Source organism: Xenopus laevis, chromosome 5L, assembly GCF_017654675.1.
Source record: "Xenopus laevis strain J_2021 chromosome 5L, Xenopus_laevis_v10.1, whole genome shotgun sequence".
NCBI lineage: Eukaryota > Metazoa > Chordata > Amphibia > Anura > Pipidae > Xenopus > Xenopus laevis.
In genome coordinates, this window is record NC_054379.1 from 12,612,007 (window position 1) to 12,740,725 (window position 128,719).

General features: G+C 41.4%; 3 protein-coding genes across 3 annotated transcripts; 1 reads left to right on the top strand and 2 right to left on the bottom strand.

Annotated features, from left to right (window-relative positions):
• The first annotated feature begins 17,885 nt into the window (after nucleotides 1-17,885).
• On the top strand, nucleotides 17,886-53,686 carry smyd2.L (SET and MYND domain containing 2 L homeolog). Its single transcript, NM_001086782.1, is given in 12 exon segments — nucleotides 17,886-18,107; nucleotides 23,576-23,639; nucleotides 27,588-27,698; nucleotides 31,652-31,712; nucleotides 33,090-33,214; nucleotides 35,911-35,978; nucleotides 36,080-36,182; nucleotides 47,837-47,947; nucleotides 49,628-49,748; nucleotides 51,060-51,234; nucleotides 51,706-51,814; nucleotides 53,049-53,686. Coding segments are annotated over 12 exon segments (1,293 nt in total). The 5' UTR covers nucleotides 17,886-17,940; the 3' UTR covers nucleotides 53,127-53,686.
• On the bottom strand, nucleotides 37,634-41,331 carry LOC121393602. The gene is made up of 2 exons (XM_041562540.1): nucleotides 40,363-41,331; nucleotides 37,634-37,959 (listed from the first exon to the last, which is right to left on the bottom strand). Exon 1 carries the CDS (start codon nucleotides 41,329-41,331, stop codon nucleotides 40,426-40,428), a length of 906 nt encoding a protein of 301 aa, XP_041418474.1. The 3' UTR covers nucleotides 37,634-37,959; nucleotides 40,363-40,425.
• Nucleotides 53,687-56,607: 2,921 nt separating the features above from the next.
• Nucleotides 56,608-118,370, bottom strand: ptpn14.L (protein tyrosine phosphatase, non-receptor type 14 L homeolog). Its single transcript, XM_018262587.2, has 19 exons — nucleotides 118,153-118,370; nucleotides 98,460-98,771; nucleotides 94,935-95,104; nucleotides 85,667-85,767; nucleotides 85,017-85,084; nucleotides 82,623-82,693; nucleotides 81,761-81,848; nucleotides 79,701-79,789; nucleotides 78,920-79,007; nucleotides 76,604-76,686; nucleotides 75,384-75,441; nucleotides 75,223-75,286; nucleotides 72,638-74,109; nucleotides 67,721-67,864; nucleotides 65,123-65,341; nucleotides 63,616-63,744; nucleotides 59,641-59,875; nucleotides 59,401-59,552; nucleotides 56,608-57,304 (listed from the first exon to the last, which is right to left on the bottom strand). The coding sequence occupies exons 2-19, from the start codon at nucleotides 98,631-98,633 to the stop codon at nucleotides 57,176-57,178; spliced, it is 3,534 nt and encodes a 1,177-aa protein (XP_018118076.1). The 5' UTR covers nucleotides 98,634-98,771; nucleotides 118,153-118,370; the 3' UTR covers nucleotides 56,608-57,175.
• Between the last annotated feature and the right edge of the window lie 10,349 nt (nucleotides 118,371-128,719).

Here is a 128,719-nt window from a genome sequence, read left to right on the forward strand (position 1 = left end):
CAGTTTATATATAGAGTTTTCTCTGCATGGCACTTGTCACAACATGAATCGTGCCCCTCCCCCTCTCCTCGCAAGGCTCAGCGCTAGTCACAATCTTCATAACAACATTTGCTGTGTAGGACTTCTACACTCTTCAATCCTTCTTGGGTTCCAAGCTGGCACGAGCGTTTGGACACAGTACCATTCTCCAGGCAAATCTTCAAGCTCCGCAGAATTATTCAGATTTGGCACCCGAGCTCTACACAATACGAAACTCATGAAGGCTAAATTGGTTTTAAAACCTTCCAATAACAATTCTCATAAGAGTATTTATCGTATTAACTTTTGCTGACTTTAAATGCTCCGGTTCCTCTATTATCGGGTTATTAATTAACAGTCGCTAAGGGCATGGAATGACTCCCTTCCATTGGCTGGCATCGTTTTTTATAGAAGATAACCTATACGAAGATGCCATCCTGCCCATAAGTATACTTTAATATTTCCAAATTTTGCTGGAAACCCTGCTTCCAAACCTGCCCGGCCATTTGTCTCAAGATAATTTTGACTGTATACTTGCCAGTGCTTTGATATGTCATTAAACTTCCCATTATTTTATAACGCAAGAAGATTGCTTCTCTCATATCGGTATAAATAAGGTCTCAAGAAAACACTTCAGGAGCCAAAGCTTAATGGTAACTTCTCTGCTAGTAATGGAGCGTATAAAATTATTCATTTGATTTAGTAGCGACTGCAGGAACCGGATGCGTCGAAAAAACAAGCCATCATGTTAATTACTTTTTCATTGTTTCCAAGGCGTAAATAAAAACATCTCTGTTGAGCATTATTATAGCAGCAAGTTGATATGGACAATACAGTTTTTATTTATTATATATTGCACCAAAGGGAGTAAGAAGATTTTGGAGGTTTTCGTCAGGCTCGAAATTGAGCTTCAGTCCCCTAATACACCTAATCCCAAAGGTTTAGATGGCACATTCCGCTCTGTATGTAGGTTGGATTAAGGTGACTGTAGAAGCCAGGAGTAAATATGGGCTGAGGACAACCATAAGCACCATTTATTATATCCCAACCAGAAACAGGGGTCAATGGAGATCTACTGGAACCTATATTGTGCAATCTACCCCAAACAGAATCTTCTTTCTCTTAGGAGTCCACTCCATCCTACAGACACAAGCTTTGGCCTGAAGCCCTTCGTTTTAGAGGACATCTTTTAATCACAATGATCTTGCAATGAAAGGATAAGGGTATTATTGGCCATGATTATTTAATGGACATCTCCAAGTCTTCAAAAGCCTCATGGATGCTCCAAAATATTGTCTTGGAATTGTTAAGGACGGTCTTGAGGGTTTTCTTTGAATTGCCATGGGAATTCCATGTTCTGCCTAAAAACTCCAACATTGTTTCAAAATTGTGGCCAGTGAGTAAAGTCATGGAATCATTGTGATTGGATGTAGGACAAGGCCTATTCAATTGTTTCTAATTGTTCATCTCTTATACATGAGAATAGTGTAGGGTCAGGCCCGGATTTGTGGAAAGGCCACCTAGGCCCGGGCCTAGGGTGGCAGGATTTTAGGGGGGAGGGGCATGCTGCCCAACCACACCCACATTGTTTCAAAAACACTGGGGATCCGCTGGAAATATAATAATTTCTTAAATTTCCCATGCGCCAAGCCCCATTGATGATGAAAATTTGCACGAATAAAGGGGAGGGGACAGGGACGACGAATGGCAGTGGGCCTAGGGGCGCCCACTATGTAAATCCGGCCGTGTGTAGGGTACAAAAACTGTGCTTCTTCAAAAAACATTTTCCACTGGGGTATTTCAGTGTTCTGCTCGTTACAATGGAATATAACAGAAGAACCAAAAATGGCAGGAGAAGTTAATGGGCTACATGTCTGCCCCTCATGAATACAGCAGTGCCAAACAGAGGCAGCCCTTTATTCATGGAGAGAAGGAAAAGCAGGTCCTTGCACTCACAGATGCCAATGGAGGGGAGGGTGCAGTGTGCACAAAACAAGGTGGCTTGCCCCTGTTTCTTACACTTTAAACCTCATCTTGCCTTCAGTAAACAAGCCCTTAGATGAGTCCTATAGGTACTTAATTTGCCTGTTTCCAAAAAGCAGAACACATTAAATCCATGAAATCTCTTAGTTTTAGAAGACATCTTTTAATCACAATGACCTTGCAATGAAAGGATAAGGGTATTATGGACATGATCATTTTGTGAACATCTCCATGTCTTCAAAAGCCTCATGGATGCTCCAAAATATTGTCTTGGAATTGTTAAGGAAAGTCCTGAGGTTTTTCTTGGAATTGCCATGGGAATTCCATGTTCTGCCCTAAAACCGTCTCCAGCATTGTTTCAAAATTGTGGCCAGTGAGTAATGTCATGGAATCATTGTGATGGCACATAGGAAGGGATGTAGGACAAGGCCTATTCAATTGTTTATAATTGTCCATCTCTTATAGAAGGGAAAAGTGTAGGGTACAAAACTGTGTCTATTCAAAAACAGTTTTCATCTGGAGTGTTTCAGTGCTTTACACTGGAATTAAACAGAAAAACCAAAAGGGGCAGAAGGGGTTACATGAGCTACATGTCTGCCCCTCATGAATACAGCAGTGCCAGACAGAGGCAGCTCTTTATTCATGGAGGGAAGGGAAAGCAGGTCATTGTACTCACAGATGCCAATGGTGGGGGGGGGGTGCAGTGTGCACAAAACAAGGTAGCTTTCCCCTGTTTCTTACATTTTACACCTTGTCTTGCCTTCAGTAAACAAGCCCTTAGATAAGTCCTATAGTTACTTAATTCGGCTGTTTCCAAAAACTAGACACATTCAATGCATGAAAGACAGAGCTTACAGATGAATTGTTGTGGCCTAGACAGATAAAGGTTTCATAGGGGAGAGGAAATGAACCAGTGTCTCAGTGGAATCTTTTGTCTGTCCGCACCAGTCTTATTGTATTTGGGAACATACGTCAGATGTTGGACAAGATTCTATTGCAAGAGCTTATTCACTCGCAGTGACCATTTGGATACCTGCTCTCACCTTCCTTCCTATAGGGAAACTCATCCTATTGTCTTAATTCCTCTGCTCTCAAACTTCAAAGTTTGACCTTGTGCTCAGGCCGTCTTTCTCCAGGCGAGTTTCCATGTCACAGGAGTGAGCTGATAATGCAATAAATATATAACCAATGTTGTACAAACACCCTGCATGCAACCAATGAAATGATATGGTCCTGCCATTACAAACTCCTTTTACTGGAACTCTACACATCAATTCTAACTTGCATCTACTGTAGGTTAAAGTTATTGGGGTGGATTTATGAAACATAAGGCTGTCAAATCTCAAAACCTAATAATTTGGTTCAAGAATAAAAACAGCAAATGAACAGCTTCACACAAAGGTCTATTATGAGGAGCTGCAGTTGTATAGTCAGAAGTTAGTGGGCTCCACAGTAATATATATTTGGAAATATGGCAGATGTTTTTCTGAATAATAAGGAAATTGTAGATTAATCAAGGCTCCTCTGGGTCCCCGAGGCTTCTGGACCAAACTGTGACCTATATAATTCACTCTGCACTCTATTGTCTTCTATTGTCACCATAGTTTACAAAAGGGAGAACATTATCCCATATAGAATAAAATCATGTAGGTCATGTAGAAGTCAATGGCAGAGGTCCCTTGAATCATTTGAAGAAGTTTGTAACCTTCATGATGTTCGACTTTTTTCCGATGGGTTTGCTTGAAAACTCGATTCATTCAATCAATTCGAGTTTTTCACCCTGACTACACTGTTTTTTACATTCAAGTGTTTTCATAAATTAGAAAACATTCGAGTTGTGAGGTCATTCAAGGTATGAAAAAAACTCACAACACTCTAAAACTTGACCTTTGATAAATAACCCCCTTACTATCCATATCATTTATAATAGTGGGTACATCATCCCTTATAATACATGAGTGATACTCAGAGTTCCCTGTATAACTCAGCCTGCATCCTTATGTCTTTATATGGTCACAGAACAACCCCTCAGTGACTTCTAATATCCTTATCATTTACAGTAGGGGGTACATTATCCCTTATAATACATGAGTGATACTCAGAGTTCCCTGTATAACTCAGACTGCATCCTTGTGTCTTTATATGGTCACAGAACAACCCCTCAGTGACTTCTAATATCCTTATCATTTACAGTAGGGGGTACATTATCCCTTATAATACAAGAGTGATACTCAGAGTTCCCTGTATAACTCAGCCTGCATCCTTATGTCTTTATATGGTCACAGAACAACCCCTCAGTGACTTCTAATATCCTTATCATTTACAGTAGGGGGTACATTATCCCTTATAATACATGAGTGATACTCAGAGTTCCCTGTATAACTCAGCCTGCAGCCTTGTGCCTTCATATGGTCACAGAACAACCCCTCAGTGACTTCTAATATCCTTATCATTTACAGTAGGGGGTACATTATCCCTTATAATACATGAGTGATACTCAGAGTTCCCTGTATAACTCAGCCTGCAGCCTTGTGCCTTTATATGGTCACAGAACAACCCCTCAGTGACTTCTAATATCCTTATCATTTACAGTAGGGGGTACATTATCCCTTATAATACATGAGTGATACTCAGCGTTCACTGTATAACTCAGCCTGCAGCCTTGTGCCTTCATATGGTCACAGAACCCCTCAGTGACTTCTAAAATCCTTATCATTTACAGTAGGGGGTACATTATCCCTTATAATACATGAGTGATACTCAGAGTTCCCTGTATAACTCAGCCTGCGCCTTTATATAGTCATAGAACCCCTCAGTGTTATTTTACTGTATTCTCAGTTAATGATTCCTCGTTTTGCTTAGTCCTTTAACTTAATATGTCCTTGGATAGTGGTAACCACATATGGGACGTCATTGGCTGCTGCCAACCTATCTAGTGTTGACCAAGTGAATACTACTGTCTCATGGATGGACCTAAAAGAGACATCCTTCCTGAACAATATCTCATTGGTGCGCAGTTAGATATTGTTAAAAAAGCTGGGGACTATAATGGACTGCAGCCCTAGGTTGAAGGCTCTGAACACGTTACCCCATGTCTTTTGTGTGGCCAGAGACTACTCTTTGGGTGGTCGAATCTGGAAAAGATCCAATTTTTGTGTAGAACCGGCTGTGCTCACTTACTGAAAAAATGATGGTAGGAGCTACAGACAAAGGAAAAACAATTTAATAAAATTCAGCCCTTAATCCATTAATAAGTTGCAGTCAATATAAATCACCTATAGATAGGGAAGTCAAGGAAAACGTATTAGATAGTTACATGCTCTTCTGTTTTCCATAAAGGAATTTCTCTCTTCCTATGAAGTGCACATTTTGGAATCATCTGCTTGACTGTCTTGTTGCTTCCTCTCTCTATATCGGATCCGAGCACCGGGGTCGAGGGAAATAACCTATTTGGATTTTGTCAATGACTGCTTCCCGTCCAGGCTACCTCTGCCAGTCATTATATTTTTAAGGAGTCGCTTCATCTGTGCTGTGAAAGGTGCTTCCTTTGGAGAGTAAATACCTGGCTATTCATAACTGCCTTTTGTTCTTCTGACTTTGGAGGAATCATCTCTGTTATCACCCCCTGGCTTGTTTCCCTGGGGTCATAAATATATCCTTTCTCACAAAACACAAAGTCCAACTTGTTTTTTTTTTTTTTTTAACATTTTCCCAATGACCGCAAGGGTTGTGAAATGTGTTCCAATCCCTGGCGGCTCACTCATCTGTCATTGCTGATTGTGAAGATCTTCCTTCTGCAGATGCACCTTTGTGGCGGAAAATGGGTCACCCTGAGAATGTTCCCAGAAGAAAAGGGAAAACATTGACTCATCCGGACAAACACTTCTCTAGCTCTGTTATTTGAAAGCTGAAATGATGTAGAAGAATGAAGAGGATACAACCATTAAAGCATCTGCTGCCGGCAAACTGACGCTCTCATATTCCAACCAATGTTGCAAGTTGGATCAGGGCAGGTACAGTGGGGTAGTAAGATGCTATAAGTGAATATCATACCATCAAATAATCCTAAAATGTATAGTTAAAATAAGAAAAGGCACAATTATTATAGGAGGTCAAGGGAGATTATTAACCACAACAGGACCCCCATGAACTCTTAAAGGCCCTCCTGTAGGTTACACATGTAACAGGTGCATCAAACATAAGTCCAAGAATATCTAGGACAGAAAATACATTTTCAACCCAAATCTCACTGTAATTGACTTTTAAATTTAGTGAATGTAAGAGAGGTGTGCATGTAGAAGCATTGACGAGTGCTCCAAGCCTTCTTCCCCAGGGAGGCCATTCAAAGAGTTTGGGAACCACTGCTCTATAGCTTAAGGCTGGTGTCCCCAAACTTTTTTACCTGTGAGCCACATTCAGATGTAAAAAGAGTTGGGGAGCAACACAAGCATGAAAAATATTTCTGGGGATGCCAACTAAGGGCTGTGATTGGCTATTTGGTATCCACTATGTGGACTGGTGGCATACAGGAGGTTCTGTTTGGTAGTACACCTTTTTTTATGCAACCAAAACTTGCCTCCAAGCCAAGAATTAAAAAATAAGCTCCTGCTTTGAGGCCACTGGGAGCAACAGCCAAGGGGTTGGTGAGTAACATGTTGCTCATGAGCCACTGGTTGGGGATCACTGGTTTAAGGTTTACTCATTGAGATTAAAAGCACAGCCAAATCAGTTTCTGATCAGCTTCCAACTTTAGTTTCACCTTTATTGGGGTTCACCAGCATCACACAGGGTTTTCTCAGCATATGTAGAGCCAGGGAAGTGGTTAAGTGCTATTACTTTGTCCATTTGATGGTTTTAGTTGTTGGCCATTTTGACTGTGATTTAGTAAAAACATAACTTGGCCAGCTGGTTAAAATACTGTGACAAGAAAATAATAGCTCTGTGACTTCATTATCAATATCTCCATTCTTGCAGCAGAAATGTGGGTTTCTTAGCAGAAATTGTGTGCATGGGTCAGTACTCTTTCTTCCCTTCTCCATGGGAGATGATACTGTATGTCTACATGACACGTATGAAATGATTCCATGATTAGGAAGCGAGTGGTCCAATGACCCGTCTAACAGATGAGTTCTTGGAAAAAGTGTGAATCATTTAATTTATTCAGATTATTATTATTATTTTGGAATTTATTTTTCTGTCATGCTCTTGTGATTCACTGAGAGTTCACATTTTGGATAGTACTCGTGTGGGTGGACAGAACTGAGTCCAGTTTTTGGGATCTAATTCACATCATTTCTGCTCATTCTCCTTCAACGGACTTTGGGAGAGCATTTCTGCACGTATATGCGAAGTAAAAAAATTCAAATTTTAAGCTATTTTTGTGTACTTCGACTAGGAAATAGTCCAAATTCAATTAGAAGTTGAAAAAAAAATTGAAAATTTGAATATTGAAATTTATCATGTACTTTCTCTTTAAAAATTTGAGTTCGCCCATTCGCCATCTAAAGGCTGCCGAATTGCTGTTTTAACCTTTGAGGGACCTCCTAGAACCTATTCAATTGGTGGATTTTTTTCAAAAAAAACTTTGAAGCGAATACGATGTAACTTCGATTCAAGTGATTCAAATGAATACGGTCTATTCACCCGCATCAGACTTGGGTTCTGGGGCCCTCAAACCCCCTCTTCCCCTGCCCCAACTGTACCTTCTCGTTTTTGTAGTCGCAATTGGGGCTAGGTAGGAGGTCAGGGGGCAGCGCCACACAAGTCTTCAGATGGGGAACAGGTCTGGGTTGGCGGGCTCACAAGGGCCTGATTTGGCCGAATTGTTGTTTTAGCCTATGGGGGACCTCCTATTTGACTTCGACCACTCGCCATCTAAAACCTGCCGAATTGCTGTTTTAGCCTATGGGGGACCTCCTAGAACCTATTTGGAGTCGATTGGTGGACTTTGAAAAATTAAAGTTTTCTTTTTAAAAAAATTTCGAATTGAATACGATGTTACTTCAATTTGAGCGTTTCAAACGAATATGGTCTATTCACCCGCAGAAAAAACGTAGAATTTTTTAATACATTTTGGTTGGTCTTTTTTTATTCGGATTTCAAAGTTATGGGCGTTCAAAAAAACTCCCATTACTCCAAAATTCGACCCTTGATAATGCACCTTAAAGTGACATGAGTTCATTCAGTTGGGCTTATGTAGAAAATGTGCATAAACATCCAGAAATAATACCAAAGATAATATTCCAAAGAACCAGGTATTATCAGGTATTATTCTTCTTGCAGTCGCAATTAGGGGTAGGTATGAGGTCAGGGGGCAGCGCCACACAAGTCTTCAGATGGGGAGCAGGTCTGGGTTGGCGGGGCTCACAAAGGCTAGGGCCCACCAGAGTTTTTCCCAGTATACCACTGGCCCAGTCCAACCCTGTATAGGGTATCAGTGTGTACTGACATGATTGATTTCCAAAGTTACTGGTATTGTTGCCAATGATCAGTCACTTCATGTCACCACATCTGAACCACGGCTGTGGTTGGGCCAATCAGCAGTGGCTGAAAACATGTACCACATTAGTCACATCAAAGGCACAAATGATGACAAATTGCATGGAGGTTTAGAATTCAGTGCCAGCATTCAACCACCATCCCAACAAAAATACCAATTCTTATACATCTATAAAGTCCTGTTTCTTTTTTGAATACTTAATACTGTTTTTTTCCCTTTTGTTGGATGTGGGATATATGTTCCCTTATCCCGTCTTTGCTGCATGCTCTGTTATTCCTCTCTGGCTGTTGTGTGTGTTCAGTTGGAGTTTTTCAGAAATGCAATTTGAAAGCAACTACTGGCAATGATATGTGGGCTAGAGATGGGCAAGAAATACAACTCCGAGGCACTGCCAAGTCATCGCCAAGCCAAGAAGTAGATGAGCCAGATCAAACATTCAGTGATTACAGATCAGTTGAGTAAAATACTGCATTGCAGAAGCCCCCGCTGTAGATTGGGGGGGGAGACTTTTAACGCTTTCTGTACCACCTCAGTGCCTTGGCCACATTGAGGAGCCATCAGCCATTGAGCATCATCTCTTTGTCCATCATTGTCATTGCAATTAATATGATTGTTATTCTGATATTCTTGGTCTAGGCTTATGGTTTCTAAAACTCCCAGTACTTGCCCTTGAATGTTGATGTTTTGACTTCAGCAACTGTGAAGCCAAAGGTTGAAGATCAATGTTCTAGTGCAGAGGACGTTGGATGATAGACCAAGAGCATAATCTCTTTGTCCATCATCGTCAGCAGATGACATTGCAATTAATATGATTGTTATTCTCATAATCTTGGTCTACGGTAGTGATATTCACTTATGGGTTCTAAAACTCCCAGTACCTGAATGTTGATGTTTTTACTTCAGAAACTGTGAAGCCAAAGGTTGAAGGTTGATATTCTAGTGCAGAGGACGTTGGGGGTTGGATGATGGACAAAGAGCACCATCTCTTTGTCCATCATCGTCAGCAGATGCCATTGCAATTCATATGATTGTTATTTTGATAATCTTGGTCTAGGCTAGTGATATTCACAAATGGTTTCTAAAACCCCCAGTACCTGTCCTTGAATGTTGATGTTTTTTAGCTCAGAAATTGTGATGCCAAAGGTTGAAGATCGATATTCTAGTGCAGAGGATGTTGGGGTTCAAGTCTGTATTTTTGCAGGAAGCACATTGAGTAGTCATCAGCAGTTGAGCATCATCTGAGCTAATAATATCTTATATACTTTATAAATAGAAACATTGGTTTGCTGTAGATAAGGACCATCCACAACCACAAATAAGCAACCCCACAACTACTGCTGGGCTAGGGGAAAGTACAGGTACATAACTATATTTATCTGAAGTCTACGCTCAATAAAATAAATATAATAAGTTACTAGACCTCCTCATATCTCATGTGTGTTTCAGTGGTTGCTTCCCTCACTGTTCAGTTCCTATCACGCCACTAGGTGACACTATGTGATAATAAAATATCAGAGAGAATCCCAGTTTTGTGACAGATGTTGCCTGCTATGTAATTCGCTTAGAAGCATTTCCTTATTTTGTTAATATCCTTTATTTATAGAGGGGGGAACATATTCCTTAGTGCTTTTCAGAGATTATGCAGGTATGGGAGCTGTTATCCAGAATGCTCGGGAAATGGGGTTTTATGGATAATGGAGCTTTCTGTAATTTGGATATCTCCACCTTAAGTTCAATATATAATAAAAGGTATATATTTAGCTCTGTAATAGTAAGCCAGTCCCATAATGTTTGCTGTTCGACTGAAACCAATTTGGAATTGGTGAGATATTGATTGGGTAGGTTAGAAAGTCCCATGGGGTGAGGACCACATCAGCCTCTCCCAACAGGTCGGAATGCGTCCACTCATCTGCTCAAAGGATCCAATGAACCTGATTTAGCCCATTGAAGACAAATGACAAGTTGAGGTGACTGGATGTCTAACAGAACAGAACAGAACACTACTTCCTGCTTTTCAGCTCTCTAACGCTGAGTTAAAGTTTGCTTAGTATGCGGGCCCAGCTTGCGCCAGAAAAACTTAAGTATCCAGTCCCCAACTTTGGGGCAAATTCACTAAGCGCCGAAGCGCCTAACGCTAGCGTCAGTTTGCTAGCGTTGGGCATTTTCGTTACTTCGCAAATTCACTAACGAACGCTGGCGTAAATTCACTAGTGTTACTTCGCACCCTTACGCCTGGCGAATTTTCGCTACGGACGTAACTACGCAAATTCACTAACGCGCGCAGTGTACTGAACGCTACCTTTTACGCTAGACTTCCTTTGCCACCTCAGACCAGGCGAAGCGCAATAGAGTAGATAGGGATTGCTTCAAAAAAAGTTCAAATTTTTTCTAAGTCCCAAAAAACGCTGGCGTTTTTTCTATATTATGGGTGATAGGCTGAAAAAGATCGAAAAAAAATTTGGGGCTTCCCTCCTTCCCCCCTACATTTCCTAACTCATGGCAACTTAACTATACAGTGGGCACATGTGTAGGGCAAAATAAAAATTTTATTTGATGTTTTGAAGGTTTCCCAGGCATTTGTAGTGCTGATACGTATTCCTCCATTGAAATTTGAATTTGGCGCCGTATGCAAATTAACCATCGCTAGCGTAACTTCGCTTCGCGAATCAACGCTAGCGCAACTTCGCAACCTTACGCTATCCCTGAGCGCAACTTTAGTTTTAGTGAATTTGCAGAGCGCTGGCGAAAATACGCCTGGCGAAGTGAGGCGAAGTTACACCTGTCGCAACTACAAATCTTAGTGAATTTGTTAATAGTCTTCCTGACATTTAAGTTTTTTTTTGGGGGAAAAACTTGATTGGTAGGAATCGAATACGATTTGAATAGGATTCGAATTTTTGGGTCGGAACTATTCGACTGAATATTGGACATTCAAATTTTTTCTTAAATAACTTCCCAGTCGAAAATATCAGAGTTAAAAAAAATTGACATGAATTCGAAATTCAACCTTTGATAAATGGGCCTCTTAGTGTATAGGAGTAACAACGCTGAATCGCGTAAAAACTAAAATCCACTAATTAAAAATAAGCCATTGTTTTCTCAAGATTGATAAACTTGATACCGGTGCCAACCCAGCAGGAGCCCTTGAGTTCCCGAGCTGCTCGCAAGGAACAGTTGCCTCTCTGGTAGTCGCGGGCAATTAAATCTTCAGCTCTTGTAGAAATAATTCTCAGCAGCTGAAGACAACAGCCGCAATCTGGTGCGTCTCCGTCCCTCCTAGAACCCCACACATGCTTATTTTTGTGGGTTTACTTATTAACCCTTCCCCTGCTCGATTGGCTCGTGGTGCCCAAGAGAGAGAAATGCACAAGCGAGTGGAATGTCATTATCAATGGAAAGGCTTGGAGGAAGCCTTAGCAGATTTGCCTACTTTTTTAATTGTATTTACGGATGAATTCCGCTTTCTTTTCAATGTTCTTCGCTGGAACCGGCTCAACTAAAGTAAACAGAATATGCATCGTATGGCAGGGACTCCATCAACACGCAGACTGGTACATTAGTAGTAACGAAGAGACTTTTTTTTAAGACATCGAAAATTATTAAAGTTTCTATTGTTCCAACGTCGCCTGTTTATAAAACTTAGGGATGCACCGAATCCAGGATTCGGCCTTTTTTTTTTTAGCAGGATTCGGATTCAGCCAAATCCTTGTGCCTGGCCGGACCCGGATTCGTGTATGTAAATTAGGGGCAGGTAGGGAAATCAAGTGACTTTTCTTCACAAAACAAGGAAGTATAAAAATGTTTTTCCACTTTTTCCTTTCCCATCCCTAATCATGAAGGCCAAATCCCAAATAGTGGATTCGGTGCATCCCTAATGGGTTTCCAGATATGGGATCCTATACCTGTATTTGTGGTTTTTAAGTTATTTTTTTTTTAAAAAAAACCTCCGCTTCCATAGGAAATCAAGTGACGGAACTGAGGGGGTGAGGATTAGGGGGTCCGAGGAAGACTTCGGAAGTGACGTGAAGTGCACGACGTACGGGCGTGTTGAGGTCCGATGCCTAGGGTGGCAATGGACCTAAACACAGCCCAGCCAACGTCACTTCATTGCGATTTCTACTTCAACCTTTTTTGTATTTTGCCATCAATGTTGACCAACAGGACCATCAGAAATCACAGGGCCCCATACGACAACATTTCCTGGGCCCCCTGGGCAGCGCCCACCGCAAGCCTCGCCTACAGGTCCGCCCTCCCCACCCCACAGGTCCGCCCCCCCCCCACCACACAGTAAAAAAACAAAAAAAATATTGGTGGCTAGGGTTCCCACATGTTAATAAAAAATAAAAAGATATTGGTGGCCCCCCATTTAAAAATATTGGACCCCACATGAGGAAAAAAAATTGGTGGCCAAAATTGGTGGCCAGGGCCCCCCCCCCACACATTTATAAGAATATTGGTGGCCAGGGCCTCTTAAACATCCATGCCTTCCCGCAGTCATCAGCTCTCGGAAAGACAACTCTCCCCCCTGTCCTCCCCTGATGGCTGCCCTGTTGACCAATATCTGAAATGTCTGAAATTACTATAGGATTTGTGCTAAACAAGTTGTTAGGGTCACTGACCCTGGCAACCAAGAAAAAGTAAAGGGCTCTTTCATGACCACAAGCACAGTGGGCAACTTGCACTATTCCCAGCAGCGAGTTGTGCGTAAAACCACTTTCAATAAAGTTATTCACGTTCCAGCAGCGCCCGGCTTCAACCTCCACAGCTCATTTGCTCCAAAACAATGGGGCACGCATTTCAGTCGCATGCGGAACACCAGAAATGAAGCCAGACATTTGCACTGGAATTTTGGGAAGAAAAGCTGAATTGTGGGGGGAAAAAACATGGCGATTGTGCTCAAGATTGCACTTTGCCCATTGCACTTGCAGATTAGATTGACTATGAGGCCTAACTGCCACTTAGGGTTGCCACCTTTTCTGGAAATAATACCGGCCTTCCTATATATTTATCTTTTTTCCCTATTAATAACATTGGGATCACTGACCTTCCTATATATTTATCTTTATTCCCTATTAATAACATTGGGATCAACCATTATTTTTACCAGCCAGGCCGGTAAAATACCGGCCAGGTGGCAACCCTACTGCCACTTGGTTAAAATTCCATGCCTATAATCATTCAAAAAATACCAACTGCAAGCTGTCTTGGAACCCCAGTGTCTATACTCTACTAAAAATTAATAATAAAGGGATACTGTCACAGGAAAACATGTTTTTTCCCCAAAATACATCAGTTAATAGTGCTGCTCTGTCAGAAAGCTGATCTGAAATCCATTTTTTAAAAACAAACAAACAGATTTATATATTTAATTTTAAAATTTGGCATGGGGCTGGACATGATATCCATTTCCCAGGTGCCCCCAACCATGTGACTTGTGATCTGATAAACTTCAGTCACTCTTTACTACTATATTGTAATTTAGAGTGATAACACCCCTCCCTTCCCCCCAGCAGCCCATCAGCAGTCTATCAAAAAAATAACGGACAGCTAACCAGATAGCAACTCCCTGACACCTCTGCTGAAGGATTCAGCTGCCTGAACTGATAGTACCTCCGTGGCTAATAACACTGCTGTTACTGTCCTGAATTTTAGAAAGTGGGTGAACAGGCAAAACTGCCTGTACTGCCCAATAATTTAGGGTGGCTTCAGGTATTTCTCTGTCACATGTAACATTAGCCTCAATCAGTGGCGTTACTAGATGTTGCTGGGCCCCACAGCAAATTAATTTTAGGGCCCCCAACATATCCAGTGTTTGTCCTGTTTTACCAATATATGTTCAAATTGCTCATGAATGAGAGCCTCATGGGGCCCCCTGTACCTCCTGGGCCCCCCTGCAGCCGCAGGGTCTGCTTCCTCTGTAGTTACGCCCCTGGCCTCAATAAAGGCGATATATATATATATATATATATATATATATATACACAAGCACACACACAGTATTCACTTCTAAATAATGTTACACTGGCATCTATGAACAATAAATACAGATCATAATAAATACATTATATAATGAGGTGTGGAAGTAGTGGCACAACAAAATATTTAGAATGAAAAGCAGTGGGAGCTTTAGCCCAATATACAATAAATATAGTGACAGGCAGTGGGAACTTTAGGCCCAGACACATTAAATACAATGAGTAGCAAGGATTTATAACAACCCAGACCCCCTTATCCTTCCAAAAGGTTTCCTGAGGGCAGGAGAAGAGAGAGAAACCCTGATTTTTCCAGAGTGGGTGTTATTCTCATATGTACGACTAGGTGGGGATAGTGAGCACAACTTGGGTCGTATTGAAGTACAACGAGAAGGTGAGAAACAATAGTTGTCTCAAAGCAGTTCCATCCTGAAGTGGTGGCTCCTTCTCAAAGCTCAGGATCAGGCACAATGCACTTGAGATGCACCTACACACCAATATTACAGCATATAAAAATACATTTTTTTTGGTTCAAGAATAACATTTTAGATGGTAAAGTGAATTATTTGCAATGTAAACAGTGTCATTTAGAAATAAAAAGTAAACCATAAAATCATGACAGAATCCCGTTAAGGTGAGTCATCCATTTAAAGTGAAGAGTCAGCAGGGTATTATTGAGCCTTGCCGAGGTCCCGTTGACCTCCCTGAAGCACATTGATGTCCCCTGCAGTAAAGTATTTCTTTCAAGATGTCTTCCTGTTTGTCCCTTCCAAGGGTGGGAAGCCTCTCCCTCTCACCGGAGTCCCTCGGTGCGGCTGCCAAACAGATTGCGTTTTTACAAGCATTCCAGATAATTTCTTTTGTGGGTCACCTTTCCTTCCCGTTGCTCATTCCCTTTGCCGCCCCAAACGATTTAACCTTTTGTCTTAGTTTTTCAGCTGTTTTTGGCTTTGAAAAAAAAAAGAATAATTTTGTATTCTTCATCCGCTTTAAAGTGCGTCTCATTTTCCTCAAATACCTGGCCCCCCTGTTTTCTGTAACATTGTTCCCTGGGTCTCAGGAAATCATAAAGAGGAGGCAGCAGAAATACGGTTCCCGGGGTCAGAAGGCGACTTCCTTTCTCACCTGATCTTTATTCATCATGACGCCCTTTAATTGCTTTTTTTTTTCACTTTCTCAAGCACCGTAACTCCCTTCCTCCCGCACAGGAAAGAGGATTCAATTTCTCTTCTCTAATTCTTTCCGGCGAATCCCCAGATCTTTAGATGCCACTCGGCCCTGGTGTTACCTGCCGGCTTTCTCATGTTGGCCGGCCTTTTAGCCTGACAGTTGCGTATTACAGTATCAAAGTATTAATCAGTTCAGGCTCAGAAATCTTTTTAAACTCACTTTTGCACAAGTCTAGGGGAGATATTAAAAGGGCTGTTCACCTTTCAACAAACTTTTAGGGGCACATTTACTATTGGTCGAATATCGAGGGTTAATTAACTCTCGATATTCGACTGTCGAAGTAAAATCCTTCGACTATCGAAGTCGAAGGATTTACCACAATTCGCTCGTTCAAACAATGGTAGGAAAAATCGTTCGATCGAACAATTAAATCCTTCGAATCGAACGATTTTAATCCATCGATCAAACGATTTTCCTTCAATCCCAAATTGCCTAGAAAGCCTATGGGGACCATCCCCATTGGCTAACATTGGTGCTCGGTAGGTTTTAGGTTGCGAAGTAGGTGGTCAAAGGTGGTCGAATGATTTTTAGTTCGAAACGTTCGATTCGAAGTCGAAGTAGCCAATTCGATGTTCGAAGTAGCCAAAAAAATAATTCGAAATTTGAAGTATTTTTTATTCTAATCCGTCACTCAAGCTAAGCGAGTGAAAGAGAGTGAAATTCTGAGATAATTTGCAATTGGTTTTCATTTTTTATTTGTGGCTTTTCAGCTATTTAGCATTTTATTTATCAGTTTGCAATTTCATACTACTTACCCTAGCAACCAGGCATTGATTTGAATAAGAGACTGGAATATGAATAGGAGAGACCTGAATAGCAAGATGAGGAATAAAATGTAGCAATAACAATAAGGGGCAGATTTATCAAGGGTCGAATTTCGAAGTGTAAAATACTTCGAAATTCGACCATCGAATTAAAATACTTCGAATATCTAAGTATTTTTCACTAAATTTGGCCATCGAACAATCAAAGTAAAATCTAATTGAATGATTTTAGCGCACGATCGGACGATTTTACTTCGATGTGTAAAGACTTAAAAAATGGTTGAAGAAGTTCCCCATAGGCTAACATAGCACTTCGGCAGGTTTAATTTGGCGAAGTATTGAAGTCGAAGTTTTTTTAAAGAGACATGGTCGAATATTCAAACTATTTTTACTTCGAATCGAATTCAAAGTAAATTTGAAGTCGTAGTATCCTATTCGATGGTCGAAGTATTCAAAAAATTATTTAGTGTTGTGTCAACATGGCTGCTAGCAGTGGGATAGGGGGAATTTAAAAAAAACAAAACAAAAACGACTGTTATCCCCAACCGAAACGTGAGCTCTATTAGCCCACACCTTTGGTTGGGGGTAACATTTTTACCCAACAAGTGCCCTTGAAAGGCGAAACAAACCCTTTAGCAAAAAAAAACAAAAACCCTACCCCCCACCCCATGTAGACCCCCCTCCTCCCCAGCCTAGCTGCCCCCCCCCCCCCGGGGAAATGCCACTAACTTTTTACTTACCCCTCTGTGCAGATTCAGGCATCAGAGTTCACGGCAGCCATCTTCCGGGTCTACGATAATCCAAGACCGACGAATCGTCGCATGAGCAGTTGGAGCAATTTCCCAGTTTGCGACAACTGAAATGGACAGAAATTGCTGAAGCGCCGTAAGAAGACATGAAGACCCGGAAGATGGCTGCCGTGAACTCCGATGCCCGAATCTGCACAGAGGGGTAAGTAAAAAGTTAGGGGCATTTGGCTCTGTAAGGCTACACATATATTGTTATTGCTACTTTTTATTACTCATCTTTCTATTTAGGCCTCTCATATTCATATTCCAGTCTCTTATTCAAATCAGTGCATGGTTGTTAGGGACACTAGCAAACAGATTGCTGAAATTACAAACTGGAGAGCTGCTGAATAAAAAGCTAAATAACTAAAAAAATAATAAAAAATGAAAACCAATTGCAAATGGTCTCAGAATATCCCCCTCTACATCATAGTAAAGGTGAACAAGCCCTTTGAAGGGAATGCTGAGAGCTTTACAACAGGGGGACAGTATTCTCCGCGCACACTGGGAGTCGAGTTGCCCCGCTGTGTGAAGGCGGTAGGACCGCGCGGCTCCGGCAGGCTGCCCAGCTGTCCCTGTATGTGCGAGTGAGTCAGCCCGACAAGGGGGGAACCATTAATAGCCTGTCCCTGGCACACACGCACCCCTCTCTGTCAGTCTCTCTCTATACCCCCCCCTTCTGCACCATGGGACAGCCCGAGGGTCTGGAACGGTTCGACAGCCCAGGGAAAGGCCGGGGACTGAAGGCGACGCGTTCCTTCGCGCTGGGGGAGCTGCTGTTCACCTGCCCGGCCTACACCTACGTACTGACTGACACCGAGCGGGGCAACCACTGCGACTTCTGCTTCGCCAGGTAACACGACGGACCGGGGCAGCGACTCTACCGGGTTATATACAGGAAGGACTGTGCCCGGCAGTGAGGCCTGCGGCGCGTATATTTAGGGAGTTACGGTAGACACGTGGGTTGTATTCTCTGCAGTGGCGCTGGGTCCTAGTGCCGGCACATAATCCTAGAGGTCTTGTTCTGGTCTGGTTTCAAGGGTATTTTACCTGCTGAGATCCCACTCAGTTCAGATCCCTCTGGGGTCATTGTACAAGAATTGTTACACTGAATTGCAACACACATCAGGAATGGCAGTGAGATTCTGAGAGTTGTAGTTCAGCAACAGCTGGAGGGCTTCTCATTCAATTCCTTGGTCTGATTAGATTTCCCTAAAGATCAGGGCCACTGTCTTTCTCTTTGTCGTGGCCCTGATCTGCTTTTTAGGCCCTATTTGCAATGTGGCCCTTGGGGGCCTAGGTTTTAAAACTTTGCAGTGTCACAATAACTTCCAAAAAAACCCTTGTTGACGGGCCCTTATCCAAGGCAAGACTTTGAACTGAGCAGTTTGTCTCTGCCTTTTTTGGTTCTGACTCCTGAAACATTGTAGCAAAGGTCAGTTCTTCTCTGGGTTCCGCTACATAATGGTAATATTGAAGCCTCCTCGTCTGTCTGTTTTTTTTTGTTGCCAGGGTCAGCGACCCCCCTTAACAATCAAATAGCATTGTCCGTCGTAGGCCAGAAAAAAAAAGGCAGAATAGGAAGGCTAGTCATTGGAATAATCCATAAATAATATAAATAAGACCAATTGCAAGTCACTAATAACAGGAATTAAATGAAAGGATTCAGCTCTTGATCTTCAGCTTTGATCGGATGGTGGGAGTTGTAGTCCAACTGTGCTGTCACATGTTAAAGACCCCTAATCTGAACTATGGAATGAGGCAGCAGTACAGGGAGCAGCTGGGAGCTGATAAAACACTGCTGGGTTATTTTAAGTGACTCAATTGCTCTGCACCCATATAATAAGCCCCAGGGTGGGACTGACCAAACAGGTGTCCTTTTTATAATGTGATTTTGACCTAAAACAGCCAATCAGGATCTACCATCAGCCCACCGCCAAGTGTTATTAGCAGCCGTTACAACCTTCCCAATTCATTTAATGGCATTGTGCATGGCAGCACAGAAATCAGTGCAGTCTGCAGAATGAATGAAATTGAATTGCATAAGAGCCATGTGGGATGGGCAGTGTGAGGTGCCTGGGCTGGTTAAAATAAATCATTATTTTGGATGTCTGACACTTCTCTTCTCAATGGGCTGAACAGCTGCCGAGGCTGAACCCGAGGCTGGGACTGAGCTTTGGTTTGGGAGTCAGAAAGTATTGAGGGAATGATGGCCTCAGGGCAATGGAACACAGAGGGATTTTGAGAAATTACAGCACATTAAGTAATAGTGACACACTGTTAATAAAAGAATGAATGAAGAATTGCTTGTTTAAGTTGGACCCTATGGCAAACGGAAGAGCCGAATAATGGGTTTCCGGATGATAGATCCCAGACCTGTAGTTGAAATTGCGTTTGCTGTATGTATAGTGAATAAAGTACCCCCTCTTGTAAAATATAAGGATGTAGGATGCACCGAATCCACTATTTTGGAATCGACCGAACACCGATTTCTTCACAAAAGAGTCGGCCGAATACTGAATCCTAATTTACATATGCAAATTAGGGGTGGGAAGGGGAAAACATTTTTACTTCCTTGTTTTGTGTCAATAAGTCACGCAATTTCCCTCCCTGCCCCTAATTTGCATATATAAATTAAGATTCGGTTCGGGCAGGTAGAAGGATTTGGCTGGATCCGAATCCTGCTGAAAAACGCCAAATCCTGGCCAAAACCCGAACCGAATCCTGGATTTGGTGCATCCCTATATGAAAGCACAAGGTCGAAGGCCGAGTGTTTTTATACAGCTCGTGGAACTCCAAGGTAACTTCTAATATCCTCATATTTTCCAACAAGGGGTACTTTATTTATTATAATACACAAGTTTCAGTGAGTCATGTGACAGAAATTACATCAGAACTCACCATTTATAACTGATGAAATCACTACTCAAGGATAATTACAAGGATATAATTTACAAGATATTCATGGCTTTTATGTAATATATAATTTGTGTAATATATAATTTGTGTAATTATTATATAGTGAATAAAGTACCCCCTATTGTAAATTATAAGGATATTATAAGTTACCGAGGAGTTAATGACCATATAAAAGTATGAGGCCGAAGGCCGAAGGTAACTTCTAATATCCTCATATTTTGCAACTGGGGGTACTTTATTTATTATAATACACAAGTTTCAGTGAGTCATGTGACAGAAATGACATCAGTACTCACTGTTTATAAGGATATAATTTACAAGATATTCATGGCTTTTGTGTATTATATCCTTATAATACACAAGAGCCATGAATATCCTGTAAATTATATCCTTATAAACGGTGAGTTCTGATGTCATCAGTTATAAACGGTGAGTTCTGATGTAATTTCTGTCAAATGACTCATTGAAACTTGTGGATTATAATAAATAAAGTACCCCCAGTTGTAAAATATGAGGATATTAGAAGTTACCTCGGAGTTCCATGACCTGTATAGAAACACTCGGCCTTCGGCCTCGTGTTTTTATATGGTCATGAAACTCCTCGGTGACTTATAATATCCTTATATTTTACAAGAGGGGGTACTTTATACACTATATAATACACAAGAGCCATGAATATCCTGTAAATTATATCCTTATAAACAGTGAGTTCTGATGTCATCAGTTATAAACGGTGAGTAGTGATGTCATTTTTGCATGACTCATTAAAACTTGTGTATTATAATAAATAAAGTACCCCCAGTTGTAAAATATGAGGATATTAGAAGTTACCTCGGAGTTCCATGACCTGTATAAAAACACTCAGCCTTCGGCCTTGTACTTTTTATATGGTTATGAAACTCCTCGGTAACTTATATCCTTATATTTTACAAGAGGGGTACTTTATTCACTATATATTTTACACTAGGGGCTGCATTATTCACCATATAATATATTAGCGGCACAGAAGAATGCAGTTCTTTCTCGGCTGGTTACAATGGGGGAACATTTTCAAATCTAGTTAAGGTTTGTGATTGGTGCAAAGGGAGCAGCAGGTAAAGAGATGGGGCTTTGAGTCTGTGGCTATTGGTGGTCTGAGTGGGGGCGGAGCTGTCACAGGATTGAGCGGGCACAAAGGAGTATCACTTCACTTCTTCAGAACTGTTCTTGCAGATATCACTGGAAAGCAGAGAGCGAATGGCGGTTCTGTAAAGTTGATGCTGAATAATGTGCTGAGCTGCTGGCAGACCACTCATGTACTGACCCCTGCAGCAACTAGCGGGTGCCATTTAGATTCTGTGCCTGCATTGTTTCCTGGCCACTGTCTCTGGTGGCCCTTGTCCATCGCCATAGCACTGATAGTTGGGGAATATAACAAATTAACAGGCACTTGGTTTACTCCAAGTCTTGTAACCCATAGCAACCTGTGAACAATACCTGTTGATTGGCTCATATTAATTACTAGAATTTAAAGACGGTCTGATCACATGGTTCAGAGTTTTTGATTCTGTGTCACTATGGACATTCCTTTAGGGCAGAGACACACGGGCAGATTCGGGGAGATTAGTCGCCCGGCGACAAATCTCCTCTTCTTCAGGGCGACTAATCTCCCCAAACTGCCTTCCCGCCGGCTAGAATGAAAATCGCTGGCGGGATGGCACTTGGAGCTCTTCATTTTCCGAAGTCTTCGGGCGACTTCGCCCACTATTTTCATACTAGCCGGAAGGCAGTTCAGGGAGATTAGTCGCCCCGAAGAAGAGGAGATTTGTCGCACGGTCGACTAATCTCCCTGAATCTGACTGTGTGTCTCTGCCCTACAGGAGAATTCAACCCTAACCCTAACTTAAAAAAACCCTACCCCACATAGACCCCCTCCCTCCTCCCCCAGCCTAAGTGTTACCCCGGGCAAATGCTCCTAACGTTTTACTTACCCCTCGGTGCAGATTTAGGCATCGGAGTTCATGGGCGCCATCTTCAGCTGCTTTGGTAATCTTCAGAATGAGACCGGTGCTTCGGCAATTTTCGTGAGTTTCGTTGCATGCGCAGTTCTCTGAATTTCCAGATTTCCGAAGTGAAGAAGATGGCACCGGTGAACTCCGATGCCTGAATCTGCACCGAGGGGTAAGTAAAACCTTAGGGACATTTGCCCAGGGTAACACTTAGGCTGGGGGGAGGAGGGAGGGGGGTCTATGTAGTGTAGGGAGGTAGAGTTTTTTTTAACGTAGGGTTGCATTCTCCTTTAATGATCCGAGTTACTTATGTGCACTATTTATAGTCCTTGCCGTGACTCCGATAACAAAGGGTCATGGGAGTGGCACTGAGATGTGGGAATTCTCCCATCGCTGCCGACATAAACCAGATGCACCCGCAGGAATCTGGGAACGCTGGCACTATCCCTTACTGATATTGGCTGGAGATATGGAGTATGGGAAGCTGCACAGGGAATGTCTGCCCTAGTCTCAACTGAATGGATGTGTCCGAGACGTTACTGCCATAAATAATTAAATAAATAATGAGAATTCCCATATTGGGGCAATCGGGTTGGAGATACTCAACCTCTGTGGAGTGGCCCAATTAATGTAAGGCCGGCTGCTAATGAAGACTTCAAGTCCCAGAACCCATCACATCAGCATGGCACAAGGTGAGGGAGGGGCTAAGGAATCTGGCAGCCTAACGAGGGTTGGAGAAATGGTCCTTGCGAGTCAGACTATTAAAGGGGTTGTTCACCTTCAAATCAAATTTTAGTATAATGTAGAGAGGGATATTCTGAGACAATTTGCAATTGGTTTCCATTTTTTATTATTTGTGGTTTTTGAGTTATTTCACTTTTTATTCAGCAGCTCTCCAGGTGGTCATGTCTGCCATCTTTTTGCTAGGCTCCAAATTCCCCTAGCAACCATGAACTGATTTGTATAAGAGACTGGAATATGAATAGGAGAGGCCTGAATAGAAAGATGAGTAATAAAAAGCGACAATAACAATACATTTATAGTCTTAAAGAGCATTTGTTTTTTAGATGGGGTCAGTGACCCCCATTTGCACGCTAGAAAGAGTCAGAAGAAGAAGGCAAATAATTCGAAAACTATAAAAAATAAATAATGAAGACCAATTGAAAAGTTGCTTAGAATTGGCCACTCTATAACATAAACTTAAAGGTGACCCACCCCTTTCAGTCAAATTATTTGTGTTTATGCATCAGTTTTTAATGGAAGCCCAACTGAATGCGAAAAGGGGGCGGGGTATAGTTTCCCTTTAAGGGATGCATACATTTAGGCTGCAGGTCTGACATCTCTCCCTTAATTACTTATCTGTGAGGTTAAAGCACATTTCTTGGATTTTGTTGCTCATTCTTTCTCATTTTAGGAAGGAAGGTTTATCGAAATGCGGCAAGTGCAAGCAAGCCTTTTACTGCAACGTGGACTGCCAGGTACGGCCGCCGTCTTAAAGGGACACTGACGATATGACAAAGCATGAACTAAAAGTGTTGTTTTAATTCATTATTCCTGTTTGTGATGTATTTCTGGCTTCTAAGCCCCAGCCCTTTATGCACATTTCTCTTTCCATTCCTAGTGTTCCTGCATGCTGACAGGAGGCGGTGCAATGCTGTGATAGGCCACTTGTCGTTTACATGGATACGTCAGCCAATCACAGCTTTGTCCCACCTTCAAGTTGGCATACAGTTGGTAAGTACTGAGCATTGATGGCGTTCAGCGTTGTATTTGAAATCCTGTGACAAACGTTGCATTACTTGCACAGGTGTCCCGTCACTTTAAGAGGACAACACAGTCTGCTTATGAGTGACGGGTGGGAGTTGTAGTTCTGAGTAGCTGGAGGGCGATAAGTTAAATTGCTCCAGACCTTGTTGTTTCTTAGTTGAGATGTGCCGCTATCCATAGCCCTATTAGAAATGGCGGTCACTATACCGCTCTGTATGATCCTGCCGCAGGTTACATTTTAATTAGCCGCGTCTTCAGGGGGAATAATATTGTCCTGCGTCGTTTTGCTGATTTATCTTTTTTTATCGCAATTAAAACTTTCTCCAAAGTTCTGTTCTTAAAGGGGTTGTTCACCTTTAAACTTTAACTTTTAGTATAACGTAGAGAGTGATATCCTGAGACAATTTGCAATTGGTTTTCATTTTTAATTTGTGTTTTTTTTAAATTATTTTGCTTTTTATTCAGCAGCTCTCCAATTTGCAATATCAGCAATATTGTTGCTAGGGTCTTTATTACCCTAGAGACCATGCTGCCATTTGAATAAGAGACTGGAATATGAATAGGAGAGGCCTGAATAGAAAGATGAGTCAATAACAACACATTTCTAGTCTTAAAGAGCATTTGTTTTTTTCAGTGGGGTCAGTGACCCCGCATTTGATAGCTGTATAGAGTCAGAAGAAGAAGGCAAATAATTAAAAAACGATGAAGGCCGAATGGCTTAGAATTAGCCATTGTATAACATACTAGAAGTTAACTTGAAGGTGGACCACCCCTTTAAAGGGGCGGGTGTGTTAAAAATATCCTTATAATAAAGTCTCCTCTCTGCATTTGGAGGCCATTGAATTTATTTAAATAAGGTTCATTCATCAGCGATCGAAAATTCTCTGCCCCTCGCTACACCCCCTGCATGCCCCAGAGACAGTAATGACCTAGTCATGCCGACCTACTGGTGCTCCACATTGTTGCCAGTACTAAATGATCCTCAGCAGGAATCTGCACTGTGTAGTGATCTGTGGCCCCCAAAGGTTATCCGAACCTAACGTACAAGTTTCTTGGCATTTTCTTCTTGCCTGGTGATACCATGAGGGGGCCCAGCAATGCCTAAAATGGTATTGTCACCCCAAATTTTCTCATCTCAGCTATTTCTCTTTCATTCTTTGTTTATTTTCAGACTAATGGAGCACCTAAAAACAATCCCCAAAAACTGGCCTGTGCCACTTGTTGGCTTTGATGACAAGTGTCTGTCCCTGGGAGTGCCGGCAGATTTTGGCCCTTAAAGTGGACCTGTCACCCAGACACAAAAATCTGTATAATAAAAGTCCTTTTCAAATTAAACATGAAATCCAATTTCTATTTTTCATTAAAGCATTCATAGCTGTTCTAAGCTCATTTAAAAGTCTCAGCTGTCAATCAAATATTGTCTGCCCCTCCTCTATGCCATGGGCATAGAGGCGGGGCAGACAATTACTTTCACTTTCCATTCAGCACTTCCTACATGTCACTGCTCTCCCCACATTCCCCCGTTCTCTTTACCGTTTAATTGTGTAGCCAGTGCATGGGGATGGACATCAGGTCCCCCATTCTGGTGCACAAACAAGATTTTGAAATGATACAAGGCTTGTCTTAATAACAGTGTCCACAAAATGGCTCCTGCCTGCTTGCTATAATTTTGAAATCCCAGACTGAAGGAAAAAAGATTCAAATAATTTATATAGTGTAATTAAAGTTCATTTTGCTTGACTGATGTGATAAAATAGGATTTTGAATAATTTTTTTGGGTGACGGGTCCCCTTTAATGGGTTTTTCTTGATCATAATCTGCCTGTACAAGTGGTGAAAGGAGCTTGCCATCAGGGTTGGAACCAGGAAAAAAGCTGGTGGCAGGGTCGGACCAACCCGGTGGGAAACGGGGAAAAAACCCTGTAAGCCCTGACCCTCGTGGGTCCCCGCCGGGCCAAATTCGGCCAAAATAGTTTTTTTTTTTCGGCGCCACTCAGCACCATCTGCGCGTCAGTGTAGGGGAACGGGGGGCTGAACGGAGGCCCTGGACAGCAGTCCCGGTGGACTCCGGACCCCCCAGTCCGACCCTGGCTGTGGCCCCCTCTGACCCAGACCTAGGGTTGCCATCCGGCCAGTATTTTACGGTAAAACACATGCCAAGGCGGGGGCCAGTCTTACAAATTTACCGGCAATGTTGTAGGTGTGCCGTTAGCTTTAGGATAATAGTCCACGGGGTGGGGGGGGGGACTTTTTGATTGCCCCGTTTTTAAACAACTTGAATCACAGCCCCCAAGCGCCTAGACTTGCCCTATTGCTTTAAATCTTTATCCCAGCGCTAGGCAATGGGGTGTGTGTATCAAATGACAGTTTGTATTTGGGGAAACTCTCAAAATACTGTGGCTGAAGTAACCTTCACAGCAGCCAATGAAAACAGCGACCCCTAGTAGGTTTGATGTGTCTCTCAGGCATGAGGGGCTACCAATAGCCAATCACAAACCCTATTTGGCTCCCCCAGGAACTATTTTCATGCTTATGTTGCTCCCCAACTCTTTTTACATTTGAATGGTTTTCAAACTATTTAAAGGGGAAGTAAAGTCTAAAATAGAATAAGGCTAGAAATGCTGTCTTTTGTATACTAAACATGAACTTACTGCACCACAAGCCTAATCAAACAAATGATTTCTGCTTTCAAAGTTGGCCACAGGGGGTCACCATCTTGTAACTTTGTTAAACACCTTTGCAAGACCAAGACTGTGCACATGCTCAGTGTGGTCTGGGCTGCTTAGGGATCATCATAAATTATCAAAACAGCACAAGTCAAATAATATCTGCCAGAAGCCGATACAGCAAGACTGATTAATAATCAGAATATACAGACTGCACTGGGTCCTGTGTTGTCATGTAATCTAATGTGGATTTTATAGTTTTTGTATTGTTTAATACAAACTTTCTCCAACTCTGCAGAACCAGTGGCTGCAGCAAAATAATCCTCCAAATAGAATCCCAGTTTATCTGTTTAAATCTGGCTCCATGATCTTTGTCCCTGCAGCTGGAGTTGGAAACAGTAAAGGGGATGTAAAGGCAAAAATAAAATCCAATACAAAACTTTACACAGTCACGACTGCTCTACAGGGAAACAAACAAAGCTGCTTGAGTTCTGCATGGCTGGGAAGTAAGGCGGGGGCTCCCCCTGCTGTTCATAAGTATGATTGTTTCCCTGCCCAGCAGTTAGGGACCGTCTGACAATTCCTATCCACAGCAGTAAATGAAGGGAGAATTTCACTGTATACAGTCTGGTTTCTTATAAAAACGGTACATATTTTTTAATTAAAGTATATTGGAGATAGGTTTCTTTTTCATTAAAGAAAGTAAAAATGGGATTTTATTTTTTTAGGGATATGATGGATTGTGTTTGTTGCACATATATCACGTGTGTTTCATCTGCATTATTAGGAAAATCTTATTTCAGTGCAATATCATGCGAATCTCTCTGGGAAATGTGATCATAATGTGCAGGTTGTGTTTTGTAATGTGGATGCCATCTTCATGTCATTCCTTTTAAAGGAAACACATTTTACTTGACCTTTGTATCCAGGAAAGTCAAGCGCATCCTCCTTTCCATGTCTGAGCTCATGTTTTTCCTCTTCTCTACCCAACCAGAAAGGAGACTGGCCCATGCACAAGTTGGAATGTTCGGCCATGTGTTCTTATGGACAGAACTGGTGTCCCTCGGAAACCGTCAGGCTCACGGCGAGGATACTGGCCAAACAGGTGAGGCCCCTCCCCCACACGTGCGCATGGAAGCATGGCTGGAAGGAAGAGCGAGGCCAAATAATACAGCTACTTGCTCTTCTTGGATTAAAGGGAAACTATACCTCATGTATAAGTAGGGTGTGTGCACTAAGAGGTTTGTGTGTTTGCTTCTCTTGGTGGATTAAAAGCAAGAGGACAACCTTAGACCTAAGTCATTGTTCTCCTCCGCTGATTTGATCTTCTCAAACATGCCATAGGTGGAACAAGCAATATGGCAGCTTTTACCAATAAAAAGGAGGTTGAAAAGGATTTATTTCTGGCTATTTCTGTAATGGTATAAAATATCATTTAGTTGCTTGCATGACTGTTAAACATGTTTGTGCAGTCTACAAGTAGACGGTAGTAATGCACGGGTGCTTCTGAAACCCATAAATTGGGTGGTTTAGATCAGAATGGCTTATAGAAGAACTAAAGCTTAACTAAAGAAATAGAAATGATGTACATGATGTTTTGTGCTTCTGTACCAGCCCAAGGCAACCACAGCCCTTTAGCAGTAAAGATCTGTGTCTCCAAAGATGCCCCAGTAGCTCCCCATCTTCTTTTCTGCTGATTCACTGCACATGCTCTGTGCTGCTGTCACTTACTGAGCTTAGGAAACCTGGGGTGTTTCTAGGGGTGTTTCACATCAAATTTAACTTTAAGTATGTAGAATGATTAATTCTAAGCAATTTTTTAATTGGTCATCATTTTTTCAGTCTTTTTTTATAGTTTTTTTAATTATTTGCTGTCTTCTTTTGTTTCTAGCTTTCAAATGGGGGGTCACTGACCCCATCTAAAAACAAATGCTCTGTAAGGGTCAGAGCACATAGGCAAATTCGGATGACTAATCTCCCCAAACTGCCTTCCCGCCGGCTAAAATGTAAATTGCCGGCGGGATGGCACTCGGAGAGATTCATTTTACGAAGTCATCTGAAGTTTCCTCGTCAGGGCGACTTTGGAAAACAATTAGCTCGGAGTGCCATCCCACCGGCGATTTACATTTTAGCCGGTGGGAAGGCAGTTCGCCCACGAAGAAGAGGAGATTTGTTGCCGGGCGACTAATCTCCCTGAATCTGCCTGTGTGCCCTGACCCTAAGGCTACAAATGTATTGTTCATCTTTCTATTCAGGCCTCTCCTATTCATATTCCAGTCTCTTATTCAAATCAGTGTGTGGTTGCTAGGGGAATTTGGACCCTAGCAACCAGATTACTGAAATTGCAAACTGGAGAGCTGCTGAATAAAAAGCTAAATAAGTCAAAAGCCACAAATAATAAAAAATGAAAACCAATTGCAAATTGTCTCAGAATATCACACGCTACATCATACTAACAGTTAGTTTAAAGGTGAAACACCCCTTTAATGTTTTCCCAGCCGTGGGTGCCAGCTCCGTTCCAGCTGTGCTTTTTAGACCTCATTCCTACAATCTGGCATTTCTGACTTGCTCAAATCCCTCACCCTCGGTTTGTTTGCCCTTGTAACTAATTGGATAACGGCGAATAAAATGATGAGATTCCCTTTCACTAAATAAGCCCAGGCCAGCAGCACGGCAGCCTCGAAATGAGATTCTTCCCCGGGAGTCGGACTCGCTGCAAGGAAACCGCATTCACCTTCCAAATAAAAATTAGCCAAACACTAACACCAATTAATTAAGCTTCTCTCTCTCCCAGCTTATTGCGGATCAGTAATTAAAAGGCAGCAGCAAATTACAGTCAAGGTCGCTGCTGTCGGAGAAGTTAAGTGCAGCCTGTGCCATTGATCTCCCTCTTTAGAATTAGAATTATTTTTTATAAAACACGGAGGGATAGGGGTGTAGGGTGCTGGGAGTCGTACTCAGGGGTTTCATTGGCCTGGGGCATAGTCGTTGGCAGCAAACAGGCAATGTCATATAAAAGAGCGGTTATTAGAAATAATATTAAAGGTTTAATAGAATGTTTCATGGGCAGGGACTGAAAGCCATGTTCAATAAGAATAAGCCCCCGGGCCAATGTTTCAGCTCTGTGTTTTTACTGTCGACCAGAACCGTAAAAAAAAAAATGTAAAAAAGTAAAAAAAAATGGTTGTTTTAAGGGGTGGTTCACTTTTAAGTCAATTTTAATATGTTATAGATTGGCTAATTCTAAGCAACTTTTCAGTTGATTTTAATTTTTAATTATTTGCCTACTTCTTCTGACTCTTTCCAGCTTTCAAATGGGGGGTCACTGTCCCCATCTAAGGGTTAGTGCACACAGGCAGATTCGGGAAGATTAATCCTCACAAAGGAAACTTTCGGGCGACTTCGGAAAACAAATCGATCCGAGTGCCATCGTGATGGCGATTTACATTCTAGCCGCGGGAGTTCAGGGAGATTAGTCGCCCCAAAGAAGAGGAGCTTTGTTGCGGCGCAACAAATCTCCCCGAATCCGCCTGTGTCCCCTGACCCTAAAAAAACAAATGCTCTCTATGCTCTGTGTATGGGCAGATATAAGCTGCAGACAGATTTAGTCGGTTATTGGGCTGTGAGGACCCTCCAACTGGATTCCCTGATCGAAAATCAGCCGGATGTAGATTGGGTGGGTTTCAAAATGATGTTGGATCTAGGACAATATCAGTTTGTTGATGTGGCCCTCAATCAGACCGCCCATTTTTTTCTCGTTGGGATCCAATTGTTAGGCCCTCGATCAGATCAGCCTGATATGGCCTACCTTAAAGGGATACTGTCATGAAAAAAAAAATTTCAAAATGAATCGGTTAATAGTGCTGCTCCAGCAGAATTCTGCACTGAAATCCATTTCTCAAAAGAGCAAACAGATTTTGTTTATATTCAGTTTTGAAATCTGACATGGGACTAGACATATTGTCAATTTCCCAGCTGCCCCAAGTCATGTGACTTGTGCTCTGATAAATTTCAATCACTCTTTACTGCTGTACTGCAAGTTAGAGTGATATCACCCCTCCCCCCCCCCCCAGCAGCCAAACAAAAGAACAATGGGAAGGTAACCAGATAGCACAAGATAACAGCTGCCTGGTAGATCTAAGAACAACACTCAATAGTAAAAACCCATGTCCCACTGAGACACATTCAGTTACATTGGGAAGGAAAAGCAGCAGCCTGAGAAAGCATTTCTCTCCTCACGTGCAGGCACAAGTCACATGACCAGGGGCAGCTGGGAAATTGACAAAATGTCTAGCCCCATGTCAGATTTCAAAATTGAATATAAAAAAATCTGTTTGCTCTTTTGAGAAATGGATTTCAGTGCAGAATTCTGCTGGAGTAGCACTATTAACTGATGCGTTTTGAAACAAACAGTATCCATTTAAGGTGGACATATAGGGGATATTTGGGATTTCCGTATGTAAATGTATTGTTATTGCTACGTTTTCTTACTCATATTTCTATTCAGGCCTCTCCTATTCATATTCCAGTCTCTTATTTAAATCAGTGCATGGTTGCTAGGGTAATTTGGACCCTAGCAACCAGATGGCTTAAATTGCAAACTGGAGAACTGCTGAATAAAAAGCTAAATAACTCAAAAACCACAAATAATAAAAAATGAAAACCAATTGCAATTTGTCTCAGAATATCACTCTCTACATCATACTAACAGTTAATTTAAAGGTGAACAATCTCTTTAAATACAGGTCATTAATTCCTAATACTCCTGTGTACAAAGGGGGTGGCCTTTTGGAAAAACACTTGTAGCAATGTAATGTATTGGGAGCAGGCCTCGGGCTTGATAAAATATGGTTACAATATGGTTACATATGGCAGCACAAGGGGCAGTTACTTGCGTTTTCCAGGGCGAGCGTCAGAACGCTCAGAGTTGTCTCCTATTCATTCCTATGAGAAGCAGCTGCAGGTGATTCCCATAGGAATGAATAGGGGGCCAACTGACAACGTAACAAGGTTCACATAGAGTGCCGTACTTGTAACATCCATTTCTTTATTTCTTAGAAAACCCAGACAGAGAGGACACCGTCGGAAACGTTCCTCTCGGTTAAAGAGTTTGAATCCCGTACGTATTTTACATTCAGCGTTTGTTCTATTGACTGATGCTTAAAGGAACAGTAAAGCCAACAATAAAAAGCATTTTACAGTATTTAAAATATAATATACTGTTGCTATGCACTGGTAAAAATGATGTGTTTGTTTTAGAAAGACTACTATAGTTTATATAAACAAGCTGCTGTGTAGCCATGGGGCAGCCATTCAAGCACAGGATACACAGTAGATAACAGATAAGTACTACTATAGTTTATATAAACAAGCTGCTGTGTAGCCATGGGGGCAGCCATTCAAGCACAGGATACACAGTAGATAACAGATAAGTACTACTATAGTTTATATAAACAAGCTGCTGTGTAGCCATGCGGGCAGCCATTCAAGCACAGGATACGCAGTAGCTAACAGATAAGTACTACTATAGTTTATATAAACAAGCTGCTGTGTAGCCATGGGGGCAGCCATTCAAGCACAGGATACACAGTAGATAACAGATAAGTACTACTATAGTTTATATAAACAAGCTGCTGTGTAGCCATGGGGGCAGCCATTCAAGCACAGGATTCACAGTAGCTAACAGATAAGTACTACTATAGTTTATATAACCAAGCTGCTGTGTAGCCATGGGGGCAGCCATTCAATCACAGGATACACAGTAGATAACAGATAAGTACTACTATAGTTTATATAACCAAGCTGCTGTGTAGCCATGGGGGCAGCCATTCAAGCACAGGATACACAGTAGATAACAGATAAGTACTACTATAGTTTATATAAACAAGCTGCTGTGTAGCCATGCGGGCAGCCATTCAAGCACAGGATACACAGTAGCTAACAGATAAGTACTACTATAGTTTATATAAACAAGCTGCTGTGTAGCCATGGGGGCAGCCATTCAAGCACAGGATACACAGTAGATAACAGATAAGTACTACTATAGTTTATATAAACAAGCTGCTGTGTAGCCATGGGGACAGCCATTCAAGCACAGGATTCACAGTAGATAACAGATAAGTACTACTATAGTTTATATAACCAAGCTGCTGTGTAGCCATGGGGGCAGCCATTCAATCACAGGATACACAGTAGATAACAGATAAGTACTACTATAGTTTATATAACCAAGCTGCTGTGTAGCCATGGGGGCAGCCATTCAATCACAGGATACACAGTAGATAACAGATAAGGCCCACTATCAGAAAGGGGTGTGGCCAAATTAGTATTATCTGCTGTGAGTGGGTGTGGCCTGCTGATAATATTCTAACCAGGAACATGACAGACCCTAAATGTTTGCTTGTCCAGTATGGAAGGGGGGGATCTTCTTGAGGTTCTCAAACAAGTATTTGTGAGTCCAAAATATTTTTTTTTTTATATTGCTGCTTCTCGACAGACCTCAGCAAGCTTGACAACGAGAAGAAAGAGTTAATTGAGAGTGACATTGCTGCCTTGCACCGTTTTTACTCCAAGAATTTGCACTATACCGACAATGCGGCACTAGTGTTCCTCTTTGCACAGGTAAGTGCCAGGCCTCCTTGTGGGTAAGATAAAGGTGACTAATCTATAAAAGATAACAGGGGGCCCTCCAGCTGGAATTTCCACTCCACAGTAGTAGGAGGACTGTTTAAAGGGGATATTTATTGTCTTTAAAGGCACTCATGTCTTGGGGTCCTTGATCAATAATAAGTGGTATATAGTGAAAGGGGGTATATTAAGTCTAAACAATAATTCAATTTGTTTCTGTTCCCTGAAAGGTCTGCCATTAAATATGACTGCACTCCTTTTCTAAACTTGCATGACCCTGCTTGCCTCCGTCCCCCGTTTTTTTACTGCACCCGGTACAGGTATAGGATCTGTTATCTGGAAACCCGTTATACAGAAAGCTCAGAATTAAAGGGCCTCTCCCCTAGACTCTGTTTTATCGAAATAGTCTAAAAATTTTCTCTGTAATAATAAAACAATTACTTGTACTTGATCCCAACTAAGATATAATTAATCCTTATTGGAAACAAAACCAGCCTATTGGGTTTAATTAATTTTTTTTAAAATTTTTTTTAAAGGTATGAGGATCCAAAATACATAAAGATCCCTTATCCAGAAAACCCAAGGTCCACAGCATTTTGGATAACAGGTCCCATACCTGTACTTGATCCCAACTAAGATATAATTAATCCTTATTGGAGCCAAAACCAGCCTATTGGGCTTATTTCATGTTTATATGATTTTCTAGTAGACTTAAAGGAGAACTAAAGCCTAACTAAAGTAGTAGGTAGAAATGTTGTACATGATGTTTGTGCTTCTGTACCAGCCCAAGGCAACCACAGCCATTTAGCAGTAAAGGTCTATGTCTCCAAAGATGCCCCAGTAGCTCCCCATCTTCTTTTCTGCTGATTCACTGCACATGCTCTGTGCTGCTGTCACTTACTGAGCTTAGGGAGCCACTCACAATATACAGTACACATAGAATAGAAATGTTACAATATAAGGCTGATTAGTAATTAATACAGATAATTACTACATGGCAGCACAGAAACCAGTGCAATTAGCATCAGAATTTAATAATCAGCAAACCTGTAGCATCAGCTTATATTACAGGGGAAGCTCATTTTCTGCTGGATAATTAGTGACGAGCCCTAAGCTTAGCTTCTCAACAGCCAATCAGAGCCCACTGAGCATGTGAGTGTCACAGACACTTTCCAACATGGTGACCCCCTGTGACAAGTTTGAAGTCCTGGATCATTGCTGCTATTGACAAGCTGAAACTTTAGCCTCGTGCAATAAGTTCACTATATAAAATATGTCATTTTTGGCCACATTCATTTTTAGGGTTTAGTTCTCCTTTAAGCAATGAAAATCCAAATTATGTAAAGATCAGTTATGCAGAAAACCCCAGGTCCCGAACATTCTAGATAACAGGTCCCATACCTGTATTGGAAATTCCCCTTTAATTTTAGGGCTTCATAAGATTTCCAACTGGGACATGCGCCTTGAGCTGCTGTGGCCTCGTACCTTTTATGTTAAAGGGGTAGTTCACCTTTAAAGTAACTTTTAGTATGTTATAGAATGGCCACTTCTAAGCAACTTTTCAATTGGTCTTCATTATTTATTTTTTAATAGTTTTTAAAGTATTTACCTTCTACTTCTGACTCTACAAGGCTACAAATGTATTGTTATTGCTACTTTTTATTATTCTTCTTTCTATGCAGCCCCTCTTCTATTCATATTCCAGTCTCTTATTTAAATCAGCTCATGGTTGCTAGGGGAATTTGGACCCTAGAAACCAGATGGCTGAAATTGCAAACTGGAGAGCTGCTGAATAAAAAGCTAAATAACTCAAAAACCACAAATAATAAAAAATGAAAACCAATTGCAAATTGTCTCAGAATATCACTCGCTACATCATACTAAGGGGCAAATTCATCAAGGGTCGAATAACGATTAAATCCTTCGAATTGAACGATTCGAAGGATTTTAATCCAACGATCGAAGGATTATCCTTCGACCAAAAAAAGTTAGGCAAGCCTATGGGGACCTTCCCCATAGGCTAACATTGGGTTCGGTAGCTTTTAGATGGCGAACTGGGGGGGGCCGAAGTTTTTTCTTAAAGAGACAGTACTTCGACTATCGAATGGTCGAATAGTCGAACAATTTTTAGTTCGAATCCTTCGATTCAAAGTCGTAATCGAAGGTCGAAGTAGCCCATTTGATGGTCGAAGTAGCCAAAAAAACACTTCGAAATTCAAAGTATTTTTTCTTCTATTCCTTCACTCGAAATTAATGAATTGGCCCCTAAATGTTATTTTAAAGGTGAACAACCCCTTTAAGCACCCCACCTTCCTTATATATTTTACACTATTGGAATATCCTGGGGAGGATTAATGTTTTAACCCTTTCCTTGTGCAATGGAAAGAAGGAGTGACATATCCATGCACTTTCTGTCAGCCCCATGCAGTCTGCTGTATAAAACTGTCATCCAAGCTCCTCATACAGTCCAGAGAGGAAAGCACTGAGTGTGCCTGTCAGTTAATTAGATTGTTACACGTATCCTCATCAGTCCACAGTATCTCTTCCCTTGGGAGTTGCGCTAACTGCATAACTAAAGAACTCCCTCTGCTGCTGAACTACATCTCTCTGCATCGTGCTGGGAGTACCAGGGCTCAGCCAGGGTTGTGGATGTGCTAGTGTTAATACTGACAACACTTCTCTTCTTTTAGGTAAACTGCAACGGCTTCACCATTGAAGATGAAGAACTCTCCCATTTGGGATCCGCCATATTCCCAGAGTACGTCCCCCTCGTCCTTCCATTGCTGCATTGTTGTAACCGCGCAGGATTCTGCCGCATCTAAGCAGTGGGTTAAGTAACGGCCGTTTGCTTTCTTGCAGTGTTGCGCTGATGAATCACAGCTGCTGCCCCAACATCATCGTCACGTTCAAGGGAACAGTGGCCGAAATCAGAGCCGTGCAAGAGATCCACGCCGGGGACGAGGTAACCATAAACTGCCACGTGAGAGCACGTGTCACATTCCTATGAGATCCCATGAATGGCTTATGGATTTTTAGCAGGGAATTGACCCTCCATAGAATTTCATGGTGTTTGGCAGGACCCTGCTGGTGCAATTGCGGTGTTTTTTTGTTTTTTTTAAAGGAGAAGGAAAGCTACTGAAGCAGTTTATTACCAATAGATTAGCCACAATAGTGCAAGTTATATCACTATATATTCTGCAGAATGCTTTACCATACCTGAGTAAACAGCTCTAGACACTGTCTCTGTTTGTTTAGGATAGCAACTGCCATATTAGCTTGCTATGACATCACTTCCTACCTGAGTCTCTCCCTGCTCACTTATAGCTCTGGGCTCAGATTACAGCAGGGAGGGGAGGAGGGAGAGAGAAGCAAACTGAGCATGCTCAAGCCCTATCCCTGGAGGTTTAATGTGAAAACAGGAAGTCTGATACAGAAGCCCATGAGTACACAATAGAAGGAAAGAAATGTGGTGTTTCTTTTGACAGAGGACTCAGAGCAGCATTACTTTGAGGGATTACTGGTGTATTTATATAGACATTTCTGATAAAGCTTACTTAATTTTAGCCTTTCCTTCTCCTTTAAGCAATAATTGCCTGGCCCTCAATTGCACTGGCCGGGGTCAGCCATCATCAGGTGCATTTATGCGCAAGAACTCATGTCACCAAGTAGCCCCTTTTCTCTATACACTTTCACCCCTGTAATAGTAATGTCTGTCTTTGTTGCCTATAGATACAGTAAATGTAGCCCAGAGTCTGATCAACTGGGCACAATGCAGCGCAGCAAAGCTCTGAATCCCCAGTCAGTGGCTGTTACATGAATTGCACAAACCTCCGACCCTCTGCAGAGGTTCTGTTCTAATGATGCTCCCCCACCCCCCAGTTTTATAGTTAGGGCCATTTCTTTGAAAACATCACCATCTCTTGAAACCAATATTCCTTCTCCAATTCAGCAGCCGTTCCCTTGTTTATTAAGACTGTCCTGTGATTCCACCTGCTGGTTCTGTACAGGAATTGCAATTGGTTAAAATCAATATCAGCGACCTGTAAAGTCAAACCACATATCATATATATATATATATATATATATATATATATATATATATATATATATATATATATAGAAATTGTAAAATATAAGGATATTATAAGATACCAATGAGTTTCATGAACATATAAAAGTACAAGGCCATGGAACTCAGAGGTGACTTCTAATATCTTCACTTTGTGCAACAGGGGTTAAACTTTATTTATTATATTACACATGTTTCAGTGAGTCATGTGACAGAAATGACATCACTAAGCCCTCATTATAACAGATGACATCACTAAGCACTGTTTATAAGGATATAATTTACAGGATATTCATGGCTCTTGTGTATTTTATATATATATATAGATAGATAGATAGATAGAGATATATATATATATATATATATATACAGTGTAGAAGGCTTTAGCACACACTTCAGGAGTTAGGGACCTGGGTGCAATCCAGAAGTAAAATATCCACGACAAAAAAGCTGAAGCACACCAGGATTTTCTTCAAGAAATGTAAAACTGTTTATTCCATCAACGTTTCGGCTCTCGAGTGGAGCCTTTATCAAGATAAAGATTACAACAAAGTGAAAACTATTTAAAGACTCACCCAGCTCACTCCCACCTCCCAGTGACGCCCCCTTTCAGGTGTGAGGGATAATTAGAAAATTCATTAGTGTGACTGGTTCTTCCAATAGATACATTCTGTAGAAGCAAATACATATAAAACACAGAATGTGAAATACAGTGTATAACGTGCTATATATAAATATTAAATATTAAACATCAAAATAGAATTTATATATAAAAACACTTAAAAATCCACAAAAAGGATTACCAGTATCAAAACCTAAAAACAAACTGTTTGCAGAGATCGCTATATTATACTTGACAATCATTTTACAGAATCTACCCCTTTTATCTTTTATCCAAAAAAGGAGAAAAAGAGCAATATTCATTGAGACCGCGAGGGGCCACGGTGTCCAAAGTTTTAATCCAATAAACTTCTTTTTGCAAAAGTAACCGGTCCCAGTCACCCCCCCTATTAGGTTCAGGTACCAAGTCAATCCCCATGAATCTCAAAGTGGGTAACCCATGTCCCTTTGCTAAAAAATGTTTGGGTAGTGGTAAATCCGATTTTCCCGATTCAAGTGCCCGTTTAATTGAGGATCTATGATTGCCCATTCTCTCCCGTAGATTGTTTTGAGTTTTCCCAACATATGTTAACCCACACGGACAAGTTATAATATAGATGACATGTGTTGTCGTGCAGGTAATACGATGTTTGATGGGTATTTCTTTCCCAGAATGGGGGTGTCTAAAAGAATTACCTGTTGTCATCTGTCTACAGGTAATGCACCCCGCACATTTAAAACACCCTTTCTTAAGTTTACTTGAGATGGCACTGCATGTATCATAACATTGAACAGGATCTGTTTTCATCAGTAAACTTCTCAGATTAGGGCCCCTTTTGAATCCCCATAGTGGTTTTTCCTTCACTTTATGGGCCAAACTTTTATCGCTTAATATGATGGGCCAGTGATTGTCTACAATATTTCTAATTGCTGGGGAACCTGTGGTATAAGTAGATGTTACAATGAAGCGGTTTCCTTCATTAGGTGTCTTCTTGCCCTGTCTCGCCCTCTCTTGTGCAATGTGTGCTCGTGCCTTAGTCAAGGCAGCCGATAAAGTATTCTGGTCATAGCCCCTTTGTACAAACCGGTCAAAAGTTTCTTGTAATTGTAACTCACAAATATCTTGTTCAGAATTGTTCCGCATAGTGCGTAAAAATTGAGAGAAGGGAACTGCATTTTTGGAACTTGGGGGATGAAAACTTGTGGCGTACAATAAAGTGTTCCTATCTGTGGGTTTACGATATAATTTGTACCCCAAGCTATTATCCCTTCTAAAAATTTCCACATCTAAAAATTGAATTTGTTGCGGATGTATTGTAGCAGTAAACCTAACTGGACTATCCAGCTTGTTAAGGTCTTCGACCATCGCATTCAATGTTGCTTCGCTGCCTCGCCATACAATTAAAATATCGTCAATATAACGTAAATACAGTAACAGGGAATCACCGTATAAAGGGACAATATTATGCTGTTCGTACATGGCCATATAACAGTTGGCGTAGGCCGGAGCCATCGAGGCACCCATCGATGTGCCTGTCTTTTGAAGAAAAAAATGTTTTTCAAACCGAAAGTAGTTGCATTTCAATGTTAACTCCAATAATTGACAAATAAATTCGATTGGAGGGCCAGCGTACACAGCAGAATTTTGTAGTGCCCACCGAACTGATTTAATTCCTTCAGAGTGAGGGATAATAGTATATAAACTGCTTACATCGAGGGAAGCTAATAGTATGGGTTCGTTAGGTAATTTTAAATTTGACACAATTTCCAAAAGTTGTTGAGTATCTTTTAAATAGTAGGGGAGAGCTTGTACGGTACTTTGTAGACAATCATCTAAAAATAGGCCAATGGGATGTAACAAACTCCCACGAGAGGACACAATGGGCCTACCGGGTGGATTCTTCACATCTTTATGTACCTTGGGAAGACAATAAAGTACTGGACAAATAGGGTGTTCCTGAGTAAGGAAAATTCTTTCTCCCTCAGTAATCCACTTTTGGGTTACAGCATGTTTTAATACTAATTCTATGTCATCCTTAAATTTAGATACAGGATTAAAGGTTAACTTTTGATAAAACCGCAACATTGTTAAGCTGATTACATACCTCATCACGATAGTCTTTATAATTCATTATAACGATACCCCCTCCTTTGTCTGCTGGTCGTATTACAATGGATTTATCGTTATTCAAAGACTTAAGAGCTCCTCTTTCATCAGCAGACAAATTAGGGTGTACCTTAAATGAAGATTCAGACAAGTTAGAAATTTCGTGAGAAACAGTCTGCAAAAACACCTTAATGTTAGTATTGCTAGAACTAGGGTCAAAGTCACTTTTCGTCTTCCATTTTAATTGAGTGTCGTCTTGTTTTTTGTCCCCATAATGTTCTAGTAAACGTAGTTTTCTGCCCATCTTATAACAATCCACCTCACAATTAAATTTGTTAAATGGTACTGTGGGGATAAAAGATGTACCTTTGCAAAGTAGTGATGACTCGGCTTGTGTCAGCGTGTGTTGCGACAAGTTATATATTGGAGTCAATGCGGGTATCTGGGAGGACGTCCTCCTCTGCTTCTTCCCCCTCCGGATGCGCCTCGGCCTGCTCTGCCTGCGCTCCTGGTATTCACTGGGGAAAATTCCTCTCTCGGTCCTCGGTCTGTGGGTAGGGTGTCCAGCTGAAAATGGATCGCTTTCTGGCTAGAAGAGGATGCGGCTGTGGCAGCGTGCTGTGTTACAGGAACGTCGCGTCCTGATGACGTAGTATCATCTTCGCCGGCTGATTCGCCAGAGCTGTCCACTGTACTGAGAGTACGGATGCGCTGTTTCCGCCATCTTGGTTGTCCTCTCCGCCATCCACCCGTTCCTCCTCCGCCTGCAAGCCACCTGTAAACGCGGTGTTGTTGGTAGTCTTCATCCACCTTGCGCAATTTCTCTCTTTTAAAGCGGAGTAAGTCATTTTTAAATGTGTCCACATTGTTTTTCAATTTAGTGTGGAATTCTGCAAATGTTGCCTCATGTATGGCAATCTGGTGTGTATTTTCTAGTGTGGCAATTTCTTTTCGCACTTTACTTAATTCACTGCTAACTTCTTCAATGACCAAAACCATGAGGTCAAGGGAACAGCGATTTAACACTCCAACCCACTTCCTGCATAGGTCGGGATTGTGTCTTCCAATAGTTGGAGCATTTTTAATGCGAAATCCACGTGGTATTCTCTTGGATCTAAAGTAGTCTGACAGAAATAGTCCGTGCAAGTCTAGATCTACTTCGCGTTTTTTAAGATGAAAAAGTTTGTTATATATATCTTTGGGGCAATCAATGCCGGGTTCTTCAGTATGTGTATTATGCCACAATACCTTTTCAATTTCAGATTCCGTGATGTGCCACGTCTCTGCATACAGAAGATTCTGTCCACTCTTTTCCATGAAATCCTCCATGGCCATGTGGTGAGTAGGATAGCTGTAAGTTACAAATGGTGGTGCTCCAAGCAAGAAAAATTCATACAGTGTAGAAGGCTTTAGCACACACTTCAGGAGTTAGGGACCTGGGTGCAATCCAGAAGTAAAATATCCACGACAAAAAAGCTGAAGCACACCAGGATTTTCTTCAAGAAATGTAAAACTGTTTATTCCATCAACGTTTCGGCTCTCGAGTGGAGCCTTTATCAAGATAAAGATTACAACAAAGTGAAAACTATTTAAAGACTCACCCAGCTCACTCCCACCTCCCAGTGACGCCCCCTTTCAGGTGTGAGGGATAATTAGAAAATTCATTAGTGTGACTGGTTCTTCCAATAGATACATTCTGTAGAAGCAAATACATATAAAACACAGAATGTGAAATACAGTGTATAACGTGCTATATATAAATATTAAATATTAAACATCAAAATAGAATTTATATATAAAAACACTTAAAAATCCACAAAAAGGATTACCAGTATCAAAACCTAAAAACAAACTGTTTGCAGAGATCGCTATATTATACTTGACAATCATTTTACAGAATCTACCCCTTTTATCTTTTATCCAAAAAAGGAGAAAAAGAGCAATATTCATTGAGACCGCGAGGGGCCACGGTGTCCAAAGTTTTAATCCAATAAACTTCTTTTTGCAAAAGTAACCGGTCCCAGTCACCCCCCCTATTAGGTTCAGGTACCAAGTCAATCCCCATGAATCTCAAAGTGGGTAACCCATGTCCCTTTGCTAAAAAATGTTTGGGTAGTGGTAAATCCGATTTTCCCGATTCAAGTGCCCGTTTAATTGAGGATCTATGATTGCCCATTCTCTCCCGTAGATTGTTTTGAGTTTTCCCAACATATGTTAACCCACACGGACAAGTTATAATATAGATGACATGTGTTGTCGTGCAGGTAATACGATGTTTGATGGGTATTTCTTTCCCAGAATGGGGGTGTCTAAAAGAATTACCTGTCGTCATCTGTCTACATCTACTGATGAAAACAGATCCTGTTCAATGTTATGATACATGCAGTGCCATCTCAAGTAAACTTAAGAAAGGGTGTTTTAAATGTGCGGGGTGCATTACTTGTAGACAGATGACGACAGGTAATTCTTTTAGACACCCCCATTCTGGGAAAGAAATACCCATCAAACATCGTATTACCTGCACGACAACACATGTCATCTATATTATAACTTGTCCGTGTGGGTTAACATATGTTGGGAAAACTCAAAACAATCTACGGGAGAGAATGGGCAATCATAGATCCTCAATTAAACGGGCACTTGAATCGGGAAAATCGGATTTACCACTACCCAAACATTTTTTAGCAAAGGGACATGGGTTACCCACTTTGAGATTCATGGGGATTGACTTGGTACCTGAACCTAATAGGGGGGGTGACTGGGACCGGTTACTTTTGCAAAAAGAAGTTTATTGGATTAAAACTTTGGACACCGTGGCCCCTCGCGGTCTCAATGAATATTGCTCTTTTTCTCCTTTTTTGGATAAAAGATAAAAGGGGTAGATTCTGTAAAATGATTGTCAAGTATAATATAGCGATCTCTGCAAACAGTTTGTTTTTAGGTTTTGATACTGGTAATCCTTTTTGTGGATTTTTAAGTGTTTTTATATATAAATTCTATTTTGATGTTTAATATTTAATATTTATATATAGCACGTTATACACTGTATTTCACATTCTGTGTTTTATATGTATTTGCTTCTACAGAATGTATCTATTGGAAGAACCAGTCACACTAATGAATTTTCTAATTATCCCTCACACCTGAAAGGGGGCGTCACTGGGAGGTGGGAGTGAGCTGGGTGAGTCTTTAAATAGTTTTCACTTTGTTGTAATCTTTATCTTGATAAAGGCTCCACTCGAGAGCCGAAACGTTGATGGAATAAACAGTTTTACATTTCTTGAAGAAAATCCTGGTGTGCTTCAGCTTTTTTGTCGTGGATATTTTACTTCTGGATTGCACCCAGGTCCCTAACTCCTGAAGTGTGTGCTAAAGCCTTCTACACTGTATGAATTTTTCTTGCTTGGAGCACCACCATTTGTAACTTACAGCTATCCTACTCACCACATGGCCATGGAGGATTTCATGGAAAAGAGTGGACAGAATCTTCTGTATGCAGAGACGTGGCACATCACGGAATCTGAAATTGAAAAGGTATTGTGGCATAATACACATACTGAAGAACCCGGCATTGATTGCCCCAAAGATATATATAACAAACTTTTTCATCTTAAAAAACGCGAAGTAGATCTAGACTTGCACGGACTATTTCTGTCAGACTACTTTAGATCCAAGAGAATACCACGTGGATTTCGCATTAAAAATGCTCCAACTATTGGAAGACACAATCCCGACCTATGCAGGAAGTGGGTTGGAGTGTTAAATCGCTGTTCCCTTGACCTCATGGTTTTGGTCATTGAAGAAGTTAGCAGTGAATTAAGTAAAGTGCGAAAAGAAATTGCCACACTAGAAAATACACACCAGATTGCCATACATGAGGCAACATTTGCAGAATTCCACACTAAATTGAAAAACAATGTGGACACATTTAAAAATGACTTACTCCGCTTTAAAAGAGAGAAATTGCGCAAGGTGGATGAAGACTACCAACAACACCGCGTTTACAGGTGGCTTGCAGGCGGAGGAGGAACGGGTGGATGGCGGAGAGGACAACCAAGATGGCGGAAACAGCGCATCCGTACTCTCAGTACAGTGGACAGCTCTGGCGAATCAGCCGGCGAAGATGATACTACGTCATCAGGACGCGACGTTCCTGTAACACAGCACGCTGCCACAGCCGCATCCTCTTCTAGCCAGAAAGCGATCCATTTTCAGCTGGACACCCTACCCACAGACCGAGGACCGAGAGAGGAATTTTCCCCAGTGAATACCAGGAGCGCAGGCAGAGCAGGCCGAGGCGCATCCGGAGGGGGAAGAAGCAGAGGAGGACGTCCTCCCAGATACCCGCATTGACTCCAATATATAACTTGTCGCAACACACGCTGACACAAGCCGAGTCATCACTACTTTGCAAAGGTACATCTTTTATCCCCACAGTACCATTTAACAAATTTAATTGTGAGGTGGATTGTTATAAGATGGGCAGAAAACTACGTTTACTAGAACATTATGGGGACAAAAAACAAGACGACACTCAATTAAAATGGAAGACGAAAAGTGACTTTGACCCTAGTTCTAGCAATACTAACATTAAGGTGTTTTTGCAGACTGTTTCTCACGAAATTTCTAACTTGTCTGAATCTTCATTTAAGGTACACCCTAATTTGTCTGCTGATGAAAGAGGAGCTCTTAAGTCTTTGAATAACGATAAATCCATTGTAATACGACCAGCAGACAAAGGAGGGGGTATCGTTATAATGAATTATAAAGACTATCGTGATGAGGTATGTAATCAGCTTAACAATGTTGCGGTTTATCAAAAGTTAACCTTTAATCCTGTATCTAAATTTAAGGATGACATAGAATTAGTATTAAAACATGCTGTAACCCAAAAGTGGATTACTGAGGGAGAAAGAATTTTCCTTACTCAGGAACACCCTATTTGTCCAGTACTTTATTGTCTTCCCAAGGTACATAAAGATGTGAAGAATCCACCCGGTAGGCCCATTGTGTCCTCTCGTGGGAGTTTGTTACATCCCATTGGCCTATTTTTAGATGATTGTCTACAAAGTACCGTACAAGCTCTCCCCTACTATTTAAAAGATACTCAACAACTTTTGGAAATTGTGTCAAATTTAAAATTACCTAACGAACCCATACTATTAGCTTCCCTCGATGTAAGCAGTTTATATACTATTATCCCTCACTCTGAAGGAATTAAATCAGTTCGGTGGGCACTACAAAATTCTGCTGTGTACGCTGGCCCTCCAATCGAATTTATTTGTCAATTATTGGAGTTAACATTGAAATGCAACTACTTTCGGTTTGAAAAACATTTTTTTCTTCAAAAGACAGGCACATCGATGGGTGCCTCGATGGCTCCGGCCTACGCCAACTGTTATATGGCCATGTACGAACAGCATAATATTGTCCCTTTATACGGTGATTCCCTGTTACTGTATTTACGTTATATTGACGATATTTTAATTGTATGGCGAGGCAGCGAAGCAACATTGAATGCGATGGTCGAAGACCTTAACAAGCTGGATAGTCCAGTTAGGTTTACTGCTACAATACATCCGCAACAAATTCAATTTTTAGATGTGGAAATTTTTAGAAGGGATAATAGCTTGGGGTACAAATTATATCGTAAACCCACAGATAGGAACACTTTATTGTACGCCACAAGTTTTCATCCCCCAAGTTCCAAAAATGCAGTTCCCTTCTCTCAATTTTTACGCACTATGCGGAACAATTCTGAACAAGATATTTGTGAGTTACAATTACAAGAAACTTTTGACCGGTTTGTACAAAGGGGCTATGACCAGAATACTTTATCGGCTGCCTTGACTAAGGCACGAGCACACATTGCACAAGAGAGGGCGAGACAGGGCAAGAAGACACCTAATGAAGGAAACCGCTTCATTGTAACATCTACTTATACCACAGGTTCCCCAGCAATTAGAAATATTGTAGACAATCACTGGCCCATCATATTAAGCGATAAAAGTTTGGCCCATAAAGTGAAGGAAAAACCACTATGGGGATTCAAAAGGGGCCCTAATCTGAGAAGTTTACTGATGAAAACAGATCCTGTTCAATGTTATGATACATGCAGTGCCATCTCAAGTAAACTTAAGAAAGGGTGTTTTAAATGTGCGGGGTGCATTACCTGTAGACAGATGACAACAGGTAATTCTTTTAGACACCCCCATTCTGGGAAAGAAATACCCATCAAACATCGTATTACCTGCACGACAACACATGTCATCTATATTATAACTTGTCCGTGTGGGTTAACATATGTTGGGAAAACTCAAAACAATCTACGGGAGAGAATGGGCAATCATAGATCCTCAATTAAACGGGCACTTGAATCGGGAAAATCGGATTTACCACTACCCAAACATTTTTTAGCAAAGGGACATGGGTTACCCACTTTGAGATTCATGGGGATTGACTTGGTACCTGAACCTAATAGGGGGGGTGACTGGGACCGGTTACTTTTGCAAAAAGAAGTTTATTGGATTAAAACTTTGGACACCGTGGCCCCTCGCGGTCTCAATGAATATTGCTCTTTTTCTCCTTTTTTGGATAAAAGATAAAAGGGGTAGATTCTGTAAAATGATTGTCAAGTATAATATAGCGATCTCTGCAAACAGTTTGTTTTTAGGTTTTGATACTGGTAATCCTTTTTGTGGATTTTTAAGTGTTTTTATATATAAATTCTATTTTGATGTTTAATATTTAATATTTATATATAGCACGTTATACACTGTATTTCACATTCTGTGTTTTATATGTATTTGCTTCTACAGAATGTATCTATTGGAAGAACCAGTCACACTAATGAATTTTCTAATTATCCCTCACACCTGAAAGGGGGCGTCACTGGGAGGTGGGAGTGAGCTGGGTGAGTCTTTAAATAGTTTTCACTTTGTTGTAATCTTTATCTTGATAAAGGCTCCACTCGAGAGCCGAAACGTTGATGGAATAAACAGTTTTACATTTCTTGAAGAAAATCCTGGTGTGCTTCAGCTTTTTTGTCGTATATATATATATATATATATATAGATATAGATATAGATATATAGATATATAGAATAGAGATAGCTATATATAGTGAATAAAGTACCCCCTATTGTAAAATAGTCACCGAGGAGTTTCATGACCATATAAAAGTACTAGGCTGAGGTTACTTCTAATATCCTCATAATTTCCAACAAGGGGTACTTTATTTATTATAATACACACGTTTCAGTGAGTCATGTGACAAAAATGACATCACTACTCACCGTTTATAACTGATGACATCATTACTCACCGTTTATAAGGATATCATTTACAAGATATTCATGGCTTTTGTGCATTATATAGTGAATAAAGTACCCCCTCTTGTAAAATATAAGGATATTATTAGTTACCGAGGAGTTTCATGACCATATAAAAACACGAGGCCGAAGGCCGAGTGTTTTTATACAGGTCATGGAACTCCGAGGTAACTTCTAATATCCTCATATTTTACAACTGGGGGTACTTTATTTATTATAATACACAAATTTTAGTGAGTCATGTGACAGAAATGACATCACTACTCACCGTTTATAACTGATGACATCACTACTCACCGTTTATAAGGATATAATTTACAGGATATTCATGGCTTTTGTGTATTATATATATATATATATGTATATACATCCTGTCCATCAACCAACAGACATGACTTCCTATTATAACATGCATTATGGTTGGCAAAGAGCTGACATTCCACTGCTTTCAGTTGTAATTAAAGCTCATTCTGAAGAACCCCCTCCCCCTTTTTATTTTTCCCCCCCAGGTTTTCACCAGTTACATTGATCTGCTCTACCCCACGGAGGATCGAAACGACAGACTGATGGATTCCTATTTCTTTACCTGTGACTGCAGAGAGTGCTCCACTAAACAGAAGGTACCTGATATTCCCACATTCACTGCACTCCTCAGGCAGCAGGGGGGATAAAAGGAATGATCCTGTAGGGTACATGGCATGTACGGTGGGACCTTATGATATAAATGGACAGTTTTGTGCTGAATTTGCAGATATAATGTGAATAGGAGAAGGAAGTTCCTCCCAAATTTACTGCATAGAACCAAGGAGCGAGGCCAGGGCTGTATTTAGTATCTTGGGTGGCATCGGACCTAAACATGCCCTTATGAAGTGCGCGATGATGTCATGCAATGTATTCAGCGGAAGTGATGTCATCGTCCCGTGCTCACAACGTCACTTTGCGTGTTTCCTCTGTCCCCCTACCCTCCACCCCCTCAGCTCTGGAAATCCGTAGCAGAGGGTGGGAAGGGTTAAAAAAAAAAAATAGGCCACCCCCAAAACGTGCCGTCTTAGGCACAGGCCTATATATAAATATGGCCCTGAGTTGGGCTCAAGAGTAGAAACGGAAATATAATAAAAGGTGCAAAGTTTGCAACTAGTCTCATCACCTATAACAGCCAATCAGCGGGTAGCATTTATTGGTCATATCTGGTTGCTGTGGGTTATTGCATCTGGGCAGCCTTAAAGGAGAAGGAAACCCTACAAATAAATAAATAAATAAATAAATAAAAATGGCATATTTTATATAGTGAACTTATTGCACGAGGCTAAAGTTTCAGCTTGTCAATAGCAGCAATGATCCAGGACTTCAAACTTGTCACAGGGGGTCACCATCTTGGAAAGTGTCTGTGACACTCACATGCTCAGTGGGCTCTGATTGGCTGTTGAGAAGCTAAGCTTAGGGCTCGTCACTAATTATCCAGCAGAAAATGAGCTTCCCTGGCTGTAATATAAGCTGATGCTACAGGTTTGCTGATTATTAAATGCTGATGCTAATTGCACTGGTTTCTGTGCTGCCATGTAGTAATTATCTGTATTAATTACTAATCAGCCTTATATTGTGACATTTCTATTCTATGTGTACTGTATATTGTGAGTGGGTCCCTAAGCTCAGTAAGTGACAGCAGCACAGAGCATGTGCAGTGAATCTGCAGAAAAGAAGATGGGGAGCTACTGGGGCATCTTTGGAGACACAGATCTTTACTGCTAAAGGGCTGGGGTTGCCTTGGGCTGGTACAGAAGCACAAACATCATGTACAACATTTCTACCTACTACTTTAGTTAGGCTTTAGTTCTCCTTTAAGTCTACTAGAAAATCATATAAACATGAAATAAGCCCAATAGGCTGGTTTTGGCTCCAAACAGATCTTTACTGCTAAAGGGCTGGGGTTGCCTTGGGCTGGTACAGAAGCACAAAACATAATGTACAACATTTCTAGCTACTTCTTTAGTTTAACTTTCCTTGTCCTTTAATACCATTTATTACATATGGGGAAAGAGTCTTTGACTCGTCTGTATTGTTTAGTACAGATGTATCTTTGTCTAGATAGATGGATCTCTATGTCCCACATGCCTCACTCTCACTGATCTCCAGGCTGGAGTTCTGGGATTCAATAAGAGCACATAAACATTCTCCCCCGTATGTCACCTTAATTGTCCCTCAGTCTAATCCCCTAGGGGGGGGCCAGTGTTGTGTGATCAAGCTTTTCTTTATTCCCCTTGTTGCCTGAATTCTAAATCCCCTTATTCATTTCTTTACAGGATCCGGCAAAATTGGAAATCCGAAAACTGAGCGACCCTCCGAGCCACCAGACAGTGAAAGACATGATCAAATATGCACGCAACATCGTCGAGGAGTTCCGGAGAGCAAAGCACTATAAGAATATCCTTTTCCCCATGAGTTCTACACGGCTGCATTATAGCGAGCTCTCTGACATCATAGAGGCAGTTATTACAGTCCCCCCCCCCCGCCCAAAGTAATTTTTTTAAGGAACTCTGACCAGTACCCCTTAAGCTTTCTCCACATCCACAGTGACATCAAACCACTCTCCCTTATCCTCTAGACCAGTGCTGTCCAACTGCTCCCCCCCCATTCAGACCCCCCCTGCATTGTTCAGACCTGTAACACCCCTATTATTCACACCTCAGACCCTGTTCACACTTCACACAAACTGCTGGAGGGGCAGCAGCATTGTGTCCCTGTATGTAGCACTGTATCAACTGTTTCATCTTAGAGTCCTGATAGGTTTCCCTGTCTCCTGCTCTTTTCTGCCTTCCCTACACTCCGTGTGTGTGCCATACTCTGCCTGCCCTATGCTCCCTGTGTGTGCCATTCTCTGACTGTCCTATGCTCCCTGCATGTGCTACACTCAGCCTGTCCTTTGCTCCCTGTGTGTGCCATACTCTGCCTTCCCTATGCTCCCTGTGTGTGACATACTCTGCCTGTAGGATGCGTACCTGGTAGGTGTTTGTTTTAGGGGTTTGTTAGCATTTGGAAATTGTTGTTAGGGGCTCCTAAGGTGGTTAATCATGTGCTGAGCGGTTGCTGTGTTATCCATAGAGGAGGAGGTGCGCACTTTGTCTGGGTCTGAACAGTATAGGGCTTTGATAGTGTGAACAATAGAGGTGTTACAGGTGTGAACAATTTAGGAGCTAAAGCTGGCCATACACAGGCCAATAAAAGCTGCCAACAGACCGAGTCAGCAGCTTATTGGTCTGTTTCTGGGGACCTCCAACAGGCTTCCCCGTTCTGGACGAAAGTCGGCCAGATTTCGCAGGCCAGGGTTTGCGCCCGCATCTGTTTTTGATATGGTCCCGCGATCAGACCGCCCCTATTGTCTGCATTATGACGATCGGATCAGCTCAATATCGCCCACCTCAATGTGGGCACATCGGGGAGAGATTCGCTCGTTTGGCGAAATCACCAAATGAGTGGATCTCTAAGTGCATGGCCACCTTTACAGTCTTTAGAGTCTTCAGCCTTTACTGAATTTGTTAATTTCTGTCCGGATACCTTTTAAAGCTTAGATAAGGTAAGTAGTCACAAGAAACATGTGACCACCAAGTCCGTGTCACAATGGTGGCATAGGCAGAGTAATGCTTTCATGGAAGCTATAGATAAACATGGAATGGAAGAATAAAGAATGAAGCTGTAGTTTCCCTTTCATCTACTTATTCTCCTTTACTATTCCACCTCCCAGTGAGCTGCTGGAGATGTGTGAGCTGAGTCTGGATAAGATGGGCTCTGTGTTTGTGGACAGCAACGTGTACATGTTACATATGATGTACCAGGCAATGGGCGTGTGTCTGTACTTGCAGGAGTGGGACGGAGCCTTAAAGTACGGAGAGAAGATTATCAAACCCTACAGGTAAAGCATCGATTTAATGGACCTGTAACACTTTGAGGTTGAGGCATTAGGGCAGAGACACACACTCAGATTCAGGGAGATTAGTCGTCCAGTGACATATCTCCTTCCTCAGGGCGACTAAGTCACCCGAAGTTGCCTCACGAAGCGCTCCAAGTGCCATCGCACTGGTGGATTACATTCTAGCCGGCGGGAGGCAGTTTGGGGAGATTAGTCGCCCTGAGGAAGATTTGTCGCTGGACGACTTATCTCCCCGAATCTGAGTGTGTGTCTCTGCCCTTAGAGTGCGTGTAAACACAGCATGTAGGTGTCTCTTATCTGTCTCCTTCATACACTCCCAGACTCTGACCTTGAGAAGTCTATGGGCGACCAAGTCTATCTGCACCAATGTGCCATAGTATCTGGAACAGGAGGCCCTGCAGACAGATTTTGGAGGGGACCTTATTCATGACTGATTTCTCTTTCTCCTTCCAGTAAGCACTATCCCGCATATTCCCTGAATGTGGCCTCCATGTGGCTGAAGCTGGGCCGCCTGTATATGGGCCTGGAAAAGACAACTATTGGGACAAAGGCTCTGAAGAAGGTAAAACTCCCTCTGCTTGAATTCATATGGACAAAAATAAGTATCTGGGGCAGTGGATCACGAGCTTTCTCTTGGGTGGTGAAGCAATGGGCACTCACTGGTGCTGTCCTATAGTTTCTCACTAGGGAGGGGCAGTCTAGACTTTCTTCTGGACAACTCATCTAAAGCAGGACATCTTGGGTGGAGTTTCTATAGGGAGGAGCATCTCGAAAGCTGAAATACGGAAAGCCATCTCCCATAGACTCCACTTTATCGATATAATCCACATTTTTCTAAATTATTTCCATTTTCTGTGTAATAATAAAACAGTAACCTGTACTTGATCCCAACTAAGATATAATTTATCCTTATTGGAGGCAAAACCAGCCTATTGGGTTTATTTAATGTTTACATGATTTTCTAGTAGACTTAAGGCATGAAGATCCAAATTACAGAAAGATTCATTATCTGGAAAACCCCAGGTCCCAAGCATTCTGGATAATAGGTCCCATACCTGTAATAATAAAACAGTAGCTTGTACTTGATCCCAACTAAGATATAATTAATCCTTATTGGAAGCAAAACCAGCCGATTGGGTTTATTTTAATGTTTATATGATTTTCTAGTAGACTTAAGGCATGAAGATCCAAATTATGGAAAGAGCCGTTCTCTGGAAACCCCAAGTCCCGAGCATTCTGGATAACAGGTCCCATACCTGTATGTGCCCATGAAGATAGGTGTACAATAACCCTTTGTAATGCTCAGTATACATTAAGGCAGAGTTTTATTCACCCCACCAAAAAAGAAGCGCAGGGTTTTTAGGGAATAAATAACTTCTTCACATTGACCCCCCCCTTCTCTACCCCAATTTTTGCCTCCCCCATTCCTATATTTGCAAGCATGCCAAAAAATGGTCGAACCTGTTAATTTAGTAGAATTGCAACTGTATAATGTATCCGGATCCGTTCTAATATATAATTTGCTGGATACCTTTATTCGGGTAAAATAAGTAATGGACCCATAGAGCTTACAATCTATGGTTGTTGCTTGAAGCACATGGAGATTGCTTTAGACTGGCACAGGGGTTGTCGTCTACATTCAAACCCACGATCCTTCTCCTGGGCCCCAATGGCTCATTATTTCATTATATTCTGGTACCAAAATGTCAGAACATAGACTTACCTCTAAACATTGCTGAGTTGCCTCGGAGGATTAATCTGCTGAATTTCACATGTATTTCTTCTCCCTCCTTTAGGCGCTGGCTATAATGCAAATAGCCCATGGTCCTGATCATCATTATATTGCCGAGATCAAGAAGGAATTGGAGCTGTGAGGCACAACATCTATGCAAGTCCTTCAGCAATGGGGATCCAGGACACCGATTCACCCCCATCCACTGCAAGCTCCTGTGTCTTCCACGATGGCCTGAGAATCATGGGAGTCTTATTCCCCGGACACTTGAAAACAAAAGGACTAGAACATCTTAATGCAAAGAAAACTGGTGGGCTACAGGCTAGGGACCCCCCTAGAGTCCTGCTGCTTTAAGCAGTGAAGCCCAGTGGGTGGTATAAATATTCTGAGATCTCCTGTGTTGGCTTGTAAAACTCTTTCATATTCCTACTACTGCTCAGTTGGCCTTTATCTTGAATTTATTTGGGTATGTATCTGAACTCGACCCCCTTTCCCCAGTCGGTTCCACCCTGGCGTCCCCTGTATGACAGTTTTTCAGAAATGCTGCCCGTAACTGTCACATGATGGAGCTTGTTGATTGACTTTTTATTTAATGCTGTGTTTCCGTTGCCTGAGAATGAAATGCAACCAACGTTTTGCCTGCTGATTTTATCACTGAGATTGCTGCTTTACACTGCAGTGTGATAATAAAAAAACACCCAACACTCTGGCGTCTCTGTTAATCCAATTGATCATTCCTTAATCCAGGGGTCCCCAACCTTTCTTACCCATGAGCCACATTTCTGGGGGTGACAGTTTTGGGCTGTGATTGGCTATTTGGTGGCTCCTACGGGGACTGGCAGGAGACTCTGTTTGACCATAAACCTGGTTTTTATACAACCAAAACTTGCCTGGAATTCAAAAAAAAGCAACTGCTTTGAGGCCACCGGGAGCAACATCCAAGGGGTTGATGAGGATGATGTTGCTCACAAGCCACTGGTTGGGGGATCACAGGCTTAAAGGAGAAGTAAATCCCTTATTAAAAACACCCTATCCTACATGGACCCCCTCCTCCCCCCCCAGCCTAGTTGCTACCCCAGGCAAATGCCCCTAACTTTTTAATTACTCCTGTGCAGTGCAGATTCATGGCATCAGAGTTTGCGGCAACCATCTTCTCCTTCTTCATCAGGTCTTCTTTTAGCGCTTCAGCAATTTCCGTGACTTTCGGCGCATGCGCAGTTGACAAAATCCCAAAGACTGCTGCTACTGTGCATGCGCCGATACGGAACTTACTTCCCGATGAAGAACGAAGAGAAGAAGATGGCTGCCATGAACTCCGATGCTGTGAATCTGCACCAAGGGGTAAGTAAAAAGTTATGGGCATTTGCTAGGCTAGGGGGGGTCTATGTAGGGTAGGGTTTTTTTCTTTAATAAGGGGTCTACCTCTCCTTTAATCTGTTTCCTAATGGGCAACAAGCAGGTTGTATTATGGGGAGGTCGGTGTCCCAATGGTCCCATCCTTAATGGTTGAATGGTTTGTGCACCAGTGAAGGTCAATGGTCCCATTTTGATTGACAGGTTTTTAGTTCCCTTGGGCAGATCTATGGTTGGACATGACCAAAGTGCTCAGCCCGTTACTCTGGTTGTTTTGAACTTTGATTGACTCAGCCTTGTTATACCACACAAGCATTAATCCAGGCCACTACTAGGTAGGCTGGACTCAACCCTGCAAAGGAAACTTGCCACCTAAGAAAGAAAATAGAAACAAAGGCTCAGTCCATTCATTGCTTCTGCAAAAACATTCCAATTTTTTCTTTAAAGGGCAAGTCAATAGAAATAGAAACAACAGCCTGCTAGATAGCAGCTCCCTAACACAAGGTAACAGCTGCCTGATAGATCTAAGAACAGCACTCAATAGTAAAATCCAGGTCCCACTGAGACACGTTAAGTTACATTGAGTAGGAGAAACAACAGCCTGTCAGAAAGCAGTTCCATCCTAAAGTGCTGGCTCTTTCTGAAATCACATGACCAGGCAAAATGACCTGAGATGCACCTACACACCAATATTACAACTAAATACACTTGCTGGTTCAGGAATGAAATTTTATATTGTAGAGTGAATTATTTGCAGTGTAAACAGCGTCATTTAGAAATAAAAACTACATCATAAAATCATGACAGAATCCCTTTAAAGGTGTTGTTCGTCTTTAAATTAACTGATAGTAGTGATATTCTGAGACAATTTGCAATTGGTCATCTTTTTTTTTTTTTATTATTTGTGGTTTTTGATTTATTTAGCTTTTTTTATTCAGCAGCTCTCCAGTTTGGAATTTCAGCAGCCCGGTTGCTAGGATTTAATTACCCTAGCAACTGTTCAGTGATGAAGAAACAAATGACTATAGTAGGGTCTGAATAGAACGATGCATAATAAAAAGTAGCAATAGCAATGAATGCCTTACTGAGCGTTTTTTTTTTGTTTTTTACAATAGAACAGTAAATAAAATCGTTAAAAAAATTCTAGTAGAAAAAAAAAAAAAACCTTTGTGAAAGGATTTTATTGAGAAAAAAAAGGCAGCAGAGTGTTACACAGAACTTTATAAAGCAAATATATACATACAAGTCCCAGTAAAAAATATTATATATATATTTATAAAATATGTGCTTTTGTTTCGATTTCTACTTAACCATTTAACTTAACACGAGAAAGCAATATACATCCCATGTTTCCTTAGCAGAGCTCATATATATATATATATATATACTGTATATACACAGAGATATTACTGTTAGGAGAACAGTGCAAAAATACTGTCCAAAGTAGTCACATTATTACAGTTATACGAAAGCTTTCGGTGCCGCTGATAAAACGTTTTTTTTTATGAAGTTGTAAGATAGAACTTTTTCCATGTAAATGAATGTTCAGTTAAAGGGGTTGTTCACCTTTAAATTATATTTTAGTATGACGTAGAGAGGGATATTCTGAGACAATTCGTAATTGGTTTTCATTTTTTATTATTTGTGGTTTTTGAGTTATTTTGTTTTTTATTCAGCAGCTCTCCAGTTTACAGTATCAGCAATCTGGTTGCTAGGGTCCAAATTCCCCTAGCAACCATGCACTGATTTGAATAAGAGACTGGAATATGAATAGGAGAGGCCTGAATAGAAAGATTATTAGCAATAACAATAAATGTGGAGCCGTACAAAGCATTTGTTTTTAGATGGAGTCAGTGATTTAAAAAGCTGGAAAGAGTCAGAAGAAGGCAAATATTGCAAAAAAGGATTATAATATGCCTCATATAATACACAAAAGCCATGAATATCCTGTAAATTATATCCTTATAAACGGTGAGTTCTGATGTCATCAGTTATAAACGGTGAGTTCTGATGTCATTTCTGTCACATGACTCACCGAAACTTGTGTATTATAATAAATAAAGTACCCCCAGTTGTAAAATATGAGGATATTAGAAGTTACCTCGGAGTTCCATGACCTGTATAAAAACACTCGGCTTTCGGCCTCGTACTTTTATATGGTCATGAAACTCCTCGGTAACTTATAATATCCTTATATTTTACACGAGGGGCTACTTTATTCACTATTTACGAGCTAGGAAGAGTCAGAAGAAAAAGCAAATAATTTAAAAAAAAAACGTTAAAAATTAAATAATGAAGACCAATTGAAAAGTGTTAGAATTTATCATTATATAACATACTAAAAGTTAACTTGAAGGTGAACCACCCCTTTAAATGCTCACGTCATGTGACCTCATGAAGTGACCGATGACATCAGGAAGCACCGCTCATACAAATATCTTAACGTTCGTTCACAGCTCAGCCACAGAACTAGAGTTGCCCGACATACTGGATAGAAATATATTTCTTAAAGGCATAGTAGCAGGCAGAAGTCGTCAGCGGAACTTTGCTTGAGCTTGTCATGTAAAAAAAAAAATCCACGTGATTAAAATGAAAATTAAAAAAAAAGGCTGGCAGCAAGGAGCAGGTTAATCCGAACATAAATTACTAAAATCCAGGAAAAAATAAATTATTGTTTTTACAAAAAAAAAAAAAAATTACAATAATTTCAGGAGACTCACGGACAGGAGCTGTGTGTGTGTTTGTGGCGCCCTATCATAAAAAAGGAAAATTGTCTCCGGGTAGTTTTCAGTCCTACTGCAAAGGCATTGGGCACAGCTCCCCCTCCCATCCATCATATCAGATGAGCCTGGAACTTTTCAAAAAGTGAATGAGAACCTGATAGACGAATTTGTACTGAGCGATGGTTTGGATCATGAACATGCGCTGCTCTCTCAGGTGCCGGAGCATCACTGGGATCTCAATGTTCTGCCAAAACAGGAGGGAAACAATATGAGCACAAGTCCTATGATAATACATTCTGCCTATCCGGATAACTAAAAATCCATATTTTTTGGAATAATAAAGTACAATTGAATTTGTTTAATCCGTATCTCCCTCCCACCACTCTCCCCAGTTTGTTCAAATGATGCAATGAGCTCTGTGTAAACAACCTCTTCCCTAAGCTGCAGCTTTTGTTAGGCTTTCATATAAGGAGCAGCTCATTATATACTGGGCTTCTCAGACATGTAATTTGTTTTACTACCTAGTTGTGTTAGGCCCGGCAGGTTTGGTTATAAAATATACAAACAAATGAGGGAAACGGGTAGGGGTGTGGCCATGGGATAAAGGGGAAGACTTGGACAGGGATTTATAGCAGGATATTAAAGAGGGGCTGGGGGAGCTGCTAAGCAGATAGGCTGCTGAATTGGTAGCCAGGTGGAACCATAACTTCTGTGCAAACCATCACTTGGCAAGTATAAGGTTGGGATGTAAAACTGTCGGACCAAGTTGGCAGTCAGACGGGGGTTGTTTAGCATGAAACTTACTTTTAGTACATTATAGAGAGTGATATTCTGAGACAATTTGCAATTGGTTTTCATTTTTTATTATTCGTGGTTTTTGAGTTATTTAGCTTTTTATTCAGCAGCTCTCCAGTTTGCAATTTCAGCCATCTGGTTGCTATGGTCCAAATTCCCCTAGCAACCTCGCATTGATTTGAATAAGAGACTGGAATATGAATAGGAGAGGCCTGAATAGAAAAATGAGTAATAAAAAGTAGCCATAACAATTATTTGTATCCTTACAGAGCATTTGTTTTTTAGATGGGGTCAGTGACCCCCATTTAAAAGCTGGAAAGAGTCAGAAGAAGGCAAATATTGCAAAAAGGATAAAAAAATAAAATAAATAAAGGCCAATTGAAAAATTGCTTACAATCAGCCATTTTATAATATTTTTTGTGCACAAATCTCCAGTACTCCGGACCCGATGATGAAAATTTCAATGAATAAAAGAGAGGGGACGGGGTGACGAACGATAGTGGACCTAGGGCGCCTGCTATGTAAATCCGGCCCTGCTCCCACCACTCTCCTCTTTAAGCAGGATAGTTTGTTCAAATGATGTAATGAGCTCTGTATAAACAACCTCTTCCCGATTGCTTAAGATGCAAACTGGAGAGCTGCTGAATAAAAAGACAAATAACTCAAAAACCACAAATAATAAAAAATTTAAAACCCAATAGCAAATTGTCTCGGAATATCACTCTGTACATCATACTAAAAGTTTACTCAAAGGTGAACAACTGCTTTAAAGGAAAACTATACCCCCAAAATGAATAATACTTAAGCAACAGATTTTATATCAACGTAAGTGACATATTAAAGAATCTTACCAAACTGGTATATATAATTAAGTAAATCTTGCCCTTTTACATCTCTTGCTTTGAACCACCATTTTGTGATGGTCTGTGTGCTGCCTCAGAGATCACCTGACCAGAAATACTGCAGCTCTAACTGTAACAGGAAGAGATCACCTGACCAGAAATACTGCAGCTCTAACTGTAACAGGAAGAGATCACCTGACCAGAAATACTGCAGCTCCAACTGTAACAGGAAGAGATCACCTGACCAGAAATACTGCAGCTCTAACTGTAACAGGAAGAAGTGTGGAATCAAAAGACACAACCCTGTCTGTTAATTGGCTCATGTGACCTAACATGTATGGTATGTTTGTGTGCACGGTGAATCATACGATCCCAGGGGGCGGCCCTTATTTTTTAAAATGGTAATTTTCTATTTATGATTACCCAATGGCACATACTACTAGAAAAGTATATTAATATGAAAATGGTTTATTTACATGAAGCAGGGTTTTACACATGAGCTGTTGTTTTATAGAACCCCACATTGTTCGGGGGTATAGTTTTCCTTTAAGAAATGCTGTATGTTTTTTGTTAAAAAGGGGGCAAGAGTGCTGCACATACATTGGAGGGATCGTCCCCTCACCTGCCTGAGCCACACCCACAATCCCATGCGCCATGTTGTTTCTTACTCAGGATCTATACAACAACCGCCATTTCTCTGTACCTCGTTGTTTTCCAGGCAGCGAATCATCAGCTCCGTCAGCAGCACCACCCCCGTCCTTCCAACCCCGGCGCTGCAGTGAACCACAATGGGGGGATTACAGAGGCTGCTGGGATTGGCATGACGACGCACTGAGCGGATCTCTTCCAGATAGGCTGAGGAGCAACATACAGAAGAGACACATCAATACCCATGTCTGTGCCCAAGGACAAGCTGATAAATGGTCCCACAATAAAGTCTTACACAAGAAGCCTTGCATTTCATCCGGGCAGCCGTGGTCCGGCCAATCAGTGAACTGAAGGTGCCACACTGTCCTCTCTTGGCCTGACAGGAGGTGCTTCACCTTTAACCCGGTGGTTGCGTAGCAACCAGAATCCGTACGGAAGTTGGTGGTGACTTTGAACTTTCCGTACGTTTCAGAGTTGTGTTTGCTTCCAAGCTTCGGCCAATAGCGGTGACTCCTTGCTCTTCCCTCCTCCTGTGGGTCAAAAATAGAGAAGAATTCACCTTATCGATCCATTTGTTTGGCAGTGAATACAGATAGTCCAGGGGGTTTAAAGGAACAGCTCAGTGTAAAAATAAAAACTGGATAAATAGATTTAGCCAAAAATGTAATGTATAAAGGCTGGAGTGACTGGATGTGTAACATAATAGCCAGAACACTACTTCCTGCTTTGCAGCTCTCTTGCTTTCCACTGATTGGTTACCAGGCAGTAACCAATCAGTGACTTGAAGGGGGGGGGGCACATTGTAGAGACCCTAGTGGCGTAACTACCTTGGAAGCAGGGGCTGCAATTACACCAGGGCCCGCTCCCCCCAAGGGGGACGCAGAGAGACGGTATGGAAAAAATGCACACCTCAGTGTGACACCAAGGAAAAAAACAGCGTCTAGCGAATTTAGAGGGGTGGGGGGGGGGGCTCGGGTGCACAACCTGTGCCCGGGCCCGGAGGCTGTTAGTTACGTTACTGCCCGACTGCCTTATCCACAACCCGCCGAACACCATCAAACAGGAAGTGATGGTGCTGCAAACCGGAAGTGACGTCATCAAAAGTGGGCGGGACAGAAACAAGTTTTTTAAACTTTAAAAGGAGTAAAATATAGACAATATTACATAAGATAAAAAATTTAGATGAGACCCGCAACCCGATCCATGACCCACATTTATACCCGCACCTGAAAATCCTCCTCTTATTCCGCAGGGTGCCCACTTTTTTTGCGGGTAACACGTGGGTACCCGACCCCCTGCAGGACTCTAGCACATGGGTCCTAACTGTTGCTTCTGAGCTGAATGCTGAGGATCAATTGCAAACTCACTGAACATTTATGTCCCATGTGGCCCCCCTTATAGTCACTGACTAACTCAGAGTTAGAGAGCTGAAAAGCAGGAAGTAGTGTTCTGGCTATTATGTTACACATCCAGTCACTCCAGCCTTTATACATTACATTTTTGGCTAACTAACTATATTAGAAACATTTTTTAATTTGCACAGCCTATTTATTTACCCAGTTTTTATTTTATACTGAACAATTCCTTTAACTATAGAGAAAGGAGACACTGTGACTGCTGGGAATCCCAGAGGGGTGACCAAAGGTTAGAGGGGGCCCATTTGAGAGACTTGATTTTTGGCCAGGCCTATTGGGCAGGTTGAAAAATCCTTTGAGCTATGACCACATCGTCATGTTAATGCCTTCCTTGCCTGACAGGACCTTGAATTCTCAAAGAATGATCCGATTGTTGAACCCCCAGGCCATTCATAGGTGGCCCCATAAACAATATTCTGCCAGCATTAGAGGTACTCAGGCAGTTAAAGGGGTGCTTCACCTTTAAGTTAACTTATAGTATGTTATAGAATTGCTTATTCTAAGCAACTTTTCTTATTTATTTTTATAGTTTTTTTAATTATTTGCCTTCTTCTGACTCTTCCCAACCTTTAAATGGGGGGGGGGGGGTCACTGACCCCATATAAAAAACAAATGCTCTGTAAGGCTACAAATTTATTGTTATTGTTACTTTTTATTACTCCTCTTTCTATTTAGTCCCTCTCCTACTCATATTCCAACCTCTTATTCAAATCAATGCATGGTTGCTAGCAAACAGGACCCTAGCAACCAGATTGCTAAAACTGCAAAACTGGTGAATAAAATAATAAAAAATGAAAACCAATTGCAAATTGTCTCAGAATACCCCTCTCTACATCATACTAAAAAAATTAAGTGAACAGCCCCTTTACAATAAGCATGCAATCTACAACTTGCCCACCAGAGGTCTCTTTGCACATAAAAATAAGTGCAACGTTTGCCTCAGTTCTAGTATCCCAGAGCAACCAATCAGCAGGCAGCATTTGCTGGACTGTTTATAGGTGCAAACGTTGGATTGGTTGTTAAAGGTTACCACGCCTGGAGAAAAAAAGTGTCCCCACTTATTATAAGCATTCATTTTTAGTAATCCAGAATAGGTATGAAGCAGAGGACAAACTGCACTGAATGCTAATACATCACGGAGCTGGTAAGGCATTAGCAAAAGCCAGTTTCTAGTAGCGGGAGCTGCCATACTGATAGTGACCTCAGGTGACTTTATTTCTCTGCTAAAGACAGAGCAGCAGGCCCAGAGCTCGCAGGAAACAATGGGCTGTTGCATTTGGCACGGGATGAAACATCATTTAAGAAAGGGAAGTTGCAGAAGAATAACAAGTCCTGGTGCCGTCACAGCCAATAAGAAGGCTGGAATGTCAGGCTGGTTGGGACGCAGGGGGAACATGGGATCGCTGCACAAGGGACACAATAAAACACGTGCTTTTGGCTTGCACATTGGTGTCGGTGTTGTTTTTGGCAAAGCTTGTGGAAGGCAAATCCTTGCAACGGAATAACAGTGGTTACAGCTTTTGTTTTTCACATAAGCAAGCGATTAAAGGGGAACTATCAGTGTTTGCAGATGACACAAAATTATCCAGCCCAATTAATTCCATCCAGGATGTGGCACTTGCAACAGGATCTTGACAAACTGGCAATCTGGGCAGCTTAGTGGCAAATGAGATTCAATGTTGATAAATGTAAAGTCCTGCACCTGGGATGTAAGAATATCCACTTATACCCTTAATGGGACTGCACTAGGCAAATCCATAATGGAAAAGGTCCTTTTAGATGATAAACTTGTCTGTAGCAAGCAATGCCAGTCAGCAGAATCAAGGGAGGAGGGGATCATTCTTCCACTGTATAGAGCACTGGTAAGGCCCCATCTAGAATATGCCGTACAGTTTTGGTCTCCATCACTCAAACAGGACATTATTGTATTAGAGAGGGGACAGAGAAGGGCAACTAAGCTGGTAAAGGGAAAATCTTAGCTATGAGGAAAGACTGGCCAAATTGGGGATGTTCACGCTGGAGAAGAGGCGCTTAAGGGGTGATATGATGACTATGTATAAATATATAAGGGGATCATATAATAATCTCTCTAATGCTTTATTTACCAGTAGGTCTTTCCAGCTGACACAAGGTCACCCATTCCGATTAGAAGAAAAGAGGTTCCGCGTAAATATTGGGAAGGGGTTTGTTACAGTGAGAGCTGTGAAGATGTAGAATTGTCTCCCTGAATCAGTGGTACAGGCTGATACATTAGATAGGTATAAGGAAGGGTTGGATGGTGTTTAGCAAGTGAGGGAATACAGGGATATGGGAGATAGCTCATAGTACAAGTTGATCCAGGGACTGGTCCCATTGCCATTTTGGAGTCAGGAAGGAATTTTTCCCCCTCTGAGGCAAATTGGAGAGGCTTCAGATGGGTTTTTTGCCTTCCTCTGGATCAACTGGCAGTTAGGCAGACTAAAAAAAAAAACTAAAAGGTTGAACTTGATGGGTGTGTGTCTTTTTTCAACCTAACTCACTATGTTACTATATTGATACATCTGGGCATAAGTTTCTTCACTCATTTTAATTGCGAGGCGGAAAATGTCCCATCAGTGTAGTAGAACAATAAACAGATAGAAGTATCATTACATTCCTTTTGCACGGTTGAATCATCTTGTATAAAGCTGCCCGTGCTTATAATAAAATGCCACTCCTTCTTCCTTACTATAAGTCTCCTTATGCTTTTCTCAAAGCTCTCCTGACAGTCAGATAACCCTTAGCATGTGGCATTGTCTGCCAACCATTGGGGGGTCTTGTATAATTATCTGGAAGCCACCCTTGACCCCCACAGCTTTGCCAGTCTGGGAACCTACCTCATCGGCGTTGACCATGGCAATGACATTCACCCCCTGCTCCCAAACCATCTGCCAGAAGTCGTGAAAGGTTTGGGGCAGGGGGCCTTGGGTAGCGATGTAATGCCAGTCTTTCCCACTCACAGTGACCTGCAATGGAAGAGGCAGAAACACTAAATCTACTAAATGATGTGTATTTATCTCTACTGAGCCCAAAATTACCCAACACTCCCAATGCATTATGCAAGTAAATAGGTTCTGGTTGGGCGAGTTGCTAAATCCATTCGGATAATGTTGCATTAAAACATATACACACATCAGCAGACACAGTGACTCCATGGGTCCCTTAAAGGGATACTGTCATGGGAAAACGCATTTTTTTTTTTTTTTGTTTTGTTTTTTTTAAACACATCAGTTAATAGTGCTGCTCCAGCAGAATTCTGCACTAAAATCCCTTTCTTAAAAGAGCAGACAGATTTTTTTATATTTAATTTGAAATCTGACATGGGGCTAGACATATTCTCAGTTTCCCAGCTGCCCATAGTCATGTGCTTTGATAAACTTTAGTCAGTCTTTACTGCTGTACTGCAAGTTGGAGTGATATCACCCCCTTCCTTTCCCCCCCCAGCAGCCAAACAAAAGAACAATGGGAAGGTAACCAGATAACAGCTCCCTAACACAAGATAACAGCTGCCTGGTAGATCTAAGAACAACACTCAATAGTAAAATCCAGGTCCTACTGAGACACATTCAGTTACATTGAGTAGGAGAAACAACAGCCTGCCAGAAAGCAGTTCCATCCTAAAGTGCTGGCTCTTTCTGAAATCACATGACCAGGCAAAATGACCTGAGATGCACCTACACACCAATATTACTACTAAATAAATACACTTGTTGGTTCAAAAATAAAATTTTATATTGTAGAGTGAATTATTTGTAGGGATGCACTGAATCCACTATTTTGGATTTGGCCAAACCCTCGAATCTTTCTTAAAAGATTTGGCCGAATACCAAACCGAATCCTAATTTGCATATCCAAATTAGGGGTGGAAAGGGGAAAAAAATTTTCTTCCTTGTTTTGTGACAATATTCACGGAATTTCCCTCCCCGCCCCTAATTTGCAAATTGGAATTCAGTTTGGTCGGGCAGAAGGATTCATCCGAATCCTGCTGAAAAAAGCCAAATCCTGGCCGAATCCTGGATTCGGTGCATCTCTAATTAAGGGCAGTGTAAACAGCTTAATTCAGAAATAAAAATTACATCATAAAAATCATGACAGAATCCCTTTAAGTAATAAGGACATGTGGCTGTCCATTGTGGGTTCCATTAGCATCCATTGGTGAATGAAGGCTATAAGCTTGGGGCGGCACACTCCAATACATGCCTGGCACTACACCATACTTGGCCTGCCCTAAGGATCTGGTGAGTTTTGTAAATTCAATGGAGAAACCTGCAATTTCCTATGGACTAATAATATGTAGGACCCTCGACTGCATCAGTGGCAGTAGCTGTAGGATCTCCTTATTACCTTGATATGGGAGGCGTTGATGTAACCCGTGGGGTTTTCTTTGGTTGGCACAAGCTCTACTCTGTTCTCCTCGTATGGAATATCCTCGCAAACACGGTTGCGCTCTAGATTTTCTGGCAACACCGCCGTGGTGAAAACTGCATCCGGCTTTCTCTTTGGAATTTGCTCATATTCAGTAAACACCATTCCCTCCTCCAGTTTCCATCTCAAGGTCTTGCACTGCAGAGAAAACATATGGGGCCACGTTAGGACTTGCCCAAGTCATCAAAGATAACGTCTCGTAGTTCATTAAGCAAACTCAATGCATGGACCTTGTTTCTTATTGAGACCTATTGAACATATATATGGCCAAAGGTAGATGACACCCCATTTAATTATAAGAATTGGCTATTTAAGCCACACTGACCATTATCAACACAGATGCCACTATAGCTTTGTGGCAATAGTTTGGGGTTGGCCCTATCCTGTATCAGCAGAATTATAACCCTATGCTGAAAGTAAGGCTCATGCAGATTGGGTTTACTGAGATGGAAATATAAGAACCTGGATGGCCTGTACAGAGCATTGGCCTCAACCCAACTGAACCCCTTGAATTGGAACACCAAGTCCAACCAGACCTGATCCCAACATCTATGCCCAACCACTCACATATGGATGGAAGCAAATCCCACCAACAATGTTCCAATATCTTATAGAAAGCCTTCCCAGAAGAGTAGAGAGTTATAGCAGTAAAGAGAAGACCAACTTTATATTAATACCATTGGTTTTGACACTGCTCCCCAACTAGTGGCTCATAAGCAACATGTTGCTCACCAACCCCTTGAATGTTGCTCCCAGTGGCCATAAAGAAGGTCAATTCCAGGCTTGGAGGCAAGTTTTGGCTGCATAAAAACCAGATGTACTGGCAAGTAGAACTTCCTGTAGGTTCCCAGTCCACATAGAGGCTAAGGAATAGTCAGTCACATCCCAAAACTGGCACCCCCCAGGAACTTTTTTTCATGCTTGTGTTGCTCCCCAACTCTTTTTACATTTGAATGGGGCTCACAGGTAAAATAGAAAAGGTTGGAGACCCCTGTTATGAGATGTTGACAGGCAGGTGTCCACATACTTTTGACCCTTGGCATTTGGATGTTAACTTTCCATAACCAAGAATGAGAAGGAAACAATAATTTTGGGCCTGCAAATGATGCCCGTATTACAATAACATGGCTTGAGTTACTCAACGTCGTCAAGTACACCTCAGGTGCCCTTAAAATAAACAGTTAAACTAGTTCTAAGCCTGACAATACAAAAATCCTTAAGGTGCCCATAAATGATTAGGTTTATTTGGCCATTTTGACAGTAAGATCACAGATGGTTATTTAGTTTGGTGCCAATGCTCCAGCTCTTCTTCAGAATGGTCGTCACACACGTGTACAACCACTATCACTCGGGTAGGATACCTCTTTAATGGAAGCCTTCATTACCTTCCATGTGACCAATCTTTGCAAATATATCACTGAAGTGAGGTACCCTATCCAACCTTATACACACGCGAGCCACATTCAAATGGAAAAAGTGTTGGGGAGTAGCACAAGCATGAAAATAGTCAATGCAGATGCCAAATAAGTGCTGCGACTGACTATTTGGTAGCTCCTATGTGGACTGGCAATCTACAGGAGACTCTAATTGGCAGTACACGTGGTTTTTATGAAACCAAAACTTGCCTCAAATTGAAAACTAAGCCCCTACTTTGAGGCCACCGAGAGCAACAGCCGAAGGGGTTAGTGAGCTAAATGCTTCTCGCAAAACCATTGGTTGGGGGGATCACCGTCCTAGACAGACTATATATTTGTGTACATGCACATATTAAAGATCGGCATTTACTGTTCCGGTGAGGTTGCCAATTGGATCACATGAGGGACCTGTGTAGAGCGGTCAAGATGACACTGCCTTCATGCAACAATGGATTTTTCAGTCAGCCCTACTGATATCTGTTAAACCCAGACTGAAGAGGCCTTCATTTTGGCCCCATGCAATGGCTGGCCAATAGCCTGTCTGCAGTCAAGAGTTGCCAAGTCGGCAGGCAATATCAGTCTGTCTAGGACAGTGATCCCCAACCAGTGGCTTGCAAGTAACATGTTGCTCTTCAACCCCTCCTATGTTGCTCCCAGTGGCCTCAAAGCAGGTGCTTATTTTTGAATTCCAGGCTTAGAGGCAAGTTTTGGTTGTATAAAAACCATGTGTACTGCCAAACCTAGTCTCCTGTAGGCTGCCAGTCCTCATAGGGGCTACCAAATAGCCAATCACATCCCTTATTTGGCACAAGTTCTGGATGCTTGTGTTGCTCCCCAACTCTTTTTTACATTTGAATGTGGCTCATGGGTAAAAAAGGTTGGGGACCCCTGGTCTACGGCTTCCTTAAATTATAACCATTCATGCTACACACAACTAGAAGTCCCAGATCCTCAGCCAGTCATTGGAGTGGTAGTATTTTCTCACCAGCAGGCGACCATAAGTTCAAAATCTCCATGTAAGAAGGACCCGCAGCTATTAAACAATGGCACCTTTATGCAAAAAGAAAGCTAATAAATAAGCTTGAGCTGAGAATAATCTTACCCTCTCATCCATTTGTATCAAAGCCATGTCGTCCTGCCTGTCCTCCGGCCTTGCAATGCGAGGAACAGAGAGCCCATTCAGCGCTGCCATCATCAAGGGTCTCTTCTGGGCTTCCAGCGCTGCCATCTCTTGCTTCTCTAAATTCTTTTGGCAAGAAAAGACATGTTTTTTTCGTCTGCATCAGTTATGCCGGCAAATAGTGGAATGTTTTTAATCTCCAGAACAACGGCTGCCGAGCCAAAGAATGCTGATCATTTCGTTTGCTACATTAAAAATAAAACTCGGCCTTGTAATTTCAACAGTCCAGAGCAGCAGATAAGAGCGTCCTTCTGCTGAGCGGATAAAGAGTTGCAGAATTTATTGTAAAAATAGCCTTAAAGGGCCACTGGGGATATGGTGGAGACACGGGGGGGGGGGGGGGGGGGGTTGAATACCAATACAGGTATGGGACCTGTTATCCAGAATGCTCTGGACCTGGAGTTTTCAGATAACGTTTCTTTCCACAATTTGGATCTTCATACCTTAAGGGCAGAGACACATGTTCAGATTTGGGGAGATTAGTCGACAAATCTCCTATTCTTTGGGGGGAATAATCTCCCCAAACTGCCTTCCGACCACCTAGAATGAGAATCGCCGACGGGATGGCACTCTGGATCACTTCGTTTTCCCAAGACGTCTGAAATTACCCCACGAGGAAACTTCAGGTGAATTCGGAAAACAAATTGCTCCGAGTGCCATCCTGCTGGCGATTTTCATTCTAGCTAGCAGGAAGGCAGTTCGGGAAGATTAGTCGACCCGAAGAAGAGGAGATTTGTCGCCGGGCGACTAATCTTCCCGAAACTGACCGTGTGTCTCTGCCCTTAATCTACTAGAAAATCATATAAACATTAAATAAACCCAATAGGCTGGTTTTGCTTCCAATAAGGATTAATAATATCTTAGTTGGGATCAAGTACAAGTTACTGTTTTATTATTACAGAGAAAAAGGGAATCATTTTCAAAAATTTGGATTATTTCCATAAAATGGAGCCTATGGGAGACAGGCATTCCATACTGGGGAGCTTTCTGGATAACGGGTTTCTGGATATTTTAGCAGCAAACTGTAAACAAAGGGTTATTTTTGTACAAAGCATAGAGCTGCTGTATATTCCATTGACTGCAGTTGCTCAAGTTTTAAGGCCCTTGTGCACCTCTACTCACCCTCCTACAAGTCCACTGCTACAGCGACCTTGGAATAAAGTTGAGGAAATAAAGATCGAAAACTTCAGCCGCTTAGGGTAAGGTCACACCTGGAGATTCGGGGAGATTTAGTCGCCCGGCAACTAATCGCCTCTTCTTTGAAGTGACTAATCTCCCCGAACGTCTTCCCCCTGCTATAATGAAAAAACTCCTGCGGCATGGCACTCGGGGCTCTTCGTTTTCCGAAACTTCGGACGACTTCGGAAAACTAAGGACCGAGGGCCTTGCCGCAGTGGTTTTTTCATTACAGCAGCTGAAGACAGGAGGAAGATGTTCAGGGAGATTAGTCGCCCCAAAGAAGAGGCAATTAGTTGCCGGGCGACTAAATCTCCCCGAATCTCCAGGTGTGACCTTACCCTTAGGGATGCTGATCACAAAAGCCAGTACAGCAGTCCTATGTGTCAGCACTAAAACTCCTTTTCTGGTCCTTAAAGGGGTTGTTTTTTTTTTTTGAGTTAACTTTAATTATGATGTACAGAGGGCTATAGAAAGTCAATTTGCAGTTGGTCTTCATTTTTTAATCTTTGTGTTTTCTTAAGGGTAGGGACACACTGGGCGATTTGGGGAGATTTAGTCGCCTGGCGACTAATCGCCGCGACTTTCCACGACCAATCTTCCCCGAATGCCTCCCCTCGCTCTGCGCCTGGCTAAAATGAAAAATCGCCTGCTCTAATCACACGCGGCGATTCGTTTTCCGAAGTCGCCCGAAGTTTCCTCGTGAGGCAACTTCGGGCGACTTCGGAAAACGAATCGCCGTGTGTGATTAGCGCCGGCGACTTTTCATTTTATCCAGGCGCAGAGTGAGGGGAGGCATTCCGGAAGAAAAGTCGATGCGATTAGTCGCCAGGCGACTAAATCTCCCCAAATCGCCCAGTGTGTCCCTACCCTAAAGGGATACTGTCATGGGAAAAAAACATTTTTTTCAAAATGAATCAGTTAATAGTGCTGCTCCAGCAGAATTCTGCCCTGTAATCCATTTCTCAAAAGAGCAAACAGATTTTTTTATATTCAATTTTAGAAATCTGACATGGGGCTAGACATATTGTCAATTTCCCAGCTGCCCCAAGTCATGTGACTTGTGCTCTGATAAACTTCAATCACTCTTTACTGCTGTACTGCAAGTTAGAGTCATATCACCCCCCTCCCTTTTTCCCCCCAGCAGCCAAACAAAAGAACAATGGGAAGGTAACCAGATAGCAGCTCCCTAACACAAGATAACAGCTGCCTGGTAGATCTAAGAACAACACTCAATAGTAAAAACCCATGTCTCACTGAGACACATTCAGTTACATTGAGAAAGAAAAACAGCAGCCTGCCAGAAAGCATTTCTCTCCTAAAGTGCAGGCACAAGTCACATGACCAGGGGCAGCTGGGAAATTGACAAAATGTCTAGCCCCATGTCAGATTTCAAAATTGAATATAAAAAAATCTGTTTGCTCTTTTGAGAAATGGATTTCAGTGCAGAATTCTACTGGAGCAGCACTATTAACTGATTCATTTTGAAAAAACATATTTTTCCCATGACAGTATCCCTTTAAATTATTTCACATTTTGTTCAGCAGCTCTTCCGGCTGGAATGTCAGCAGCTGAATGGTTACTAGGGTAACGTAGCAAACAGGGAGTGGTTTGAACGAGAGACTAATATATGAATAGGAGAGGCCTAAATAGAAAGAGGAGTAGTAAAAAGCCTTACAGATTTTAGATGGGGTCAGCGACGCCCACTCAAAATCTGGAAAGAGTCAAAAGAAAAAGGCAAATAGTTCAAAAGCTATAAAAATAAAAAAATGAAGACCAACTCAAAAGTGACTTACTATTCTATAACATATTAAAGTTAACTTAAAGGTGTGCAACCCTTTTACGTTGGCCTCTAACCTAAGGCTCTATGGAAGGAGCAGCTTTTGTAACTCTCCTTTCTTTGTCTCTTTGTTTTTTGCACCAAGATTTTTTTTGAACCCTGAAACAGATATGAAAAAATAGCAATGAACTTGTGGTGCCAGGAATGACCCTTCCACCCGCCCATACTGTCAATGTTATGTCGTGTTAAATGTCTGTTTAGAAACCAAGGCAGTGTTCAGTATGTATTTACTCATATTATTATTATTATTTTTGGCCTTTATAGGTATGGTCCCTATTCAGCAAGTAGAGATTAGGGATGTAGCGAACGGCGGAAAAAATGTTCGCGAACATATTCGCGAACTTGCGACAAAACATGCGAATAGTTCGCGAACGTCGCGAACCCCATAGACTTCAATGGGAAGGCGAATTTTAAAAGCTAGAAAAGACATTTCTGGCCAGAAAAATGATTTTAAAGTTGTTTAAAGGGTGCAACGACCTGGACAGTGGCATGCCAGAGGGGGATCAAGGGCAAAAATGTATCTGAAAAATCCATTGTTGACACAGCGCTGCGTTTTGTGCTGTAAAGGGCAGAAATCACACTACGTCACTCAGGTGATGTTTCTGGACACGGAATGTGAAAAAGCTCACACAGCTAGGTGGCACTTGGTTAAAGACTGGGCAAACAATGCCTGCAAGGGCAACGTATACACTACAGCAGTGGATACGGAATATATTATTGTTGCTTGGAAAACGTCACTCAGGTGGTGTTTCTGGAGACGGTATTATTATTGATATTTAGACAGAATGTGAAAAAGATCACACAGCTAGGTGGCAGTTGTTTGAAGAACAGATGCAGATGAGAGATCAGCAGCAGGACAGCTGCCCACAGCAGCTACATACAGAGCACTGCAGTAGAAGGTAGATTACTAGCCAGCAAAGCTACCTAACCTAAAATGTCCCTCAAATCCCTGCAGAGTTCTGTCCCTACAATACAGAGCAGTATCAAGTAGATTACTAGCCAGCAAAGTTACTATCAACTGTCCCTCAAATCACTAACAGCTCTCTCCCTACACTAGCTCTTCCAAGCACACACAGGCAGAATGAAAAAACGCTGCAGGGCTTCAGTTTATATATGGAAGGGGAGTGGTCCAGGGGGTGTGGGGGTGGTCCAGGAGGGAGAGCTTCCTGATTGGCTGCCATGTATCTGCTGGTCTGGGGTGAGAGGGCAAAAATAAGCGCCAGCTAAGGCGAACCCAAATTGGCGAACGTCGCGCGACGTTCGCGAACATTCGCCGAACGCGAATAGTCGATGTTCGCGCGAATTAGTTCGCGGGCGAACAGTCCGCGACATCCCTAGTAGAGATTTCCATGGAGGAGCAAATTCCAACCCATGGGTCTCAAGGTACTGGAGTCCAACAACAAAAACAGGTTGACAAAATATTTAAAGCAATCCTGGAAGAGCCTAAGACAACTATACTACTGGTGGCTACTGGTGACATATTGCATTTTTCTGCATCTGTTCTGTCCTGGGTCGAATTAAACCACACTCCCATCATCCTTCAGATAATTGTCCCATCTACAAGGTCTGCCCATTGGAATTTCACTATACACTTTTATAAATGTTGGCCGTAAAGGTGCTTTTTCCCCATGAAGGCTTGAGACTCTTCATGACAATAAGCCAATGCTGCGCTTGGTTGGACTCCCATAGTTACAAAAACTTCCATATTCCAATGTTTTTGTGTACAGAATCACGACAAAGACTCTATACTCAATTAAAAATGGTAGCAACCTCCAAACACAAACAAATAAGTCATAAACAAACCGGTGCGCCTTACTACTCACCCTCATCATTATTTCTCGTTCAACAATCACATCCTCAATGGAAAACATCTCAGACACAGGCCGTTCCTTCACCGGTTCTTTCTTGATCCTCTCTTTCACGCTTGTGAGATCGGGTTCAGAAATAGACGGCCCGAGGGAGCCGCCGTTCATGGCGGCCTGTTCTGTTCTAGAGCTACAGGCAGCCTGGCACGGCCTCTGGCTCATTGCTTTGGCTCTGGCAATAGCAGAGGAAATATTTGAAGATTCGTGCCTCAGTGCCCCATTGCTAATACATTTCCTAGGACCTGGGTACTCGGGCGGTGGCTTCTTTGGAATCCGAGCCAATGCCGCCTGTAACTGGGCACTATAAGCCATTCCTTGGAGGGGAGATGTTGGAGATACAGATTTGTGAGGTTCTTCTTCGTCCTCGCTCTCACTACTAAGTATTAACATGGTGGCATCTGAAATGTTCTTCTTATGGTGGTACATTGGGAGCTGCTGAACCTCCTGTGCTTTTTGCATGGATTCCTCTGTGGGCACCTGCTCCCGCAGTGTGTTCCTCCGCGGAAGATGGGCGTTCATTGTCTTTAACGCCATGGCTTCCATTCCCCGTACCATGTTTGTGATGACTTCAAAGCTGTGGCACTTGTTCACCGACGTGTGAGGTTTAACCACCATTAAGGGTTCGCTGACCTCTTGGAGAGACTGGTGCACTACAGGGGAGCTGTCCTCTTGGAATGTTTTCACCGACTGTTGAACTTTTCTGGTCACTAAATCGGGGCTGCTACCGCTGACACGTTTCTGGGGATGACTTGCTAAATCAGGGGTGCTGCTGGCAGGACGTGTGGGTTGATATGGGGGAGGCGGCCTTGATAAGAAGTTCTTAAGCATAAGGGCTGCAGACTGAATAGCCTGAGGCGGTACATTTGCCAGTTCTGGTGTGCTGACGGTGTGGGAAATAGATTTAGCTGGATTGGATGTCACTTTGGATGGTTTTATTTGTTCAATGGGATTGATAGGCATGTTGGTATATGCCGTCTGAGGCACATAAGGTGGTACATATGTATGCCTCTCCTGAATTTCAGGCTGACTGTACACCAAGTTTTCCCGATGCCTGTAAGCGTGTGTATTTCCAATGTTGAGGTTTCTTAGTGACTGACTCTGGCTATCCATGGGAATAATCCCTCTATTCAATTGCCTCATGACAGTTTCATAGTCTGGTGTGGGCCGGTAGGAAGGAGCTATTATGGCGCTATGTCTGTAACTGGGGATATAGTCGGCCCTCATGATGTCGTTGCTTTGGATGCTGAGACTGGAGGACATGGGAGAAGCCTGGATGAAATTCTGTGAACGGTTCAAGGAGTTGATGCTGTGAGCGCTGGAATCGCTTCCATTAAGTAATGTTCCATTAAGAAAATTGGGGTCCACATACCGATCTAAACTGGTCTGGGACCTATAATTAAATGCATCTTCATTCATGTGGAAAATGTCATCTGAAAGGAAAAGGGTAAGAAGTTCAATACATGGTAGGATTACGGAGAAAGGTTAAAAAAAAGAACATGCGGTAAAGAATAAAAAGTCATGGAGAAAAGCAGAGAGATGAGGAGAGAGAAAGACAAAGAGATGGGGAGAGAGACAAATAGTGTAGCAAGAGAAAGAGACATTAGGACTGAGACAGAGAGACGAGTGGAGAGAAAGTGGAAAGAGAGACAGAGACCCGGGGAGAAAGAGACTGAGATATGCAGTGACAGACAAAGAGCTGGAGAGTGACAGACAGTGAAAGGGCAGAAATATAGAAGAAAAGGGATATAAGATAAATATTTAGAAATAGTGGACAGAGAGTGAAATATGTACAGAGAATAATATAGTATATATTTGGTGAGAGATCTGGGTTAAGCTGGCCATACTTAGGCCACCAAACAGGTGGATCTTTCACCAATTTGCCCACCTCCAGGTGGACAATATCAGACTGAACTGATGGTTTTGCCCTTGGGCCAATGATCGGATGATAATTGCTGCTATGTAGACCATCCGATTAAGGACTGCATCATCACACGGATCCAGTCCTTGGCCCGACGAGACAATCGAACCTGCCCGATCAACATCTGGACCTTTTTTGGACAGATATCAGGCAGGATTGTCAGAGGGTCCCTGAATCAGGAGCCTAACTCTGCCCATGTTTGGCCTACTTTAGAGACATAAAAGAAAGTTGAGGAGGGAGATGGAGGACTTGCCCTTTCCAGTTTCTACCATATACTCTGAATACACTTTTCTGTAAAGCTTAAGGATGACGGCACATTATATTGACACCACGTTCCATCTTCCTATGTACCATGAGTAGATCTGTCCTGTTCCCCATCCCTGGGCTTATTCTAGGGGAGCACAGCCTACAACCCAATTGTGGTGAGTGTCTACCTCCTAGATACCCATGACGGCTCAGCCTGAAGAATATTCAGGAAGAGATTTGGGGTGAACATATGTCTGATGTTTGCAGGCTCACAATAGAGACTGATACAAAATAATATCCAGTGGGTTGGTTACTGGAAAATGCAGTTGTTTGCAACATGTCAGGAAAAAGGTCATCACAAATCATCCCTATTACCTACCTTCAGAAATATACGTCTCCCCTCCATGAATGTGCCGGGGTGGGAGAATCGTATGCTGTCTTGACTATAAAAACAATAGAAGAGAGAGAGTGAATGGAATGAGCCAAGGACTGTGTGTTTAGTCTTCCCATCACTCGCATGTCAGCGCTGTTTATACGTACCATGGAGGATCTGTTCCAATTGGGCTGGCGCCTCACTGCTGGTGGAGGCGACGACTGTCTGTTAACGTAAGCACAGCATGGGTTATAAATTCACTATTCCGTTTTTTTAGGGTTCTCTAAAACAAAGATTCTCAAACTTTTTCTCCATCGCCTCATGTGCTTCTCTTAGTCACATCACTACCCAAATACTCTTTTATATGTGATTAAAATGGTCAGAAGTCTGTCTTAGAGATGCAAATGATCCATTAATGAGATTATTGCAGGGGACATAATGAAACCCCTAGTATAAGGATATCAGAAGTCACTGAGAGGTTATGTGACCATATAAAGGCACAAGGCTGCAGGCTGAGTTATACAGGGAACTCTGAGTATCACTCATGTATTATAAGGGATAATGTACCCCCTACTGTAAATGATAAGGATATTAGAAGTCACTGAGGGGTTGTTCTGTGACCATATAAAGGCACAAGGCTGCAGGCTGAGTTATACAGGGAACTCTGAGTATCACTCATGTATTATAAGGGATAATGTACCCCCTACTGTAAATGATAAGGATATTAGAAGTCACTGAGGGGTTGTTCTGTGACCATATAAAGGCACAAGGCTGCAGGCTGAGTTATACAGGGAACTCTGAGTATCACTCATGTATTATAAGGGATAATGTACCCCCTACTGTAAATGATAAGGATATTAGAAGTCACTGAGGGGTTGTTCTGTGACCATATAAAGGCAGAAGGCTGCAGGCTGAGTTATACAGGGAACTCTGAGTATCATTCATGTATTATAAGGGATAATGTACCCCCTACTGTAAATGATAAGGATATTAGAAGTCACTGAGGGGTTGTTCTGTGACCATATAAAGGCACAAGGCTGCAGGCTGAGTTATACAGGGAACTCCGAGTATCACTCATGTATTATAAGGGACAATGTACCCCCTACTGTAAATGATAAGGGTAATAGAAGTCACTGAGGGGTTCTTTGACCAAATAAATTGAAAACGCTTGGTGTAATATATTTAAAACATGGATGATATTAGAATAGGAAACTGTAAAATCTATAGTGGTTCATGGTTCGATTAGTGAAACTGGGATTTTGGCCACTGATCTCACGGTGCAATCAGGCGCTAGTCCAATCAGGCGCTAGTCCAATCAGGCGCTAGTCCAATCCAAGGCTCGGAGATAAGAAAGGCCAGTGGCCACCCTTACAGCCCGTGAACTTACTCGGCGCAGATTTTGTTGTCTTTATAAAACTTGTGCCTGTCGGCTAAAAGCCGGGATATGTATTTACTGTTTTCAATGTCGTCCTGTTGAGAGAAAAGAGAGAATGAGCAGGAGTTGGCTGACAAAACAAGAAAACATTTAAAGGCAAAAAAAAAAGAGAAAACCTCAAGGCCCCAAGGAAAATGCAAACAGGGTAAAGAACGCAGCTCTTCTTAGAGACCTCTGTCAGGACTAGTCTGTATTTTCCTAAGGAGATCATTGTCCACACAGATGTGCCTGCGCTTGTCTGCCAATGGCTGCCGCATACCATAGAACAAAGGGAGCCATGCCGGTGATTTATGGCAGCCAAGGCCCAACAGCATGATGGGAAATATAAAGGGGGGGCCCCATTGATATCGGGGCAGATTCCATTGCCTCTTATTCATTACACAGCCATGATGCATTCTTCATACGTGCGTTATTTCTAACATACATGTTCCACCCCTAGCAACCAGGCATTTGAATAAGAGACTGGAATATGAATAGGAGAGGCCTGAATAGAAAGAGGAGTAATAAAAAGTAGCAATAACAATACATTTGTAGCCTTACAGAACATTTGTTTTTAGATGGGGGTCGGTGACCCCCATTTAAAAGCTGGAAAGATTCAGAAGGCGGCATTTAATGAAAAAACAATTTAAAAAAATAAATTAAGACAAATTGAAAATTTGGTTAGATTTATTAATTCTAGAACACACGAAGGTGACCCACCCCTAATATAAAGTTGCAATAGCAATACATTTGTAGCCTTACATTTGCTTTTTAGATGGGATCAGTGATCCCCATTTGAAAGCTAGAAAGAGCCAGTAGAAGAAGGCAAATAATTCAAAAACGATAAAAAAAATAAATGAGGACCAATTGAAACGTTGCTTAGAATTGGCCATTCTATAACATACTAATAGTTCACTTCAAGGTGAACCACCCTTTAACAGAAAGAGACGGGAAACTGCTAAGAAAGGGGACTATAAATTATGTATCAGTTTGTAATGATTAAAAGGCATAAAGGGATTGAATCAACAAAAATAAAGGGATTGAATCAACAAAAAATAAAGGGATTGAATCAACAAAAATAAAGGGATTGAATCAACAAAAATAAAGGGATTGAATCAACAAAAAATAAAGGGATTGAATCAACAAAAAATAAAGGGATTGAATCAACAAAAAATAAAGGGATTGAATCAACAAAAATAAAGGGATTGAATCAACAAAAATAAAGGGATTGAATCAACAAAAAATAAAGGGATTGAATCAACAAAAAATAAAGGGATTGAATCAACAAAAAATAAAGGGATTGAATCAACAAAAATAAAGGGATTGAATCAAAAAAAAAAATAAAGGGATTGAATCAACAAAAAATAAAGGGATTGAATCAACAAAAAATAAAGGGATTGAATCAACAAAAATAAAGGGATTGAATCAACAAAATTAAAGGGATTGAATCAACAAAAATAAAGGGATTGAATCAACAAAAATAAAGGGATTGAATCAACAAAAATAAAGGGATTGAATCAACAAAAATAAAGGGATTGAATCAACAAAAATAAAGGGATTGAATCAACAAAAATAAAGGGATTGAATCAACAAAAATAAAGGGATTGAATCAACAAAAATAAGGATGAATCAACAAAAATAAATGGATTGAATCAAAAAAAAAATAAAGGGATTGAATCAACAAAAAATAAAGGGATTGAATCAACAAAAAATAAAGGGATTGAATCAAAAAAAAAAATAAAGGGATTGAATCAACAAAGAAAAAAGGGATTGAATCAACAAAAATAAAGGGATTGAATCAACAAAATAAAGGGATTGAATCAACAAAAATAAAGGGATTGAATCAACAAAAATAAAGGGATTGAATCAAAAAAAAAATAAAGGGATTGAATCAACAAAAAATAAAGGGATTGAATCAACAAAAATAAAGGGATTGAATCGACAAAAATAAAGGGATTGAATCAACAAAAATAAAGGGATTGAATCCTAATTTTGATTGCTCCTAATGAGTGAATTTGAATAACACAAAAACCCCAGTCCAAGGGTTTCCAAAAACTTGTAAAAGGTGAAGAGGCCTACTAATAGTAAATGTAGTAGCAAAAATAGTTGTAAAATTTATAAAAAATGTTATTGGGACAAGTAAAGCCTAACGTGTGCCAAATCGCCACTTACACATAGGCTCATTTGGCACAAAACGCGTTATTACGTTTTACAACTACTTTTGCTACTGCATTTACTATTAGTAGGCCTCTTCACCTTTGTTAATTTACCATAAAGGGAATAACCTACTGTGCTGAAGACGGCCACCTCTTCCTTTCTGTTCAGCTCCAGGACAATCGCCGACTTGTTGTGGTTGATGTTCCCGATGTCATTCCACCTGGAGACAAAAGCTTCAGTCAGGCCTGCCAACATACACATTTGTGACATTCCACAGCTGCACCAGGCCTATCTCTACTCACTCCCCGCTGCACTTGGCACGGCACGGGGGAGACTGGGTTATCGAGGTGCCTATGAAGATCTTATTATTCTCAGTTTTAAAGAGGAACAGATTCCAAAGCCCCCCCTCACTGTCCTCTATGTTTATAACATTTAATATACCCTCATTTTGCTATATAGTTTCTGAAATAGTTCAGGGTAGATGTCATAAACCTGGCAACGGGTCTAGTAACCCATAGCAACCAGCCAGCAAATATATGAATTTTGTTATCCACACAATGCCTGATTACTGTGCTCCCAATCAGGGTTCCTTTACTGAAGCAAGTGCAAAACTGCATGCAAATTACCACAGCTTTATAGCCACAATCAGTGGAGTAAATATAGAACAAACAGACCCCGCATTAGCAGGGGGACCCGGGGAACAGGGGGCAGGAATGTGGGGTCTGCTTCCTCTATAGCTAAAAAAAAAATCCTCCTCCCCAGCCGCTCTCTTACTTGCGCCGAGGAAGTTGGGCGAGGCGGGAGGATGGGGATCGGAGTGCGTCAGGCCCTTCTGAAGATGTTTTTTCAAGGGGACCTGGCGCACTCTAGTTACGCCGCTACTCACAATGTGACAAAAGTTCTTAGGCTTTACCTGTAAGTGGCAGTTGCTTGTCGGCAGTTATTTCTTACAAAGATCCCCATGAAGGAAATACAAAGATTTATATCATTGCCATGATTGTCCTGTGTAGGAAAGATGCAAAATCAGTAAAATTATAGATTATGATAAAAAGTACCAATAACAATACATTTGTAGCCTTACAGAGCATTTGTTTTTTAGATGGGGTCACTGACCCCCCCCCCCATTTGAAAGATGGAACGAATCAGAAGAAGGTGGCATATAATGAAAAAATTAAAAAAAATAATTAAGAATATTTGAAAATTCTAGAACATACTAAAAGTTGTCTTAAAGGTGAACCACCCCTTTACATTTTTTCAAGTGATACCAGTTTAATTTTTTGTTGTTACTGTTCCTTTAAAGTGTTTTAAAGGAATGAAATTATAATGTACTGTTGCCCTGCACTGGTAAAAATTATGTGTTTGCTTCAGAAACATTACTATAGTTTATATAAACAAGCTGCTGTGTAGACATGGGGGCAGCCATTTAAGCACAGGATACACAGTAGATAACCGATAAGTACTACTATAGTTTATATAAACAAGCTGCTGTGTAGCCATGGGGACAGCCATTCAAACACAGGATACACAGTAGATAACAGATAAGTACTACTATAGTTTATATAAACAAGCTGCTGTGTAGCCATGGGGGCAGCCATTCAAGCACAGGATACACAGTAGATAACAGATAAGTACTACTATAGTTTATATAAACAAGCTGCTGTGTAGCCATGGGGGCAGTTATTCAAGCACAGGATACACAGTAGATAACAGATAAGTACTATTATAGTTTATATAAACAAGCTGCTGTCTAGCCATCGGGGCAGTCATTCAAGCACAGGATACACAGTAGATAACAGAAAATTATTACTATAGTTTATATAAAGAAGCTGCTGTGTAGCCATGGGGGCAGCCATTCAAGCACAGGATACACAGTAGATAACAGATAAGTACTACTATAGTTTATATAAACAAGCTGCTGTCTAGCCATGGGGGCAGTCATTCAAGCACAGGATACACAGTAGATAACAGATAAGTACTACTATAGTTTATATAAACAAGCTGCTGTGTAGCCATGGGGGCAGCCATTCAAGCACAGGATACACAGTAGATAACAGATAAGTACTACAGTTTATATAAACAAGCTGCTGTGTAGCCATGAGGACAGCCATTCAAAACTAAAAAAATGAGAAACAGCACAGGATACACAGTAGATAACAGATCGGGTCTGAAGAATCCCATTGTATACTACAGAGTTCATCTGTTATCTGACGAGTATCCTGTGGATGGCTACACAGCAGCTTGTTGATATAAACTATTGTAGAGTTTTTGAGTTTTTAAGACTTTAATGTTTTGGTGTTACTGTTCCTTTAAAGGAAACCATTTTTCAGCTACTTCCCATTCAGTAGACAAGAAAGGGGTTAGTGGCTGGGAACGGCATTTCGCTGGTGGAGCTCAGCAATCAATAACGTCCATGTGTCAGATGCTAAGCAAAGTAGTGTGCTTATGGTCAACAGATCTTGGTTTGGTTCTGGTTGACTCTGGTTTGGGTTACCATTATGGTGATTTGACAAAAACAATTGTGAATTTATAAACTCACTTTTGACCCCAATTTCTAAAATATATTAGAATATAATAACACAGTGGAATAACATAACGCAGACAGTCTAAAGCTAACCATGCATGAAGCCAACTCCAGACAGAGCCTATGTCTGATAATTGGTCAGATAATTATGAGGCAGGTTTGAAAATCCCATATAACCCCTACTGGTTTGGGGACCAAAAAATTGGATCACCTCTATTTGGCCTACCACCATAAGGCATAAAAAACATGTAGAACAAATAACTAGGAGGTCACATGACACTTAATTTACTCTACTCCCTAAAGGACCAAAGAACAAGGAGTAAGGGCACTCAATAAGGCGAATACATGTTCAAAGCAACAATCGATTCCTTCTTGAAGGGTTCCCAAGATTATGTAGAATGATGTGGCTTCTTGTAGCATTTATCTAAACTATTCCTTCATCTAAACCTTACCTTCACATGAAAGCTTTCCTGGCCGTAGCCATCCATATGCTCCGCTTCTTTTAAGTACAAGATCTCGGCCTCGGCTGACGGCATGCCACTGAAAATAGTTGAAATCAAATAAATCAACTAAAGAGATTCCAGCCCACCCACGAGAGAGAGAGAGAGACGGAGACCTGTCTGGCGCACAAAAAAGCATAAGAAAAATTCTGGCGATGTGCCAGCCCCATCCGTATTTTAAGATGTTGATACAACAGATGGCGGCTTTGGTGCTCAACCATCGTACTCCATCAATAGTCATATTAGGAGAATTTTATGATCAGATATAGAGAAGGCTGAGTTTTAAAGCTGAAAAACATTGAACTGTAACCCATTCCAGGCACAAATGCTCCCCAAGAACATGTGTGTAATAATGTGTGTGTAATAATTTGTGTGGGCGTCTTGGGCTTCTAACAATACAGTGGACAAAGTGACCAAAAGTGCCATTGACTTATGGAATGTCTATGCATGGGCTTTAAGAATTGAACACTGCACTGTTGCCCATTAAAGCTGGTCAGAGCACAGCCCCTGGTCCAATAAGAAGGTTATTGAGAGTAATATGAAAAGCCAGCCAGCCTGAGAGACAATGGCATATGAGACAAGGCCAGAACTGAATAATCACTCAGTAAGAGCTTCAGATAAACACGAGAAAGTACATCTAAAAGGAAATATTATACATTAGAATAACCTCTCCCCCACTAAAGAACAGCAATGTTAATGCCTCCCAGTAAATGAGACATCACCTGGCTTACTGAACCCCCCTCAAAGTCTGTTTGCTCCCTCTTCACCGGCACTCTAACAACAGTCTTGGGATTTGAAAACACCATTTTGTTACCTGAGAGCTTTGTGTTCAAGGGCGGCTTTATGGAACAGTCCTTCCAGCACAGCTTCATCTTTGCTCCATGCCTACAAATCAAACAAAACACTATAAATAGTACTAATTAGTGATGATGAGGACTCGTTCTAATTGTCCCAGGGTACAGCCCAGGAACATTAGATAGCAAAAGCCATTGCACGGAGCATACTCCATATTTACTAGTGGTGGGTTCCATTCCGATATAATGTTTAGTGCTGGTACAGTATATACCCAAATATAGTTTTGCTAAGATAGGATGGGAAAAACTTGACTGTCTGCATCAACCTAACTGAACACCCGTCAGATAAATCAGAAGACATACGATGCAAGCCAGGCCTGACCACAAACATCAGTGTCCAACTTCTTACTGTATTTGTGGATGGGAGGAGATCCCACCAACAATGTTCATTGATCTAATGGATGGTGGGGTGGAGCTGCAACAGAAGTTCCCCTGGGCTGGTGTGTGTTTTTTCCTAAAACAAGCACTGGTTTGAGAACTGAATTCACTGGAGGTGCCCAACATTTTGGCACCCCCGCACGAATAGTGGTTTCATTGTCCTTTAATTGACCCTCACGTTGTGCGTCCAACATTCTGCCTAAAGCTAATCCTAACTAGTCTTCAGGATGGGACCTCCAGCCAATGATCTGGACTACCCCAACGTCACAGGTCTCTGCACATTCAGACATCAAGGCTGCATATTATCTGCTTCCTGGACCATTTTATTGTTTTTTTTACTAGAGAGAGAATTTTTTTTTTCAGTTTCGGCAGTGTTAAAGAATTGTCTGAAGTGCTGCCAGACAGATTCTGCAGTGAGAGAGAGAGAGAGAGAGAGAGAGAGAACATAACCCAACAAAGAAACAATGTGCCGGAATCCTGCAGAAAACAATCCCTGGGGCTGTGAGTTTTGTGCAAAGCAATCCTCTTTGCCCTCCCCTTAAGGAGGATCTGCAAGTTATGGGGTTGTCACCCAGGTATGTGGAGGACGCAAAGGTATTCTTGTGATGGATAGTAAGGTGCGTGTCTGTACAAACAAGATACGCCAGATTTCAACTGCAAACTCTTCTCTCTGGCTGAGACTTGTTCCCAAGTTCCTGCTCACTGTTTGTCCTGAAAGATTTCCGCCTGTGGGCTAAACGTAACTAAGTCTTCTGCTCACAGTATTAGTAGACCCTTATGTTCATATTCTATTTGTCCAAGAGTAAAGTTAATCCTACCCAGAAGAGATATGGCAACACACAACGTATCTATATCCAAAGGGTAAAGGAGAAACTGCAACCCCTTGCGCTACAAGATATCCTTCCAATACAAAGAAGTTTTGGTTTCCATTGGCGTTCCCTTTAAAATGATATAGCTTATTGTCTCAAGAGTCAACAAGACAATAAAGGCCCACACCTTCAGGCCAAGTGGGCTTCCTAGAGCTTCTGGACCCTAGTGCCACCTCAATGGATCATAATTAACATAAAATCAAAGTTGTTCCTCTATGCAGGGGTAATCTTGGCCATTCTGATGCATGAGGTGGAAGAACTTGACCCTCAGAGGCTGTTACGCCGTTCTGCTAACGGCACCCTGCATGTTACCTCTAGAACTCCATCCAGAAGTTGGGTAAGAAGATGGCTTCACCATTGCTGGTTTTATTATGTTGCATAGTATCTGCTATATGGGAATGCAAGACACTGCATATTGTTGCCCTTAAGGAGTGCCCGAGGCCAGGCGCATGGCTCAAACAACTCTGCCCCTAACCACATTTGAAGTGCATATCATCAAATAGACTTAGAAAATATAATTTTATACTGACCACATATAGATGTTGCATCTGACTTAAATTGTTTCAAAGCCATATCATAGTTGAGTAACACAGATATTTAACAGATGCATTTACAATGCTGGACATACCCCAAGTTTGCACACGAGAGGTGTAGCATGTCACAGCAGCACTAGATGCTTACAGAATGCCGGGGAGAGCTTGTGTTGTTATATCAAATTCCCCAACAAAGGATTCATCATAACATGTCTGGAAGCCATTTGATGCAAACATCTATGAAATGGAACAGTGTTTGTGTCATAAAACCATAGGAGGACTATGGGCAATGATAAATAATTTTGTCAACCAGAATCTAGGATGGAAATCCTTCATTAAGAAGAGAAGTTTATGGCCAGAACTGTGCGCATTTTCATCTGAAAACCGAGGGTGCAGAGCTAATCGGGGAGCTGATGACGATAGGAACATGAGTAAGCCATTTCCACCACAATCACTGGGAATGGAGGAGGACCCCATGCAGCTGCTAATTTCTATACCCACAGGCAACAGGCTCTGGTTTAGCATCCATTAAACACAACCAATCTACATCTTTTCTCAGACAAGTACCACATACCTGAGGAAATATCATATAATCTTTGAGAAAGTGGTATGTATCCAACAGGTCGAAATCCTTTATTTCCACTGGAAAAATAAAAAAAATAAATCAATGTTCATTATTGTCACGACAATACAAGACCATCCAAGAACAACTGGAGAGGTCCAAGGGCTTCTGATTAGAGAAGTTGCCTACAAATCCAGTTAGGCATCCTTGAAGTTGAAGTATCCTTGGTCTTGGGCATATTAGCTCAAAGCAAAAACTTTGAATGGGGACCTAAGCCATCTAAATTTTTTATGATCAGCGTTGAGGTTTGCAATCAAACTGCTGTGTCACATGGTGCACCCCAATCACCCTATTAAGCACAGCCATAATTATTTCCCACGTGTTTACTGATAAAGCTATGCCATAGATCAGGGAGGGGTCCTCAACATTTTTTTACCCATAAGCAACATTCAGACATAAAAAGAGTTGGGGAGCAAGACAAGCATGAAACATTTTCCTGTGGGTGTCAAATTAATTAAGTCTGTGGTTGGTATTTGGTAGCCCCTATGTGGACTGGCAGCCTGCAGAAGGCTCTATTCGGCAATATAACTAGTTGGTTGGGGTCGGTGCTCGCAAGCCACTGGTTGGGCAACACTGCTATAGATCAAGCCAAGTGAGTTTACCTTGAAGTGCCAGAGCAGCTAGCCGGATATACTGCTCCGCGGTACCACCACACAGACGCCCTTCGTACACATCTTTTCTTAACTGAAAGTAATACTGGGTCCTGCAAAACAAAATGAAGGATTGATGAGGTGCCCTATTAAATATATATATATATACACTGTTCAACCTACAATTGCCAGTATCCCGGACAGCCTTCAGCTTCTCATGGGCACTGGGAATTTTACTACTGAAGCCCTGCAGGTTGGACAACACTTATATAAAATGTTACGGCCTCCATCTTGCCGCACTGTTTTCATCTTGCCTTATTATTCCTGCTACTCAACATAAAGCAGAAACTCCTTATAAAATATTACCTAACTGGTCTTCAGCTGAAGACGTTCATGGTCTATGACAAAGTGCTACCTACTGATGGGATTACATGTAGGGTTACCACCTGGCCGGTTTTTACCGGCCTGGCCAGTAAAAATTACGGCTGATCCCAATGTTATTAATAGGGAAAAAATATAAATATATAGGAAGGCCGGTATTTTTTTTTTCAAGAAAAGGTGGCAACCCTAGTTACATGTATTACTAGTAATGGAGCAAAAGGGGGTTTGGGTAATTCATTTGGAACTGACCTACTATTATAACAAAGGATCTCCCAGAGCGACACTGCCTAGGAGAATTCCCATCACCCCATTCTTATTTCCACTGTGAGAAATCAAAATCACTTGGAACTATCTAATTGCTTTTTGATGGACCCAGGGTTCTCTGGTGGACCCTAGGAGACCCAGCCCAATATTACCTTTCATTGCACCACCATCAAACTACTTTATTGACATTATTAATTCAGAGAGTTCCATGTTGAGACCAGTGGTGTAACTAGATGTTACTGGGCCCCTCAGGAAATTTAATTTAGGGCCCCAAAATATTGATAAGTTGGCCTATTCTAACAAGACATATTAGAATAGATGAATAATTGGGGCCTCACTGGGCCCCCTACTCTACTGCACTGGCACAGTCCCCACAAACAAATGCTTTAATGACATTGTGTTTAGAAATTGACCATTACATATTATATTTCACCCTACAGAGCCATAGTTCTGTCGGACAGCATTAGCAATGGCACACATCTGGGCTAATATAATATCACAGGTAGGTGACCGGGGTAAAGCTTTCACCCTTTTCCTGTTGTATCTGAACATTGTCCAAACCTTTATTGTAGTTTTAAGCTTCAAGCAAGGCCAAGAGCTTCATAATCCACACGTGGCATTAATACTGCATAGACTTATCAGTATGCAATGAATGTTCTGGGAATAGGATATGGACACAAAGCAGAAAAGTAGGTATCATTGCTTGCATATCCTAGAAAGCAAATCCCCCAGATATGGACCATTACTGTCTCTGGATTCCCAACCCTGAATCACAACGTTGTAGCTTCCCGGGAATGCGTAAAATGCAACGTTGCACATCTGGAACTAGAGAAATATGGTTTATTAAAAAAGGACTTTTTCACAACACATGCTTTGTCCTATTTGCCTGCTGGTACTCCGTGTCCCTACTGCGACTAAGAGCTATAAATGGTTTTAAACACAAACTTTGGAGAATTCCATCTGACCAACAGACTGTGGCTGGTTAAATTTTACGCTCGAGTAAGGGAAAATCATTCAACTTGCCTTAAATTTTCCATGCAATGTCTACAATTTCCTAGAATTCCAGTGTCAATGTGTTCAGTGAAAAAATGTAGCAACATTTGGTTGCACAAGTGTCCAGCAATTAGTAAACAGCATTTAATTGTGCCCAAAAAAAAAAGTGAATATGCAATGGGCACCGCTACTGATTTTTTTGGCATTGGTTGACTCCGTCACCAGACTGGCCCGTGCTTGTCCAGCTATTGTAAACCCAGATCACCTCTATTGTTCCTAAGTCTCTGGACTTTCATGTTATTTAGGTGGCCCTCTCCTTCAGTCATCACAGACAACTCTATTTTAGTACCAAAGCAAAATTGGATATGTGATGGGCACTACTACAGCCCTGATGTTTTGGCACTGGCTGACTATTACCAGACTGATTCATATTTGTCCAGTTTTTCTAAACCAAGATCATCTCCCTGTTCCAAAGTCCTTGGACTTTCTTGTAATTTAGGTGGCCCTCTTCTTCAGTCGTCAAAGACAACTGTTTATTACCAAAGCAAAACTGGATATTCGATAGGCACCACTACTACAGCCCTGATTTTTTTGGCACTGGCTGGCTCTATAACCAGACTGGTGCATGCTTGTCCAGCTTTTCCAAAACCAGATCACCTCTATGTTCCTAAGTACCTGGCCTTTCATGTTATTTAGGTGGCCCTCTCCTTCAGTCATCACAGATAACTCTTGCTCTTAAAGGAGAAGGAAAGGTTAAAACTAAGTAAGCCTTATCAGAAAGGTCCATCTAAATATACCAGTAAACCCCCATAGTAATGCTGCTCTGAGTCCTCTGTCAAAAGAAACACTGCATTTCTTTCCTTCTATTGTGTACACATGGGCTTCTGTATCAGACTTCCTGCCTTCAGCTTAAACCTCATTGCCCTGGGCAAGAGCATGCTCAGTTTGCTCCTCTTCCCCACCCCCTCCCTTCTCTACTGTAATCTGAGCCCAGAGCAGGGAGAGACTCAGGCAAGAAGTGATGTCACACCATGTTAATACTGCAGCTCCTATCCTAAACAAACAGAGAGTTTCTAGAGCTTTTTACTCAGGTATGGTAAAACATTCTACAGAATAAATATAGCATTCTAGCTTGCACTATTGCAGCTAATCTATTGGCAATAAAATGCCTCCGTAGCTTTCCTTCTCCTTTAATAAGAGAAATTAGCTCTTTAAATTAGATTTTTAGCAATAAAGTTCCTGCAGCGTAAACAAGAATACCTTCTGGACCATAAATATCAGTGTGGATTCCTATCACCTAAGCCCAACCTACTCATGAATCCTGCATTCTTTTCAGTGACTGGTGTGCCATTATCTTTCCATAAGTATGTATGGGAGGACTGGAAACGTCTGTGCTTTAGTAGATAAAGAATGAATAATTTGTCATTGTAGGGAAAGTGTTTACTTTAACCCCACAGCAGCTCCCAGAAAGACTGTCAAGACCTAACACCTCCTAGAAAGTGCTTTGTGATACCTCCAGGCAGAAAAGTTGCAACTGCAATATCATTGCCAAAAAAGTATTTTTCACATTCATTAGCTGTGAAACAACGATACAGTACATTCATTTTCTCTGGATCTAACTTTGAACTAAAATGTTACCTAGAGAGAATTTAGAGTAATGGCCACTGGGAGATGTTGAAAGTGCATCTTGTCCTATCTAAGCTTGGCCATGTACAATGGGTAGAAAAAGATTTTGACTGAAGTTGCTTCTTATTCATTTTTTAGTTGATTCTTCTAGATGTCTTGTTTTTTAGTTGGTTCTTCTAGATGTCTTGTGTATTGGTCTTTGTGTTTAGTGTGCTTTCTTATTGGGTAATAAATGATTCTGGCTTTACTTAAGGCACCCAATGCAATGGATGAGGGTTCCAGCTTGAAGACCAGTTTCAGAGATCTTGGGCGAGTGCTCATGGTGCCCTGTGTACCGCTTGAACGATAGGAGGGTGACTGTCACCCCAATGTTTCTATATTACTGTAACCTTGTTATGAGCTAAGGCAGCCCAGCCTGAAGGCCACTTAGAGTGAGATTTGGGGTGAGTGCTCACGGTGCCCAGGGTACCCCAAGAACTATAGGAGGGTGACTGTCACCCCAATGTTTCTATATATCTGTAACCTTATGAGCTGAAGGGTCCCAGCCTGAAGGTCAGTTAGGATGAGATTTGAGGTGAGTGCTTATTTGTGCCCAGGGTACCCCTGGAACTATAGCAGGGTGATTGTTACCCCAATGTTTCTATATATCTGTAACCTTGTTATGAGCTAAGGGGGCCCAGTCTGAAGGCCAGTTAGGGTGAGATTTGGGGTGAGTGCTTATTTGTGCCCTGGGTACCCCTGGAACTATAGCAGGTTGACTGTTACCCCAATCTTTCTATAGATCGTAACCTTGCAATGAGCTGAGGGGGCCCAGCCTGAAGGCCAGTTAGGGGGAGATTTCGGATGAGTGCTTGTGCCCTGAGTACCCCTGGAACTATAGAAGGGTGACTATTACCCCCATATTTCTATAGATCTGTAACCTTGTTATAAGCTATGGGGGCCCAGCCTGAAGGTCAGTTAGGGTGAGATTAGGGGTGTTTAATTGTACTCTGGGTACCCCTGCAACTACAGCAGGGTGATGGGACATATATCTGTGTCTACGGGTTATATAGGGAATAAAGTACCACCTGTTGTAAGACATTTAGGTTATTAGAACCCACTGAAGACTTACATGACCATGTAGTGGCCTGTATATAAGCATCGCTCTTTTACTACCATTTGTCATAGTGATATCACTAAGCACTGTTTGACATATTTATCACTTTATTCAGGATTGTGTATATATGCATGATTTAATGATTTTGACATGCTGGAATGTTTCTTGGCCATCGGGTCCTTCACTACCCAGTCTTGGAGGAGATAATGGAAGAATTCCCTTTAAGAAACAATTACAGGCTGCCGGCTGAAAGTGAAGGAATTCCTGATTCCTTTCCAGAGAATAAGTCCAAGCAGGTTGCACTACATCTTAAGCTTTATCTAATGGAGCCTTTTTCTTGTATAAGATTTCACTTAACATTGCCCAGTGCCTGCTGACAAGGGGTTGGGAGAGATAAGTAGAAAATAAATGAATCATTTTAGAAAGCCAAGTTATACCTGTGGGAGTCCAAACCAATGCTCTAGGCATCTCAGGAATCTGCTACAGATTAAAAATTTCTGCACATTTCCGTGGGAGCTACCGGGAGGTGAATGGGAAGATAATGTCTGATCCTTCCATTACAGATAGCTTATTTGCAAATGTAATTGCCATTGAAAGCTGTATCTGGCTGCTTAAATTCTCTGCACTGATGGTTCTGATGCCTGAAAGCGTTTTCTTCATTTGTTTAACCTGAATCTGTAACCCTCCATCTATAATTCCCAACATCCTTCCATCCGAATTACATGAACTATTGTACAACATCAACAGGTAAAGTTTACTAGCGTAGTTCATACAGAGATTGTTTTCCTTCTAATTAAAGGACAACACTAAACAACAATATTTGCTGCAGGCTTTCTAGCATACCCTATTGCACACTCAGAAGCAGCCTATTGCTCAAACAGGAGGAGCCCAACCATGCCTACCCAAGGAAAAATGCATCACTCCATACCTACTTCCCTCTGAGGAAGAGCCTGTTCATGTTTACTTTCCACTCAAGAGGAGCCCATCCATGTCTATTGTCCACTCAGGAAAAACCCATGACTATTGTCCACTCAGGAAAAACCCATGTCTATTGTCCACTCAGGAGAAACCCATGCCTATTGTCCACTCAGGAGAAACCCATGCCTATTGTCCACTCAGGAAAAACCCATGCCTGTTACTCAAACAAGAGGAGTCACTACATGACTACTAAAAAAAAAAATACAACTACTGTCCACTCAGAGGAGCCTATCCATCCATATCTATTTCACTGTCAGGAGGAGCCTGTTCAGGCCTACTTCCCACTCAAGAGGAGCCTATCCATGCCTATTTACCACTCAGGAGACACCGATGCCTGCCTATTGTCAAATAAGGAGGAGCCAATCCACACATATTGTCCATTCATACCTACTACCCACTCAGGAAGAATCCAAACCTGACGATTGCCCTATCAGAAGAAGTTCAGAAGGAGTCCCACTCAGGAGAAGAATGTTCATGCAACTTTCCACTCCATTTTTCTGCCTTCTACTTACTACCTTCAGTATCCCTTGCAATTTCCCATTTAGAACGAGCCTATCACTGCCTACACCTCACTGGGAAGGCGTTAATCCCTTCCTAGACCCCACTCAAAAAAACATCTCTGCTTATCCTCTACTCACAAGGAGTGAATATCTGCTTTTCCTCTACTCACAAGGAGCCCAACCAGCTTATTATTTTACACTTAGGATGGGTCATCCTTGCCTACTTCCAAATTAACATGAGTCCATTCCTGTTTATTCCCCATGCAGGAGAATCCCTGTGAAGGCCCTGTGTAGGCCCACATACCTCACCTTTTTAAAAAAAAAAAAGTGGAAATTTGGCCACAATGACTATATGCCCAGGCCATTCCTTTCCCTCCTCCCAAAGATAATACTTTTGCAATTCCTTAAGTCACTATGAAGGTTCCTGGTCCAGTTTTGCATAACCAACCTTTGTGCCTACGGCTGGCTCCACATCTCCACGTAAATGGCACTCTGTGTAGCAACCGCCACTCCCCTGTCTGTGAGTCAACTGACTCATTGGAACAAACATGGCAGCTCCCAATACTACTAAGAATAAGCCCAAATATGCAGTTTTGTCCAGTATCCAAGCTGGAACCCTGGTATTTGAATTTTCTTGAAAGAACCAAGCGTATTTCTCCCTAAAAGGTGCTCTCTCTAAAAAATAAAGTGCTGACGAGGAGTATATGACTGCCTCCAGTCACAGCACACTTCTGATGGATGGACGGCATGCCACAACCTGAATTCACTTTCTGCCCTTGAACTTACATTCATTATCACAAATTACAGGGAAAGGGAATATGGTTTAGCAACACAACGCATTCCTCAGTAACAACCTATAATTTAATCAGGGCTAATCCAGAAGTATTAGTCTGTGCAAAACACCAACACACACAAAAACCTCCAACATGAAAACATTATCCCTCGCCTTTCTTTCTTTTGAGCAAATTGGGCCGTGTCCCGTAACTGCTCATTTTTTTTTTATTATTTCGCTGGCCGAAAACGGAACGCAAGAATGATAAAACGCGCAGGGTGATTTGAATTCTGTCCAAGTATTTTTTTTTATATGATGCCGGATGTGGATTTAGAAAGCCGAAGTGCACCTGTCAGCAAAATATAATTATATGCGAAATAATAGGATCTGTGAAGAACGCTTATATAATATGAAGACTTTATAGGTCCCCAACGAGAGGGGGCGGTAGCCTTAATGGAAAATATACAGTATTAGGTTTCATATAAGGTTTTCATAAATCTATTATTATTATTAATAACATGTATTTACAAAAGGGGCAACATATTCTGCAGTGCTGGCTTTAAACATTGAACATACAGAATTACATACATAGCAGTCATTAACCGATACAAGAGGTGATAAAGGCCCTGGCAAAAAGAGCTTACAATCTCCTATAGTATCATAGACGTGCCAAGAGAATCTCTAGTGGTAATTAAGGGTTAGGGGACTCTTTAAAGGGACTGTCGTCTTTACATTAACTTTTAGTATGATGTACAAAGGGATATTCTGATACAATTTGCAACTTTTTTTTTTTACCAGCAATCTGGTTACTAGGGTCATAATTCCCCTAGTAACCATGCACTGATATGAATAAGAGACTGGAATATGAATGGGAGAGGCCTGGATAGAAAGAGGAGTAATAAATAGTAGCAATAACAATATATTTGTAGCCTTACAGATCACTGGTTTTAAGATGGGGCCAGTGACCCCCATTTAAAAGCTGGAAAGAATCAGGAGAGAAGGCAAATAATTCAAAAACTCGAATGGTAAAAACTTGATTCTGCGAGTTCGAGTCCCGCAACTGGAAAACTAGAATTAAACAAATATTTTTGTGGAAAAAAAAAACTAGATTCACTCTAATTATTTGAAATTTCGGGCAAAACACTTCAAATTGTTCAGGGGACTTCTATCATTGACTCCTACATGACCTCGACAGGTTTTAGATGGTGTATTTTTGGATTTGAACTATTTATGGAATTATTTCCATAAATCTCTCTTAGCTTTTTATTTAGCAGTTCTTCTCCAGTTTGCAATTTCAGCAATCTGGTTGCTAGGGTCCTAATTACACTAGCAACCATGCTTTGATCTGAATAAGAGACTGGCATATAAATAGGAGAGGACCTGAATAAAAAAGTAGCAATACCAATACATGTTGTAGCCTTACAGAGCGCTGGTTTTAAGAAAAAGGCAAATAATTTTAAAAACTATATAAAATAAATAATGAAGACCATCTGGTCAATCTATAACACACGTAACTTAAAGGAGAAAGAAAGCTACCCAAGCAGTTTATTGCCAATAGATTAGCCACAATAGTGCAAGCTATAACACTATATTTATTCTGTAGAATGCTTTACCATACCTGAGTAAACAGCTCTAGACACGGTCTCTGCTTGTTTAATATGCAGCTGCCATATTAGCTTGGTGTGACATTACTTCCTGCCTGAGTCTCTCCCTGCTCACTTATAGCTCTGGGCTTAGATTACGCAGGAAGGGGAGGAGGCGTAAACTGAGCATGCTCAAGCCCTAGCCCTGGAGGTTTAAGCTGAAAACAGGAAGTCTGATACAGAAGCCCATGAGTACACAATAGAAGGGAAGAAATGTGGTGTTTCTTTTGACAGAGGACTCAGAGCAGCATTACTTTGATGGGTTATTGGTGTATTTATATAGACCTTTCTGATAATACTTACTTCGTTTTAGCCTTTCCTTCTCCTTTAAAGGAGAAGTAAACCCTAAAAATGAATGTGGCTAAAAATGTCATATTTTATATAGTGAACTTATTGCACGAGGCTAAAGTTTCAGCTTGTCAATAGCAGCAATGATCCAGGACTTCAAACTTGTCACAGGGGGTCACCATCTTGGAAAGTGTCTGTGACACTCACATGCTCAGTGGGCTCTGATTGGCTGTTGAGAAGCTAAGCTTAGGGCTCGTCACTAATTATCCAGCAGAAAATGAGCTTCCCTGGCTGTAATATAAGCTGATGCTACAGGTTTGCTGATTATTCAATTCTGATGCTAATTGCACTGGTTTCTGTGCTGCCATGTAGTAATTATGTGTATTAATTACTAATCAGCCTTATATTGTGACATTTCTATTCTATGTGTACTGTATATTGTGAGTGGGTCCCTAAGCTCAGTAAGTGACAGCAGCACAGAGCATGTGCAGTGAATCAGCAGAAAAGAAGATGGGGAGCTACTGGGGCATCTTTGGAGACACAGATCTTTACTGCTAAAGGGCTGTGGTTGCCTTGGGCTGATACAGAAGCACAAAACATCATGTACAACATTTCTAGCTACTTCTTTAGTTAAGCTTTAGTTCTCCTTTAAAGGTGATCCACCCCTTTAACCTAACCAGGCCAGTAACACAGCCCAATGAGCTTCCCCATTGCTGGTTTAAGACAGCGGCCCGCTTACCTGGTTGACGGCTGCTTTAGGTAGGACACATTGGGCACATAGTACATGACACCAAAGAAAACAAGAAACTCGTTGGCAAATTTGTCCAATTGCTTCTTCAGCGACTTCTCGAGTTCCACCCATCGCATCTGGTTGTTCTTTCCAATGTACTGCAGCCCAAAACAACGCACCTGCATAGAATACATTGCACACAGAGGTTATAAGGATGTTTGCTTAGGCACAATGGTTGCTTAGGCAAAGTTGAAACTGTAGGAAAAATCCGTAACACTATCATGGAATTTTGGGAAATGAAGGAAAATTCCTAGAAAATCCGCATTTTAAAATAGTTTCTAGGGACATTCATTCATTGCCATTTTGACTAGAAAAGGAAGGGGGGTACGGAGAATTTAGGGGCAATAGGCAAGCATGCAATTTGTGATCTCCAAATATTGCCGGGAGAGAAAAACAAACCTGCAGCCAATGAAAACATAGGAATGCTCACAGCCCTATTCCTGCCTCTAGCCAATCAACACATTAGAACATTCCCAGTACAATAAAGAGAAGCAGCTGCAGTAGCAACAACAAACTTGTCTCTACATGAAAAGAATGTCATATATCCAGCTTGGTTTAGTGCTAAAACAAATCAAGCAAAGGGATGTATATGTTTACTTGCCCTTTATATAGACTACTGGTCTTGAGCTTGTTAAAGGAACACCAAACAATGAACAAATGATAATCGAATGTTCATTTGCCATGTACTGGTAAAACTGATATTTTTGCTTCAGAAACACTACTATAGTTTAAAGAAACTGCTGTGTAACCATGGGGGCAGCCTTTCAAGCACTGGGCACACATTAGATAACAGATAAGGTCTGAAGAATCCCATTGTAAACTACAGAGCTTATCTGTTATCTACTGTGTGCCAGTGCTTGAATGGCTGCCCCCATGGCTACACAGCAGCTTGTTTATATAAACTATAGTAGTACTTATCTGTTATCTACTGTGTATCCTGTGCTTGAATGGCTGCCCCCATGGCTACACAGCAGCTTGTTTATATAAACTATAGTAGTACTTATCTGTTATCTACTGTGTATGCTGTGCTTGAATGGCTGCCCCCATGGCTACACAGCAGCTTGTTTATATAAACTATAGTAGTACTTATCTGTTATCTACTGTGTATCCTGTGCTTGAATGGCTGCCCCCCATGGCTACACAGCAGCTTGTTTATATAAACTATAGTAGTACTTATCTGTTATCTACTGTGTATCCTGTGCTTGAATGACTGCCCCCATGGCTACACAGCAGCTTGTTTATATAAACTATAGTAGTACTTATCTGTTATCTACTGTGTATCCTGTGCTTGAATGGCTGCCCCCATGGCTACAGCAGCTTGTTTATATAAACTATAGTAGTACTTATCTGTAATCTACTGTGTATCCAGTGCTTGAATGGCTGCCCCCATGGCTACACAGCAGCTTGTTTATATAAACTATAGTAGTACTTATCTGTTATCTACTGTGTATCCTGTGCTTGAATGGCTGCCCCCATGGCTACACAGCAGCTTCTTTATATAAACTATAGTAGTACTTATCTGTTATCTACTGTGTATGCTGTGCTTGAATGGCTGCCCCCATGGCTACACAGCAGCTTGTTTATATAAACTATAGTAGTACTTATCTGTTATCTACTGTGTATCCTGTGCTTGAATGGCTGCCCCCCATGGCTACACAGCAGCTTGTTTATATAAACTATAGTAGTACTTATCTGTTATCTACTGTGTATCCTGTGCTTGAATGACTGCCCCCATGGCTACACAGCAGCTTGTTTATATAAACTATAGTAGTACTTATCTGTTATCTACTGTGTATCCTGTGCTTGAATGGCTGCCCCCATGGCTACAGCAGCTTGTTTATATAAACTATAGTAGTACTTATCTGTTATCTACTGTGTATCCTGTGCTTGAATGGCTGCCCCCATGGCTACACAGCAGCTTGTTTATATAAACTATAGTAGTACTTATCTGTTATCTCCTGTGTATCCTGTGCTTGAATGGCTGCCCGCATGGCTACACAGCAGCTTGTTTATATAAACTATAGTAGTACTTATCTGTTATCTACTGTGTATCCTGTGCTTGAATGGCTGCCCCCATGGCTACACAGCAGCTTGTTTATATAAACTATAGTAGAGTTTCTTAAGCAAACACACCAGTGTTACCAGTGCCGCGCAACAGAACATTATGTTTTCATTACTTTAATGGACTTTAATTTTTTGGAGTTACTGTCCCTTTAAGCAATTTGGGGGGTTTCAAACCAGCCACCATGCGTTTCTTTAAAACTACAACTACCATCATCCTCTGCCAGCTAACACCTAATGGTGTTAGGGCTGATATCACCGCCCTAATTCTCTCTTATCATTCTTTAGTTTCATTCAATTGCTCTCCAGCCGTTGTTGAACTATAGCCCCCAAGGCTGAGAGTTGTAGTTCAGGAACAGCTGCCAGATCGCTGCCTCATTCAGCACACTTATATCGGTTCACAAATGATAAATGAATCCCATCCAAACAAGGACAGCAGAAGTGGGAATGAGTAGGAACATTCCTCTTAATGGAATCAAATTGTGTGTGGGGGCAAGGACAGAACTGGCAGCTTCATATTCCACTTGGCTCTTTTTAAATCATATCAGAGCGAATACATTTAAATGTATTAATAATAATAATTACGGCCCATACAGGGATCATTGCACCATTGGCGTTAGTTTCTGTGAACCGTGCCCAAAATGCAGAGCCCCACAGGAACTCCTCCTCCTTGATATTGTGCAACAGGGGGTTAAGTATCCCCTATATAATTGCCTCTGTGATGTCAGAAATATACAGTGATAACAATGAGATAACAATGAGATAACTGCAGTATTGGGTGATCATGTTCCATTATGTAAGGGCATAAGAAGCTGGTGCCCCTTTCTCCAGTTCCGTTGCTACATTGTAATTCTTTAGAATCTCCACTTAGTTGTGACTTGACTTAGTTATTATGAGTAACAATGTAACGTCACCCAAAATATGAGACGTATAAGACAGGGATGTCCAGCCTTCAGATGATATAATTATGTTATATGTCATTATATGCCCCCCCCTTATAATTCATATGACTATAAGACAAGATGTCTAATGTAGTTCTGTACAGCATCTCCTTGTACAGACGTTGCTACAGCCTGCTGTGCCTATACCTACAGTCTGAAAGCTTAAGGGTAAACATCCTTAAAATAAATAACATTGGAATTCCTTGACCTCAACCTGCAGCCTTGTGCCTTTATATGGTCACAGAACTCCTGAGTGACTTCTAATATCCTTATCATTTACAGTAGGGGGTACATTATCCCTTATAATACAAGAGTGATACTCAGAGTTCCCTGTATAACTCAGCCTGCAGCCTTGTGCCTTTATATGGTCACAGGACCCCTCAGTGACTTCTAATATCCTTATAATTTACAGTAGGGGGTACATGGGGTAATATCCTATTTTACCACATGAACAGGAGCAGGATATTCTCACCTCACACAACTCCAGCCTTTGTGCCACGGCCTCCAGACATTCCAATCCGGTGCTATCAACTGTGCGCGTATACTCCACCTCGGAGTTGTTCAGCAGTCGGATCCTCACCACAAAGCAGTTTTTACTCAAGACATTGTAACGTTTGGTCCTCCGTAACTTCAGCCCGAAAGGCATGGCTCTGCGGCCTCAGCGCTCCTCCGGGGGCAACCTCTCAGTTTTTCGTTTTCACTTTCAACCTCTCTAAGCAAAAGACGGTTGTCCCCCCAGAGCAGGAATTGGTGTCCATACCCAGTACGGCTCTTACTCGGCAACCTGCCAACGGAAAAGCTTTATTATCAATTGGGTGTGCCAAAGAAAGGTATAAAAAGTAACGGAGATAAGAGGCTTAATCAACCCCTGAAGTTCTGGGGGAATATTCAAGTCCCCAGTGAGAGCTGGAAGCCCCCTGTGCTCCCACATCAATCCCAAATGCCGTTCAGTTATGACAATTAAAGCAACAGAAGCCTTTGTTGAATGCATTTCCGTTAAGAACCCATCCAGCAGGTTGCTATGACAATAACAAGGAAGGGGGGGGGAACACTATACTCATATCAGTTGAATGATCGAAAGCCGTAGACAATTTATTTTAAGTCTGCTTTTACGACATACGGGTTATTTTTAGTGCCGGAACACCGCTCCCACACATTAAAGGTACATTCACATGGAGTGGACTCATTGTTCCCAGGCGAATATATATATATATATATATATATATATATATATATATATATATATATATATATATATATATATATATATATATATATATATATATATGTGTGTGTGTATCTCTCTAAGGCTTGAAAAAGGGACGCTGAAGAAAGTAGAAAAACGAGAAAACGAGAAACGAGAAAAATTCAGATGTAGCGGGAGAAAATTCTTCTGTATCCCTGATCACATACGGCAGCTCGGTTGTAGTAGGCTTAAGTTGCCCTTTAAAATAAAGTCAGTGTAAAGCTGAACATTAAAGAGCTGGTTCACCTTTTAGTATGCTATAGAATGGCCAATTCAAAGCAACTTTTCCATCGGTCTTCATTATTTCTTTTTTTATAGTTTTTTAATAATACGCCTGCTTCTGACTCTTTCCAGCTTTTAAATAGTGGTCACTGGCCCCATCTAAAAACAAATGCTCAGTAAGGCTACAAATGTTATTGCTACTTTTTATTACTGATTTTTCTATTCAGCTCCTCTCCTATTCATATCCCAGTCTCTTATTCAAATCAATGCATGGTTGCTAGGGTAATTTGGACCCTAGCAACCGGATGGCTGAAACTGCAAACTGCAGAGCTGCTGAATAAAAAGTTAAATAACTCAAAAACCACAAATAATACAAAATGAACACCAACTGCAAATTGTCTCAGAATATCAGTCTCTACATTATACTAAAAGTTTATTTAAAGGTGAACAACCCTTTTAAATAAGATTTCTCTTGTTATGAGTAATGATACATGACAGTTAGAAATGTAAATCATGTTACAATCTGTATTACAAAATAAAATATGAATTTATGGATCTCCAGCACGGAAGGGAGTTTCGTGTACCATTAGGTACCATTGGGGGAGATGTCAGGTCCGACTCATATCTAGGAAAATGCACTCTGTGGCCAACAGATACATCGCCGACATTCAAATGTGTAAATGAAGGAATAATCTTTGCTAGAGAGGTCACTGGGTTCAGCATCACATCAACATTAACGTATCACACTTTATACATGAATGGACAGCAATATTAGAAGTAATGGAAGGGAACAAGCTTGGCTGTGCCATGGTGAAGCCTTTTGTGCTCATTAGAGCCCACTCATGAAATACCAGGGCTGGACCCAATGCAAAATCTTTTAGAAGACCCCTTTCCCCAACCTCCAGTGTTTGGGCAGATGTTCCCTTCTGCACATTCAGTATATGTTGGAATAACCTACGAATCAGTACTTAGATCAGACTTTGCTCGTTCTTGGGCCTCCAGCAGGTTCTGGGTCTGCTGTACTAATTCTAACCCTGGATGGACCTTTGAATCCCTTGGCCAAAGTGTTCTAAATATTCATAATGGAATGTTGCCTGGTATTCCCGTTTCAAAATGTTTCAAGTGCATGAATCCTGCTAGAATCAACAGCAAATCCATTGAGCACAGAACTTCATAAAGAGCTTCTTAATAATAATAACAATAATGATGATAATAATAATAAGAGTGGAAGGGCTTCTGCAGTAAGCCTCATCCATTAATAGCAGAACCCTCACTTCAATACTGCATGTAAAGCCAAACACTGGCCAATCTTAGGGATATCCAACACATTATCCTAGATATTGACCGATTTGGCCATCCATGTTGATGGGCAAATATTATACAATACCCCTTGCAATGTAGACAGTGCAGAAAAAGGCCGTATTCGGATAGAGGGGCGCATGAGCAAGGGCTGACAGTTAGTGGTATGTAGAACTCCTCCCCTCCTGCTCCCTGCCTTGAACGTTATTCTGAAACTGATTTGCAAGCTGCCTTCAACCAACCCAAGCCTGACCCAGCCCTATTTTACCATTATTACTTCTATACCCAAGTGGGTGGGTACGTGTATTAAAATAATCACAGCACAGCAGGACGGGTCAGGCTTGGGTTGGGTGAAGGTGGCATTACCATCCACTTATCAAGAAGGGGCTTTGATAGAAAATACTTGGACAAATAGATTGCAGCATGGTCTGTCAAACTGACTCCCCTTGAGGTACTATCCATGTCTATACAGTTGAGCCGCATGGTGAGAATTACCAGACCAAACTGGAGCATCAGGAACCATCAATAACTGCCCAAGTGAAGTTCACAACCTTATTTCTCCATTAGGAGAAAACCCATATGAACGCGGTGGAACATACCAACTCCATGCATGGAGAGCCTTACATCCAACCCAAGACTCCAAAAAAAAAAAAGCCAAGTACCTCTGTGCTGCCCCAAGTAGAAATATAATTTAGAAATAAAGTACCAGCAAATACTCAACACAAAAAAAGGGGGGGGTTAATCTGCCACGGCTCATCCGGATAAGATCTTATCCAAATGAAAAATAAGCCTTGGACTCCATCTCAAAGCAGGAACCCTCCTTCCCAGAAAATATTGAAAGTACACAGGCCTTTCAGTGCGGAGCAGCTCCTCCAGACAAACACGTACTTGTGCTGCCCACGGTGTGGGCTTGCGAGAATGCGAGAGGCAGACTTGGCTTCTTGATCCTAATACTTAGAATTAAGATTTATGAGACTGTTGAGAAGAAGGTTCCTTTGAAGTGACTCAGCCAACTCTGATTGGATTTGCAGAACAAGGGAGCTATAAAAGGCTTGCTTTGATTCCACTCAATGTGTTTCCCCCTCTCAGGCCCAAGTACATATTTACAGAAAAAAATCACATTTCCTTTCTATCACTTCTCCTCCCAAAGACGAGTCGGGCTCGGGACTTCAGACAGAACATCACAAGCCCCTTTTTTTGGAAGTGACCGCAAAATAGTCGCCAATATTATTATACAGGGACACAAAGGAAATGAAGTGTAAAAAGAAGATGAAAGTCTCCAGCCACTGGAAAGTATAGGAATTAGTGTTAAATATCCAGAACTCAGTCAGGTGAAAAGTATTGCACTAAGGGTAAGAATTCAGCCCAACATTAAAGGAGATTGGGCTTCTTCTTCAACCTTACAGGAGAAGGAAAGCACCGAAGCAGTTTATTGCCAATAGATTAACCACAATAGTGCAAGCTATACCATTATATTTATTTTGCAGAATGCTTTACCATACCTGAGTAAACAGCTCTAGAAACTCTTTCTCTGTTTGTTTAGGATAGCAGCTGCCATATTAGGTGGTGTGACACCACTTTATGCCTGAGTCTCTCCCTGCTCACTCATAGCTCTGGGCTTACAGCAGGGAGGGGAGGAAAGAAAAGGGAGAGGGGGAGAGGAACAAACTGAGCATGCTCAAGCCCTAGAGGTTTAAGCTGAAAACAGGAAGTCTGATACAGAAGCCAATGAGTACACAATAGAAGGAAAGAAATGTGGTGTTTCTTTCTACAGAGGACTCAGAGCAACATTACTTTCAGGGATTACTGGTGTATTCATATAGACCTTTCTGATAAAGCTTCCTTAATTTTAGCCTTTCATTCTCCTTTAAGTGACCAAAGTCCTTGATTAGTGCAGGGACAAAGGCAGGTAGAGCTGTAGCTACATTATAAATAAATGCCCCCAGTATCTCCCCAAGCTATAGCATTTAGGACAAAGACAGTTAGCGCGGTAGTTTTGACCACAGTATAGGAAGGGTTGGGCCAGTAGAAAAGTCCTCACATCATTGGTGTCATCTATGAAGACTTATAGTGTTTGGCTGCTTGCAAACTGAATCCTAAAAAGCATATACATCTCCATATAGGAGGGCCCCAGCAATAGCAGAAAGTAGCCCAGCTGTAAATTATTGCTGTGAGTAGGTCACATATAGATGGGGAAAACAGCAAATAATCGAGGCTGAGTTTGGCCCCTGTGTGGCTCTAGCTTTATAGAATCAATGGACTTTATCTACTTTTACAGATTAGTGGTGTGAGTCAATGGAGGGCTTGGCTAAAGCAGCATTTATCTTACTGCAGAGCAGCCATAAGCTTATTTTCACATCACACAAAGCTCCTGTTGTGTTTAATATACCATTATATATATATTAAAAAAACAAAGGTGTGGCCTAATGGGCAATGGGTGTGGTATGCTATCCTCAGGGGTTTGGCCAGCCAACCAGCAGCATGAATGGCGCTACCCATACGGCAGAACATTCCCTGATTTTTATTACAGCCTGTAAAGGGAGATGCCATAAATATAAGCCAGTGTATCTATTCCTCTGTACTAAGCACAATGCTGCTGAAAATAAAGAGGGTATAGTGGTCCTTTAACCCTGAAAAACACTTATATAAAAAAAAAAAATGTGAGGATAAAAAGAAAGGAATCACACAAAAAAACATGTTTAGCTGGAACCAAATGCACTTGGTGTTTCAACCCAGTTGGGAAAACAGACTATTGCCCCTTTACCAGAGCCAGGGGGCTTCATCCCAACCATTCCTCCAGTGAATCCCAAACATTCCTCCTGTGGATCCCAACCCTGCCCATGTAAATGATAAATATGTCCCCACACACACACACACACACACACACACACACACACACACACACGCTAGCTGATCTATGAAAGTGTACAAATCTCACACACACGGTTTTCGGGGGCTTGGGAAGCAAATATATTTAATTAGAAGAATCCGTGGGAGATGTATCTGTTGAATCAGATGAAGCTGATGTTGGCAAACGTTCATAGGAAAATTACTCATTCCTTTCCGCAAAGATTCCCAACTAGATACGTTTGTGTAGAAAGGTAGGATTGCTGGGTTTCTATTATGTGGGATATATATGTCTTTGAGAAAGGGATGAAAACGTCATGCTGAAGTTCTGGAATAAAGATTAATTTTGTATTTCGTAAGTCCTGTGAGTGCGGATTCTTTTGGAAATTTATATATACAATACACAAAAGCCATGAATATCTTGTAAATTATATCCTTATAAACGGTGAGTTCTGATGTCATCAGTTAAAAACGGTGAGTTCTGATGTCATTCCTGTCACATGACTCACTGAAACTTGTGTATTATAATAAATAAAGTACCCCCGGTAGCAAAATATGAGGATATTAGAAGTAACCTCGGAGTTCCATGTCCTGTATAAAAACACTCGGCCTCCTGCCTTGTGTTTTTATATGGTCATTAACTCCTCTGTAACTTATAGTATCCTTATAATATACAAGAGGGGGTACTTTATTCACTATATATATATATATATATATATATATATATATATATATATATATATATATATATATATATATATATATATATATATATATATATATATATATATATATATATATATATATATATATATACACAGATTTGGCCACCCTTGCACAGAACCAAATTGGGCTAAACTAAACATTGCCCTGGGGGGCCAGTCAACAGAACATATTGCTAGCCTATGGGAACACATTGGATGAGATCCACCATCAATAACCAATGGGATTTGAAACCTGATAGATATCTGGACAATTTTTAAAGAGATTTTGGTCAGACAGGTAGTGCCCCATTCACGGGTTGACTGGACTTGTGTATGGCCAACTTAAATGGGTGGTTCACTTTTAATATGCTATAGAATGGCCAACTTTTCAATTGGTCTTCATTATTTTTTATACTTTTTTTTTAAATTATTTACCTTCTTCATCTGAATATTTTCAGCTTTCAAATGGGAGGTTCACTGACCCCATCTAAAAACAAATGCTCTGTTAGGCTCCTAATCTATTGTTATTGCTACTTTTTATTATTTCTTTTTTCTTTTTAGGCCCTCTCCTATTCATATTGCAGTCTCTTATTCAAATCAATGCATGGTTGCTAGGGTCATTTGGACACTAGCAACCAGACTGATGAAATTACAAACTGGGGAGCTGCTGAATAAAAAGCTAAATAAATTTAAAAAAAATTGAAAACCAATCGCAAATTGTCTCAGAATCATCCTCTGTGTCATATTAAAAGTTAATTTAAAGGTGAACAACCCATTTAAAGTAGAAGGAATGGCTGAATTAATTAGGCACTCCTAACTGATAGAAGCACTGATATTAATAGAGAACATAATCAATCTGGCTGGGCAAGTTGGCAATATAGTAACTAGAGTTTTGGGAGCCCTCCCCCCAGCAGTGGATATTCTGGCTCCCTGCCCCCCAACATATTAAACATTAATGTTATGTTTCACGCACGGGGCCTTATTTACATCACCGCACCACTAGATGGGTCCAGGCCATTCTTTCCCACAGACAGGGTGCCACCTCAAGGTGCTGGGTACCAATGTGCCTATACTCTAATCAGGGACTCTATCCCCCCCCAAGGGCAGCACATGCCCTTAATCCTACCCACCAAACTCTCATAGTCACAACCTCTTCCCAAGGGAACACATTTCACATAGTCAAGTATCAGGACTGAGATGATTGGCTGATAAGTCATCGGTGAGTAATTAGATGAGTATTTGCCAGACAAGGTCGGCTCAGCCATGACTGTTACTCACATGAACTGGATCTCCTAAACACAGGGTCACTGAGGCCGTGATTACTGCATTTAAATTCCTGCCTATTATAAATGGGGAGCTGGGGGGAGGGATGACAGACCACTTTGCTTATTTATCCATATTTATGCCATTATTTATCCATATTTATATCATTATTTATCCATATTTATATCATTATTTATGCCATTATTTATCCATATTTATATCATTATTTATCCATATTAATATAATTTCTCCATATTTATGTCATTATATCGCCATATTTACAGAATTATTTATGCCATTATTTATCAATATTTATCATTATTTATGCCATTATTTATCCATATTTATGCCATTATTTATCCATATTTATGCCATTATCTATCCATATTTATGCCATTATTTATCCATATTTATGCCATTATTTATCCATATTTATATAATTATTTATCCATATTTATTTTGCCAATATGTACCCATCGAAACAAAATGAACACAGCATTGACGCCATGACAATATAGCATTTAACATCAATATTGCAGCATTTATTTTAGTATGATGTAGAGAGCGATATTCTAAGACAATTTGCAAAAGGTTAACGTAAAGGCGAACCGCCCCTTTAAGTCTACTAGAAAATGATGAAAACATTAAAGGAACAGTTTAGTGTGAAAATAAAACTGGGTAAATAGATAGGCTGTGCAAAATAAAAAATGTTATCTAGCCAAAAATGTAATGTATAAAGGCTGGAGTGACTGGATGTGTAACAGAACAGAACACTACTTCCTGCTTTTCAGCTCTCTAACTCTGAGTTAGTCAGTGACTTGAAGGGGGGCCACATGGGACATAACTGTTCAGTGAGTTTGCAATTGATCCTCAGCATTCAGCTCAGATTCAAAAGCAACAGTTATGACCCATCTCAAGTCACTGATTAATTACTGCCTGGTAACCAATCAGTGGAAAGCAAGAGAGCTACAAAGCGGGAAGTAGTGTTCTGGCTATTATGTTACACATCCAGTCACTCCAGCCTTTATACATTACATTTTTGCCTATCTACAGCCTATTTACCCAATTTTTATTTTTACACTGAACAAGTCCTTTAATAAACCCAATAGGCTGGTTTTGCTACCAGTAAGGATTAATTATATCTTAGTTGGGATCAAGTACAAAATAATGTTTGGATAGGCTATTTGGATAAAACTTTCCGTAATTCAGAGCTTTCTGGCAAATGGGTTTCCGGATAAGGGATCCCATACCTATACAACTATATATTTCATTGCCCAGACTAAAAGGCTGTTATTTAGGGGACGGGAACCTTTTGGGAAGACATAAGTGGAGGGGAAGCACGACTGAGCACTGACACACTAACACACAACTCGTGATTCCTGGCAATGGAATGTGATACACCTATTTATAACACACTTCACTGGTCTGGAAAGTTGTTGGGGCCAATCCAATTAAAGACAGGAAACGAGACGCAGCAATAAATCTGTGGGGGAAATGGCGGCATCCTTTGGTTATCTCCGTAATGCATGCGCAGGTGTGCGTGGCACCAGATAACGTTTCCTTTAAAATCACTGTTTACATTTCAAGCACCCGGCCCTTGGAAAAACACATTTATTATCCTTTAGTTTCAACAGAAGCGTCCAGTAGTCTGACGAGTGGGCTTTCAGTTAACCCTTTCTGTGTAGCGAGTCCTTGCTGGGAAAACATTCTCATCACTTTTCTGTATAAAAGAGCATTCTGTCCCAGTGGCTGCACAGATCCTATGTGATCCCCATTGTAAGCAGCAGTCCTGCCCTGCTTTATGGCAGCTGAGATTCTAGCTATCTTTATAACAGAGCATTCTGTCCAAGTGGCCGCACAGGTTCTATCTGATCCCCATTGTAAGCAGCAGTCCTGCCCTGCTTTATGGCAGCTGAGATTCTAGCTATCTGTATAACAGAGCATTCTGTCCCAGTGGCTGCACAGGTTCTATCTGATCCCCATTGTAAGCAGCAGTCCTGTCCTGCTTTATGGCAGCTGAGATTCTAGCTATCTTTATAACAGAGCATTCTGTCCAAGTGGCTGCACAGGTTCTATCTGATCCCCATTGTAAGCAGCAGTCCTGTCCTGCTTTATGGCTGAGATTCTAGCTATCTGTATAACAGAGCATTCTGTCCCAGTGGCTGCACAGATTATATCTGATCCACATTGTAAGCAGCAGTCCTACACTGCTTTATGGCTGAGATTCTAGCTATCTGTATAACAGAGCATTCTGTCCCAGTGGCTGCACAGATTATATCTGATCCACATTGTAAGCAGCAGTCCTACACTGCTTTATGGCTGAGATTCTAGCTATCTGTATAACAGAGCATTCTGCCCCAGTGGCTGCACAGATCCTATGTGATCCCCATTGTAAGCAGAAGCCCTGTCCTGCTTTATGGCAGCTCACATTCTAGCTATCTGTATAACAGAACATTCTGTCCCAGTGGCTGCACAGATCCTATACCCATTGTAAGCAGCAGTCCTGTCCTGCTTTATGGCTCAGATTCTAGCTATCTGTATAACAGAGCATTCTGTCCTAGTGGCTACACAGATTCTATCTGATCCCCATTGTAAGCAGCAGTCCTGCCCTGCTTTATGGCAGCTGAGATTCTAGCTATCTGTATAACAGAGCATTCTGTCCCAGTGGCTGCACAGATCCTATACCCATTGTAAGCAGCAGTCCTGTCCTGCTTTATGGCTGAGATTCTAGTGGTGATACCACCTTCTCCCTAGGTCTCTCTAGTCCCACATTGTGATTTAGCCATTTGACTTGTCTCAGTGGGTTGCTCAACAAGAAAAAATCCGATGGCACACAGGACTACAGGAAATCTTCTAATTTTTTATTTAAAAAAATTGCATTTGCTCTCCACTTTGAAATAAAAAATTGGAAGATTTCCTGCAGTCCTGTGTGCCATTGGGTTTTCTCTTGCTGAACCTGCTGTGAGGCGGCCGAGCCTCTACCCCTGTGCACCAGGCGTCTTTTTCATTCGGCAGGGTGTGCGAGGTCCTGCACTCTTCTGAATCAGTGGGCTGCTCACCTTACCAGACGAGCAGCTCTCCATGTGTATAAGCAGCTTTGGGTATTTATCAGTATCCTGTCAGTATCACTTTAATTATCTTAAAGGCACACATGCTTTTCCACGCACCTCTGTGAAAACTCAACAGGGGGATGTGGAGGATAAAACAGTATTTTCAGTTCTCTTCTGAGGGTCACTGATCCAACAGAACCTTAGTATGTGATTATGATGTAGAAGCCAAATTTATTGGTTTATATCCTATATAACAGGGGGTGGCCCTTTCCATGGTGGATAAAAGCAAATATAGGCGCTTGCTGGGATTTTTTTCTTCCTTTTTTTGTGGTATTGTGATCACATGACATGGAGCAGCTTATTGTTAGGGCCCGAGGCCCTTGTATAAAAGATTGTTTATGTTCAGACATATTTCCCCTGACAATGGCACCACTGTGTGCTCCTTAAACTGAATGCCTCGGAATAGGGTTTTAATAGATTTCCCAGCACATAAATATGTGTATTCCTGCTCATGCGTAGGAAGTGCCATACAGATTGCAGCCGAAAAATTCTGTTTATGTTTTAATAGCGATTTAACCAATTGCAAATTGTCTCAGAATATCACTCTCATACTAACAGATAAAGGACCAGTAACATCACATTTTTTTTTTTTAAATTCGTTAGTATACAACGAAAAAAAACCACAAAGACAAATTAAACTTTGAAATCGCTAAGTCTTTATTAAGAAATAACTTCAGAAAAGGCGACCCATATCTCCTCCCTATCTTCCTTATAGAAGATAGCCAGGAGGAGAAATGGAGCGCTGCACAATGGATCGTCCCCATGTCTGAAGAGGAGCGCAATCGGAGTTTCTGTAAGTTATTTCTTAATAAAGACTTAGCGATTTCAAAGTTTAATTTGTCTTTGTGGTTTTTTTTCGTTGTATATTAACGAATTTAAAAAAATAAAAATTGATGTTACTGGTCCTTTATCTGTTAGTATGAGAGTGATATTCTGAGACAATTTGCAATTGGTTAAATCGCTATTAAAACATAAACAGAATTTCGATTGCAACATTTCATTTGTCTTTGTGGGGTTTTTTTTCTTTGTTTACTAAAAATTTTTAAAAAGAATTTTTAAAAAAATTTATGTTACTGGTCCTTTAACTCAAAGGTGAAAAACCCCTTTAAGGTGCAAATACATGGGCCAATAAAAGCTGCCGATTCAGCTCCTCTCAACCAAATAATCACCTTATTGGCCTATGTATGGAGCCTTCCCAGCAACCTGCCTGATATCCGGCTGGGAATCTTCCAGCTACCTATTGGCCAGGTTACAGAATCCCATTGGAGAGGATGGCATCAATGTGTTGGCGCGGTCCTCTCCCGTTGAGACTCCATACGGCCCAATCATGATCTGATTGTTGGTCTGTTTTTCACCTTGGCTCCTGGACTACAACTATTGAATTCAATATATTCCTCCGCCAAAAAGAGGGGGTGACCGCAATTTGATATTAAAGAAAACAGAGGTTCAGTGGATTGATAGGCTAAAAACATTGTCCCCTAAAGGGTTAAACCGAGATTTTGACTTGCACTTATTCTTGTGATAAGTTTTGCCCTGTAATTGGTAGTTACTGAGGTGTATGCTGTAATATGCTTTAATATATTTCTGCCATTGTAATTGCATTGAATATTGAAATCGAATTGATGTTGCTATGTAAGTACTCTATAGTTACTATGATGGATCCACTTTTAAGTGGATTGACTCTCCGCACCACCCGGAGCTAATTATATATTACTGGAACAGCGCAGTGCACTGGAACAGTGCACAACACGTGTTGGACATATATATATATATATATATATATATATATATATATATATATATATATATATATATATATATATATATATATATATATATATAAAATCAGTGGTTAATGCATGCTGGTAGTTGTAGTTTAGTAACATCTGGAAATCCAAAGTTAGGAAAATGAAAGGTTCCCAAATTGCATGGTATTCTGTTCTGGCCAATCAACTGCACCAATGAGGTGCATCAGACCAATCAGTATTCATTCTGGAAATCTATGAAGCCCCAGTCTGTGTGACCAGTTGACCACTTAGTACAAGTCATCTTCAATCTTCAATGACCCCTTCCATGAGATGGAATCAGCTTGAACCTCCCCTACTCAGAAGCAACTTACTCTGCCCCTACAGACTTGGGTATCAGCAGGCAGATTGGCATAGGAAAATAACAGCTACAAACAGCCAATCACCCCCTTCATCTGTACCAGCCTTGTCCTGCTGTGACCGGAGACTGAACTTGCTCCTCTACAGCATAACCCCGAGCAGCACGGGCAAGAAGCCCCCCAAATGACCCTGCCCGGGGGGGAGAAAAGGCTAGTGTGCAGCTGCAGAGGTTGCCAAGCAGCAGTGCAGGGCTCAGTGGCCTCAGCAAATCACTGATAATCCATTTAGAAGACAATTGCCCCACAGTGACCTGGGAAGCTGTTTGACAGAGATCAAATGTCACCCGTCACTGTCTATACACACGTATAGTTCAACTAACCCTGGATTAAAGGGGAACTCCAACCAAAATTATACATAAATGAAATATATTTAGTGTAATTATGGCTTTGGCACGAGAATACTGTTACTGGCCCTTTTAGAAAGCAACAAGCCGGAAGTCTAACAACAGAGCTGACAATTTTGCACCCCCAAATGCACCAAGCCTTTCCTTCTCCTTTAAAGTATGTTATAAAATGGCTAATTCTAAGTAACCTTTCAATTGGCCTTCATTTTTAATTTTTGTTATAGTTTTCTAACTATCTGCCTTCTTCTTCTGACTCTTTCCAGTTTTCAGATGGGGGTCACTGATCCCACCTTAAAAAAAACAAATGCTCTTTCTATTCAGTCCGTCTCCTATTCATATTCCAGTCTCTTATTCAAATCAGTGCAAGGTTGCTAGGGTAATTTGGACCCTAGCAACCAGACTGTAGGAAATGCAAACTGGCCGCTGAATAAAAAGCTAAATAACTCAAAAACCTCAAATAATAAAAAATGAAAACCAATTGCAAATTGTCTCAGAATATCACTCTCTAAGTCTACATCATGCTAAAAGTAAATTTAAAGGCAAACATCCCCTTTAATGGTCCCTTCCTCCAATCCCAACTGCAAGTTCCTAGTCACTCAGGGATGATTCAGCCATGACCCCCTCTGACCCTCCCATGGCTGATGGGGATTTAAAATCTTGCCCTTTCTAAAGGAACAATAATGAAGGCAATGGGGTTGCACGGGGCAGTTAGTGCTCCGGCCTTAGGAACGTAACCTTACCTCCCCCCTAAAAAATTCCTCTTCTTTGTCCTCTTTCTTTGACCCCATTCATTAGCTCCTATTGTTGGGTTTTAAGGGCAAAGTCGTTTGCGGCCCTAATTGTTGTACAGGCAGAGGGGTCCTGTGTCTTTCCAAAAAACCCAATAAAACTTAGGATACTGAGGGGTTTATTTCCCCCATAACTGCCCCATATTTGCCTCTGACAGACAAGAATATCACAATGGAGTTAAAGAGGCGGTTCACCTTTAAGTTAACTTTTAGTATGTTACAGAATGGCCAATTGTAAGCAACTCTTCAATTGGTGTTCATTGTTTATTTTTTATCGTTTTTTTTTTTTTAATTATTTGCCTTTTTTTCATACTTTTCCAGCTTTCAACTACATCTTTCTATTGCTACTTTTTATTACTCATCTTTCTATTCAGTCCCTCTTCTATTTATATCCCAGTCTCTTATTCAAATCAGTGCATGGTTGTTAGGGTACTATGTACCCTAGCAACCAGATTGCTGAAATCACAAATTGGAGAGCTGCTGAATAAAAAGCTAAATAAGTCAAAAACCACAAATAATAAAAAATGAAAACCAATTGCAAATTGTCTCAGAATATCAATCTCTACATCATAATAAAAGTCAACTGAAGGGCAGAGACACACGTGGAGATTTGGGGAGATTAGCAGACAAATTGCCTCTTCTTTGGGCGACTAATCTCCCCGAACTGCCTTCTAAATCGCCAGCGGGATGGCACTCGGAGCGCTTCGTTTTCCGAAGCCGCCTAAAGTTTCCTCGTGAGGCAACTTCGGAAAACAAAGCGATCCGAGTGCCATCCCGCTGGCGATTTACATTCTAGCCGGCGGGAAGGCAGTCTGGGGAGATTAGTCTGAAAACCCATTAGCTCCGAATTTACAGAAAGGCTGTCTCCCATTTTATCCAAATAATCTAAATTTTTAAAAATGATTTCCTTTTTCTCTATAATAATAAAAAAGTAGCTTGTACTTGATCCCAACTAAGATATAATTAATCCTTATTGGAGGCAAAACCAGCCTATTGGGTTTATTTCATGTTTACATGATTTTCTAGTAGACTTAAGGTGTGAAGATCCAAATAATGGAAAGATCTGTTATCTAGAAAACCCCAGCATTCTGGATAACAGGTCCCATACCTGTAGCACAGTGGCAGGAGACATTCCAATTTACAGTCTCTCAGTAAGTAGTAGTAGTGCCCCTGCCAGAATTTATAAAATCAGTTACCCACAGCAGCCAATCAGCAGTCGGCTTTTTATCAGTCTATAGCAAAGAGTGGCCTGGATATGAGCTGGTTACTGATCAAGGCTACGTATAAACTGGCTACAGACAGAGAAGGATAAAGGAGCTGAACCAGTACAGGGTAACATACAGGGATGGGGAGATTTGGCAGGGCTGTGGGCTCATATCAGTACTGCTCCGTAGCTGTTAAACATCGGCACGGCTGAATTCCTTCTTTTGTCGGAGCAGTGCAAGTAGCAAACAATAGCTCACATACATCCATGTAATTGCTGTCCAGCTGTCATGCCTCTGTGAATAAGGACCAGGTGTTTATATGCAAGGAGAGCCCCAAGTCTTCCCTATAGCTGCCCGGTGACCCTTCTTCCATTATCATATTTATATAGCACCCATGTGTTCCACAGTGCTGTACAGAGATTATACATCACTCCCATCAGCTACTGCCCCAGCGGAGCTAACAATCTAAGGTCCTGAGCACATTCCCATCAGCCCCTGCAAAGCTTACAATCTAAGATCCCGGGAACATTCCCATCAGCCCTTGCCCCAGTGGAGCTTACAATCTAAGGTCCCGGGAACATTCAAATCAGCCCCTGCCCCAGTGGAGCTTACAATCTAAGGTCCCTATCACATTCCCATCAGCACCTGCCCCAGCAGCGCTTACAATCTAAGGTTCCTATCACATTCCCATCCATTGTCGGACTGGGACGCCAGGCACCATCCAAAAACCTTAGATTAGGGGCCCACCAAGAAAATTTAGACCAGGGGCCCACTCTCAATACAATTATTCTTCCTCTCCTCACTCAACCTCTATTCTCCTAGTCTCTTTAGTTATACATACTATAACCTATTATTCTAACCTATATTATCTATTTAGCCACTTTGTTCTCATAGAAATAGGGAATGGCCATGAACTCTAAGGTCCCTATCACATTCCAATCAGCACCTGCACCAGTGGAGCTTATAATCTAAGGTTCCTATCACATTCCCATCAGCACCTGTCCTAGTGGAGCTTACAATCTAAAGGTCTCCAAACACAGACAGATATAAGTTGCCGAAAGATTGGTGGCAGCGTATTGGGCAGTGCCCTCCAACAGGCTTCATGGATCGATATCTAGCCAAATTTCGTACAGATGTCAATTAGGCAGGGTTAAATATCCCATTGGATGGAGGACTGCCCGTATGCTCATTGTTGTGATCCAATCATTAGGCCCTAGGGCCCACGATGGGATCAGCCCAATACTGGCCACCTCAAGGTGGGCATATCAGGGAGAGATATGTATGACAACCTTACCAAAACAGCGGATCTCCATTTGTATGGCCAGCTTTAGGCCTCTATCACATTCCCATGACTCTTGGCCCCACAAGCTTACAATCTAAGGTTTCTATCACATACACACACTGCAATCAGTTTCATGAGGAGCCAATGAACCTCCCTGTATGTATTTGAGGTGAGGGAGGAAACCAACACAAACACAGTGAGAACATACAAGCTCCTTGTAGATAGTGCCCTGGCTGGAATTGAACCTAGGACCCCAGCGAGAATGCTCTCATTGCTAATCACAGTGAATGTATTCAGATGCTTTACTTGTATCACTTATTATTTCTTTACACAGCACTGACACACTCCCCAATGTTCAGGCAGAAGTGAGACACACGATATATTGTGCTGTCTCTTTAATGTGAGACTATTATGGCTGCAGGCGCCTTATTTTGTCTGATCATGTGACACTTGTTTTCAAAACAAACACTCGCACACATTGTAATGTGATTTCCACTCTGGGCTCCGCCTGCCATTGTGTCCCAGCACCAGGGAAATCCCAGAGGGACCCGCTGTTTTCCATCCGGGGACTTAAGAGGACAGTGGCGTTATTTTAGATTGCAAGCTCCGGTGAGCAGGGCCCTTGATCAGTACATATATAATAAAATAATAATTTATAGGACACTGCAGTGAACAAAACAATGTTGAAAAAGATAATCTCATAATTGACTTGCATGAACTAGAATTCTATCCCATAATATTTTAGGATTTGCTCCTGTCATTCCATGGGAAAGCCTGGCTATTCCCATTCACTTGAGAGCAATAATCAGTGGAAAGAGTTAAAGGGGAAATTCACCTTCTGATGAAGTTTTAGGATAATGGTTTGTGCCAGATGTATTTTATTTCAGAGAAAAAGGCAGCATTAAAATGACTCAAATGCCCCCAGTGAACCTGTGTTCTGGGGTATATACATGGAATTGGCCCTGTATTTATCTGCCGTGTGTTCTGGGGTATTATACATGGAATTGGCCCTGTATTTATCTGCCGTGTGTTCTGGGGTATTATACATGGAATGGGCCCTGTATTTATCTGCTGTGTGTTCTGGGGTATTATACATGGAATTGGCCCTATTTTTATCTGCTGTGTGTTCTGGGGTATTATATATGGAATGGGCCCTGTATTTATCTGCTGTGTGTTCTGGGGTATTATACATGGAATTGGCACTGTATTTATTCTATTTAATCAGGCTTTCTCCTCTTCACCCTTCCTTATCACATTTCAATGCCTGGTTGCTTTGGAGGGTGCTGTTAGCAATCGTAAACACTGTACTTGTACTGTACAGCTGAATGACAAAATCCCAATGAAATATAAACAAAAGATAAAAGCCAATACTGTCGGCATCATGCTGAAAGTTAAGGTGGCCATACATGGGTTTAAATAAACTGCTGTCAGACTAAGCCAGGAGTTTATTGGGCAGTGTATGGGGGCCCTCCGAAGGGTTACCCCAATCAATATCTGGCCAAAACTGCCGTTGGATTAAGAACCACATCGGTCCTCTGTCTCCTCTTTTGGGTTGAGATCTGATCGTTGGGCCCTAGTGTCCATGATTGTATCAGTCCAATATCACCGACCTCAAGGTGGGCATATCAGGGAGAGATTGGCTAGTTTGGCTACCTCACCAAATGAGTGGATCTCTGCATGTATGGCCACGTTTAGTTGTAAGTGAATTTTCCCTTTAAATCGCGTCTACAGCCAAAAGGCTTCCAAAGAATAATTACTATTATTATTATATAATACACAAAAGCCATGAATATCTTGTAAATGATATCCTTATAAACGGTGAGTTCTGATGTCATCAGTTATAAACGGTGAGTTCTGACATCATTTCTGTCACATGACTCACTAAAACTTGCAAAATATGAGGATATTAGAAGTTACCTTGGAGTTCATGAAACTCCTCTGTAACTTATAATATCCTTATATTTTACAAGAGGGGGTACTTTATTCACTATATACACATCATTCACATCAATTCCTGCCCCAGTGGAGCTTACAATCTAAGATCCTTATCGCGCAGTTGTCTATCAATCAGCTGTGTTTTTCCCTACACTGTTTCAGGAGTCGGAAACAGCAGTGCAGAGAATGTAAAAGTAAACTGCAACATCTCAGGACGAGGGAGAAGGAAACAAGTCGTAACTGTGGAGCGCGAGCCAGTGAATTTTGGCCAGTGCAGACATGACTATTCACTAACAAAGGGGACAAGGTAAATCCTTGGAATGAGTGGGCGGAGCTAACTCTGGCAGTGTAAACACACACTCACACACACTCACACACACACAGATCCAAGCAGGATTCCTGGTATGTAGGAAAGAGACAAGTCCCAGCACAGCCTTAAAAAAAAAAAAAGTCAGGCGACAAAGACTTTAGAGTCTTAGATTTAACCCTTACATGTCCTGCAGGTAGAACCCCCAGCGCACAGGCTCAGATTAAAGCACGAGCATCTGAAAATCCAAGCGACATTTTTTTTCCCTTAGGGGATAAATCTTCTGTAGTCTTAGGGTCAGGGCACACGGGCAGATTAGACTAATTTCCCCCGAACTGCCTCCCAGCCGGCTAAAATGTAAATCGCCGACGGGATGGCGATTTTTCGTAATCTGAAGTCGCCAGAAGTTTCCTCGAGAGGGTAAGGGCACACGGGCAGATTAGTCACCCCGGCAACAAATCTACCCGACCTGCCTTCCCATTTGGCTATAATGAAAAATCACCAACGGGATGGCACTTGCGGTGCTTAGTTTTCCGAAGTCGTCCATTCGGAAAACGAAGTGCCATCCCGCTGGTGATTTTTCATTATAGTCAATGGGAAGGCAGTTCGGGGAGATTAGTCACCCCGAAGAAGAGAAAATTTGTCGCCGGACGACTGATCTCCCTGAATCTGCCTGTGTGCCCTGACCCTTAGGCAAGCTCTTCTGCCAAGCTCCCCGAATCTGCCTGTGTGCCCTTACCCTTTTCATTCTAGCCGGCGGGAAGGCAGTTCGGGGAGATTATTCGCCCCGAAGAAGAGGAAATTTGTCGCCGGGCGAATCTGCCTGTGTACCCTTACCCTGAGCCAATTTCGGGCAACTTTGGAAAACGAATTGCTCAGAGTGCCATCCCGCCGGCGATTTACATTCTAGCCGCGGGGACAGAGTTCGGGGAGATTAGTGTCCCTGAAGAAGAGGCGATTTGTCGCCCAGTGACTAATTTCCCTGAATCTGCCTGTGTGCCCTGACCCTACAGAGTGTAAGCTCTTCTGCCAAGGGTGTCTATGCATTTGTCCTGGACTTTGCAGCAGAAGAGAAAGCGATACACATAACACAGTATACATGATTATATTAGGGATACTTGCCAGGGGCTGATAATGTCACACTATATTGCAATACATTCCCCTAGTCTAGTGGCAGCTGATCAATAACACAATAACAACATTTAGTACAGGAGACTTACAAAAAGGGAATGTAAAGAAGTGGGGTGCACTCTGAGCAGCAATAATCTCTCCCTGCCCCCCAACTATAGATAAACTGCAACTCCCAGCCCAGGACAACAGCTGGAGACCCCTAGATTGCAAGCTCTTAGGGGCAGCCTCCAGTAGCATTAGTTTGATGGTCCTGCACAGGGAACTGGTACTTTGGATCAATAATGATAATAATGCTGCTACTCCCCACTGTGCACTCACCAGCATGGGCAGCCGGGGCTCCAGTATCCGGAGTATCCTGAGTGCGGTCACTGAGCAGCTGGATCCCCGCGTGTCCCGACAGACAAACAGGCCGCTGCCCCCGGTACGTTCCCACGCGTCTCCTCCCCGAGCAGCAGCGACACAAGCGCTGGAACTTAGTGAGGCTTCTGCGCTGGGAAAGAGCGGAGGAGGCGGGGCCTGGACTGAAGGGGAGGAGACTATTTTAGGGAAGGAGGAGGGTGTGTGCCGGGGAGAAAGTGCCTCGCTGTAAAGTGCCTGGGGCTCCTTCTCCTCTGACATCACAGATCTGGAATCCTTGGAATGCGCAGCCAGTGGGGATGTGGCCTGGACTTTTTGTTTGGGTCTGATGGGGGGTGCGACCCTCACTATCCCGAAAGGGAACTGAAACAAACAACCTGCAAAGACTGCACACAAACAGTTAATCCCCCAGGCAGGGCCGCCATTAGAAATCACCGGCAGTACAACAACATCTTTGGGGCCCCCTGTGCCCCGCCCACACTCACTCCCAAGCCCCGCCCCATATCCCGCCCACTCTACATCACAGTTAAAAGACCACACAGACAATCAGCTCTAAAAAAGTACCCCCACACACACACAAGTTATAAAAATCTATTGATGGTCAGGGCCCCCTTATAAGTACAAAAAAATTGGGGCCCCAAAAAAAAATTTAAAAATGTTTAAAAAATTTTTTTGTTTAAAAAAAAAATAAAAAATTGGTGGTGGGGGCCCCTTACAAGTTAAAAAAAATTGGGGCCCCAAAAAAAAATTTACATTTTTTTTTAATTTTATTTTTAAAAAAAACTTTTTGAAAAAAAATTGGTGGCAGGGGCCCCCTTACAAGTTAAAAAAAATTGGGGCCTCAAAAAAAATTAAAAACAGATTTTTACTTTTTTTTTTAACATTGGTGACAGGGGCCACCTTACAAGATAAAAAAATTGGGGCCTCAAAAAAAATTAAAAACAAATTTTTACATTTTTTTTTTAAACATTGCTGGCAAGGTCCCCTTACAAGTTAAAAAAATTGGGGCCTCAAAAAAAAATGAAAAACACATTTTTACATTTTTTTTTAAACATTGCTGGCAAGGTCCCCTTACAAGTTAAAAAAATTGGGGCCTCAAAAAAAATTAAAAACAAATTTTTACAATTTTTTTTTAAACATTGCTGGCAAGGTCCCCTTACAAGTTAAAAAAATTGGGGCCTCAAAAAAAAATTAAAAACACATTTTTACATTTTTTTTTAACATTGCTGGCAAGGTCCCCTTACAAGTTAAAAAAATTGGGGCCTCAAAAAAAATGAAAAACAAATTTTTACATTTTTTTTTTAAACATTGCTGGCAAGGTCCCCTTACAAGTTAAAAAAATTGGGGCCTCAAAAAAAAATTAAAAACACATTTTTACATTTTTTTTTAAACATTGCTGGCAAGGTCCCCTTACAAGTTAAAAAAATTGGGGCCTCAAAAAAAATTAAAAACAAATTTTTACAATTTTTTTTTAAACATTGCTGGCAAGGTCCCCTTACAAGTTAAAAAAATTGGGGCCTCAAAAAAAATTAAAAACACATTTTTACATTTTTTTTTAACATTGCTGGCAAGGTCCCCTTACAAGTTAAAAAAATTGGGGCCTCAAAAAAAATTAAAAACAAATTTTTACAATTTTTTTTTAAACATTGCTGGCAAGGTCCCCTTACAAGTTAAAAAAAATTGGGGCCTCAAAAAAAAATTAAAAACACATTTTTACATTTTTTTTAAACATTGCTGGCAAGGTCCCCTTACAAGTTAAAAAAATTGGGGCCTCAAAAAAAATTAAAAACAAATTTTTACAATTTTTTTTAAACATTGCTGGCAAGGTCCCCTTACAAGTTAAAAAATTGGGGCCTCAAAAAAAATTAAAAACACATTTTTACATTTTTTTTAAACATTGCTGGCAAGGTCCCCTTACAAGTTAAAAAAATTGGGGCCTCAAAAAAAATTAAAAACAAATTTTTACAATTTTTTTTTAAACATTGCTGGCAAGGTCCCCTTACAAGTTAAAAAAATTGGGGCCTCAAAAAAAAATTAAAAACACATTTTTACATTTTTTTTTAAACATTGCTGGCAAGGTCCCCTTACAAGTTAAAAAAATTGGGGCCTCAAAAAAAATTAAAAACAAATTTTTACAATTTTTTTTTAAACATTGCTGGCAAGGTCCCCTTACAAGTTAAAAAAATTGGGGCCTCAAAAAAAAATTAAAAACACATTTTTACATTTTTTTTTAACATTGCTGGCAAGGTCCCCTTACAAGTTAAAAAATTGGGGCCTCAAAAAAATTAAAAACAAATTTTTACAATTTTTTTTTAAACATTGCTGGCAAGGTCCCCTTACAAGTTAAAAAAATTGGGGCCTCAAAAAAAAATTAAAAACACATTTTTACATTTTTTTTAAACATTGCTGGCAAGGTCCCCTTACAAGTTAAAAAAATTGGGGCCTCAAAAAAAATTAAAAACAAATTTTTACAATTTTTTTTTAAACATTGCTGGCAAGGTCCCCTTACAAGTTAAAAAAATTGGGGCCTCAAAAAAAATTAAAAACACATTTTTACATTTTTTTTAAACATTGCTGGCAAGGTCCCCTTACAAGTTAAAAAAATTGGGGCCTCAAAAAAAATTAAAAACAAATTTTTACAATTTTTTTTAAACATTGCTGGCAAGGTCCCCTTACAAGTTAAAAAAATTGGGGCCTCAAAAAAAAATTAAAAACACATTTTTACATTTTTTTTTAAACATTGCTGGCAAGGTCCCCTTACAAGTTAAAAAAATTGGGGCCCCAAAAAAAATGTAAATTTTTTTGAAAAAAAACATTGGTGGCAGGGGCCTATAGAATATTAAAATAATACAGTACAGTATATACATGCTGGATATAATGATACAGTACAGTATATATATAGTATATACACAGTATATACAAGCAATAAGAGACAATACTTACTGCAGAAAAATAACTTCATGTTAGTTTTTAAGAATAATAATAATAAGAGAATATTGAGTTTCACATTTCTGGCAAAACATATTTTTTATATATATATCTTTGCCAGAGGGCACAGTGTAATATTCAGTTAATAAGAATAGTTTTTGGGTGAAAAATTATTTTGAAATTGGTGATGTTACACTGAAATGTGCTGAGTAGAGGGGAATACTTATGCTGGCATAATATTATGGAATCTCTGTGTATCAGCTTTGAGCTGTTCCTATAGAATTGTGCCATTTACAGCCTTGTTTGGTTGATCAAACCTTCAGTACCCCTCTGGGTACCAGACCCCTACTGCCTTCTTCCCCTTTAAATACATTGCTAGGTGGCCAATAGTCTCCTGGGCAAGTTCCATCTGATCCTCCCTAGCAAATGACAGTTGTTTACTGTGCAACTTTGCATTGTATTCCAATCAGATTTCACACCAAGGGCCAACATCCAGTGACACATCTGCTGCCGCATGGCACACACGCATGCACGCATTCCCACATTCTCCTTTCTTACATTGAGTGCAGTGCAGCGAGGGAGGGGACAGGACACCTGGATAATGACTGGCTGCTTGCACAGGAGGTGTAGAATGTGACAGCTTGTTGTCGATGCCTTAGCACCCTATTGTGTAAATAGACGGCACCAACTTCCGCCCACAACTCAATGCCAGCCTCTCAGGAACCCTTTCCTCTTACTCCATCTCCATCACACTTCTGCAAAGGAATTCCATGGAATTACAACTGCCCAACCATTGGAAAATGCAAAGAAAAACAACAACTGCGCTTAAGGGGATATCCAATAATGTGCTTTGTATGGATGAGCCATGGCAAGGGCCCCCCATGTGCAGTCCAGTTGCATCTCTCCTTGGCCACTGGAGGGCACTGTTTGATTAGAGTCTGTGAATGAAAACGGTTCATTGGAGCCACGAGGGCTGTTCCCACTGATTAACACAATTTTGAAGACAAATACAATAAGACTCTGTGTGTAGAATACCCAGTCCAGATGTCATAGTGCCACTTGCAATATCTTTAATTCACGTGGCACTGTGACATCTGGACACGGTACACGCACCGTAGGGGTCAAATTCACTTCCACTTTGGAGGAAACGACTCTAAAGGCCAAAGAAGTTGACAGGACACCCAGGGGGCCATGCAGTCCTACCAAAAGGTGGCCATACACAGGTAGATCATATACTCTGTCAACTTATGGACTTTCAGGCCAACTGAATATAGAGTGTACGAGGGACCACGTATGACATGGCAGCCTTTCCATTGTCCCGACCATTCATGCTCATGAACCTGCCCAGTCCCCTGAACCAAGCAATACCCATAGTGCATGGATATGGGTCAGGATTGGCAGCCCCCATGCACATACAGATAATAATTGTTCATATTTGTGCATATAAAGCACAAAAGAGTCAGGATTGGCAGAGAGAGACCACGTTCCTGAGGGTGTTCATCAGAGTTTTTATGTTTTTTATTAAAAACTGTATTACACTCATACAGAAACCAAAATCCCCAACAACAAACAAATTAAGGGTCACAAATGTGTTCTCTACATGGGAATACGAATCTTGGTCAGTTCACTTACAATTGCCCTTACTACACTGTCTAGGAGGAGACCAGGGCTCACCATCATACTCAGGTATAAATGATTAGAGTGTTTTACCAGCACTGCTTCTACAAACCTTGCAAAGGATACCCCCAAGTTCCAGATGAAGACTAGGTATCAGGGGTAGCAAAAATGCTGCTCCTGGTACTTTAAGAGCGAATTTCCATGGGAGGGGGGGCAGCAGCAACTGCTGCTGCCTCAGGCAGCGGAGGGGCCAGGATCGCCCCTGCAAATACATAATATACCTATATCTCCTTTTGCCTTTCCTCAAGAACCCTATAGACATCAGGCTAAAGGGATCCTCCATACCAGGTGTTTGTCTCAGGCTTGTCTTAGGTAAGTAGTTTCACATGGTTCTGATCAGTTCTCCTGCCATAGACTGTGCTTTGATGATTGGCTCAAGCATTGGTTTGAAAACCCTAGTTAATTCTTAGATAAAGTCATTTTTGTAACAGAATTATACAAGCCACCAAGGGCAAAAGTATCTTGTAGAACAAACCTAAAAAGTCTTTGATAACTATTACTTCATATTTCTCTTTCATTCTACCTTAGTTCATTTTGGACTTCAGAGCTGTGCCAGTTCTCGTGCATGAAGGTATAGCTTTGTAGGCCTTATGACCCCCAGTGTGGTCTTTCAAATTTAATTTAGTGTCCTTTTCTCTCCGAAAGTATTTTACAGTACAGTACTAGCTGAGCTCTGGAAGATCTGTTGAGGTCCACCTTGAGGTCTAGCTATTTGCAAGTCTGGGTTATCTTTGAACCCATGATTTGGAATAAGAGAAATCCATGGGGCAAATTCACTAAGCGCCGAAGCACCTAATGCTAGCGTGAATTCGCTAGCGTTGGGCATTTTCATTACTTCGCAAATTCAACGGACGCTGGCGTAACTTCGCTAGTGTAACTTCGCACCCTTACGCCTGGCGAATTTGCGCAACGGACGTAACTACGCAAATTCACGAACGCACGCATTGTTCTGAATGCTACCTTTTACGCCAGACTTCCTTCGCCACCTCAGACCAGGCGAAGCCCAATAGAGTAGATAGGGATTGCTTCAAAAAAAGTTAAAAAATTTTCCCAAAATTTTCCCAAAAAACGCTGGCGTTTTTTCTTTTTTTATGGGTGATAGGCTGAAAAATATCTAAAATATTTTTTGGGGCTCCCCTCCTTCCCCCCTACATTCCCTAACTCATGGCAACTTAACTATACAGTGGGCACATGTGTAGGGCAAAATAAAAATTTTATTTGATGTTTTGAAGGTTTCCCAGGCTTGTGTAGTGCAGCTACGAATACTTCCATTGAAATTTGAATTTGGCGCCGTATGCAAATTAACCATCGATAGCGTAACTTCGCTTTGCTTGGCGAATTAACGCTAGCGCAACTTCGAAACCTTACGCTATCCCTGAGCGCAACCTCGGATTTAAGTGAATTTGCAGAGCGCTGGCGAAAATACGAACTACGATTTTTAGTGAATGTCCCACTATGTCTACAGAAAGGCCAGTTTTGCCTTGGCTTCAACATTGAACCTTTATAGTTCTCTACTCCACTGGTGTCGCATCTTTTAATGCTCATCAATACAACACACTGGAAGATGCCTTCTATATCTGTACGACTTGAAGAGTCACTGAATAGAGGAACCAGTAAGGTTAAAGTGAGGTGGGCTACAAGGTGCCTTAACACACATGGACAAGTCAAAAACACCAGGCAGTGTTTACCTGTGGAGATAATATTCGCTAACCTTCCACCTCTGCCCACTAGTCTCCCCACATCCGGCAGTTGCCTAGCAAATTTGCCACCCTGGTTGTTTTTGATTTGTTCTTATATATCATTATGTTACTAACCAACGATGCCCTAAATATTCTTTTGCCCCCCCCCCCAGATCTTTGCTATACAGTGGCTCTTCATCTGGCTTACACCAGTTTATATTCCACCCAGTGAGTCATCGGATCACAGCTCAAAACAAGGAATTTTAATTACAGAATCCTAATAAATAAATACATTCACACCTACAAGAACAAACACGTTTCAACCTTTTATGGCCTAAGGTTAAAAAGACATCATCCGATGACACAGATGCCAGCAAAATGAATTGTATAATGTAACACGTGGATTGAAGTTTTTTTTTTCCGGGCTCTTTGTTGGCGTAGAATTAAAGCTTTCAGTTGGAACATGGGTCCAGATGTGTAGAATGGCCAGATGCCCTTCAAGCCAAATAACATGGAAAGTCAAACTTAAAGGAGCTTTCGTTGACGGTTAACACATGGTGGTATATTCCTTACGTGATCAGATGGAGTGGAGTGTAATATGATGGGAAACACATTGTGACATCACTTCTTTAGGGAGTTCTACACACAACACTTCACATGGCACCTGTTTATGGGAACAGGGTGAGGTTTGGGGCTGAGATTATAATAAAATGTTTTGTTCTAAAGGTTCCTATCAATTTATATATCGATACATGTTACTACTTGGAGAAATAAAAGCAGGGTAAATGTTTTAATTAGATTTAAGAACAGCATGTTTTGCTACCAGAGCTTGAAGCAGAATACTAGGGGCTTTACTTTCATAGAGGGAACAGTAAGTAGCTCACGTGGGCAGTTTACACTTAGGGGAGGATTCATTTCAACCCAAATTTTTTTCTGCCCTAGTATCAATGTATCAGTTTTATCAACTGCACCTTTTATTTTGAGCACATCTAACCATCAGCCCCCTAAAAGAAGATATGGGTGAATGTAGGGGCTATTGCTCCAAAAGATTAGAGTTGGGTGGCCACTTATCTCCCCCAAACTAATATGTAGTGCCGCCCTTATCAATTATCATGTAGACTTTCTTTATGCAGTGGACTCCACCTTCCTCCACCTTGTACCACACCAGGACCCTTTGTCCTTGTGGTCTTTCCCTCTTTAGGTCCTTTGCTGCCCTACCTTTCAAGTGATGTTCTGAGTAGGGATGCACCGAGTCCACTTTTTTGGATTCGGCCGAACCTCCAAATCCTTTGTGAAAGATTCGGCCGAATACCGAAATGAACCCTAATTTGCATATGCAAATTAGGGGTGGGAAGGGGAAAACATTTTTTACTTCCTTGTTTTCTGACAAAAAGTCACGTATTTCCCTCCCACTCCTAATTTGCATATGCAAATTAGGATTCAGATTTGGTTCGGCCAGGCAGAAGGATTTGTTCGAATCCTGCTGAAAAAGGCCGAATCCCGAACTAATTCTGGATTCGGTGCATCCCTGGTTCTGAGGTTGCTTTTTTATATCACAGGACTTTTATATGACAGTTGGTTGTCCACTCATCTCCTTTGGACCTAATATGATGAGTTGTCCTTCATCCATGGTGATTGAGAATCTCTTTATATAGTGAATTCCAGTTTGCTTCCCATTTCTAGGTTTTTTCCCCCTTTATGCCCTGGGCTACCCTGCAGTCCAAGTCTTTCTCTGAGGTTGCTCTTTTATATCACAGAACTTTTAAATTATAGTTGGGTGGCTACTCATCTCCTTCAAACAGTCTTAATATGTAGGGTTGTCCTTCATCCATTGTGACGGAGAATCTCTTTTCTATTGGACTCCAGTTCACTTCCCATTTCTGGTACCACTCCAGGATCCTCGGTTCTTGGGAGTTTTTTCCCTTTTATGTCCTGGCGTGCCCTGCCTTCCAAGCCTTGTTTGAGGACTTGGTTTGGTTTAATCACAAGGTGGACAACACAGCCCAAATCTGTTCTTGGCTGCAGTCCCTTCACCTGACCCTAGGGCACATGTATAAAGGAAGATAAGTCGCTGTGCTGCTTTCCATCCATTTTCTGCAGTGGTGTTTATGGAGTATAGGGAATAGACTGCCAAGGAGGGCACATCTACTCCAACACCCTTTAGGCTAATGGCACATATAATGTTCTTTCCTCTTGTTACCACCCACGTTGCAATCCATGTTTCAGCCCAAAATGTCACCAGTGATGCCAGGCACTCAACGTTCAACACATTTGCAGGCAGATTCTCTGCCAATGTCTCTCCAACGAAGGAGAAAACGATCGGGTGCCATGATGCTTGCACTACAACAATATTAGAACTCAGTATACTAGTATCAATGTCAAACAGTACCGCTACTCTAAACAGGTTCAGGAGGAATGCAAGCATTAAAGCACTGTCAAAGGTCAATATTTGGTTGGGTTTAATTATTTATTGCGTTTACCCCAAGGGAACATTCCATTAAATCATCTACATGATAGCATTTAAAACACCGCCTCTGTCGTAAGCATTTAGTGCGTCTCAGAAAATAAGACTGGCGATCACTTGCCTGAATTATTTTACGGAGAGTTGCGCATTATTGTACAATACATAGATGAGCGCATTACAAGTGATCAGCAAATGCTATTAAGATCTCTATCTCTTTGTGGCATGGGATTAACTCACCACTTTGACCAAATACGTTTTAGATCGGTCTCCTTAGGGGGACATTATTATGGGAAATGATTAGAAATATATTTCTAATATAACATTAAATATGGTATTGCATTGAAAGGTGAATTGATGGAGAGATGAGTTCAAATGGCTAGTAATACATATACATGCAGATGGCATCAATAGAAACTTGTAATATGCTGCAGTAAGCCAATGTCTTTAAAGCTAAACACCCATATACCCAGATACTACAGGACTGAATAATAGAGATTAGTTGCATGGATGCAAACAAGCCCTGACATAGGTTTATATTGACCACATGCCTATATTCTGTCTTTAATAATTTCATAATCCATCTGCTAAGAAACTCAAGGTGCCAAGGAATGGCGCTGGGAAGAACCAAGAGCATTTAAGGTTCAGCATTCCAATAAAACGCATGCCTTGAGAAATTTAAGCAAGATTAGACAGATTTCATTACTCTCATTCCTTGTAAGAAGGAGTGGCCTTGTGGTTATGTCTCAGTGCTGAGAAGAATGGGCTCCATTCACAGCTGTGTGAATCGAAATCCTGACCCTGTTATAATTCCTCATCTGTGTATATCTAACAGAAGATAGATATACACTGTACTGGGTGTCTTTAGCAATGAAATGGAAGGTGGACAATACAGGCAGGGTCACTTAATAGAAATAAGGGACCCTCCTTGCCTTGGCAGAGTTATCTGCATGGTCAACAAAGGGAATAAGCTCAGGAACCAGAGCAACTTTTTAGTGAACATCAAGTTCAACCCCTCCAAATGAAAACCCAGCATCCATACACACACCCCTCCCTACTTTCACATAAATTCTATATACCAATATCTATACTAACTATAGAGTTTAGTATCACAATAGCCTTTGATATTATGTCTGTCCAAGAAATCATCCAAGTCCCTCTCATAGTCATTAACTGAATCAGCATCACAACATCACCCGGCAGTGCATTCCACAACCTCACTGTCCTGACTGTCCCTACGTTGCTTCAAATGAAAGTTCTTTTCTTCTAGTCTAAAGGGGAGGCCTCTGGTACGGTGATCCACTTTATGGGTAAAAAGGTCCCCTGCTATTTGTCTATAATGTCCTCTAATGTACTTGTAAAGTGTAATCATGTCCCCTCGCAAGCACCTTTTTTTTCCTGACTTCAGACTTACTGGCCTATAGTTATGATGCTGAGAACGGGATCCCATTACCCCAGTCAATGTCTGGATAATTGAAGTCACCCATAGCAACAACTGGCCCCAGCTGTGAAGCCGCTTGTATCTGCAAGAGTAGCTGGGCTTCATACTCATCACTTATAACGAGGTGGTTTATGGCATACACCAATGATAATTCAAACAGCCTGTCTGTAGAGAGACAGATTCTGGGGAGGGTAGTGAAAAGTATACTGTTGGTTCTCCCATTGCCTTGGTCAGTGTATTAAAGCAAACCATTTCAACCAACTCAAACACAGCCTGTCTGTAGTGAGACAGATTGCTTGGGGAAAATAGTGAAAAGTAAGCTGGTGGTTGTCCCTTTGGCTT

Coding starts and splice junctions, on each gene's coding strand:
- LOC121393602 (XM_041562540.1), bottom strand. CDS start 41,331: ATGGCCATGGAGGATTTCATGGAAAAGAGTGGACAGAATCTTCTGTAT.
- ptpn14.L (XM_018262587.2), bottom strand. CDS start 98,633: ATGCCTTTCGGGCTGAAGTTACGGAGGACCAAACGTTACAATGTCTTG. Junction 79,008..79,700: donor CAAGCAACTGCCACTTACAG/GTAAAGCCTAAG, acceptor TTTTGTCTCCAG/GTGGAATGACATCGGGAACA. Junction 75,287..75,383: donor ATTGGAACAGATCCTCCATG/GTACGTATAAAC, acceptor TTGTTTTTATAG/TCAAGACAGCATACGATTCT.